At 35.6% G+C, this 144,179-nt stretch overlaps 13 protein-coding genes, 4 non-coding genes and 1 pseudogene across 17 annotated transcripts in view; 8 read left to right on the forward strand and 10 right to left on the reverse strand.

Moving 5' to 3' along the window:
* The first annotated feature begins 10,494 nt into the window (after window positions 1-10,494).
* LOC110784094 (uncharacterized) lies at window positions 10,495-11,963 on the forward strand. The gene has a single exon (XM_021988499.2). It carries the CDS (start codon window positions 10,694-10,696, stop codon window positions 11,852-11,854), a length of 1,161 nt encoding a protein of 386 aa, XP_021844191.1. The 5' UTR covers window positions 10,495-10,693; the 3' UTR covers window positions 11,855-11,963.
* A 2,505-nt stretch (window positions 11,964-14,468) lies between these two features.
* Window positions 14,469-23,844, reverse strand: LOC110784093 (uncharacterized protein At3g49140). Its single transcript, XM_021988498.2, has 11 exons — window positions 23,621-23,844; window positions 23,428-23,485; window positions 23,067-23,298; window positions 19,941-20,043; window positions 19,772-19,839; window positions 19,206-19,370; window positions 18,975-19,100; window positions 18,035-18,379; window positions 16,102-16,254; window positions 15,281-15,376; window positions 14,469-15,192 (listed from the first exon to the last, which is right to left on the reverse strand). Exons 1-11 carry the CDS (start codon window positions 23,676-23,678, stop codon window positions 15,088-15,090), a joined length of 1,509 nt encoding a protein of 502 aa, XP_021844190.1. The 5' UTR covers window positions 23,679-23,844; the 3' UTR covers window positions 14,469-15,087.
* A 1,395-nt stretch (window positions 23,845-25,239) lies between these two features.
* On the forward strand, window positions 25,240-29,229 carry LOC110784092 (pentatricopeptide repeat-containing protein At4g21190). The gene is made up of 5 exons (XM_021988497.2): window positions 25,240-25,704; window positions 25,803-25,901; window positions 26,997-27,140; window positions 27,221-27,433; window positions 28,762-29,229. Exons 1-5 carry the CDS (start codon window positions 25,537-25,539, stop codon window positions 29,080-29,082), a joined length of 945 nt encoding a protein of 314 aa, XP_021844189.1. The 5' UTR covers window positions 25,240-25,536; the 3' UTR covers window positions 29,083-29,229.
* Window positions 29,230-29,694: 465 nt separating this feature from the next.
* LOC110784091 (dnaJ protein ERDJ2A-like) lies at window positions 29,695-37,970 on the reverse strand. Its single transcript, XM_021988496.2, has 11 exons — window positions 37,709-37,970; window positions 36,381-36,606; window positions 36,169-36,264; window positions 35,921-36,041; window positions 35,718-35,824; window positions 35,370-35,587; window positions 34,140-34,317; window positions 33,930-34,049; window positions 32,770-32,856; window positions 31,464-31,574; window positions 29,695-30,719 (listed from the first exon to the last, which is right to left on the reverse strand). The coding sequence occupies exons 2-11, from the start codon at window positions 36,564-36,566 to the stop codon at window positions 29,874-29,876; spliced, it is 2,070 nt and encodes a 689-aa protein (XP_021844188.1). The 5' UTR covers window positions 36,567-36,606; window positions 37,709-37,970; the 3' UTR covers window positions 29,695-29,873.
* A 1,450-nt stretch (window positions 37,971-39,420) lies between these two features.
* LOC110784090 (uncharacterized) lies at window positions 39,421-48,850 on the forward strand. Its single transcript, XM_021988495.2, has 9 exons — window positions 39,421-39,904; window positions 42,414-42,505; window positions 42,828-42,907; window positions 43,406-43,447; window positions 43,535-43,659; window positions 44,640-44,820; window positions 45,884-46,062; window positions 47,374-47,604; window positions 48,074-48,850. Exons 1-9 carry the CDS (start codon window positions 39,495-39,497, stop codon window positions 48,378-48,380), a joined length of 1,647 nt encoding a protein of 548 aa, XP_021844187.1. The 5' UTR covers window positions 39,421-39,494; the 3' UTR covers window positions 48,381-48,850.
* Window positions 48,851-57,356: 8,506 nt separating this feature from the next.
* Window positions 57,357-60,008, forward strand: LOC110784089 (WRKY transcription factor 72B). Its single transcript, XM_021988494.2, has 3 exons — window positions 57,357-58,137; window positions 58,224-58,337; window positions 59,077-60,008. The coding sequence occupies exons 1-3, from the start codon at window positions 57,620-57,622 to the stop codon at window positions 59,726-59,728; spliced, it is 1,284 nt and encodes a 427-aa protein (XP_021844186.2). The 5' UTR covers window positions 57,357-57,619; the 3' UTR covers window positions 59,729-60,008.
* A 6,734-nt stretch (window positions 60,009-66,742) lies between these two features.
* Window positions 66,743-73,848, forward strand: LOC110784088 (alpha-glucosidase). The gene is given in 6 exon segments (NM_001421704.1): window positions 66,743-67,021; window positions 68,017-68,732; window positions 70,232-70,462; window positions 70,930-71,576; window positions 72,320-72,743; window positions 73,214-73,848. Coding segments are annotated over 6 exon segments (2,712 nt in total). The 5' UTR covers window positions 66,743-66,782; the 3' UTR covers window positions 73,669-73,848.
* Window positions 73,849-76,182: 2,334 nt separating this feature from the next.
* Window positions 76,183-76,255, reverse strand: TRNAA-UGC (transfer RNA alanine (anticodon UGC)). The gene has a single exon. It is a non-coding gene; the product is annotated as a tRNA-Ala (tRNA).
* Window positions 76,256-81,024: 4,769 nt separating this feature from the next.
* Window positions 81,025-81,097, reverse strand: TRNAA-UGC (transfer RNA alanine (anticodon UGC)). Its single transcript has one exon. It is a non-coding gene; the product is annotated as a tRNA-Ala (tRNA).
* A 188-nt stretch (window positions 81,098-81,285) lies between these two features.
* On the forward strand, window positions 81,286-83,938 carry LOC130470727 (putative F-box protein At3g16210). The gene is made up of 3 exons (XM_056841250.1): window positions 81,286-81,767; window positions 82,192-82,483; window positions 83,813-83,938. Exons 1-3 carry the CDS (start codon window positions 81,286-81,288, stop codon window positions 83,936-83,938), a joined length of 900 nt encoding a protein of 299 aa, XP_056697228.1.
* A 1,173-nt stretch (window positions 83,939-85,111) lies between these two features.
* On the reverse strand, window positions 85,112-90,560 carry LOC130459085 (receptor-like protein EIX2; annotated as a pseudogene).
* Window positions 90,561-94,453: 3,893 nt separating this feature from the next.
* TRNAA-UGC (transfer RNA alanine (anticodon UGC)) lies at window positions 94,454-94,526 on the reverse strand. The gene has a single exon. It is a non-coding gene; the product is annotated as a tRNA-Ala (tRNA).
* A 5,778-nt stretch (window positions 94,527-100,304) lies between these two features.
* Window positions 100,305-101,659, reverse strand: LOC110784180 (F-box protein At4g22390-like). The gene is made up of 2 exons (XM_021988615.2): window positions 101,007-101,659; window positions 100,305-100,413 (listed from the first exon to the last, which is right to left on the reverse strand). Exons 1-2 carry the CDS (start codon window positions 101,657-101,659, stop codon window positions 100,305-100,307), a joined length of 762 nt encoding a protein of 253 aa, XP_021844307.2.
* Window positions 101,660-104,024: 2,365 nt separating this feature from the next.
* LOC130470619 (F-box/kelch-repeat protein At3g23880-like) lies at window positions 104,025-106,313 on the forward strand. Its single transcript, XM_056841129.1, has 2 exons — window positions 104,025-104,824; window positions 105,369-106,313. The coding sequence occupies exons 1-2, from the start codon at window positions 104,349-104,351 to the stop codon at window positions 106,120-106,122; spliced, it is 1,230 nt and encodes a 409-aa protein (XP_056697107.1). The 5' UTR covers window positions 104,025-104,348; the 3' UTR covers window positions 106,123-106,313.
* A 13,648-nt stretch (window positions 106,314-119,961) lies between these two features.
* Window positions 119,962-129,650, reverse strand: LOC110779543 (probable rhamnogalacturonate lyase B). Its single transcript, XM_056841252.1, has 15 exons — window positions 129,627-129,650; window positions 127,009-127,130; window positions 126,187-126,246; window positions 125,991-126,095; window positions 125,221-125,340; window positions 124,991-125,126; window positions 124,061-124,231; window positions 123,543-123,701; window positions 123,321-123,433; window positions 122,737-122,821; window positions 122,509-122,650; window positions 121,584-121,743; window positions 121,124-121,240; window positions 120,925-121,048; window positions 119,962-120,546 (listed from the first exon to the last, which is right to left on the reverse strand). The coding sequence occupies exons 1-15, from the start codon at window positions 129,648-129,650 to the stop codon at window positions 120,274-120,276; spliced, it is 1,911 nt and encodes a 636-aa protein (XP_056697230.1). The 3' UTR covers window positions 119,962-120,273.
* A 5,571-nt stretch (window positions 129,651-135,221) lies between these two features.
* TRNAA-UGC (transfer RNA alanine (anticodon UGC)) lies at window positions 135,222-135,294 on the forward strand. Its single transcript has one exon. It is a non-coding gene; the product is annotated as a tRNA-Ala (tRNA).
* A 131-nt stretch (window positions 135,295-135,425) lies between these two features.
* On the reverse strand, window positions 135,426-138,093 carry LOC110779552 (UDP-glycosyltransferase 88B1-like). The gene has a single exon (XM_021984044.2). It carries the CDS (start codon window positions 137,266-137,268, stop codon window positions 135,685-135,687), a length of 1,584 nt encoding a protein of 527 aa, XP_021839736.1. The 5' UTR covers window positions 137,269-138,093; the 3' UTR covers window positions 135,426-135,684.
* A 116-nt stretch (window positions 138,094-138,209) lies between these two features.
* The window catches only part of LOC110779563 (protein SGT1 homolog B), a 6,151-nt gene continuing 181 nt past the window's right edge, over window positions 138,210-144,179 (reverse strand). Inside the window, exons 1-10 of the mRNA XM_021984051.2 lie at window positions 144,078-144,179; window positions 143,116-143,185; window positions 142,875-142,999; window positions 141,057-141,198; window positions 140,871-140,967; window positions 140,698-140,763; window positions 140,326-140,464; window positions 139,596-139,675; window positions 138,771-138,875; window positions 138,210-138,640 (exon numbers count right to left, since the gene is read on the reverse strand). The exon at window positions 144,078-144,179 is cut by the window's right edge and continues 181 nt beyond it. Of these exons, the coding sequence (XP_021839743.1) occupies window positions 138,533-138,640; window positions 138,771-138,875; window positions 139,596-139,675; window positions 140,326-140,464; window positions 140,698-140,763; window positions 140,871-140,967; window positions 141,057-141,198; window positions 142,875-142,999; window positions 143,116-143,185; window positions 144,078-144,179 (1,034 nt within the window). The 3' untranslated portion in view covers window positions 138,210-138,532. The remainder of the gene's footprint in view (window positions 138,641-138,770; window positions 138,876-139,595; window positions 139,676-140,325; window positions 140,465-140,697; window positions 140,764-140,870; window positions 140,968-141,056; window positions 141,199-142,874; window positions 143,000-143,115; window positions 143,186-144,077) is intronic.

Genomic DNA, 144,179 nt, shown 5'->3' on the forward strand with positions numbered 1-144,179 from the left:
AAGGATCTAGGGGAAGCACAGTACATATTGGGCATCAAGATTTACAGAGATAGATCTAAAAAGATGATTGGACTTAGTCAAAGCACTTATATCAATAAGGTGCTTGATAGGTTCAAGATGGCGGACTCCAAGCGAGGCTACCTACCCATGTCTCATGGAATGACTCTAAGCAAGACTCAGTGCCCAAAAACACTTGATGAGCGTAGACGAATGAATGGGATTCCATATGCATCATTGATTGGTTCAATAATGTATGCTATGATATGTACACGCCCGGATGTTGCGTACGCACTCAGTGCTACGAGCAGATACCAGTCAGACCCAGGAGAGGCGCATTGGACTGCTGCCAAGAACATTCTGAAGTACCTGAAAAGGCACAAAGATGACTTCCTGGTCTATGGTGGAGATGATGAATTAATTGTTAAAGGCTATACGGACGCAAGTTTCCAAACCGACAAAGATGATTTCAGATCACAGTCTGGGTTTGTCTTCTGCCTCAACGGAGGAGCAGTAAGCTGGAAAAGTGCTAAGCAAAGCACCATTGCGGATTCTACAACTGAAGCGGAGTACATTGCTGCACATGAAGCAGCAAAGGAAGCTATATGGCTAAGGAAGTTCATAGGAGAACTTGGTGTAGTCCCCTCCATTAAAGGACCAATAGCCCTGTATTGTGATAATAACGGAGCTATTGCACAGGCAAAAGAGCCTAGACACCACCAGAGAGTCAAGCATGTACTTCGTAGATTTCACCTTCTACGAGAGTTCGTTGAAAGAAAAGAAGTCGAGATAAGCAAAATTGGAACTGATGACAACATATCAGATCCATTAACTAAACCTCTGCCGCAAGCGAAGCACAACTCGCACACTGCAGCTATGGGAATCAAGCATATTGGAGAATGGCTTTGATGTCTCTGTTTAATGTTTTAAAGTTTTAGAGTTTAAATCTTTGTAAAACATTATTGGTTAATCATTCACAATAAATGAAAGGAATTCATTTTTCCATTTAATTTGTGGTTTATTAAATGATGAGTCCCTTCAACTTGACGATATATTCAAGATAGACTGTCAGGACCAGTCCTGTGACTAAGAAATGTCTATCAAGTGAACTTGAATGTCAAAGGTTGAAAATGGTCCCTAGTCGGAGTTTTCTATAAAATTGGACGCATAGAAAACGTTAGACGATTAGAATGCAAGATGACTAGTAGTTCTGTTTCTTGAACTATGTGGACATGGCAATGTCAAAATCATTTGCATAGATACTTACTTTGGGAAGACTAGTATCGGACAAGACCTATGAAACTTTACTGTAAGAGATGAAAGTCTGTCATAAGTAAATTTCATTAAATTATTAGACACTAAATCCTCAATACCTGAGTGATTTGAGATTACTTGTTTGAGAACTGGTTGCTTTGACGTTGACCAACCGTCGCACCGTAAAAGGAGGCTATAAAGGCAACGCTCAGGTAATCACCTATCAAACGAAGTCTAATCTCAAGATCGCAAGATTGGGATTGTCCTCCCATAAATCGGGATGAGATGCTTAAAAGTTGTACAAGGCCACTCGGAGAGCTAGAAACTGTGAAATGCATGGCCGTGCTCGGATGAATCATAGGCTATGATTATCTGTTTATTTGATCAGTTGAACTCTGAAACCGAGGAACACCTCTGGACATAATAAGGATGACAACTCTTACCTTATGTTCAAGAGCAAGCATCGAGCGACAAAGGAATTAGGAAATGCACACTTGTCCCTAAGGACAAGTGGGAGACTGAAGGAAATAATGCCCTTGGTCCAAGTATGCATTCTATGTTAAGTCTAATAAAAGCGGTTCAGTATTAATTAACAAGTTAATAATTCAGTGAGATCAAGTGAGCTGAATGCCTAGCTAGAGGCCGCTTCAGTTCAAGTGGAATTAATGATATTAATCCACAGCTTACTCTTGACTGAACCCGTAGGGTCACACAAATAGTACGTAAACGGATCAAGTATTTAATGGCATTAAATACTCCATCTATGAATATTCGGAACCGACGGATCTTGGTTTCAGTGGGAGCTAAGATCGTCACAGGCAAGAAATGAATACTCCGGAAACGATGATATTGCCGGAAACGGAAATATGGATCGTATCGGAAATATGAATATTATCCAAGTCGTAGATGTTACCGGAAACGGAAACATGGTACGTATCGGAAAATATTATTGGAAATGGAAATATTACCAGAATCGGAAATATTGCCGGAAACGGAAATATTGTCAGAATCGGAAATATTGCCGGAATCGGAAAATAATTCCGAAAACGGAAATATTAAATATTTGTTCGAAACGGAAATTAATTCCGGAATCGGAAATATTAAATATTGTTCGTATCGGAAATAGATTCCGGAAATGGAAATTTAATCGGAAGCGTATCGTACGAATTAGCATCGGACGAGGCCTGCCGGACGAAGGCCCAGCACGAAGCCAGGCCATCGCCCAGCAAGCACGCACGCCACAGCCCAGCGCGCACAAGGCCGCGCATGCGTGGGCCGCGCTGCGTGGGCTGCTGCTCGCATGCGTGGGCAGCCCTTGTGGCTGCCGTGTGTGTGTGAGTTTGAGCTCATGCGAGATTCCTGAATCTGCAAGAGTCAGTGTATGATTAAATGTCTATACCTATTGGATAAATTGATTAAGTAGAATTCATGTAGAATTCTGATTCCAATTAATTCGCATCCTACTAGGATTACGATTCCTTTTCCATAACTCTATAAATAAAGGCCTAGGGGTCATAATTTATACATAAGTTTCAAAGTATTCAAAAGTGAGGTTTTTGAGAGAAAATTCAAACACCCATCTTGCCCCAAAAGTGCCGAATTTTCTGAGTACCTTAAGGGCGATTCTAGTTGGTCAATCTTAAGGCGGATCCGGACGTGCTGTGGACTTTCTACGGAGGGACGACACTTGGAGTCCTAAAAGACTTGTTCTTGTTCGGTTCGGGCGCAGCTAGGGAAGGCACGCAACAAAGAGTATGCATCTAATTATGCTATATGATTATGTGTAAATAATATGTTTCCTGGGTTAATGGTTGTTTCCGCATGATCTATGTAAATGTCATATGTATCATAACCTAACAACACTCAATCACCTGAAAGGGTCCATAATATTTGGGAGACAGCTTCTGGTTGCTCCTAATTTGTACTGTCAACTGTCTATATGGTTGCAACTTCAACCATACCCAGTCTCCCACAGCAAAGGATCTATCAGATCTCTTTTTGTCAGCTTGATATTTCATTCTAGATTGAGCTCTTGTAAGATGAAATTTGACCAAATCAATCATCTGCTCTCTTCTGTGAAGGCTTCTATCTACTTCATCCACTGCAGAACCCCCTGGAAGGTAAGGAAGATGTAGAGGTGGGGATTGCCCATAGACTACTTCATAAGGTGTGAGTTGAGTACTAGAGTGGAAATGAGTATTAAACCACCACTCAGCCACTGGTAGCCAGGCAGCCCAATCTTTAGGCTGATCACTACACATGCATCTTAAGTAAGTTTCCAAACATCTGTTAACCACTTCAGTTTGACCATCTGTCTCAGGGTGATAAGATGAAGATAACATGAATTCAGTACCATGTATACTGAACAAACCTCTCCAAAATTGGCTCAAAAATATAGTATCCCTATCACTAACAATGCTCCTTGGCCAACCATGCAGTTTAAAGACATTGTCTAAGTATGACTGAGCCACTTGAATAGCAGTGTAAGGATGAGATAAAGCTATAAAGTGACTGTATTTGCTCAACCTATCCACCACAAATATGACATCTTTTCCCCCTGACTTAGGTAAACCAGTAATAAAATCCATAGAGATGTCAGACCACACAGTTTCAGGAATAGGTAATGGTTGCAACAAACCAGGACTAGCTGCAGTGTCATACTTGGAAGATTGACAAATCTTACATTGTCTGACAAAAGACCTCACATCTGTTGCCAATCCCTTCCAGTAGAAGAGACTCTGGACCCTCTTAATGGTTAAATCTCTTCCTGAATGTCCACTTTCTGGAGAAGAGTGCAACCAATTGATCACCTTATTCTTTAAAGTCAAGTCTGATCCTAAAACTAGTTTGCCTTTTCTCCTGAGTAAATCATCTTGCAATGAGTAGTTGTCAACAAATTCACCATTCTGCAACTTAGTAATGATGGCTAACAAGGTATTATCCAACACATAACTGGCTTTGATCAAAGCAGTAAGATCAGATTGAACAACTGATATTGCCATACACAAAATGGTGGCACCAGGAACTCTAGAAAGAGCATCAGCAGCTAAGTTTTCCCTTCCTGATTTGTACTGGATATCATAGTCAAACCCCATGAGTTTAGAAAGCCAAAATTGCTGGAATGGTGTGGATACTTTCTGTTGGAGAAGCCATTTCAAACTTTTCTGATCTGTTCTAATAATGAAATGAGAGCTCATTAAATATTGCTCCCACTTTTGAACAGCAAACACAATAGCAAGCAACTCTTTCTCATACACATATAATTTCTGCCACTTAGGTCCTAAAGCTCTACTTATGAAGGCCAAAGGATGATTATCCTGCATCAATACTGCACCAATCCCTGTATTAGATGCATCAGTCTCTACCACAAATGTTTTAGAGAAATCAGGAACTGATAGGACAGGTGCAGAAACTAAAGCTTGTTTAAGGGTATTGAAAGCCTTCTGAGCTGTATCAGACCAAGCAAAAGCTCCTTTCTTCAACAGATCAGTTAATGGTTTACTAATGAGAGAGTAGTGCATCACAAACTTTCTGTAGTACTCAGCCAGGCCTAAGAAACTTCTCAATTCTTTGGCTGATGTTGGTACAGGCCAACTTTCCACAACAGCTATCTTATTGGGATCAGTTTCTACCCCCATGGCAGAAATATAATGACCAAGGTACTCAACCTTGTCAATAGCAAAGCAACATTTACTAGCTTTGGCAAACATCTTGTTACATCTCATCAGATCAAACACTTGAGTTAAATGGGACCAATGTTGTTCCTTGGATCTACTGTAAATCAGTATATCATCAAAGAAAACTAAAACACATTTTCTGAGTAAAGGTTTGAAAACATGATACATCCAACTCTGAAATGAGGCAGGTGCATTGGTTAGGCCAAATGGCATAACTAGGAACTCAAAGTGACCCGAATGTGTTTTGAAAGCAGTTTTGTAAACATCACTTTCCTGTACTCTAAGTTGATGGTAGCCAGCCCTTAAATCCAGTTTAGTAAACACTGAAGCACCTGCTAATTCATCAATTAACTCATCAATAACAGGTATAGGGAACTTGTTCTTAACATTCCTGTTGTTTAATTCCCTATAGTCTACACATAATCTCCAAGTGCCATCCTTCTTTCCCACCAAAACTACAGGAGAAGCAAAGGGACTTGAACTGTTTTGAATAACACCCCTTTCCAGCATATCTTGAACCAATTGCTCAATCACATCTCTCTGCTTTAATGGATATCTGTAAGGCCTGATGTTCACTGGTCTTGCATTGGGTTCCAATGGAATTGTATGATCAAATACTCCCCTGTGAGGTGGTAATTCTTCAGGGTCAGCAAATATATCCTTGTACTGCTCTTTCAAAGCTTCCAATGTACTGTCCCCTTGTTGTGGAGTAACTGATTGTTGTACAGGGTGAAAAGACATATCTCTTACTTGTAACAAACAGAGTTGAACTGCATTGGTTAACAACTTTGCTGAAGGAGCACCCTCTACTACTTTCACTTTCTGTGGGTGTATACCTTGTAAGACAAACTGACAACCATCCAAGTGAAATTCCATAAGCAAGGCTTTAAAATCCCAACATATAGGTCCTAGTGTTGCTAACCATTGGACTCCAAGAACCATATCACAGCCCCCCAAAGAGATTAGCATCATATCAGCTGTAAAAGATTTCCCCTGCATAGTCCAAGTGAAACCTTTGGAAACATGTTGGCATGCTAAATGATTGCCATCAGCTACAGTTACATGTTGTGATGGTATAGATTCAATGGCACATCCCATTTTCTTAGCCAGCTCCAGGTCCAAGAAATTGTGAGTGCTTCCAGAATCCACTAGAACATGGAACAATTTGTTGTTTCTAGTGCCTGTCACTCTCATTGTTTGGAAGTTCTGGTTTCCAGATAATGCATTAAGAGACAAAATTGGCTCAGCTACCCCAGCACTGTCTAGCTCATCATCATCCCCATCATCCTCACTGACTTCTGATCCCTTGTCCTCATTACTACTAGATATTTCCACAGTAAACAGCTGTGGTTCTTTAAATTGACATTTATGTGATCTGTCATAGGGTGCATCACAGTAATAGCACAAACCTTTAGCAATTTTATCAGCTCTCACATCTGCCGGAATGTGTCTAAAGTTCTTGTTATATCTTGGGTTGAATTTGGTTGTTTGAGTGGGTTTTGTGTTTGGTGTAGGTAGCAATGCAGGTAGGTTGGTGTTTATGGGTTTGCTGGAGTTAAGAGGTACAGCTTGTATAGCTTTTTGATTGTAGTTAAAAGGGTATGGTTTAGAAGTATATGCTTTCTGTGGAAATGCTGCTAGTTGTTCTTCTTGTAACCTAGCAAATTCAACTGCCTCAGCAATTATATTGGGTCTAAAGGCTTTAACAAAGGGTTTAACAATAGGATTTAAACCCCCAATAAAGCTTTCCAACACAAATTCTTCAGGTAACCCATGATGAGTGTTTATAACATCTGATTTCAAATCTTCAAAATTATCCAAGTAAGTTTCTATAGAATCAGTTTGCTGCAATTTGTTAAACTGTTCTACAGTGTTGGTGCCCCTATTATCCCTAAATCTAGCAGATAAATCTAGGCAAAACTCACCCCAATCCACATTTCTTTTAGTTGACAAGTAACTAGTTACCCACTTTTCTGCCTTATCAACCATATTAAGTGAAGCCAAATCTACTTTATGATCATCACTGATGTTGCAAAGGCTAAAATATCTGCTACATTTCTTGATCCAGACTCTACTATTAGTTCCATCAAATTTAGGAAAAGAAATTTTTGGATTATATCCAATAGGTTTAGCAGTATTACCCTCTCTTGGAGTTTCATTGTGTCTGCTGTGTTCAGAACTGGAATCTCTCATCTGATTCCTCAATTCCAGCAACAGATTCATCACCCCATCCAATTTCTTGGATTGATCTTCAATCTGAACAGATTGACTTTCAACCCTCTTTGATTGCTCGAGCAACTTTTCCTCCAATTGCCTCAAGTGATCATCCATTGCTGCTCGTCTGGTTGCAGGAGCCAGATTGAATTTTCAGTTAATCAATCAATTTGGTTCCAGGTCGATTCTCAATTTTTTTTTTTTTTTTTTTTTTTTTTTTTTTTACAGAAGATCACACTGTCTAATTGATCGAATGTGATCAAATTAGCTCTGATACCAATGTTACAGGATTCTTAATCCTGTTATCAGCTTTGTGATAGAACCACAAAATAAAGAAGGAGATAGCTTGCAGCATAAGAAAGAAGAAGAAGAAGAAGAAGAAGAAGAATAAGAACAGAAATAGAAACAGACGGAATAGAAAGAGAGAATTAAGAAGGGAGAATTTAGAGAGGAGTTTGTAATATATTTCATGAATGAATCTCAGCTTACAGCATTTGAGTATATATTACAATTCCAGCTAGTTAACTTGTGATTACAGCTAACTCTAGTAACAACTGAATAACAGAATTCAGTTACACCAAATAACAGAAAGTCAATATTAGTTTTGCAAAGTCAATGCGTTGACTATGATCTTGACTTATTTGTAATTCTTCCCTTAACAGACACTCTAACGGTTAATTACCTGTCGGACATCTTTTACAAGAATTTTTAACAATTTAACTCATTTTTTATGAAGTAAAACTTTGCACGAAGTACATGTAACTAAACAACCATTAAGTTAGTTAACACTTGATGTATTTAGCAAATAGATCTAGTAAATAACTAAATACGGAGTAACTAGTAAGGAGACAACTAGCCAAGTAACATTATGAACACTAATGGATTGGCCAGACGATGTCCCAAACTCCCGGATATTTATCTATATATGAAATCCTTTTATCCCACAATTTATTATCATTTCATTTGTGTGTCATTTTATTTTATTTTTTTACTTTTTTTTAATATTTGTAATAAGTCAACCACCTTTATTTTAATATCTAAAATTAAACCGATTGTGGGATAGAAAATAATACTCATGTAAATGTAGAATATAATTCTAGCAAGGAGGTGAAAAATCTTGAAGGAAAGTATAAAGGAAAGTTATATCGCCTAGATAATTCTAGCAAGGAGGTGAAAAATCTTGGGAAAAAATAAATAAAGGAAGGCAAAATGCTCTCCTATAAATACAGAATTGTATTTTGTGGATGTTGAGGGAAGAAGCCCAGAAAACAAACAAGTGATTTTTTTTTTTTGTTACGTGAAAAATGCCATTGTCAAATTCTCGTGGCACTAAAGCAATATATTTTATATTTTTGATATGTTAATTTTAATTTTCATGAAATCAATTCTAAAACTCATATTTTTCAATTAGGACAAATTTTTAGCAATATATTTTTGATATGTTAATTTTAATTTTCATAAAACCAATCCTAAAACTAGAAATTTACCTTATATTGTTTTACTAGATATCTAATGAAGCATGTGGCTAGAATGATCCAAAAAGGCAAAAATAATTCCTCTTCTTCATAATAAGAAAAAAAAAAAAAAAAAAAAAGCCCACAAAAATAAGCAAAAAGACAAGAAGAAATGAAATTTCAGGAAGAATGGTTTTTTGGTGGATCTCGATATGCTTTTCGATAACCCTAATCAAGATTTATTTAAATCGAGCGTTATCGACTAAACGTAATATTTTCTTAATGTCATAATTCTCATGAAATCAAGCATAAAACTCACAATTTTCAATTTGGACAAATATAGAATGGTTACAAGTATACGGAAAAAGAATTTTGTTTATTTGCATTGATTATTATACAAATTATGGTTTTTATAACAGGGGTAGCTTTGTTGTGATAAAAAAGACAATGTCGATTAAGTAATAAGTTGTGACTAAGATTTTTACTTCTTTTTTTGCGACACCGGTATCTTGTAAATAAATAAATAAATAAAAATCTTAAGTCCAAATATAGTATCTACCTCCAGTGATTTAGTGACATATATGGAGTCAACATGATAATATTCATTCCCAATCTAGAATGAAAATTTTGGGTAGGATATTAGTTAAGTGGTTGTTTGGTTTTCATTTGAATACAACTTTTTAAAAAAAACTAAATGTTTCAAAGTTGTTTGATTGACATGAATATATAAGTGCAACTCCGGAGAAAGTTTTCTTTCAGAAATTAGGGAAATTGATTACCTATGGCAAAGGGATGGAATTGCTTCATATGGGTAACATATAATATCAACTAGTTTTCTATCAGACAATCTGACACTTTATTAACTGTCAGACCATATTCAATTTGCCAGCTAGTTTGGAGATAGATGAGAACTAACATAGTGGCATGGCATGCAATTGATTCAAATGATCTTTTACAAGATTTTGTAAATATTTTATACAATTTCTAGAAAGTTTAACTTTGTACTTGTAACCAAAACTATAAGTAATTAACACTTGATGTATATTTCGTATATTGCATAGATCAAGTAAATAACTAATCATGACACTAACCTAGTAACGTTATGAGCATTATGCTCTTCAACTAAAGGACTAAGTCTCAATTCAACCTCTCAACATTCGAACATTTGGAAGGGGAAAACATAAATATGTTTTTTTCAAGAGATCTATGCTAAGGTTGGATTAACTCGAATAGTATAGAAGTTTTTACTTTATAAATTTTTTGAACGCTTAGACCCCACTAAATGTTAAGAGCACATATACCTATATAAATAATAAGTCCATGCAGACTGGCTAGTCAATCAAGGTGTTACTTAGAACCACAAGATAAAGTTGATTCAATTCCCTCCCCTAGCTTTAGGGCGTATTTTATATGATGATTTTATAGGTATGGCAATACCACGTTTTATTCCTTCATAATCTTTTTTATTTTCTTTTTAGGGTTTATCACCCATCTTTTGCAACAAAAAAATGTGTATAAACCATAAGTCCACACATTAATTAAGGTCATTAACCCTTTTATCTCATGAAAAAATATATTACCTATTTTAAATACTATACATTGAGATTATTATGTATGTTTGTAAGGATTTGTGCATTTATATTATATTCTTACCAACATATTAAATCTATTTAATAAAAAAGAATTTATTTTATACCCACTCAATATTAAATACTATACATTGAGATTATTATGTATGTTTGTAAGGATTTGTTCATTTCTATTATATTCTTACCAATATATTAAATCTATTTAATAAAAAAGAATTTATTTTATACCCACTCAATATTCATATCAAATATCACTCTCACCCAATATTAGTAAGTATGATTAAGCTCATGCATCGGCAAAAATAAAAGAAACCGCCTTTTATAGTTGTTGTTGCTTAAACCGCCTCTTTGTTTCCTACTTCTACCCCGTATAAGGTAACGGAGTGTTGCCGTCACATAATAGTCTCTTTCTTTCCTACTTCAATTATTTCTGATCTTCATCTTCAATTTCTCTCAACTTTGATCAAAATTGGCGAAAAAATCCCCAATTTCGTCAATCAAATTGCAAATGGATTCCAGAAATTCTCAAAATTTGCAGGTGTTCATCCGATCACCATTCCCAACTCGTACCCTAACCCTAAATCCCAACCAAACATGGGCAGATCTCAAGAACCATCTCCCTTTCTTCAATTCATCTTCATCTTCATCATCTACCTCTGAGATAGGGTTCTTTTCGTTTAATGGCAAAAGGCTAGACGAATTCACCACCGTCGGATCTTCCGGAATCGCCCAAAATTCCACCGTAAACCTCCACTTCAAGCTTCTTGGCGGCGGCGGCGATGGCGGCTCAACTTGCGCGGAGTCTAGGGATTGCTACTTGAATATGTACGCCGAGAGGAAGCCGGATAAGGGGGATCCAAGCGAGAAGCGCCTCTCAAAGTGGACTACCTGCGCGCTTTCCAACGAGCCGTTGAAGCCGCCGTGCGTAATCGACCGCCTTGGCAACGTCTTCAACAAGGAAGCTCTGGTTAAAGCGATGCTTGCTAAGAGTTTGCCGAAACCGTTTTCGCTGTATATCAAGGGTTTGAAGGATTTGATTCCGATTCAATTGTCTTCTGGTAATGAAGAAGATTCATCATCATCACATTTTCAGTGCCCTATTTCTGGGTTTGATTTCAATGGAAATTACAGATTCTACGCTTTGATTAATTGCGGTCATGTTCTGAGCGCGAAAGCACTCAAACAAATTAAATCATCTGCTTGCCTTGTTTGTCACAAGGAGTTCAAGGAAGAAGATGATAAGATTGTAATCAATGGGACTGATGAAGAGGTTGATATTCTGAGGAAGAAGATGATTCAGATGAAGGAGATGGAGAAGGAGAAGAAGGCAGCGATTAAGCTTAAGAAATCGAAATCAAAACAGTTAAACTCAGTTGGTGTTGCTGGGGAAGATGATGATGGTGTTATTGTTGGTGATGCTCAGTTGAGTGGCAAGAAACATGGCATTGATGATGTTGTAAATGCGAATGCGAAACCGGAGATTAATCCCAAGCTTCCTAATGCCATTGCTGTTACTAAGAAAGCTTCGGCAAAGAGATTCAAAGCTGTTGATATTGCACCTGCAAATGCTGATAAGAAAGTGTATGCTTCTCTTTTCACTTCTTCTTCTAGGAAGTCTGATTTCAGAGAGACTTATTCTTGTAGATCTTTGCCTTTAGGGAGAAACTGATTGTTTTACTTGACAATTTGAGCTGAATTGTGAGTTGAAATGTGAGTTGAAACTATCTCCATTGATTGAATTCTCCATATGTAATTCAAGCATCCAGGTTTTTAATCTACTACTTGTTTTCCTGTGTCCTCAATTGATCAATTGCCAGCTGAATATGTTGTTCTAGATGTTGGAATTTGATAGTTATATCATCAGAAGCATAGCTATTGAACATTAGTAGATTTTGCAATGCTATGTTTGAACTTACTAGTTTCCCTGTGTCCTCAATTTACAATTTCCCCTGCTTTAATGGAAATTATCTTGTTCCCCGAGTTTTAGTAGAATAGATTCGAACTTTTACTTCATTGCCAGCTGAATAAGTTATTATAGATGTTGGAATTTCACATTTATGTCTTGAGAAGCATAGCTATTGAACATTAGTAGATAGTTCAATGCATGTCTGAGCTGACTAGTTTCCTTGTGTCCTCAATTTCACTTCTTCAATGGAAATAATGGTGTTCCTCGAGTTTTAGTAGAAATGATTCGAACTTTTATTTTATTGCCAGCTGGAATAAGTTGTTCCTAGATGTTAGAATTTGGTAGTTGTGTCTTGAGAAGCATAGCTATTGAACACTAATAGATTGTTCAATGCTATGTTTAGCTTACTAGTTTCCTTGTGTCCTCAATTTCCCTGCTTTAATGGAGATTATCATGTTCCTCGAGTTTTAGTAGAAAATATTTGAACTTGTGTTTCATTGACAGCTGAATAAGTTGTTCTAGATGTTGGAATTTGACATTTATGTCTTGAGAAGTATAGCTATTGAATATTAGTAGATTGTTCAATGCTATGTTTCAGCTCCTAGTTTCCTTGTGTCCTCACTCCTATGAAGCAATGAAAACTATTGTGTTCCTCGAGTTTTAGTAGAATAGATTCGAACTTCTATCTCATTGCCAGCAGAATAAGTTGTTCTAGATGTTGGAATTTGGTAGTTGTATCTTGAGAATCATAGCTATTGAACATTTGTAGACTGTTCAATGTTATGTTTGAGCTTACTTGTCCCCTGCGTCCTCAATTCCACTGTTTTAATGGAAATTATCGTGTTCCTCGAGTTTTAGCAGAATAGATTTGAACATTTACTTCATTGCCAGCTGAATAAGTTGTTCTAGAAGTTGGAATTTGACATTTATGTCTTGAGAAGCATAGCTATTGAACATTAGTAGCTTTTTAAATGTTATGATTGAGCTTACTAGTTTCCCTGTGTCCTCAATTTCCCTGATTTAATGGAGATTATCGTGTTCCTCGAGTTTTAGTAGAAAGGATTCGAACTTTTATCTCTTTGCAAGCTGAATAAGTTGTTCTAGATGTTAGAATTTGACATTTATGTCTTGAGAAGCATAGCTATTGAACATTAGTAGATTGTTCAATGCTATGTTTGAGCTTATACTAGTTTCCCTGTGTCCTCAATTCCTATGCTTTAATGGAAATTACCGTGTTCCTCGAGTTTTTGTAGAACATATTCAAACTTTTATCTCATTGCCAGCTAAAGAAGTTGTTCTAGTTGTTGGAACTTGACATTTATGTCTTTGAGAAGAAGCATAGCTATTGAACATTAGCAGCTTTTTCAATGCTATGTTTTCACTTGTTGCGAAAATTACCAGTTTGATTTTGCAGAGCGGTTATCAATCTGTTTGCGAGTTCTTTCAAATTAACAAAATGTTGAACAAGTATTAATAGGTGAGAGTGAGATCATCATCACCATCATCATCATTTCACATTCTCACTTTAATTTGGGGTGAGACTCATATGAGACTTTGCTGGATTTTGATGCTTCAGACTACAGTAGTGGTTAGAACATACTTGTCCACAGCCAATATTTTATCTTTAATTAAAATGGTTGAACAAGTTAGCGGGTCTGTATTGGAGAGAAGGAGAAGGCTAAATCCTCAACTTATAAGGTTGAGGAGTTACTCCTTTGATCGACAATTGAGAATGTATAGTAGTAGACCTGATCATCATAAGTCCGGTCCGCTGGCCTGGCCCAAAAAATAGCGGGTTTTGGGTAGAATGTTTAAGCTTTTGGTGGGTTTTGGCAACTCAAAATTGCAATTTTAGTTATAAATTTGACTCGGTCCAGGAAGCCGCTATTTTAGCCCGGCCCTAAAATTAGCGTGTTTTGGTCAGAACTTTTAGTTTTTTGTGGGTTTTGGGCAACACTAAGTTGCAATTTTAGTTATAAATTTGACCCACCCCGGAAGCCAATATTTTTGCCCGAAATAGTGGGTTTGGACATAAATTTCCAGCCCGAAGTTTGGCCGGCAGAGTAGGCAGAATGTTTAACTCATGGCCTGGCCCGAACCCGGCTTGGCCCAAAATTTGATCAGGTCTATATAGTAGTGTTCAACCCAGATTTGCATCCTGGTGGCAGCATTTCTATCATTTAATTTCGTTAGGGCTTACTCCTAATATGAAGTAAATGACAAGCCCGTGTACAATTGCAATCAACACTGCTAGCTTCTCAATTCCAGCAATAGATATAAGAAATGCATAATTGCATACTGTGATACTGGTAAAGGTAAACACATCTTTCCAATATCGCGAAGATGTAAAAGTAATATTTTCATAGAAAATCAGAAATCCAACAAAACCTGTTCAAATATCAGTTTCCATTACCAAAACCTGTTCTTTCTGCAAAAATACACCAGAAACAACGATCTCAGAACTTCTACTTCCAAAGATGAAACTACTGTCAACAATAACCAACATTACATACAATGAGATTTATAAGTGAACTTTATAATTGAACCTCATCCCTACTTAATTTTAGATGCTTATGTACACATCCCCCGTCTCTTTACTCAATTTGTCGAGGGGATGAAAGTACGATAAAAAAAAAAAAAAAAAAAAAAAAAAAAAAAAAAAAAAAAAAAAAAGAAAAAGAAAAAAAGAACCTTTTAGCATCCTCCTTCCCTCATTCTCTCTACTGATCTACAACTGATGACAAATTTGCGCACTTTTAGCATAAAACAATCAACTAATTTGCTGTAAACTGACAAATTTGCGCACTTTTAGCAAATGTTGAAGAAAAATGGGCTGTACATATTTCGAGCTAGTTGTAGAGCAAATTAAACAACTTTTGCAACAAGGATGGATCATCTTCACAGTTAGGAATACATCAGAAACTTACCTGCGGAATCCAGCATGAAACTGAAGATTTCAAAGGGAAAGTTTGAATAATTACTACCCATTTTTAACTTCAGATTTCTTTTCTTCGGGTTTGTTTTACTTTTTGCGCCTTCTGATTGGTTCTAGGGAATAATAAATCGTTGAGTTGTCTCTCAGCACTATATTCTGAAGAGGCCTGCAAGTGAAATATGATGGGAGTAAGAACAGCATCTCATAACTTTTTGAAAAGATTGTTTTTGTTAGAATTAAAGGAAAATAAGTACCTGAGAAATGAATGCAAACCGTAATGTTTGTACTTGCGTTCCTGAGCAAACTCTTAAGTCGAAACCACGAGAATCTACACCAATAAGTGATGCCTCCTGCAACAACAATAAATGAAAAAATTAAAAATTAAAAAATTAAGAAAAATAAGTGTAGGATCAAGTAAGACGAAAGAAGCAAATTTCAGCAGCCTTAAGACATCCAAATCCTAATAGTAAGAAAGTTTAAATCAAAAACAATCAGCACATCTTGACGACTCGCGAGGATGTCATTAGATCAGAGAATTAGGCTCTGTTCTGTTCGGCTTTTTTGACTTATTTCAACTTATTTCAGGCAAAATAAGTTCAGTTAAGTTCAGTTAATATAGGTTAAGAAAAAATAAGTTTTTTTCATACATTTATACACACAAATAAGTTTATTTCAGACAAAATAAGTTCAGATAAGTTCAAATAATATACTTTCAGACAAAGTCAGAACAGTGATAGCAAAAATAAGGATGCATGAATAATGTTTACACCAACTACTCAAATCTATATTGGAAAGGTTTCCTAACAGAGAATAAGGGGGAATTCGTTAGGGAACTGTAGAAGGCGAAAGCAAAAGAACGCTCAACTGTTCTATGCTTCTATCAGCTATTTGTCACATAATCTTAGTTACTTTTATTTTTAAGGTTTAATGATGTGAACTTGATGTAGGTAGCAAACTTAGGTTACTTTCCAAGAACACCTGTGACTACTGATCATTGTTACCTTTAATGACTTGTGGTTTGTGCATTAATTGCACTTACAGCAATAATTAGAAGAAAGTTAGCAAAATGTTTCACCTCAACTTGAAGACCCTTACTCCTCCAGCACAGGGATTTAAGAGCATTGGTGGTCTTTTCTCCTGCAGCACTTATACGAGATATAATTTTGGCGGCTGAATGAGCGATTGCGTCAGAGTGTGCTTTCTTGTAATCTTCAACCTCAACTTCAGTCTGTTACATTGTGCAATTCAATTTTTTCATCAGCATATTTCAGAACAAGAAGAGAGTAATTCGACAGTGATAAAGATATTTAATAAACTGCTCTTTTTAATGGCTGCGTTTGAGAGGGAGTATGTAAAACTAGAAGAGAAAAAAAAAACAAAAAAAAAAACTAGGGTATAAATCTTTGCTAATACTCTTCCATCTTATTTGCGACACTTGTGGTAAACACATCTCCAGCGCTTGAATTGGATATGAACATTGATTCTAGGCAAAGGAGTCAGCTAATCATACACCTATTTCCGGCTCTTGTTTAGGGAAAGCCCTAACTATCTACCACTGATAATTCATACAAACACTTCGGATTTGTTCTCTTCGTCTTGTTTGATTTTTCTAGTTTCTGGTCTGATTGGTCTGGATTTTTCCTCGCTGTCCGTTAGTGTTTTTTGCTTTTTCTGGTATGGTCTGGTGAGATCTGATTTTTCTAGTCTAATCTAATAAGCAATAAGAACAAGGTGAAGATAACGCATGACGGGCATGTTAAATGGAGGCGCTATGAAATGGCTTCAGATTTAGGTTCATGGCTAGCTAAACATCCTCCATTTCAAAATAGTTGTACCATTTTGATTTTCACGCTTGCCAATGCACAACGTTGACTATCAATATTACATATTAGTCAAAATTATATAAAGCTGACGTACTTAGACACCGAAACAAACCCAACAACATATTACATATTAGTCATAATATATGTTTTTATTTATTAGTAGCCGATAATGGTCAAGGTAAGATAAGTGAATAGAGTTAAAAACAAAATGGTGCAACTATTTAGAAAATGAGGTAGTATAATACTCCTGCATTACATTAGGGAAGGTGAATAGTAGTAAAAGACAAAATGGTGCAACCAACTATTGAATAGAATATTTATTGTAGTTAAATGACTACCTTATTTAAGAGGCCTTTAAGACCTTTAAACTAAAGATCACAAGTCCTATGTTCATTTCTACAACTCTCCCCGTCCCTTAATACTCAACCCAGTTTGACCGGGGCACATAGTTTTAGATATTTTAATTGACTTATTAATTAGGTGATAGTTGATAGTGGGGTATTTTTTTTAATATAGTTAGTGAGAAAATTGTCAAATAAAGAGGTTGAGATGGGGTAGGGTGGGTGGGGATTTAATTTTATAATGTTCTTTTAAGGAAGTAAGAAATATATGTGGGTCCATAGTTAAGTGAGAAATGATACAATATTAGTAAATGTATGCCATTTATAGAAACGGGGCGAGTATTAAGAGGCGACTCAACAAGGAAAGCGGGGCGAGTATTAAGGGACGGAGGGAGTAATCAAGGATCCACTTTTCTTTGACCTTTAGATATCGGTTTATAGTGGACAAACTAAAATGGCCATCAAACTACACCACTCCTCAATGACTGTAAATTAGCACAAAGGCGTATTCTCTAGAAATCTGAATCAAGTCAAGGGAAAATAGCATCTATATCACCAAGGCATAATGAAAAATGTAAACTCACTTTGCATTTTTCTTAAAAGGAGGAATTGTTTTACTGTTGAGAGAGGAAAGCAGAAAATAACACCTTTTTTGGGACTTTTGAGGGAAAAGGAGGAGTAACAAAATCTAGTTGGCTTCTCTAATTATAAAGAATCACTGTATAATACTAAGAACTAGCATGAATTTTCTGCTCCCAGATTTTTTTACGGAGGATTGTGCGACAAATCAATGACCCTTTTACGGTTTTACCATTCAGATAGTCTTAGAAACATGAAACAATACCTGATTTCCATAGGCCGAAATAAGCTGAATCTTAACCATCTCCAACTTATAGAACGCAGTCCCACTTGACAAGACAATATCCTTTTCCAAATCCCCATTCTGCTCAGAATTATCTTCAGAAGAAGCCGACCCATGAGCGTGTCCGTTAACCAAACCAACATTTTTTACCTTGCTATTATTAGTAGCCTTTTCACCATTGTTGACATCAGCATCTTTATCTGGTTTAATCAACCTGTGTTTCTTAATTACAGATCGTTCTTCAATAAAGGCAGGTCTCAAAAGGCCTTGTATAGCCAAACCAGCTGGAGGCTGTACCATAAAATCTATAGGATTATCAGAAGTAACCTGCACCATAAAAAGGCTTGTTAAGACGAAACAATATTGACAACTAGATTAGATCCCGTGCATGCACGGATATTCCAAAAAATATATTTTACCATTTTTTTGTAAAATAATTGTTCAATAATAAAGTAGTACGGACTACGGAGTATGATCTTGCAGATTTTCTAAAGATTAATAAAGTTAAGATATATTTTATGATTTTACAAATATTATTTTTGAGAAATAAAATTAACTACAGTTGAAAATTTATATTGAACATCAAATAAATAGGGAAAGATAAAATTTTAGTCAAATAATGAATATGTTCCATAAAAGTTGATTGAAATAAATAATAAAAAAAAAAGTTTTGGTGGGAAAGTTTTTCACTCGGGAGTGACACGTGTCACTCCTTGTGTGTGTTTTAGTATAATGTAATAGATAGATGTGCCAAGTCTTGCTTTCAACTCAAAGTAATCATCAGAGTCAATCTTACTAGTAAAGTAGTAAAACATTACGAAATAATCAGTTATGGACATCTTGAGAACATCAGTAACATAAAACTGTCAGGCATAGTCATGAAAATATAAAATTCATGCATAACAAAATAAAGGTTGAGAACCTCAGAAATCCTTTTTGCAAAATACATTGGATGGGAAGAACGCATCGTTTCTAATTTTGCCCAGTCTCCCAAAGATTCATCAGAATCAACAAGATCCTCTGCAACATCAAGAATATCAACCCAATCCTTCAAAAAAAACAGATCAAATGAAAGAGGAATGTCATGTTGCCAGAAACAGATGATGTTCAGAGAAATAGAACTCAAACCAAACATGAAGCCTATATTTCTCACCCCGTCAAACTCATCGTCGTCGTCGTCATCTTCACCCTCCTCCCCATCTTCATCAAAATCACTATCTTCCTCTTCAATTTCTTCAATACCAAAATCAATTGAAGCTGGACCTGACAACTCCATCTCACCCAATACTTCCTTGGTATCCAGACCAATGATGACATGCTGCGTAAAAGAAACCATAAGTCTAACTAACCAAAAACATGAAGAAGTGAGGGAAAATAAAATAAAAATAAAGCATGGAGCCAGATGAAGTCTCTGACTTTCTGCACAAACTAAAGTAGCAATGAGTTATCAAGCGTTAGAAGAACACACATGAGTCTTAATCACTTTAGGCAAAAATTGAAAGGAAAAAAGAAAAATCAACTCATGAATCCACCTGATATTAGTCCTGTATGCTAGATTAAAACGGAAAGTGAGTAGAACTTAGGAAAACTGAGGTAATACTGAACATTGCTTCTGAATCCACATTAATTTCAAGAAAAATATGCAATACATGTAAAGATTACAATGCCCCCCCTACCGCTACCGTCACGTTTTATGTTCCTCTAGAAAAAAATTCTTACCACATAGTTGTTGTCAGAAGTCAGGGATTGCAAAATGTCTTCATCATTGTTCATCTGGAAGTATACATCTGAGAACAGGCCACATATGTGAAACTTCGGAGTAAATAAGGAGATTGAAGCTTATATACAATAAGTAAACAACAGTAGTTTAACAACAATACCAACTCACTTCCATGTTCGTCAGTAAGGTAAGGCAGATCTGGCCAGAAAATGTTCTCATGAACTTCGTCGTCAATCATACCAGAAAACATCAGAGTTGCTTTGCTGTTCACCTGACAGTATAAGACCAGAAAATCAGCAGAAAAAGATAACTAAGGACCCATGGATTTAATTTAGACAAACTTGTCACTTACAACCTTTTATGTAGATGAATTTGGGAATTACAGCCTCTTCGGAACCTTAAAAATAATTCAAACCCTTCACTAGACCAGACACATCTACATTAAATTCAGTTCAGAGACATTTTTATTATTTGACTTCAAGCAAGAAATTAGAACAAAGGAAGACTGGTTTCAGATTTTCTGGGGGGTAAATACTTTTTCTTCCACTCAAATTCTGCAGCTTAACTAAGGCTCCAAGGTATATAATCCCCTCCCAAGCAACATAACGAACATTTTGTGAAATCAATAACCCCAATTACCCTTCAGAAATCAGGTAAACTACAAGCCCGAGCCCAAAGAATAAAAGTCATGCCTGCAGGAAATATTTGGTGTACCCTCAAAATCCACAGAAGAAAATAGTGAGAGGTCTCCTTTGTTCCCAAGCAACCCTGTGGCTAATTGGAGGCTTAGAGCTCAAAGACCTATTTGACTCAGCTTACCTAGAAAAATACAATTTTCAAGGATAAAGCCTATAACTCAAATTATTGAGTTCCTGCCAAAATTCAACGAAAAATCGTACAGAAATAGGAGGAAAGCAACTAGGATTACTGATCACACTCGACCGAAAAATAGCCATCCATGACAAATTCCGTAACCCTCTCTTACTTTAAAGTTATATTACTCCGGCACCTAAATAACCTCCTCGCTTCTCACATCTCTTATGATCAATATTAGCCACATGGACCATAGGTGGCATTAGACCCGAATATAATTTTCAAATCTTAGTTTGAACTTTGAAGGCTATGAGTTCTAGTGAAAGTATGAAAACCTTTTAGGGAGCCAACAAAATAACTTCAAAATAAGAGACGAATACCATGAGGCTGCATAACGTATGCTTCTAACATCATTGACATTTTAATCAAGATAGGTGATCTCTAGCGAAGGCCATAAGTCATGTGCTCTCCTCGAAAGAAGCCAAATCTCAAAATATGACTGTTTATGGTTCAAGAGTCCCCTATGGTCCATGGACTCCATAGTCCATATAGGTCATTTGTACAATTGATGAAACTAACCGCTTTGAAAAAGCACATTTCAAAGGCTATAATAATATACCCATGTGAAATCTTTACATGACTAGAAATAATACTGACCCAAATATCAGTGGAAAAGCCCAACCAAGATAGAAAAATGTATGGACATCTCCTTGACACCTTAGCAAAGCCGATCATATTGGTCATTTAGGCTATATACAATACCACATCTCGCAAAGCACAAGCCATATAGTCTTAAAATCTTTATAACCCAATAACCACGTTGTACACCTCAATCTTTTTCTTTTATAAGAAAAGAAGTATATTCATCAGCTGAACTAATGAGGAAAAAACAAAGAAGACGAGTTGTTTACAAACAATCCTAACATCTTTAAACCTTTATTTACCATCTACAGTCCCAACACCACATGTGAAGTTAGATCATTGTATCCATGCTTTCTAAAAAAGCCATATTTTCACCCCCCCCCCCCCCCACACAAAGGCAATTGTTTGCTCATCACAACATACTGTTAATGTTTCCTTCATTCAAGCATGTTTACCCACTTTTTCCCCTTTAACATAATTGGCAAGAGGACCTCCGGAATGCTTGTCTTTCTCAATATCCTCCAACACCGAAGATAATACTACAAATCGAGAAATCGACAAAAGCTATTTCCATTAATAACCAACATAGAGTAGACAGAGATACCCAAACACCTCATATCCTCAGTGCCTTTAGAAACATGAGGTTACGCCGGTTTCCATAATATAGTACTCATATTTATGCATAGCAGTCAATTTAAGTTATTCACTAATCTATGGATTGCTTCAGCCTAATTTCAGACAAGAAGTCCTAACGCACTGAGTTCCAAAAGGTTGTCAAAATTCAAGAGTGTACTTACCAAAAAAATTAAAAATTTCAAGGGTATATCAATTCAGAATACTTGAGCCTGCTAGAAAGTAAATAAGTTACTTTTTAATCACCATACAAAGAAGAATGGGAGGTGTTCAATATTATCTTAAGTGCCAAATTCATAAATAGATTGGTTCCCATGCCAAAGCCATGTTAATATCATATTGGGGATCAAGGGAGGAAACTAAAAGCAATGTCAAGGAAAGGTTCCTTAGGGATTCCTCGTGACTCATGAGAACGAACCACGAGCCACCTACATGCTCAATTTTTCCCTTGCCCCTAGATTAAAGTTAACAATAAAAATAATGACTCCAAATTATACCCTTTTATTCTCAATTACCTTCATGACCTACCATGAGAAGTCATTCAACTGACAATGAGACTATAGTTCATCATTTGGTGGCATCATGTGAGGGAATCCTTCCCACTTTAGGGAGAATTGAAGTTAGATCATAAGAAGAGGACCAAGATTAAGTTTTGGGACATTTGGAAGTGACAATCATTTTAAAAAGGTCACAACTTCTCTTCCAAGTGAAAGGATATTACTCAAGTCACAAGGGTTATAATATGGGAGGTCTTTAATACTCACCTTTCCACTAATGGTCAAGCTTTCACAACAAAATGATGGAACTTCATAAAACTCAATTGGAGAATCAGACTCCTTAATGTCTCGAGCTAAATGCAATTAGCCAATTGTAGTAGGTGACCATGACTAGACTAACAAATTGTAGCAAAGGGATTATCAGATTATGTAGAATTAATTAGGCTAACTTTATCAATACCTACATTAAAGGAACGTGATTCATCACATAAAGATAACCAGTAAGTCCTAACGGTCAAACATGGAAGACATCGTAGTAGTGGCTAAAGTCTAAGGGCATTGGATGGTTCAGAGTCAATATTCTATAATTCCTTTAACATAAGCTAAAATACTACATCTTCTTTAGACATCCCAATGATCCAAATTTACATTTAAATAAACCTCCATAGAATATTTCTTAAATTAAGAGTAGAACTAACATTGTTTATACCTCAATGATGGTTCTGCAAGTTTCAGAAGCAGTAAGTTGACCCTCTTCAACTGCAGTTGATTCGGAATCCGAAATATCTTCATATGGATGATACTTAGACTTGCCATTCTCCCCTAACTGATCAGACCCTGACCCCAAATACTTTCCAGATGCTTGAATTCTGCTTTTCCTTGGATCATTCCTTTTATTCAAAAAACTATCAAAGTTTTTCCTCAATTTCTTTACTTTATTCCTGCAAAATCCCATGTTTAAATTCATGAACTTTTTTTGCAAAATTTCACAAATCAAAAGAATACTGTGTTAACAATGATTCACTTAAATACCCATAAGCTCAAATTAAATGGGGTTCAGTTAAAATTACCAGGGAACAGCAACTTTGACCCCCGTGGCATCATCAGAGCTCCAAATTGAACGGCAACCTGAAACCAATTAGAAAAAAAGGGAACCCCAGTTAATAATTATGAGATAATAAGTTAATAACACGTGAAAATTACAATCAATTAGAAAAAGCTCAGAACTTTCTTTGTTTTTTCCCAGAAAAATTAAGAAATTACAAGCTAGGGTGGAAGATGAGTGTAAATGAACAGCCATTGTTGAATCTATCAACATCATTTCAAAATTGAATAAGAATTGTAGAGAGAGAAAGCAGTGTGGGGAGTGAGGAGAGAGAATGAAGATTAGAGATGAGAAATGGCTTGCTTTCTTTTGCAGATTGTTCTTGGCCGTTGCCGGATTTTGGAGGATGATGAAATGGAAGATGCTTTATTTTTGCTTATTTTTTTGGTATTTTCCTATTATTATTATTTTAGAAAATATCTTATATAATGATTTTCCACGTAGATAATAATTTAGTCCTATTGAATGTGTCCACGTAGGTACATGGGTTCACTCTAATTGGCCACAATCATGATAGGGCTCCTCTTTGTCATCCAACAAAACCCTAGATAGTGAAGTGTGCAAAATATCACTCTTTCCTTGCCATTAAAATTTGTTTTTCTATGAAGGATTTTTCTTGGAATATTCTATCTTCTTACCTATAATATACAAAAAATACAAAAAACACTTCATCTTTATAATGTCTATTGCATATTTGTATTTCAGGTTAAATATGCTCCACGATATAATTAACCATATTCGTTTTTTTGTTAGAAATGTGTCATCAAGAGCTTGTTAAAATAAAAAGAGTCATTCAACAATTTTTATGTAATTTTTTATAGGAGGGTAGTTGTGATTTTCTTAGCTATTTTATTTTCATATAAAAGTGAACATGGTTGGAGACAGTGGGTAGAGTATATAGTTACAGTGTTATTACTAGGTATAATTAGTTGAATCATAAAAAATGATGTGTTTATACTATTTTATGACAGATGGAAATGGGAAGAGTTTAGACTATTTTATGTCAAGGTGTGAATATTTACTAGCAAATCAAGTAGAACTAAGAAAGAAAAATCTTCATACAAATAACTGGCATTGAACATTTAAATCACCTCAAAAGTGTAGGGCTGTCTTAATTAGCACTTTGTATAATGTAAGTAGAAAAATGAAAATAACACGTAGCCCCAAAGGAGTAACTCAAAAATGAAAGTGACATGCATTATGCATAATCAAAACCTATATAACATCGATCAATGTGTGATTTTGTCGTACATTTCTAAATTAACACAATATCTATGTGCGATCTTTCTTGAAAAATATTTTATTGAACAACAAGAAACCTAAACCCAAATGACTTGTGTCCATTTTGAAAGTAAATCATCTATTAGTACTAAATCTAATTGGCTTTTAGTGCGAATGAGCCACAAGTACTTCTAAGTCTAATTGGTATAAACAAATGAGTGCATTATTATATCAGTACCATGAGTAAAATACTAATACTAACCGGCAACGACACAATAAAGTTAGGCCGGCCTTGTTCTTTTTGGCTTAATTTCAGTTTCAAGGCTTGTTTTTTTGTTCAATTTAGTTCAGTTCAGAAGCGTTGTGTTTAATTTAGTTCAATTCAGGAGCGTTGAGTTCAATTTAGTTCAATTCAGAAGCGTTGAGTTCAATTTAATTCAGTTCAGAAGCGTTGAGTTTAATTTAATTCAATTCAGTTTAGTTTAGCTCAAAAGAACTTTGCCGACTTGCGCACAAATTTGATTTAGCCAACCCCTCAAACAAAACACAAGAAGGTTGTGCATAGTTTTAGCGCACGTAGCAAATCAGCAAGAAACATTCGAGTTTCCCTGGCCTGTTCTCAAAAGCCCCTCTGCAATTACATATTTACATTATCCAAAGTTCTCAAAAACCCCTCTGCAATTTCTTCTCTTATTCCAGATTTCTCCCTATTAACACCAAAATTTATTGTTTTTCTGTATTTACACTGTATTGTTGTCTTCCTCCTTGCAAAGTTGGAGAATTTCTTCTTCTCCTTCAAAATCCCTCAAATGGGTGATTAAACTGTTGGTTAAATTGTGAATTTTGAGCATAAATGTCGCTGAAACTCACACCCTTCAACAAGGCATACGTTGTAATACCACCAATTTTCAACCCTACTTTCTGTACAAACATGCTTAGTTTGAGATACCCACCTCAAAATATTACCCCTAGTTTGGAATCTATTCATCTTTCCAGAAATTACAGCTCAAGATATGTGGTTGTAAGTTTGCTACTTGTAATTTTGCATTCAAGCTATCGTTTTTACTTCTTATTTTGGTGGAAATTTGATGGGTTTTGTTGGATTTCTTGGTTTGGCAGGTATGTGGGTTAAAAGGTCCTAGACCCAGATATCCTCGGGTATGGAAGACCCAGAAGAAAATTGGGACAATATCCAAATCCAGAAAGCTTGTTGATTGTGTAAGGTTACTTTTCTCTTGTTGTTTTGTTGAATTGCTATTTGCTATTGTCTTAATTTACACAATTATGCCATAACTTTTTGGGATTGTCAATCAATTTGTGTGTCTGTGTTGGGGGTAGGGGTAGGGTGAGCTACAAAGGGAAATGATGTAGACGATATTTGATCCGAGGTCTTAGTACCAATGCACAACACCCACTACTTTAACCAACTAAGCTAGTAGGCATCCACGAGAGGAAGGTATAGTTGATTGTTGATTGAAATTTATGAGTTATTGTGGTTTTGGACTTTACTGTTGCTTCTAAAGATGGCAATTTCATATATGTCTTTCGAGTTTGTAATGGTTTAAGTAGTACCTTGTATTGCTTTTCTTACAAATGTCTACCTATTATTCAACTTTTGTAAAGGATGGTGAGCAACTAGGATAGTAGAGGAAATGTAGTGGTCTCTGAATGATAAGCAATGAGGAAGAATATAGGATGTATATGTGGGATTTAATCCACTATTTTTTTAGCCCATGCCTGTCGTGTGCAGGATTTATCCGGTATTAGATTCAGGAATGAGAATTTGGATTAGGTTCGTATTTAATTCTTCGAATCAAATGTATAATGATAGTAGGATATTGCCCCCTTACTTCCATATTGTGAATAGACACCGCATAACAGTTAATGCAAAATCTGTGATGGGAGTAACTAAAACATCCTCTAAAAATGTGAGGGGGTGCGCCTAGAGCTAGGTTACCTTAATTTTTTTTTTTTTTTTGAATATCCTCTATGGTTATGGGGATATAGGGTGTGGATACGATACATGTAACTGAAATCCTACCCTTGCGAAGTTTCTCAAGTTTGGAGAGACTAACTTTATCTGGTTTGGATGTTTTAGTTTCACATGAAAGAACTTCAGGTCTTAGTAAATCACTTCGGATGAATTAAAACTGACTTTCTTAAAGAGTATCCTGTAATATAACATAACTGATAAAGAAAGCTAGATTTTCTGGAAGTCATAAAAGGGGCTCTTCAACTGGATCATCTCTTTGTTTGTTCTGGTTTTCTACTTTTGCTGCTTTGAAATAATGGTATAAAGTTTATTTACTACAGATAAAGGAATTGTCAAATGTTAAAGAAGAAGTATATGGGGCACTTGATTCGTTCATAGCGTGGGACTTGGAATTTCCTCTCATCACTGTAAAGAAAGCATTGAAGACATTAGAGAATGAAAAGGAATGGAAGAGAATAATTCAGGTAACAAGCAGTATAGAAGATCATTTTGATTAATGTGAGGAAATTTATCATTTGAACAAGCTGATTACTTGTAAATGTAGGTGACCAAATGGATGTTAAGCAAAGGTCAAGGAAGAACAATGGGAAGCTATTTTATGTTAATGAACGCATTAGGGGAGGAGGATAGACTTGAGGAGGCTGAAGAGTTGTGGACGAGATTATTTTCCGAGCATCTGGAAAGCACACCTCGCATGTTCTTTGACAAGATGATTGGGATTTACTATACCAGAGAGATGCATGACAAGATGTTTGATGTAAGTCCTATCCAGCTATCTTGTCTTCCATATACTGTCATTCCATTGCCTCCACCCCCCTTCCCCCCCCCCCCCCCCACACACACACAAAAGATGACCGTGGGCCGGGCCGGCCTGAGCATGAAGTCGTAGGCCCTGGGCCGGGCCTGTGCTGTATTTTTTTAGAAAAAGGACGACAAGGCACGCTAAATTTAGTAAAACTAGGCTTAGGCACGATGGCCCGAACGGGCCCGGCGCGACATCCCGTGGGCCTGGTCCTGTTTTGAACTTTTCATCCCCGTCCGATGCAGAGTGGGCCAGGATGGACCCGACCCGTTAGGCCACGGCACGTGGGCAAGGCCGAAGCCCACAGTCAGCCCGCCCACACCCTGCCACCCAGACCAAGGTTTCCCAAATTTTCTTTGGTAAACAAGGTGGGAAGTTAAGTATTCGGTGTATACATCACCCGGCATCAAGGAACTCCGAATAATAAAAAGCTATCATACCAAATGAGCTGTTCTTTATCCTTGGTAATCACGTGTTATTGCTTGTTGAATGGTATTGCCTACTGTAACAGGAATATATAGGCAAAAACTATCTAGGTTAAATGTGGTTGTAGCTATTGTATATGAAATGCTCATGTAAGTATGTAACTGAGGTTATCTCCAAAAACTATTTGTGATTCTTAGCTTCCAGTATCTTGATTCACTATGCGATGCAGGATTAGAAAAACGGACCAACTGAGTGACTGATGTAAATAACATGTAGTGATGTATACTACTCCATAACAGAGTTATAACACAGGCTATATGTTGATGAATTATTTCCGCTTGCTGGTGATTCTTGTCTAACTCTTCGATTGTGGAGTTAAGGTGCGTATAGAATATACGAAGGATATCCAAAATTGCAATCACTGTTTTGGCATGTAATCTCTTTAAATGTACCTGTTTTATGCAATCCACATGCATGTAGAAAGTGCTAGTGACTAGAGGGATGTAGAAGCTTTTTTTAGTCTCATATTTGGTGGATTGCATAGTTTGGGACCTGAAATTACAAGTCTACCATCTTTTTGCCGCACAGAGTTACTTGTCCAATGAGCATTATTTTAGGAAAACAATGAAGACTTTGATTCCTCGAACAGTTTGATATAGTATAACACAACAGCAACATCACTTAGAGCAATCCTGCAGTTTTGCAATCCTGCAGTTTTGCAGTGTTTGAAACAATTGCACAATGCTTGAATTTCCAGTGTCATGGAATGATACTTGATAGATCTCTTGTTTAAGTGTGCATTGCAGTTCCAGTTTTGTTCATCGATTGTATGAGAGTGTGACTCGTGTTATTTTTAGGTTTTTGCTGATATGGAAGAGTTGGGTCTTCGGCCAACCACTTCAATTGTTAAAAATGTTGGAGCTGTGTTCCGGAAGCTTGGAATGATGGACAAATACGAAAAGCTGAACCAGAAATATCCGCCACCTAAGTGGGAATTTCGGTACATCAAGGGAAAACGTGTCAAAGTTCGAACTAAGCAGTCTGATGACTCCTCTGATGAAAATGATGTTGACGACTTGAATGAGCAAGGAGAGTCTAATGATAGTGACAACGAACATGATGTGCAACCAGATGGATTACAGGATGAAGAGGATAATTCTACCAAATTTATGGAATAGAAGTAGTTAACTGATGTTGTAATATAGTACAGATATCATGTTATATTATGCAGTATGGCTAAATCTGATATAGAAAAGATATGTAGTCTCATAGTGCAAAAATAACTGCACATTTGGAAATGAATGCAGTTTCATACTTTCATATGAGTATCAATTGCCTTCTTTAGTAAATCCGACTCAAAAGGTCTTGCAAACAAATAAACTTATTGTACATCATGATAACTTTTATCCAGTTTTTTTTTTTAACTTTTAACATGTTTTGATTAATTTTTATATTATGAAAATATTTGATGGATAAACATTTTAAAGGGTTAAATGGTTAGCTTTATACATCAATTAGTGATTTTGAAAGAATAATTTTTATTAAAATGAAATATTTTATCACCAAAAAATATACGAAGTATAACTTTTACATTATAACATGATAATTTTTAAACATTTTAAGTTGATTTTTACTCTGATAATATTGTACACCACCTTTGATAAGAATTTCTTTGCTCAACTAGTCAAATGCATTAGCTTATTAGGCGCCTTGCTGGGAAACAAAGGTGCATCCAACTTCCAGCTTTTACCTGGAATCAAAAAGATATATAGAGACCTTCCAAACATGACTTGCAATCCAATAGAAACTTATGTAGTAGTATAAAATTGGTCACTATCAAAAATGTAAAATTCATCAAAGCATCTAAAATTTTGTAATTTTTTTTTGCATTACACTAAAAAGGAAAACCTCTACTTAATATAGAAGTTTTATTATTCTAGTTAAACAAAATTATGAAAAAACTGTGTTTCTACTCATCCTCTGATTCAGTACCTTCTTCTTCAGAACTTGACTGTGTACTCTTCCTATGAACATCACCATTTGCAGTAACCCCCTTCTTTTTTGTTTCCTGATCATCTTTTTCATCCTCACTATACTCACTCTCATAATCCTCATCATATTCTTCATCTTCGACCTCTTCTTCTTCTTCACCGCCATCCTCCATTAACGGCCCCTCTTCTGTAATAACACCACCCCTAGTTCCAGCCCTAGTCCTCTTCAGAATCTTCACCTTCAAACTTGTTTTTGTATCACAACCAATCCAAGAATCACATAAACAGTAACATGTCATACTGTAATTCCCTTCTCCTGATGCCTGAAACTTACCCATAACCAAGCGGGACCCACCTTTTACTTTCGCAACAGCTTCCCTGACAGCTGCACTGATTTCTTTCGCACTTGCACCTGAAACTTCCATCATTTCTTCAATTGCTTTCGAAGCGGTAGTTATAGCCGTAGCCTCGTCCATGAAGTTAACCTTTTGGGAAAACCAGACATTGTTAGAGTTCTGGTCTGCAAGTAGGAACCAGAAGTTTTCATCTTTGTGGTACGGATAGTAAGGGGCGTGAGGAAGAGCACCGATTAAACCATTAGGGCGTTGAAGTTTAACCCAAGCTTGAACTGTAACAATGTCACCTTCTTGTATACCCTCTTCACCTTCGGTTTCACACTTGGCTTCCATGGATAGGGACGGCATTATTTCAAGTACCCTCTCCACATCTTCGACTTCAGTGGCAGAAAAACCAGCTACTTGGGAAAGAAGCTCTGCGCGCTCTTGTTCAGTCATTTCTCGAAGCTCCTCAAAGGACCTCACTTTCTGCAGATATATAGAGTAAAAAGAATGGATCAGGTCTCCATATAATAGCAGCAGAATAAAGAGGTAAATAGTAATAAGAGGTTTGTGTTGCAATTTAAAGGTTTGTAGATAAACCTCACTATTGTTGGAAAAAGTTATAAAACCAAAGGTTACTAAAAAGTAAGTGGTTTGTTTTTGCCATGTATGCAAAACATTTTAATTTTAATTTTTTTTGTTTGGTTTTAAATGAGATGAATGATATAGGGTCCCACATTATAAACCTTTGTATTGGTTTGTCAATTGTTGGTAGAAGGTTCATTACAATCAAGGTTTGTAAAATGATGATGTGGCATGGAAACAAACCTCATTGAAGTTTATTCTATTGCTATTGCCCAAGTTAACAACCTATGTATTGCCTCTTTTGTAATGTATTGAACGATATCTGTGACATGCACCACCCAATCTTCCCACTCACATGCACAAAATACATATTTCACAACTCTTGGTACTACTAAGAAAACGTCTCTATAGAGCCAATTCTTAACACTCGATTTAGTGGATTCTCTACATTAGTCAGGTTAAAAGTTGTGTCCAGCCAACCAGTGCTCACAACTTCTCAGGCTAGATCTATCATTTTCATATCCTAACACATAAAATCTTTGAGAAGTAGGTTATTGAAATTACAGATTTTAAGAGAAGTTAAGATTTCATAAATATTGACAACTACAAACATGATAAAGATATGAACTTGTATGTCCCACAGACCTTGCGTGCAATCTTTTTGGTAACAGCCTCGCTAAAATGTGGCAGCTGCAAAAAAGGTGCAATGCCTTCAGTTGACCCGCCTCCAGCCTTTTTAGCGCTTAAAGGAACAGCCTGCACAAAAGGTTCACCGTGGATAAATCAGAACCCGCATAGTTTTCACAGCACAAAGGAAATAGAACAAAAGGTAACAACGGAACAACACTTGAGAAAAAAAAAGGAAACCTACAGAACAACAGAATTCCGATATCCACAAGAAATGTCAGTCTCCTAACAGATCAACGTACAATGCTCATAACTAGGAATTTGGATGAAAGACAAGTGGCAGTGTATCTTAAATTATATTAAGCTGAGAATTGGAACAAATACAGTCCTCGGTCATGCATTTTTTTTCCCTCAATCAAACTCTATCAAATTATACACTTGGCTTTCTTATGTTCTATCTTCTATGTATGATTAACAGCTGATGCTTATTGCAGACACATTCTCCATCCAGTTTTATTTAGCCACCAGTCCTTATGTGTTTGATAAATTCTCAAAGATTTCGGTTTTCAAAGTAAGGTAGCTAAATTGGCTAGTGTAAACTAGACATATCATTCTACCTTTCAAAACTCATATTGCACCTTCTGCTACTGAATCTCAGAAAAGTACAAAAAGTGTTGCATAATAATTAGGCAGAATCTTGACACAGAAATCTATGTGGTGTGGTTAAGTAGGAGTTTGTGCCTTCTACCATCAAGTGTCAAGACCATGATTTAAAACTTTGTGACCATATCTCAGTGATCTCACTGCCGAGGAGCTATGCATGGTAGGTAGCAAGGGCATGTTTTTATCCCTTGAGCTTTAACCCTTAGCAGGCCCTATCTAGAGTAGGAGGAAATAAATAATATACAAAATATTTTGGCTCAGTATTCAATCTACACATGCTTCGAAATTGGATAATGAGAATATAACATGAGGGAGTGTTGATCCTATGTCCTTGAAGCTTTACTCAGCTCCTGAATTCCATCTATCTGCATCTGTATTCTAAATCCAGATATGCAGACCAGGAGTAACACTTGTACCCAAGCTAGGTCAACAAAGGCCTAGCTCAGAATCAAACATGATCATGACAGAGACCAAAATATAGAAGCAATCAATAGATCGGACGGGTCAGATTAATCAAATTACCACGTATAACACTACCTTGATAGATACTATAATTCGTGCAAGGTTCGAACTATGGCAAGTTAGGTGTGGAAGACTAATACTACTATAACATATTAACATGACATTGAAACAACATCAAAAAGTCTAAGTATTGCAGTACCTGAATCACACACTGAGAAAGCTCGACAACCCCAATTGCCGGCCTAAGCCACCCATGACCTTGAGCCGTGCGTGGTATTAGAGCCATCTGCATCAGAATATGAAATATTAACTAAACAAGAGAAAACATTTGCAGAAACGTAAGAAATATTAACCCAAAAAAGGACTAAATGAGACAGGCATAGCAATCATGAAATATTCAGGATTGTAAATTTGTGATCTGAGCCAGCAATAGATGACAGACATGAGTTTAATCTGGAAAGAAGCAGCTTAGTTGAACATGTATGCATGTATGATCAATCTACTACTCCTTCCATCCTAAAAACTTAGTCCACTTCCAAAATTAGTAAGGAAATCCTTTATAAACTTCATGCCCTGAGCAACTTGATTATTATTGAGTTGGCACTAGATTAAGAACTTTGTAATCACTACCTTAATTGAGCACTCGCATAAATAAGGCTACTTTTATCCCAACCAGTGTTACCTAATTCTCCAATCAGCCCACGAACCGCGAACCGAAAAAGCGAATTACAACATCAAAATGGTATAATTTTGGTCTAATTTAGCAAATTAGGTAGCGAATTGCGAACCCGTACCCAATCTCATACTAGAGAACCAGGTAACACTGATCCCAACTTTGACATTAGTTTTAAATTACCCCCTTCCAAAAGGGGTTTATTAGCATATTGAATTTGGTAGCTTTTTGTACCATTTCTAGAAAGACAATTCTATGTTAAACCAGAATTGAGATAACGAAAGAAAAAGACAACTTTTCTGAACTATTAAATATTTAGAACAAAGTGGGCTCATTAATCAATACTCCCCAGAAAAGTGTAATTTTTACAAGGGTTTAAATATTAGGATGGCAGGAATTCTCTAAAACAACTCCAAGTTTTGCAGTACAAGTCACTTTGTTGCCAAAGTCAAAGGTTACCATCAGCATATATTGGAATCCTTTCTAAGAATGATAGGCCATAGAAAGAAATAAAAGGAGCACTCATCAATGATTCTACGTCATCAATGGTTCAGAAGAATGTAGGCTGTTAATACTCAAATCCTCAGGTTTCAGGATGTTAGTTGTCAAACATATCAATGGTTCATGGCATGCAGTCGCAATTTCATTCGTTAAGTGCTAGAAGAACATTGGAAATTTTATATTACCTTCATCAACTCCTCAAGTAGACGAGGTGCAAGTTCCAGGACACGTTTCAGATCACCATTAAGTGTTGGAGGTAGGTCTGCTGTTTCCCGAGTTAAATGGGCTTGAATCAACAATTGTGTCTACCATAAAAGAAATTTGATATGTAAGCAGTCAACTCTTCATTCTTAAAATTCACACCTAATAATTTGAAAATTAGATACCAAAAGTACCTTAACTAGTGGTGGATGCTGCTTCAAAAATTTAGCTTGCTCTTGTTTTATGTTTTTGCTGTCCAGATTCAACTCACTCCTGACTAACAGCAAGAGTTTGTGAAGTGGTTCATCATCAACTCTCCGGACTGGAATTTCCATGTATTCAGCTGCTTTGATAAACACATCCAAAACTTTGCTGGATAAAAGCACAACATAAACAGAAAATCAAACATAGAAATTCAAGTTCAGAGGTAAGCAATGGTGTTAAGAGTCAGAATCAAATGGTATCTCAACTGGATGGTATGCCGGGGATGGCGAATATCATTTTGAGGGACAGTAAGGCGTAAGTGAAGAATGAAAGTGCCTAGACAAGATTTGACCAGCTAAAGTTTACAAGTCATGACCCTTGATAGGTGTATGTGTATTGGTGGTAAGAAGCAAGCTTTCAAATCCTAGGTCTATGGTTAGGGAGGTTGTGACTCCTCTTACTTCCCCTCCATTCCCTTCTCATCTATAAGACTATAAAATGGTCACTTTGTGTCTTTAGCTTGTGCTTTTTTGCGTACTTTTTGTAACTAAACATCTACCCGTTTTCCCCCGTTTAACCTAAAATTTGTCTCTTCTTCTTCTCACTAACTAGTAACTACTACTAGTACTGGTCTGCTATCACCAGATTCACCCCCACCATCCATCACTATGTTTCTAAGATGTTTTCTCTAATGATTTTTATTATAGAAAAGAAACTATGTGAAGAAAAGAAAAGAAAAGAAAAGAAACTCTCCCCATCCCCAAACCAAAAAAAAAAAAAAAACTAATCTAATAAAACCCACCTGTGAAGAAACTAACTAATCCTTCATATTAATGGCTTTAGAAATGTAAATACAAGTTTTGTTTCAACTTCTTTCCAACAATCTGGTATTAACATGTTGACGCAAATTGCATTTGAAAGCATGCAAACACTCTGGAAATCCATAAAAAAAAAATTGCAGAGCAGAAAGAGTGTTTTTCTTAAGAAAACAACTTTATTGCAAGTTTGTTATGGGCAGTCTTCCTATCAATTAGACTAGCAAGGGATAAAAGTATAAAACTGTGCATGTCGGGAACTTCCAAACCCCCATCTATGGCAAAAATAACATCGGTTTGTGTTGCTAATGCTAAGTTAAGACATGATGTACAAATGAAACAATGGAAGCACTGATAGTAAAAGGTATACTATATAAAACTTTTAAAGACCAGATAAAAGCTTACGTCGGGGCAAGCGATGGTTTCATCAAGTGATAATAAGTCAAAAGAGTCTGATGCATGACATAGTTCCCTGAGTACTTGGATGACCTTGAGAGATAGACAACAGCTATGACCAACGGCAACAAGATACAGATTCCAACAATCCAAATTAACAGTATCCCGCCAGATGCACCTTCAATATTTAATAGGAACTGGGGGAGAGCAATTCCCATTTGGAATCCCTGCCGACATTCAAGACAATAACTGCAGTGAGATGCTCAATATATACCTGGCTGACTGGCGGAGAAAGACATGATCTCACAAAATTGATGATAAAAACAACATACTTTTAAACAGAATAAGAGAATGTACCTGTCTCCCATCTGGATGACCATACTTTTCATAATTCTCGCGGGAAATGGGATCAGTCAAGGCCTGGTAAGCTTTTGAAATAAACTCCACAAAATACTTGTTAGCCTCTGCAAAGAAAACAAAATACACCAGCACGTTAGGAATTGGTAGGCAAATACATCAACAAGAAAAAGTAAAGTAGCATCTGCACAAACAGCATCTACCAGGATCTGGATTTTTATCAGGATGGTACAGAATGGAAAGTTTCCTATAAGCCTTTTTAATTTCTGAATCAGAAGCTCCAGGTTCCAACCCAAGAATGTTGAATGGCTCAAACACTTGAACCTGAATACCAAGCAAAAGACAGTAAATTTAGGGGAAACCTGTTTCACGATAAAAAAAGTTCAGCACCCATAGGGAGATCTCTATTTTAGCCGAACAATCAATAGATTCCTCTTGCAAATATACATACCTCAGCGCTCATATTCTTTATGTAATAAATCAAGAAGGCCATAATGACCCACAGCAACACAAGTGTCATGTTACTACAAGTGGAGAAGTTTGAAACCTGCACATCATGAACAAAATCAAGCAAATGATTTAATGAACAGCAAGTAAAATAAAAAACTGAAATAGCAACAACAATATATTATGGACAAACACAGTGATCACAAAGACACAAACCCTTTTGAATAGTGATTTATGGTATTTTCCAGAGCGGGAGCATACGGCACATTGACAATGTAAGCTTTTCGCCTTCTTCTTTGCAAAACGACACAGTTTTGAAATTGTATAAGGCACTAAAGGGAGTGCCATCATAGTCAAAATAAATATAGGAAACAGTGAACTATTCTCTTCCGAAGCTGCCATCTCTACTTGATAAGAGGAAACTTATATGAAACCCTTATCCCTGCAAAAACGTATACAAATAAAAATCTATCATTTAAACTGAAGCACCAGCAAAGATTATAAATGAATACAACACCAAAAGACCGATCAAAAGTAACAGAAAGAGTATGTATGTAGTAACAAGGACTGCTGCCTCAATAGCTTATTTTGCAAACCAAAATGCTAACACAATGCCACTGCTGATTCTGGATCCGCCACTGGCCGTAATGAAGCTACTATGAGCCTCACTCGGAAACAATGGCCAACATATGACTTGGATGAGTAATTGAATACTCTCTTCGTCCCTAAAAGATAGCCCCACACCGTCTCCAAGACACGACTTAAAACGTAAATATCTCTAATTCTTCAAACGTAAAAATTATAAAACATTGATATTCCCAAATTATATATATTGAAACGATCTAACAAGACCCACGTGACTATATTATTTCTCATAGGCTAATGAGAATTCATGGTCAAACTTTTCAAAGTGTAACCCAACACTTTTGCAATGGGGCAATCTTTTAGGGACGGAGGAAGTACATCTAAAATTATGGGAGCCCAACTCCCAGCTTCAACTCTATATAGTCTACTCAGTGGGTTTTTTTTACCAGGACACTAATCTGTTTATGATCGAGGAGACAACCGATAATTATTCTAGTATCAATCAACATTACCAATAGCAAGGGTTTATCACAAAGCTAAAACAAGAGTTTACCACAAACAGCTGAAACAAGAGTTAATCACAATCAGCTAACATCATGATATAGACAGAAACAAATTCACAACAAGAGAAATCTGCACATTTTAAGATGCAATAACAATTGGAACAGCGATTAAACACGAATTACACCCCTCCTCAAACAGATATTTGAGCTGTTAGTTGAAATTTGATTTCAAAACCATTGAATCAAGAGGAATCTTATAAAATGAATTCAACAAACCCATTTTTCATGAGAAATTTCTACAGAATTCCAAATCTTACAATTTCACATTTCCAAACACTTAGAGATCTGAAATCTCAACCTCAAATCAAAATCCCCCACTCCCCCAACAAATTTCTAGAGCTCAGAAGTCAACGGTGTGAGAATTGACTCAAAGAAACAAAGTAACAGAACATTTACCTACGATGGATTGAATCGTTTCTCGGTATCTCCGATTCGGAGTTCGTTTGATTTTCTGGGGAAGCTTGAATTTGGTCGGAATCCTTTCCTCTTGTTCGATGAAGAAGAAGATTGTGTGTGATGATTTTGAGATGGGGAAATGGGAATCGGAATGGATTGGGAGCAATTTATTGCTTCCAATTCCGATTGTGTTCGTACTACTAGTCGTAGTCCGCACTCCGCAGCGTCAAATGTTGATTTGGAGAAATTGCACCCTAATCATATCTTCACAAATCGCAACATTAAAAATAAAAAATAAAAAATAAAAAATAATGATGTAGGCGAGATTGTATATCGTGTCTTAATTTCTACTCTGTACTTGTAACTTAAGATTTTGACAAAATTAGCTATACTACTATACGAGTACTATATTTGGAGTATAAAGCGAAGTACGTAGTAGTACACAAAAATGATTTTGACACACTCATTGTCGATACAGTTTTTTGTGCTCTACTCACAAGATGGCGTGCCAAAATCAATTTTCATTATGGAAATGGAGGATGGAAATGGGAGTTTCAATCTCATTTTCTACGTACTTCCATGTTTGTTATGTGGGATTCAGATTATAAAATGGGATTGGAAATAAAAACTTGTATTTTACATGAAAATAATACCTAGGGGGATGGTATTATTGGATGGGAATTGATATGGGATAAAAAGACTAAATTGTCATTAATTGGATAGGAGATGGAGATGGAGATGGAGAGTTGCTGATAAGGGTAACTTTGTAAATTTCATATTTTATTCCTTACATAAATTCACATCAACCACCAAACACCACAATGGTCATATTTTCATGAATTCCCAACAATCAACGTTAACGTTTTAAGACAAGATGCAATGATGTCACGGATTCACGGTGATATTGACACCAAAAAATATGGATCCACGAAGATCTCAGTTAGTAGTTCTCACGTATTTTTTTTTTGTTATTTTAAATAACAATTATGAAATAGTATGTGTTGTCACATAAACTTATCCATTTCTGATTTCTCTAATATAATACTTTGTGTTTAAGTTATCTTTCTTGTAACAAAGTAGTGCATATTTTTCATTTCGTATAAGGTAAGGAGAATAATCCTGACTAAACCTCAACCCTCACAGTTTTTTTGGTCCAGTATGCGCGGGTCATGAACTTAGGAGTATGGGGGAATGTAAGAAAAAGCTACCATCAAGCACCCTCACTTGGTGGGTCGAACCCTATACCTCTAAGATCTAATGTAAAACTCTTACCAAATAAGTCAATCATTGACTCCTTGTTTGGCAGTATACTCCACGTTTTATATTAAAATCCACAATTCAATTGTGTAAAAGAAAATTACCACATAAAATAAACCTTGAGTTTTTGTTCGTCTAATTAACCAATCTTCTTATAGGACAAATTGCTAATCAATCTGCAATTTCAATATGCTTCTGTAAGATCTCTACAACTCCTAAAAGAAAGTCTCTAATAGCAATAACTCGTGTCTTTCACTCTTCCCTCATCATCATGTTTCCATTGATTGAGCGGTAAAATGTCAATAGTATCATGTATAATTCATGTCATGTTGAGTCAACTCTTATCCGATTCATTTTATTCTGGGTCAACTTTTGTCCGATTCGTCTCATTTTGGGTCAACTTTGGCCCTCTTTTAGCAATGGCTCATATTTTTCACTCTTCCTCCTTCCTCCTCGCCTTAAGTTTTGTATACATCATCATTTCCCCACCTTCATCATCTTCTTCATGTAAAACCCTTATCTCTCCTCCATGGCACCAACAACACCAACAGAATCCCAGAAACACAACCACCACAACTTCATCACCACCTTCATCCAATCAACAGCTTCCAACTTCTCCTCTCTCGTTTCCCACAAACCCAAAACGACGCACTCCATACCCATCATATCCACACCCTCTAACGTCTTTCTCCCACTTCCACTCCCTCTCCCCTTCTCCGACTCCACTCACCATGACTCGCCACCCTCCTCCTCCCCGAGTTCGACCCATCGGACTGAACCCGGGTCGAGTTTCCCGTCGATGGTTAGAATCGGTGGGTTGAAGTCCGCAGGAAGTGGTGGGCCCGCTTTTGTTGGGCAGGTATTCAGTATGTGTGACATCACTGGAACTGGGCTTATGGCTGTTTCTACTCAATTTGATATCCCCTTCATTTCTAAGAGGTGAAATTGAACTGTTCTTGTTGTTTTGATTAATTATTTGTATGTCACATTGATACTTGTTGATAATTGAGATCAATTTTAGCTCCATGTTGGTTTAATGCGCATTTTGTTGTTCTTGAATCTTGATGAGTGAGTTTTGGATGCGATTATAATTGAGATAGGTCATTTCGGAAGTAGGTTATAGTCATATAATACCTTAACGGGGCGTTTGATATGTGGGAATGGGAGTTTGGGGATTAGTCGTGTATATTATTCGGAATTATAGTCACTTATATTATCTGAATGCGCTTATAGTTGTTGACATAGGTAATTTCGGAGTTAGATTACAGTTGTATACTACCGAGTTTTGAAATAATGGTCAAGTTTATCACTTGGATGAGCTTGTAATTGACACAGGTAATTTCGGAGATAGGTTGTAGACTTGTAGTACGGTGTAGTATAATGCCGAGTCTTGAAATAGCAGCCGCGTGATTATTTAGACTGCTATTTTATGTAGAGTGCATGGTGGATCATGTTCAAATGAAATGAATGAGGGAGAAACAGTTGTCGGGAAGCAACTATTACCAAAGGGTTTTCCACTGAGTATACTTTAAATTGTTAAGAATTCGATGGGTTGGGACGATTTGACACTTAATTATTGATGGAGGGAGTATGAATGAGTCAAAATGTGACTTGGAGGTTGCATACTTGCATGCCAAAATGTTAAGGTGTTCCACAATAGGTATCAATAATTGTCAGTGTAGAAGATGGTACTGATTATTAAGGAATGATGTTAGCCTGTTAGGGTGTGGAGTTGGGAGTGAGACATGACATGATAACAAGGTTGGTAGCAGTGTTACCTAATACACCAACACACGTACTTGTACCGTGGAACACTTTTGGGCTAATGTAACATAATTAGGTAGCAATTGCATTTGCCTACCCGTTAGTAGGGATATAATGTAGAGCTGTGTGTAAAGAGTTGTGTTATGTGGGGAAGTGTTTCATACTAGTAATAGGTTGTGGATACTATGCAATTGTGGTTGGAACCTAAAGTTGTTGCATTTTGTCAGGTTGTCATATGCTGAAGGAATCCATAGTCCCGTGAGTGCCTTCTTGAGTTCTTGATCCTTTGTTAGTATTCTACCTTTGTGGTTGTATGTTCATGTGAAAGCTTAGAGCTGGATATTGCCTTGTTGAAGAATTGTTGGCTTGGTCTGATGGTACAAGAGTTTGGATGTTTTTTTCAATACTGTTCTTGACCTACTTGTTTCAGAACTGTGTTAGTGTTTAGATTTGAGACTGCACGACTAGAAAATCGTGATAGTATTAATATAAAGTTGCAGTCGTCCATGTTTGCAGTTACTCTACGAGTCTCTGTTGCATAGCCGCGAATGAGCATATCTTGGCACAAGTATTAGCTGTGCGTCAGTACATATTTGGGAATTGTTATTCCATGTCTCAAGGAGTTCAGTACACGTAGGCATCTGGCTGTATTTGATTTAATGGTCACTGAACCATAGAACTAGTGCTGTAGGTATTTTTGTTATGTATGTTGGTTACAGTTTGTAAATGCCACTGCATTAGATTGGTCATTTTTCTCCTCTCCTCTCCTTCCCTGCTAACATTGCTTTTCTTCATCTTCTTCCGATCCACTATTGGTCACCAACATATTCCACCTTACCCTCAGGGGTGATCGCTGTGCTCGCAACATGACACCGCTTTCTCTAATTTGCAATCTGAATTCATTGTTAGACCTTGTCATTGGGTGTCTGGGTACCCAAATTCAACTTTAGAGCCTTGATAGCTGAATTAGATTGTCTAATGATCAGAAGTAACAATGGTTGTGATGGATTGCAAAACATGAATTCTGAAAATTTTGACCTGTTGGGTTCTCTCCCTTTCTGGATCACAGTTATGATTGGAGATAGTGGTGTGTTGTTTATGATGGTCATAACTGGAATGGTAGTCAGGAAAAAGGGTCGTCGGAGGAATGGACCTGTGGTTTCTATTTGGGTATTTTACTGCAAGTGGTAGTTTTGCGGTTACGGTTGCTGGTAGTTGTGGTGATTTTGGCCTTTTAGGTTAGGGAGGTGTGATGATGATCTTTTGAGGTTGCATACATAGGTTCATGGTTTATTAAAGGCAGAGGTACATGTCTGGGGTGGATAGGGGAGTGAAAAAGACCTAATTCTGTAAGTGATTAAGCCAATGTAGTGAAAGGGAATCCAGAAAAAATTCAAACCAAACACCCACACAAATGAAATGAAATGAAATGAAATAAGTGTATCCCTTCCCTCTGTTAAAGATCCCAAACTAAACAGTCCCAGTTGGGAATGGGTGGGTGGGATGAAGGAATGGCGAAACATTCAGTCAGATCAAAGAGCTTTAGCGTGAGATTGGAGATTGGGGATGATGTGGAAGTCTAGTAACTAGTCCTTGTTGTTATGTACGACATCTGTCATGATAGTAAATTTCCCCCCTTAATTTTGTGATAACTAATAGCCTGGTTTACTCTGTGGATCTGTAGAACACCAGAGTGGATTAAGAAGATGTTTTCGGCAATTATGAAGAATGATTCAGGTCCTGTCTTCCGTTTTTTCATGGATCTTGGTGATGCAGGTATGTTGTACATCTATCTAGTCAAATGCATCTTACCTGTTTGTTTGCATGCTACTTTCTATTTAACCCTCGGGGTTAATTATATGGAACCCCCCTTGGTTTTCTGTGTGTACAATGTGATGTTTGATGATGCATACTTTTTATGTAAAATCTTCTCTGTTTTTCAGTAGCACTATTATTATGAGTATATTTTTTCTTCTTTAAAGATGGATCCTTAGTTGGTTTTAACATTGCAAAGTGTGTTGCGTACATTATAGTTTTTCTATGTTTACTTTACAGTGGCTGAAAAAGTACCTCTTGCTAATTACTTTCCTTTTCTTAGTTTCCTACGTCAGAAGGCTGAATATTCCTAGTGGCGTTGTGGGTGCTTGTCGACTTGATTTAGCATATGAGCATTTTAAGGTATGTTGATCACCTGCCATCTGTTCATGCTGAGTTCCCAGTTAGGCGAGTTAGGTTGCAGAATGTGATGCATATTGTTTTATCTGTCGGTGTAGAATTGTAGATTTGGTTGGTAGTTTCATATTCACCCATCCAAGATTGCTTGTGGTCCCATGATGCGTCTTTATCTTATTTATACAGTCACTCCGTTTCACAATACTTGCATTGTTTTAATTTCCCCTCAAAGAAGAGGAAAAAAAACTATCAGTAAAATTTACAAAATAAGTATTTTGAAAATAATACATTAAAACTAACCCAAAAACACTTTAAATTTAATGTATTACGGAGATTTAAAAATTGCAGACAAGGCTAATAAATGAATAATGCAAAAAGTCAAAACAGTTGAAGTATTGTGAAACGGAAGTAGTATAAGCAGCATTGTGTGTGCACACACTTTGTTTACTTGCTTGCAAATCGCTCTTTTTGTTCTAAATTACTGATATACTCTTTTATGTGCAGGAAAAACCTTATAATTTCCAGTTCGTTCCAAATTCAAAGCAGGTGAAAGCATTGTTTGACTTAGGGTTGGAATTATCAACTCAAGACAAGTTTCATGAAGACTTTCTTTGATAATCTTGCTTCTTGCAGGTGAAAGCAGCTAGCAAGCTTCTAAAGGAAGACAAGAAAACTGGTGGGGGAAGGATTGATGGTGTTCCTGTTTTCTCAGCTCAGAATTTAGATATTGCAATAGCAACTCCTGAAGGAATTAAGTGGTATGCTCTCCTATCATTGAGTATATTACTTGAAACGGTTTTTTCTTTTTGATGTGTTTATTTCCTCAAGTCAACCCGGAAATGTGGAAAGACTGTCCATAAGTTGCTAAAAACACGGTATCCAATCTGAAATATGAAATGCTTTGGAGATGACACGGGACAAAAGGTAATTCTACTAGGTGGGGGTTTAGTTTTCAAAGCTTCAGGTATTTATTAGACAACATCTCTTCACCATTGAAGTCTAGACTGAAGAAGATTAGTTGTTATAACAAACAAAATCATTTTGGAAATGTGCTCAAATTTCTAGGAAATAAACCTAGGCAATTACTGTTTGGGGGGAGTGATAGAAAAGTTTGATAAGTGAAAAAGAATTGTTTAGAATTTCTTGTTCATTTGTTTAAGTGGGGTTAGGACAGAAACCAAAAATGGGTTTCTAGGTAGTATTAGTGATTGCATTACAGTTTTCTAGGTAGTATTAGTGATTGAATAAAAAGGTAGTAAGCGACATAGAGGGTATTTTGCTAGGTAGTAATTGGCATCCATAGAGTTTATTTGTTTCACATTGTAGTTTTCACTGACTTGCTTTTTTTCAGCAAATAATAATAATAATTGCGTATCATTGGACTACCAGAAAATGGAAGAAAATACGATTTAATAATATTGCTTTGTATTTTTGGATTGGGGGATCGTAGATATTACAATGCAAAGGATGGGATCATGGGATGTATGACTTGGAAAAAAGTGTACATGAATAGATAGGAACATCTATTGTATATGAATGCGATAAGGGGATATAATGAACTCTAAAAAGCTTCGGCCGATGTAGTGATGGAGATTTGGCAGCCTCTCTTTCACCGTCCCTGTTCTCCCTTTCCCCCCTGAGATGGGATATATTATGTCATTTTGGATTTTAATGTCTTTTTTTTGAGATGAAGTTTATTGGAATATGTTGATGTAAAAGCAAAATCTTTTGCTACCAGGTACACTCCTTATTTTTTTGATAAAAACATTCTGGATAACATTTTAGAGGAATCGGTTGATCAGCATTTCAATTCTTTGATTCAAAGCCGTCATGTGCAACGGCGAGGTGATGTTGTTGATGATAACTTTGCAGCAGAAATCATTGAGGAGAGTGCCGACAGCATATGGGAGCCCGGAGAGGTGAGTAGATAAATGTGTTCTGTTTTAGAGGACAGCTTGTCCTCTTGCTTGTCCTCCTTTTTCTGAGTTGTTAATATGATCCTTTTATCATAGAACAAACAGACAATACTTGAAACAAGGTCAGAAGAAGTTTTGGTAGTAATGTACTAATGGTATGTTTAATTGTTTGCACAATAACTTCCCAACTTAATGCCTCGACAAAAGTGGTGAAGTTCTGTAAAAGGACAAGCAATGGCCTATGTGTTTATTTTATTTACTGATGTACATCTTCCTCCATTGTATTATTGATTCCTTGTAATTTCGTATGTGGATATAGAAATACTTATAATACATCTTGCTGTCAAAAGAGGGTGAGAAATTAGAAACTTGAAGAATACTGTGTGGACCTTGCTACTTTTGTCTAAAATTCAAGTTGTAGGGAGGGAAGCAACAAGGAATACGTTTTGACTAAATATACTGATGTAGTCCAAAATTGCTTTGCATATTCACTTCGGGAGTGGGGAACAAAAGGAGTGGTCACTGGTCAGTTTGTTTTGTAATTTCTCTCATTCATTTTTTTAATATTTTGGGACAGCTGTTGTATTTTTGAGAAAGTTTTAGTATATTTTGGGACAACCGAGTTCAGTATTTTCCATCCTCTTTGGGATGGAGGAAGCACATCTTATTAAGAGGATAAATGGAAAACAGATTTGTAGATTGAAGGAATTTAATAGAAATGACAGTTATCTAGGCAAGTCTGTGAACAGGAGTTGCAGGACTCACCTGTTGATAAATTAATAATAATCCAGGATTAATGTATTGAAAATTTGAGATTTAATTATGTGGAGCATGTGAAAAGTGAAAACCACTGTAGTACATTCACACCTTCACGGCATGGCCTGAAAGAAGAACAAGCTAAAAGCCTAAAAGAGTGACTTGTAAACTGACACTTGTTTCAAGGACAAATGGGAATCCAACACCCTATCCGGCGATCCCTATTCCCTAATACTGACACCTCTCTGAGATTCTTATATTCTTGATATTTTCTTTTTCCTTCCGAGTTCTAAAAGCTTTTCATTAATAGGTTCAGGACTTGATGGATGAGATGGGCCAGTCTGGAATACCTTTAAGCGTCATATCAAAGGCTGCCGAAATGCAACTTTCATATGCTGTTGACAGAATGCTGCTGGGAAATAGGTGGTTGAGGAAAGCCACTGGGATTCAGCCACAATTTCCATATATGGTTGACTCCTTTGAGAGGAGGTATATTTCATGATGCTTCTGATGTCCCTTTATCCTCCTCCGGGGTAGCTTGTTGTTATGTGTAAATGATTGAATGCATGCTTCATTACCAACCTTGTACATGTTTGATAAGAGGGGAAAGAAATGAAAAGAAAGGGGAGAGAAGAAATAGAGTGCCTTCGGTCCTACATTGTTCCCGTCATGTATGATTCACCTTTTTGTTGCTTACCAACACACAAGCACCATCTCCCTAAATTTGTGGCCACTGTCGCCCACTGATACATATGCTGCCCGACTAGCAATTGGTGGCCACTGTCGCCCACTGATACATATGCTGCCCGACTAGCAATTGGTGGCCACTGTCGCCCACTGATTAGTGGTGAAATTTTCCCACAAACCATCCTTGTTTAAATTCTTACATAGTGAGCAAATGAATTTATTCCTCCCCGCCCTCTGCTATTATTATTGCTGCTTTTTTCCTCTTTTTTTGGACACTCTTGGTTACTACTCACAAATTAATTCCACGGTATTAATTTCTCTGTCAAAGAAGAAGTCGGCACAACTATACGTTCTAAACCAGCTATGGATAAGTGTTTAGGTTGAACTTAGATATCCAAAGCTCTTTTACCATATCAACCACCAAATTATCTCCTCTTCAAAGATATATCAAAGCCTACTTCGACTTTGATCAATCGTGGTCATACACTTTTCTATCTCGTAACAGTTCGCGTGTGATCCACACGATTTCACTTATTCGATGGTTGTTTAATAAAGTATCTTGGTTCAGAAAAGGAAATCACTGAGATGTCGGGAATCGGGATACAATTATACCAACTCATGTGAAGTTGTGAACCCTTTTCTGTGTTTGGATTTAGTCTGTGGGTACACTGCATAATATCTGTGAACATTGGACATCATAAATACACCACCACCTGCAATTCTCCCCACTTAATGAGGAAATTTGCTCTTCAAAAACCTGGATATATGTGTCTTCAGATTTTACTTGAAAGAGATTTACTTCAGTTTTGGTTGTGCAACTGTGCAAAGCAACATTTGAGTTTATTTGACTGATTGTGAATGTAGATAGGTTTTGAGCCTAACCACGCTGACTCTGTTAGGATTTAGGAAGCTGTTGGTATGTTGGATGATTCACTCTAAAAAGCTCCAAACTAAGATTTATGTGCTGTAAATCTTTTTTCTAACAATATCCTGTAAACTGGTGGAAGTGGGTTGTAGGAAGAAAGGAAATTAGACAGGTATTGGAAGTGGCTTCTCTTGAATTGTTTTTTTCCCTGGTGCTTAAATTATGTATGCTTATTCATTTGGATGCAGGACTGCTGTTTCACGGTCAAAAGCATTTAAGATAGCCCCTTGTTCTACAAACTCAGATAGGGAAAGCCTAAATGAACTGCCAGAGCATTCAGCTTCTGCAAATCTAGGACCAGAAAGTAAAGATGAAGCTACTGTTGTAGAGCAAGCCGATTTCCGTTCTTCAAAGAGAGACTGGCCAAGACTACCTTGGTTGAAACCTGAATGTGAACCCAAAAAAGAGGCTGATTCAAGGTTCTTAACTCTTCCTTCTGCTGGTGCAAAATAGCAACAAACTCTTATAGATGAGACTTAGGCTCCGTTTGGTTTGATGTAAAACGTTTTCAGTGCAAAATGATTTTTCATGGAAAACATTTTCCAAGGGAAAACAAAATTCCAAACTAGTTTTCCTTTGTTTGGTTCCTTAAACGAAAATGAGAGAAGATGGTGAAAGACGGAGGGGAAGAAGGGACAGGGAGGTAAGGAGGAAAGGTGGAAAAGTGGTTCCCTTCCTTTTAAATGGAAAAGATTTTTCGACCTTTGAGAGTTTTGAAAAATCGTTTTCCATCCCTTGTCAAACCAAACAACGTAAAATGATTGAAAAGTGGAAAATCGTTTTCCATGAAAACGTTTTACACCCTACTAAACGGAGCCTTAAACTCTAAATCATGTGGCCCAAATGCATCCATGACACTTCTTATCTGACAATCTCTTATTTCTTCAGCTTTGTAGATTCATCTGGCGGTTATATGAAGGAAGAACTTCAAAATAGTCCACTTCTCCCAAGGATTACTATGGTTGGTGTTGCGACAACTGAGCCAGGACAAATGAGCAAAGCCTCTATAAAGAAAACTATGGAAGATTTCAGCAAGGAGTTGGAACAAGAAGGCCGTGAAAAATCAGCCTCCAAGACCTCGGGAAAGTGTTTCAATGAAGATAGAGATCCCCTTTTTGTAGCAAACGTAGGGGATTATTACTCGAACATGGGTAAGTCAAGCTCACCTCGGTGGCTACGTGGTGTTCACAGTTGAAACCCTACTCTTTAAAGGTATATGGTTTTTTTTAGCTGTAAATCATGTATTTGGGATGATATGAATCGTTACATGCAAGCCATAAATGGAGTTTTTGTTTGACGGGCCATTACAATGAAGGTCGAGAATGAAGGTCTGCAAAACCGGACTTTAAAGGCAGTTGTAAAGAAACTTATCAGAGAAATTGTTCAGAAACTGCTATTATTGGAGAAGTTGTTAAAGAGATAGCTATAGTGTTAGGGATTATTGTACTATGTGTAATAGGATACTTATTGCTGTACAAGGAAGTTTAGGATGTACGAGTAAATGTACGAGTAATTACTCGGTTGTATAATAAGGTATGATCTTTTTGTTCATTCTTGGTTTTTAAGCTGAAATACAAGTGACTGTACGGCATATACCCATCTTTCTCCCTTATTTTGGGGTTGAGGGATGTGAATTTTAAGAAAGTTTCTGAATTCTTATTGTCAGATTTCATATTGTCTTTGTCTTTCCCATTGTTGGTTTGGTGGAGTAGGTTTATATGTTGCAGTTTTGGTGAGCTTGAACTAGGGCTGATAGATATTTCTTCGGAATGTACGTTACATTGGGGGTTTATGGTGTTCTCTTTGCAGGATGAAACCTGAATTTATTTGATCTTATTTGACTTAATTAACTTGTGTGAATTTTTGGAACTGATTAAACCTGATAGGACCTTGTCAAGTCGCAGAGTGCCACTACAACTTAGGATAGCACCATGACTAAAGATGGTTGTGGATCGGGTCGGCACAAGGTCCGGCCCGACCCAACCTGGCATGAAAAAATTACGGCCGACACATGCACGAAATCGTGGGCCCTGTGCAGGGATTGAGCTGTATTTTTTTTTGAAAAAAGTACGGCATGACTCGATCCGGTACGACAAAACACGCTAATTAAATTGGTAAAATTAAGCTTAGGTATGACAACCTGTGGGTTTGGGTGGGCTTGGCCCATGTTTTGAACTTTTTGGCCCGCTCAAAGTAGACCGGGTTTGGCATGGGTCAAGACTGTTTAGGCCCACAACCCGTGGGCTCGGCCCGAAGCCCAACCCACGAGCATCTTTAACCACGAGGTCCATGACCAAGATAAACCCCCACCACCATCAACATTTATACTCGCCGACCCTTCACCACCACAACCGTCAACACCACTCTCTTCTCGACGTGTTTACAACCTCTTGCCTACCGAAACCATCCACCCTCGGGACGGAAGAGGGAGGAAAGTGTCTAAGAAGTCATGAGAAATTCTCTAAGGGTGGTTGTTTTTATCTTGCAAGTTGTATGTAACTTGAACTAAAACACCGTCCAAGAGTTAGTTGTATGACTTGTATCTATCAAACCATCATTCAAAAAAAGTAGTGGGATAATGTTGAATCATTTGATAGCTCATTAGCTCCCCTTGTTATCTCCCAAGTCCTACCCCAGTTAAAAGGGGGGAGATAGTAGATAGCCTAAAAGGCCAAAATAGACGGAAGACACTAGTTGATTTTACTGCACTTCTCATATTCGTTTTTATCTAGTCACACTCGCAGGCGCTAAACCAAAAATTATATAGCACGGAGGGAAAAATTCCATCCTTTTACATATAAGAACTTCCAACTTTCAAGGTAAAATTACTACTTGAGTTCTATTAAACTCTTGTTTTATAATGCATATTTAATTTTTAAACATATCATTAAAGGTTACAACCCCGCCAACCCCTTAATTCTGACCCTGCGCACTCCTTTTAAACATTTTTTTTTTTGCCAAACCTATTATATTTAACGTTATATCACGGGATCCATTGTTGTTTTTGTACTTGGTTTGACAATACATGTACCATGTACCCGAACCACAACGGAGTTTGTGTACGGTGTACCCTATCAGTGCGCACTTTACGTGCGCATGTATTTTGCAACTGATGGCGAGGGATCGCCATTTTGGCACTCATAGGTGCATCTAATTACATGGTCCACTGCAATTGACAAGTATAAACAAGAGTTAAAAGAGGATTGAACTTATTAGAATACATTTTAGGCATTCAATGGCTCAAATAGTCAAATGTGATGAGAATCGAGTGAAAAGGAAAGTTTGAAGAGATTAAAGTTTATGATGTAGTCTACTTCAAATAATCAAATGGTTGAGACTTGAGAGATGTTATTCGTCAATTAAGTACAGAATCTATCTTGTTCTCGGGTACACCTAGAGCTAGATATACCTATACAGCTACAGATGTTTTTTCGTTCTTCTCATTTGATCAACTTAATCCACAAGTTCGTGTTCGAGTTCGATCCAAATTATGTTCCCACTAAACAAACAAAAGAAAGTTTGGATAAAATCAAAGTATGTTCATTTGTAGAATGGTTGCCAATTTGCCATACATACATGATACATCTTGGGAGTTCATGGTGTACATACACCCAACAATTTACTGTTGATGAAACTTGAAATTGGGGGCCCACCAGCCCAGCTAACTGTTGATGGAACTTGAAAGGAGTGGGGGCCCACAAGCCCAGTTACATCTTATAAAGGGCCCAAAACTGTCCATTTAGTTCACTCAAAAAGTCATAAAACAAGGAGTCAAATCCATTAAGCACCAAGCTTATCTAGTTATCTTGTGTAACTAATGATAGTGACACAAAAAAGAAGGGGTGTTCTTGTTCTACATTCTTTTAATCAAGGATCTAGAATGTGAGATGAGGAAAACTTAATTTGAGAGAGATTGACATAAAACAGGTAACTGAACACTATCTTCCCACTCATACCTACAAAAAGTTATTAAAATCTATAAATTTATCTTAACTTATTTGGAATTTTTTTATCCGAATCACATGTTAAGCAGTTAAACAACCAGGGGGACATGACATATCTGGGCTAACTTTATACCTTGCTGCTTAGTGCTACTAAGCCGTATAATAATCAGGGGGTCATGACATACCTTGGCCAACTTTATGCCTCGCCCTTTATTGATCTGCTCACAAATTAAGCAGTTCAACAATCAGGGGGCTATTAGTATGCAGTGTGTTATCTTCAACCATTATACTCCTCTATCTTATGGTTGTGACATTTTGATTGTAGCGATATTTAAAGATGTACTTTGTTGGGGATCGACAAATTTTGAACCTAATTTGTGTGTGATATACACCGAGAAATTATTGACTTTGTCGTCGTTGTTGATTTGGTAGTTACCCTTTGCTCTTATACAACAACGGGTGTAATGCACAAGTTTAATCATCTATTTTCAATGCGTATACAAAGTAATTTCGCAAATAGGTGACTTTATTTTTATTTTTATTTTTATTTTATTTTTTTTGTTTACCAATGAGCACGAGGGTTACATATTACAATTTACACATGGTACATAAGACAAACAACAATTATTTAATAGAAGCCTAATCCTAATATTGGTATAAAATAGGTTTGACTAATGTCTTTTTTACCAATCTATTCTTAAAAGTAAATAAATAAATGGACACAAGGTGATAAAATAGACTAGCAATAAATAAAATTCTGATTCCCCCCAACTTTTATAGTTTTTCCTCCATTTGTGAGAGGGTGATCAAAGTACTGATGTAAAAACCTTTATTTAGTTAATGGGCAAGAGAAGAAGTTAACATCACAAAAAGCAACTCCTCCCTCCATTCTTTTTTGTTCTTTCTTATTTCATTTGACACGTTTGCTAATACACATATTCTATCTTTAGTATTTATAATTATATGTTGGTAAAATTATAAATTTTGGAATTGTTAAAGTGGTACTACGTATATAATACATTGAGACAAATCAAATATCGGATTTTATATGATTATGTTTTATCTTATACGAAGTAAGTATATAAGAAAAAAAATTAGAATTTTGTTTTTCAGCTGTGAATATCGTCAAGATTCTGAACAAAGAAGAACACCAAATAACAAGAAAGAATAGATAAGTAGCTTGTTTAGCTTATTCAGTTGCAGATCTTGAACAATATTATGAAGAACTGAGGTTTAAATATACAACCACTTACTGAATATAAATGCATTCAATCAATATATCACCGATATTTTATATTTTTATATTAGCTCGTATGATCCCGATCCCAATGATCCGACGGTGGAAGATCCTCCCCTTTTCTTATTAGCTAGCTTATTGTACGTAGTGGTGTTACCTTTAATAGCTTGAGTACATTTGATAATATTCTCATTTTCAAGCAATTTTTTTTTATTGAATGTAGCTATAGGTCTCTGTATCATGCCTTTTTCCATCACTTTCTTTGAAATAATATTTTTTTTATATATATAATTTCATTTTCCTTGCTTTTATAAAAGGTCAATTGGGCTCATTTCATGCTTGATATTAATTCTCCCGTACTTGTCATGCTTAACTTCTTCAAGAATCAATTTGTATTGTATGGTTAGAGTTTAGAGTTAAGGCTTTTGTAAATGAATATGAGAATAATTAACTTTTTAATCGAAAAACTCGAGTTGATAATAAATTAATGTGAATTTAAATGTTCTGGGCTTTGTAATTCTACATAATGATGTGAATAATGTAAAAAGTCAAATCGGGTCGAGCATTAAGGGACAAAAAGAGTAGTAATTGGCAATTCATGTTTAAGACATACAATTTGAGTTTGTTTATCGGGTCTAGTGGAGAAACTTGCACTGAGATCTTTGCTCGATTTAACCAAATTTAGACACGATATAAAATTAGGATGGAGTATATGTAAACGAAGTAACGAATTTGAGTCACTTATGAGCCAAAACTGAGTTTCTTAGACCTTTAAATTAATAGTAATTAATTATTTATTATTCTTAATTTCATATTCGACAATTCACACATGTTCATGCAACACTGATGGTCTCGAGAGAGAGGTAAATACCTCATTTTACTAAAAAAAAAAAAAAATACCTCATGGATTATTAAGGTTACACTAGCAAAATTAATTAGAGTGAGGATTATTATCCTTTCTATTTAAATTAGAGGAGGCATAAATGCCATTAGAATAATTTTCTCCTAAAATAAAGAATTATTTTATTATATTATAAATATATAATTTTTTAACTTAGAATGTTGAAGGAAGTCCAAGGTGAGGGAGGGACCACGTCCAATTGGTTGGCCCTGTCCCTTAGTTAGGCCTTGGTGACTTATGGACCATGAAAAGGGTGATATTTTGACTAAATCTACATAACAAAGATAAATACTTGGTATAGTTTTGCGATCTAGTATGAAAATGACAATAGTATGTTAGCACTTCTTTTTCAAATTTTAAAACCGTTTTGTCTAGTTAAGCCAAAGAAATAGAGAAAAAGTCGACTCGATCAGAGTCTGTTTGGTAACACTAATTGAAATGGAGATGAAACTGATAATTTAGCTGAAATTGAAAAGACGATAACAGAAGCTAATAAGCAACTGAAACATATGATAAGTTATATGCAATTTTTTTTTCTAAAACAACCTAATAATACTATAATTAAAAAACCTAATAAGGAGCTGAAACGAATGATAAGTTATATGCAAAATTTTGTATAAGACAGACTCATAATAAAAATGCAACTTAATGTGAAATCGAAATGACTGATACTATTTTAATTGATCGAGTTCAAGATTTTTTGTTAGAAAAAATTTACAATTTGCTAGTGTGTAATACAACATCATTCAAAATCCATACTTATTTTGTTTCCCTTTTGAATTTATAGGGGGTAATAAAAATAATGATAATAACAATTAGAGATGGATGATAATAATAATTACCATGATTACATGACAATTAACATGAAAATTTCCTTGTAAAACCTACATAAAACTCATTGTCATCTCCTCCATTTATTATTCCTAATATTTCTACGAGTTCGGATCCTCTAGAGTTTTAATAAAACTCTACAAGGTAGAGTTGTATCCAAACCATACAATTTAAAATCAATGGCTCATATTAGTGGAAAGGGAAAATCAGGAAGTGAATATTGATGAGAAAAAATATGGGAGATTTTGGAAAGATAATATATGAGCCATTGATTTTTTATTCAATGGTTGATATTGTTCAAACTCTAAATTGTAGAGTTATTTTAGAACTCCAGAGGATCCAAAACTCATTCCTACCTTGTGTGCCATTTGAGAATTCAAATAAACATGAAGAGCGGAGTAAATCTCATGAGATGATGAGAGTTACTTCATCCGTTCCTGAATACTTGCTACAATTTGACTTTTGCAATATTTATATGTTAACTTTGACCACATTTTCTTAATATTATTGCAATTAGATGTTATTGTTGATATGTTGTTGGATTACTCTCTTAATGTATACTTTTGCACTAATTAATTACCAATATTTGTTTTTATAGTTTTTAATAATACTACATATGTTTTATAATTACTATTTGCAAAAATATTAAGATAACAAATGGAGAATGTGTTAAAATGTGGATGAAAATAATAAAGTACGGAAAAAGTAAGAGAGATGTGTAAAAATATGAGTAGGTGTAAGAAAAAAATGAATAAAGCTAGTAAGGAGAAAAATAGTGGGAAACTGTAAATGTTGTGGGGTAGGAGAAGCTGGATAATGTAATAAATTTTCATATTCCAAAATAGTATAAATCACAATGTAAAGAACATTATGAAACAGATTAAAACGGAAAATATAAAAATCATTTTGAAACAGAGGTGCAGAGTAGTATATACGGAGTAATTACAATAATTACAGTCTAACTAGTTTCTTAACAAATATATCTATCAAACTGTTGCAAATATTTTTCCCTAAAAAAAAAAAAAAACTGTTGTAAATATTAAAGAATGAAGAGAGTAACAACCTAGTTTATGAAACCCAAGGAAGTAATTACAAGAAGCCAATAGAAGAACTTTATCCCTAAAGGATCTTCACACCGAAGTGCATGCATGTGTTCATACGTAGAATTCAAAATTGAAGAACGTTTGCAATGTTTCTACTAACTTGGCATTTTGCTTAGCTACATGCTATGTGCCCTTCATGCAAAACCTTTCCATGTCAAAAGTGAGTGCCCAAATTTATGCCTATACTTATTGCCTTGCTTGTTTTAAGGAACTCCGTACGTTTCTTTAGTACTACTTTCTATGTTTTAGTGTATTTGAGAGAGAACATGGTAGTTTCAATTCACATGTAAGTTGAGATTAGTTGTCCTACATTGACGAAAAGCAGGGGAAATGCAGATGAAAGATTCAATGTATATGACTTCTGAAATACGTACTCCACGTATTACCAATTGATTTTATGATGAAATATTGCAGGAATTGTTTATAGTCATATTCTCATTAGGATTGAGCTAGTTTAACACAATGAAAATTTATGAAAATATGCATTGTATAGACTATATGGAGTATCTTGATCACATAAAGTCTATGTGTCATATATATGTAAGAATCGTTTTAGTAAGACGTCATGGTTGACGTATTCTGTTGACGTGAATAAGTAAATTAAAGTAAGCATTGAAATTACCATTGTTGTCGTATTATGTTGACGCGAATAAGTAAAGGAAGCATCAAAATCGTCATTATTGTCGTATCTGTTGACGCGAATAAGTAAAGGAAACATCGAAATTAAGCAGACTTTCGACCTAACTATTTGTCGTTACTCGAATCTTTATTCATGCATGGTTACTCAATCTTTTATATTCCGTACACAGTACCACAACGTAGATGTATAAGTACGCGTTACTCATTCTATTTATAACGGTTTTAAATCTCCGAAAATCCAAACTATAAGAACATTTGTTTATGATATACTAAACTCAAGAAGGAGTAAATGGTATTGTATTACCACTACTACATTTACCTCACATACCAAATAATTCAATTATTGATTTTCCTTTTCTAGAAAATTACATAAAAATAACGCCTAATTAAACCATTAAACCTGAATACGAGACTAATCTACTTTTTATTTCCTTATAAAAAAACAAAAAATAAAAATAAATTGAACTCGATGGGATGTGGGCCCATGTGGCTAAGTAGGGGTCTATCAATTCGATCAAACAAGCCAAGGCAGTGGGAAAGAGAGCTTGTCAAAACAGGGCCGGTCCATTCTCCTGCATGCTCATTGCTCAATTAACCCGGCCCAGGGCACGGGGGTTGCCCGTTGCCTTAGAATCTCTTGTCTACCAAAAGTTAAGGATCTAAACTTTACCCTTGTTGACCCTACTTATCGAGACAAATCTAACAACATTTTACATATGAGTACTTTTTATTAACCTCATTCAGAGTACATAATCAAAACTAATATAGACAATTTATGGTTAACAGTATAAATAGAGTAAAAATTTAAAGTGTAGCGATTAAATTAAGGCAATGATCGAGATTAATCAATATTCTCTCTCCTCAATGAAGATTCTCTTAGATTCTTTTTTGTTGGCATAAGAGAGAGCTACAAACAAGTTGATAAATGATATACACAAGATTTGATCACTAGTTCTCGGGTACCACCCTTTAACATTTTACCAACTAAGCTATATGACATCCACGTGTGCTTTTAGCCTTTAGATTATTTTTTTTGTTCTACTACGAGGAGTTCCCACCGCCTTCGGCGAGTGGACTAATCTCCCGCCTTTAGATTATATTTACTTCTTTTGTTCTCTTTTAATTGCTACGTTATGACTTTTGCACCGTTCACATGCCTTATTTTGATCAAATCCTTTTACTAATATTCGAAGTACCACGTAGTACGTAGTATAAAAATAAATGATAAGTTGTTAAAAGTTGTATGTTAGATTACCTAAACTGTATACTTTCAAAATATCAAATTTTACTATTTTTAAACACGGGATAATTAGTTAAACATAATAATAATGGTAAAAAGTACATGTAAAACAGCCAAGTGTAAAATTCAAAATGTTACAAGACACAAAACTCACAAAAAGAAGCTGGTACAACCATGGGAAATGGTTACTACAAGAAAAACGTGAGAAACCAATTAAAGCATAAACAATAAAACAAAACACAAGTAAAAACACAAGTAAAAAGCAGTATATTTTGTTACAAAACCACTGGTTTCCTTCCCCCAAACCTTAAATGTAACCCCATTTTCCCTCACTATAAATAATTACTCAATTTCAGTCTACTCTCAAGTCTTTCTGCTTTCATCACCCCCACCAAAACCTCTCTCTAAAAAATATTTTTCCCCCTTTCTCAAAAGTCAGCGCCTCCATTACAAAAACAAAAACAAAACAAAAAAAACTTACATTTTTTTTTTATCAAAGTTTCATACATACTTCCTCCGTTTCAGAATAGTTCGTCGTAATGGGAGAAACAACAGAGATCAACGATTGTTGGTCTCTGTTAGCCGTGGTGAAAGAGTGTGCTAGAAAAGCTAAACTCAGAGCTGATCAGAGTACACTAACTGCAACAACAACAACCACCGCCACCACCGCCACAACCACCACCACCGCCGCCAATCACGGTTGTCCCGGGACAAGCCAGTCTTATTCTCAAAACCCATTTTACAACCAATTTGTTCCGAAGAACAATTCGGTTGGTTTTATGCTACCATCAGCAGCAGGCGTTGCGCCTGCTGCTGATGGTAGCGTGTCAGAAGACGAGCTTACGAATTTGTACAAACCCTTTTTGATGACTTATCATGGTCCCGTTATTAGTACTACTATCAAAGCTGAACCTGTTGTTGAAGTTTCTGGGATTAATTCAAGTAATAACAATCTTGATCTGCTCATTGATCAGCAAAATCTTCATCTAAGAAATTTCCAGATCAGTCCAAAGCAGAGTTCAAGTTCCACTGCCGTTGGTTGTATCTATAAGAAGAAGTAATTACCACTTTAATTTCTTCTTTAATTTGAATTAAACAAAATGATTAAGTACTTAATTTGCCTAATTTTTTTTTATTTTGCAGGAAGTTTGAAGATAGAAGGGTGGTGAAATATACTTTGGAAGAACTTTCAAAAAATGATAAATGGGCATGGCGTAAGTACGGTCAGAAACCTATCAAAGGCTCTCCTTATCCGAGGTAAATAAAGCTAGCAAGTTACTCCCTCCGTCCCTAAATTTTATTTTATTTTTGCGAAATATTAAATTATGTGACAATTAAATTCGAATGGAATGAATTTTACTTACTGGTGTTGTTATACTGCAGGAAGTATTACAAGTTACCGATGTAGACATGTAGTAGCATGAAAAATAAATTTTATTTTTGGCAAACTATTAAAATGTGACAACTAAACCCGGACATAATGTGTTTTACGCCTCTTTGATATAGTTTTCTATTTTTCTTCTAAACTAAAAACCAAAATATGAAAATCGCAAAAATCTCATTCCGTATCATTTTTTGTTTTCAGTTTTCTATTTTTTACAAGACTAAAAACAAAAATATGAAAACCACACACAAAGTAGTTTCCAGTTTTTTTTTGTCGGTTTATCAAAATCAACATAATTACTATAACGGTTTTTTTTTATATAATTAACATGATTACTATAATTATGACTAAATTTAGTTCATGATTCATCTAAATCATATGACTTTCAAAACAAAAAAAACCAAAAACTGAAAACTTACAGTGATACCGAACAAGCCATAGTTTCCAGTTTTTATTGGGTAGTTTTCAAAATCTAACGTTATTATTATAAGTACGTTTATTAGTTCACGATTCAATCTAAATTATATGACTGACTAAACCAAAATAAAAATAAAAAACTGAAAAACTGACAGTGATATCGAATGAGCCTTACCGATTTGTATTGTTATTCAGGAACTACTACAGGTGTAGTAGCATAAAAGGATGCAAGGCAAGGAAGCAAGTGGAGCGGAGCCCCATAGACCCGCTTATCTACATAGTTACCTATACTGACCACCACCACCACCCGTGCCCACCCACCCGTAACTCAAGTGGGCCTCGGGTCAAGATCACCATGCCCGATCCGATCCCGTCACCAAAGATAGAGTCACCCACAAGTATCGTACCAGTTCCTAAGTACGGGTACGGGTTAAGTGGTAATAATGGGGTGAAGATAGAGTTTGAAGATCTTGATGGTGAGAAGAGCTTTGGTAGTGGTTCAATGGATGAAGATCATGACATTTCGATGGCGGATTCGGGTACTTTAACGGGTATGGAGCAGCTAAATGGAGGAGGAAAGTGTCCTAGTCCTAGTAGTAGTGGTCATAGTAATAGTTATTACTACAATGAGAATCATGTTGGATATTATAATAAAGGGTGTGACCCGAATGTGAAAATGGAGGTCCAATTGGAGGAAAATGGGTTGTCCGGGTATGATATTGGGATCCGTGAAATGTATGGTTCTGCTCCAGCAACGTTGGCGGAGGCGCATGAGGCGCCGAGTAATATGGGAAGACAGAACATTTGGGGTAATGGGGTGAATAAGGCTCAAACTTTCTTTTTTTAGTAATGTTCTAGAAGGTTTTAGTTAGGAGTAATATCTTTTCGAGTGTGAGTAAATTATTGGGTGTTTCTTAAAATAGAAGTGTCGTTCTTATAATTTATTAAAACCTTTTTTCAGGTTTGATAAGGTAAGGATTGTCACTTCGAATTTTACAAAACAGCTGATTTATTAGGGTTTTAATTTAGCCTTTTCCTTTCATATATATATGCTTTGTAAATATAAGAAATGTGTTAGCACACAACAGGAGATTAAAAGGCTATAAAATGGATTAAAGTTCAAGTGAGTGACTAATTCTTTCTATCTCTCTCAATTTTAAAAAAAACATAACCCATTTAGTCTTTTTTTTGTTTAATTTTATTTACGATTTCACTGTAAAGCTCAATAATCATAAATCTATACTACATACAACATAACGGTTGCACAAAGTACTCCGCATCACGTAAAGTTTTAACTATGCCAATACAACTCTTTTAACTTACAAGTAGTACAACTTCTAATGTTAATGGAATTCAGAACTGGTCATCTGTCAATGTAAACATGTACTTGTGTAACACAAGGAACCAACAAATTAGGGGTGACAATTGGTTTAAGTTAGCTAGGGGGCGGGTGACAATTGCTGACCCGATCCGATAACTCGATCTAAAATTACTGAGGAAAAATGAGTCAACCTGAACCGAAGCTGAATGACCTGTATTCAACCCAATTTGACACATTTATCATATTTCGTGGTAATAACAAGTTTTACACCACACAATCCAAAATCAATCTGAAACATGACCCGAACCCAACCCATTGGCCCGAATTCCCACTCCTACTTCAAATATGCTAGCTTATGATCATGAATTAATTTTTGCCATTTGCATTGATGTTAAGTTAAAATGGATGACTCAAATACTTTTATATAGACAATTGGACATATAAACATTACGACAGGAAAAACATATATTTAATTAATTAATTATAGTTAGTTGTATTAAAAATATTAATTACTCTGTATTAGTGTTACTATAATGAAGATTAAGCTGACACTATATGATTGTCATAGGTTATGGTACGATTCACATTGATTATGAAGCAAACTGATTCGTGACTTGGTCGTGCTGTCGTGTCTTATGTCATAGGCCACCAAGTGGGTAACAAATCTAATCTTATTGTTTAATTAAGCTTAATCATGTGGTTGTACTCTTTTTTGTCTTTAATGGATAATAAACAAAATTATATGTGTAGAAGATAGAGTAATTAATTAAGGGGCATATACATAAGCAAGTAATACACCATTGAGGCATTAAGGTGTGGTTAAAACTAAAGACTTGTGCATGACATTAAATCCCGCCTCCATTTATAATTTTTATCGTCTTTGTGGCTCATTACACGTTTTATGGAGTATATGTGTTGCTAATGATCAATGTTTCAACTCATGCTTATCCATGAAACACAAAGTACATGAAGGCTTATTTACTATATATAGTAGACCTGACAAATGAGTCGTTTGGATCGGTTTTGGATTGGGTCAATTCAGTTCAAGTCAATTTTTTAGGTCATTCACACTTCGGGCTTGGTATGGGTTTGGGTGGGTCCATCCAGATGTCAAGAGTTTAATTCAGTTAAGATGGAGCCATGTATACTAGATCAGTTTTTTCAGGTTAGATTAGGACATCCTCCGAAAAAACATTCAATAATGTATTAGTAGTTATAATGATGGAAAAGTACACTATTTTGTTTAGTGATTAACAATACTACATTATTATGATGTAGAACTAGTATGTGGACCCGACATTTCGGTTCGGTTACTTCGGTTCATGTCAATTATGTTCAATTACTTGGTTCAGACAAATAGGTATCGGGTCATATATATCCGGTTAAGTCGACTTTATATATGTCTATTTTGGTTCCGATTTATATCAATTTGGGGTTTAGCCGCGTTAAGTTCAATTCGCATCGTTGCTTCGAGTCAAAATCGGGTATCAGATCAGAACAATCACTTGGGGTCAATCACTTAAGGACAATTTTACCAGGTCTATTTACAACCCAAATAAAAAGATAAAACTTATGCAATGTATTCAACCAAGGTACAAACATGCATTTTCACCATCAAGCAAATATTACTCGTTTTGAACTCTAGTTACTTAGTTACGTGATACCTTGTTCAATCCCTTTTCCATATAACTAATTAAATTTGGTTTTGTACAATAAATATCTGTACCCGATAAGTTTATTAAAATCACTATCAATAATATTCCTACATATACATATTTCCTCTTGTAGGAATAACTTAATTAGATAAAAGAAACTCATTAATAAATGTCAATCGATCAACACTACTTTTAGACATGAAATTAAAATATATTCTCTTCATGTATAGTTTCCTGATCATGAAATCGACATTCATAAATAGTACTTTTATGTGTGATAGTATGAATCTAGTACTGAATTTATGAGGACATTATGTAGTTCACATATTTATGGTCCTAGCTAGATATAGTCATGTAGACTTATGGGCATTTATTTATTTATTTATTTATTTATTTATTTATTTATTTATATACCATTCTTAGAACATTATTATGCAAATTGACCCATGCATGGAAAAGAATTCCCAGATAGTGATCGATATATAGGCATATAGCATTATAGCCCCCATGCATGGGATTAGGAAGTCCTTTTTTTGTACAAAAGTTATGGAATAATATGTGGGTGTAAGCTATTAATAGGATTTTTTTTCTTCCGAATAACGACAAAACTGTTAAACTCGTACTTTATCCATCTTTATCTTTATATGCATGGTCCAAGAAGTGTTTCAAGTTATGCATATATAGAAATTATAAGGTACGGATTTTGGATATAGTGTTAAGGTTCCAGTGAATGAGGGAGTCATCATGAGAAATGAATTACAATCCTCATGGTACGCATAATTAATAATTTTACTTATCTGGGTATTGCCCTATGCATGGGAATGAAGTACTTTTTTTGTTATGTATTTGATAGATTCAGATCTCTCTTGTAAATGTCGTATAATTTTTTTATCAATGAATTAATTATAAGTTTTTTAAAAAATACCTTTTTGTACAAGGTTTAGGAATAATATGAAGGTGTACGCTATTAATACGTTTTTTTTCCCTTGCAAATAACGACAAAATTGTTAAACTCGTACTTTATCGATCTTAACCTTTATATGTATGGTTCAAGGAGTCTTTCAGATTATTCATATATAGGAATTATTAGGTACCGATTTTGGCTATATATAGGGTCAAGGTTCTTGTGAATGAGGGAGTTATCATGAGAAATGAATTTTGATCCTCATAAAGTCAGGATACGTGTAATATGAATAATTTTATTTAGCTCGATATGATTGGTATCTAGCTAAGAGAACTGAGATGACCACATACGAGTTGACATGTAGTAAATCTTTTGTCAAACGGTATGACCATTAAGTTTCTAGTTTCAGTTAATTTGAGTTTAAAACCTTTTGATTAATCCTAAAGAACTTCTTAAAGTCCTAAAGGATGGAGTAATTAAAACAACAAAGAAAAGTATTGGGCTTTATTCTGGGACCATTTTAATTGGGAGAGATGGGCTATGGGCCTGTGGCAAGGAACAAAGTAAACTCAAATTTGATGGAGCCCATATCTATACGCATGGGCTGAAATTTGCTAATCATAATTCTTGTTAGAGCTGGGCATTTCTATCCGAGCCCGGCATGAAATTGGCCCAACACGGCACAAGCACGTTATAAGTCCGACACGAAATGAGAGATACGACGATGGGCCGTGGTCGTTCACGGACATCATTTTACAAATATGGCACGGGCCTTACGCTATCACGACGGGTCGGTCAGTACGTAGGTACACTTAATTTTAACCAATTATCAAAAACAAAAAAAATAGTAGGGTTGCTAATGATCAGGCACATCACGTGACGGTGGTCAGGTTGTGCTCTTGTCGAGAGACAGACTGGAAGAGAGTCACCAGCCCGATATAATACAACTTTTCTTCACCCGTTTTAGGCACGTCACGTTAAGGCACAAAGCACGTGGGCTTGACATGTGGGCCTACACAACCAGACACATGCATGTCCAATTCTAATTCTTGTAAAGTACACTGACACATATGCCATTTGTTGTGTACTCGTGAGTTCTTCTTAGGAGCGTTCGCTTCACCTTAAAAATTAGAAAATTCAGTATTTGTATATTTCTTTTAAAGTGAGTTGAGAAGCTATTCTTCTCATTGCTATTTGATACACATTTAACCTTCTAACTTACGATCTTCTATATGTGGTCCGAATTGTCATCCTACGCTGCAATCCTTCCCAGACAACCCATTCCGATTTCAATTTCTTTCAAAATCCAAAATCATTCTATGGGCAACACAACAGACGAAAACCTACACGTATAATTAACATATACGAAGTACTCCGTACAACAGGAAAGGGCTAAAAGGCGAAAAATGATTCTTTACGTATCTAAATAGGAACAAAATGTCTAAAATTACACGATGAATTTGTAATAAGTCCAAGAGTAGACTAAGATTTGCACTATATTTCCTATGTTTTGTCACACCTTTCACACATTATTACCAATTTGATTAATTAATGCATTCCAGCTTAAAAGAAATATGATCACATACTTACTATATATAGTTTTCCAAGTCTAGTCCATTATTATATCAACGTACTATTATTATCTTGTTAATTTGATCACCGGAAAGTCATTAGTTCTTAGTTAGCTCCGGGCCGGCCTCAATTTAGCATTTACTTGCCGGTAATTAATTCGGTAAGATCACATTTTCTTCTATGTAGTACGTAGTATATATGAATTTAAATTTACGAAGTTTCGATTTTATTTATGGCATCTTTATGGAACATATACGTATGTTATGATCAAGTTGATATTATTCATCATATGAGGCTCTATTTAAGTATATTATGATCTATAATTTGCTTATTTTTCTTCTATAATCGTGTTTTTTTTTAAAAAAAAAAATTCCATGATTATATGTAGTATATAGCTTCATTCGATCATTTTATTTAGGTTAATGTTAATTTTATGAACCCCCGGCCCGTTGGCCAGGCCGTAGGGTAAGAGACTAAGAGTACTTACTACGTGCAACTTGGACTAAAAGTCTATAACTCTATAAAAAATCAGCGCCAAACTTGAATTTTGCTGATATGGCATATGACTCAACTACTCTTAAGATCAGATATAACAATTTGAAGTATTGAAGTGGGTTAGTCTTAAGAAAGTCTTAAATCGAGTTTTGAAAAACTAAAACTCAACTTAAGACTCAATATGCGAGTTAAATAAAATAAATAAATTAAAATGTTATATTATTTGAGATGCTTTAAATGAGTTTGAGGGGTAAAGAACTAAATTTGAATGATTATTAAGAAGTCTTACCAAAATTTAATTGATTAAATATTAGTGAAAAGCTGATATGACATATGAGATTTTTTTTTAATGTAAGACCCTCTTGATGTTGCTCTAAGCATATAATTCGATCCATCTCAACATATGAGTAAAAAATCCTCTATCCCTCAATGTTTATATCACTTATGTGTCAGTGTGTCACTTCATTTTATTGGTTGATATTTGTAATCAGTCAACCACTTTTATTTTCATTTCTAAAAACTACTCCCTCTGTCCCTTAATACTCGCACCGTTTTGATTTTTTACACTATATACATAATTCACTTTGACCCTGTTTTATTTATAGTATATATGAAAGCTAATGTTAGTATATAGTATATTGTTGGCTTCATCTTAATATATATTTTCAAAATATTAATATTTTTATAAGTTTTTAAAAATATGTAGTTAGAAATATTGATGGTCAAAGCTGTGCATTGGCAAACGTGTCCAGTCAAAACGGTGCGAGTATTAAGGGACAGAGGGAGTACATTATTACCAACCAATAGAAAGAAATGACACATGAGTGATACATGGATTTGGGACAGAAGATTCAGACTCGCATGAAAGATAGTTGTAATATATCTTCCACATTTTATTTAATACTAATTCTCAACCACACAATGCGTTTTTTAAGTGTACAATACTTCAAATTGTCAATAATGGGGAAAGATTGAAAGACGACACATAGTTTTGGTTCAAAAATTACGTCAAGAAGAAATGCCCATTACTCCGTTGCACTATATAGTTCACTAGGCATAACTGCATGCACAAATTGCACAAATTGCACAAATTGCACAAATTTCAATTATTGCCAATCCCTATGGTTTCCACCGTACCACACTCTATTCTCTTCACCCAATTTAGTCGGGTTTTTCTAGCTTTTGATCGGTTCTAGACTTCTGGTCGCATTTTTCTAGTCTGGTCTCATACGAATTTTTTCTGTGAGTATTTTTTGTCTTTTCCGACCTGGTATGGTCTAATAAGTAATATGACCGTAGTACCCCAACACTCCACATATTAGCTCTATCCCAAAAGTACAACGTTTAATTTTATTTTATTAGAGCAAATTTAATTTCAGTTACAGTATATAGAGGCTTCTGAATGACTCAAATACAACCTATTGTATAGATTCACCGAGGCCCATTTAAACTATTCATGTGCCATCTATATCTACACGTAGAGGTGGCAAATGGTCATGTCTTTTGGGTCGTATGCTTTAGGCGGGTCAGATTGGGGCGAGAAAACTTTCGTGCCGGGTCAATTCAGGTCAGTTGAGAAATCAACTTATAATGAGAAACTAACCCGTTCCAACTAATTTGATTTCGATCTGACCCATTCGAGTCGGGTTAATTCGGATCATGTCTATCCTGGTTATCTAGTTTGGGGTTCGGGTTAGCTATTTAGGATCGGATCTGTTTTACCAAAGTGTTAGCATAGAAAAAAGGACCAATAAAAATCCTCGAAAGATGAAAGAAGATATGGTAGGGTAGGGCCATTAGTTGCAACTAGTATAACCTCCAATCATTTAGTCGTGTCCACACTTTTCACGATCATCAGTTTATTAGATATTTATTTATGTCAATTACGTCTTATAAATACTCTCAACTAAAACTCCCCACATTTGAAAATGTGAAGGCATAATTGAGTTAGAAAATGAAGAAGAAAATCCCATCTTTGGCACTGGGAATACTACTAGTATTTCTACTACAATATTTGGTTGCCGGAATATCAACATCGGAAAACGACCCGGAAGGGGTAATCGGGTACGGGTATAAGGTGAAAAGTGTCAAAGTTGACTCCGGCACGCGTCGATCGTTGACCGCATTGCTTCAGCTTGTGAAGAATTCCTCAGTTTATGGACCTGATATTCAACTCCTCTCCATTACTGCCAGGTTCGATCTTATTGTTTCTTTCTTTCTTTCTTTTGTTAGTTCTAATTCATGATTATTGTATAATTGAGCTACCAATTGGCATAATTAATTGGGTTTTGCACATTGTACAATTTAAAATCTCTTTTTTCAAACTATGTAATGTGATTGTAGACTATGTTAAAAGTTACTCGATTTTTTTATGCAAGCTTGGAATGTTAGATTAAAGAGTTAAAAGGTTACGAGAGAAGTTCATGGAGGTTTTTCCTCCAACAATACATCTGAAATATATCCGAAAGGGTGCTCAAAATAGTCCAAGTTATAGCTAGCTATTACATGGATTATTGAATGTTATTTTGTCATATGCATACGAAGTCAGTAGAAATAATGTTCACGTGTAGTCTATCTAAAGGTCTAATGTTATATAACATTGCACGAATTAGATTATCGCTGATTGCCTATACCAGATACATGTTGATAGGAAAATTATTGCGAATTTTTTAAGTGCATTTGTGAATGTAATAATAAGTTCTCTATTCTTTCTAAAGAAACATTACTACTTAGTATGTCCTAATTTAGGGGCTCTATTGAAATTACTTTGTGCTAAAGTTAATTATTTTGACCATATTTGTTCACTTTTAATACGAGGAACAATATCTGAATTTGTATATTTTTTTTCCTTTTACTATGCTTCGTGATTTCGTACTCCTTAACAAGTATTTTGGGACAGAGGCAGTTGTAAACATGAGCTCCGCCCAGCCAATCTTCATAATTGGCAAACAAAACACATCAAAGGATATTTTCGTAATTAAATTGTCAAAATACAAAATCTCTTTATAAAATAAAATTATATTTATTTTATTTTTATTTTTAAAAGTATCAAATAAATTATACATTATAATTTTTATATTGTGTATTTATTCATTATAATTACGAGAATGCCACTTGATCTGCGAATCAAGTTTTGTTTTGAAATGTCTTTGTACACTTCGCAAAAACTAACGCCCTCCAATTCGCAGCTTGGAATCTAACGACCGGCTCAGAGTCCGAATTACCGACGCCAAGCACCGCCGATGGGAAATCCCCGACAATATCCTTCACCGCCATCAACCACCACCACCACCGCCCCATTCTCTCTCCTCCCTCTACCGCACCCTCCTCTCATCTCCCACTACCAACCGCCGCAAAATCCTCCTCTCCCACCCAAACTCCGACCTCACTTTCTCTCTCATCAACACCACCCCCTTCGGCTTCACCATCTCCCGCAAATCCACTCATGACGTCCTCTTCGACGCCACCCCTGACCCCACTAACCCCAACACCTTCCTCATCTTCAAAGACCAGTACCTCCACCTCACCTCCTCCCTCCCGGGCACCCGGGCCCACATCTATGGGCTCGGGGAACACTCCAAACCCACTTTTCAGCTCGCCCATAACCAAACCCTTACTATGTGGGCTGCCGACATTCCTAGCAGCAACCCGGATGTTAACCTATACGGGTCCCACCCGTTTTACATGGATGTTCGTTCTTCGCCGGTGGCGGGGTCCACTCATGGGGTGTTGCTGTTTAATAGCAATGGGATGGATGTTGAGTATACTGGTAATCGGATTACTTACAAGGTGATTGGGGGTATTATTGACCTTTACTTCTTTGCCGGACCTTCGCCGGCACAAGTGGTGGAGCAGTTTACTCGGGTCATCGGCCGCCCTGCCCCGATGCCTTATTGGGCATTTGGTAATCTCACTCTTCTTTTACTTTCTCTACAATTCTACCTTTGGTTGGTTAACTATATTTTTCATGTAGAATTTGCTACATGTGTGTTTTAGTTTCTTGCTGTTGATTGAATATGTTGCAATGTTGGTAAAATGTGAACTTAATATGATTGAACTATGGATTATTTGATCCATATGTATAATGTGTGTTTGCTCATAATTGATTAATTGCCATTGGGTTAAGAGAGTGTCCATTACATAGTTAATTGGTGAGAGAGTAGTATTATTTTGGCAAAGGTGGCTCAAATGAGTTTGGAAGTTAAGTGAATACTTGCTTACTAAGTGGTAAATTGTTGTGTAATGTAACCGATTGATAATGTTCGGGATGCTGGCAACACCGTTGTTGAATCATGGATGTGTTGGTGATTAGTTCATAGGTGTTGCCCCATGTTTAGTTAGTTAATAGTCTTACTACCATCAAGCTATCAATAATGGGTGAAAGGTGTTGCTGATTCCTGTCCCATTTTTAGTATTTGCAGATGGTAGATATTTGCTTCAGTCTAAACCAATATGTTTAACTAATATTTCCTCCGTTCTTATTTACATGACACAATTGAGTTTTGGATACTATTCATTCAAGCTCATTTGACTTCCTTTTGTAGTTTATACTTGAGAAAGAAACATAGTTGTGTGAGGTCTTATTATATTCGTCTCAATAAATATTAAACATCAACTTTTTATAATTTTTTATCCATAATTGGAGATATTAATGTTTGAAATCGTGTATTGGCAAATGTGCCTAAATAATTGTGTTATTTAAAAAAGAACAGAGGAAGTGCCAAGAAATATCCAGTCCTGTTCCTTAACCAAAAATTGCCTCTTGGCTGATGAAATACACGTAGCTTTAAAGGTTTGGAAAATGAGGAGACTAGTAGAAATTTATAGGAAAGTAGGTGTTCTATGATTTGGACTTATACAGTTGAAAATATGTAGTATAAATACAGTAATTGTTTTGGGGGGCTGGTTATTACTTGTTTTGTTGATACCATACCAGCTTTCACGGATGCGTTTGGTGTTGTGAAACTTATGATGTGCTGAAACAAGAAATGCCCTTGTATTTACACACTAAGCATTTGTTCCTGCTCTCGAGTTAAAAGCAGTGGCGAACCTAGAAATTAAGCTTCGTAGGTAATGTATCCTCAAGGCTTCAAGTAAAAATTGCTTTAAAATGAAGTAAATCAATGGCTTGTTTTTAGTTATTGCGAAAATTTTCATACTTAAAACCAATAACTTGGGGTGCTACAATGCTAGTACAACAAACAGTAAAAGAGTGAGTTTACATTATGAAAATATTAATATATTTATTTTCTAACATAGACGGAATAATGTTAGAATGATGTCCAGGAAATAGTACACACTTACGGTCAATTCTGTGGTTTGTATCAATTACATATCTGTAAGTTTATTTTATAGTTGTTCTGTTTCCTGCACTGATTAAGAGCAATTTTTTTTATCTTTTAGGTTTTCAGCAGTGCCGTTATGGTTATCATGATGTATACGAGCTTCAGTCTGTGGTAGCTGGGTATGCAAAAGCTAAGATTCCCTTGGAAGTAATGTGGACAGATATTGATTACATGGATGCTTATAAAGATTTCACTCTTGACCCTGTTAATTTTCCACTGGACAAGATGAAGAAATTTGTTAACAACCTTCACAAGAATGGGCAAAAATATGTGGTAATTCTGGATCCTGGTAAGATGTCGTAATACTGGATAATCCTCTACTTTCATTATTTGTTACTCCCTCTGTTCCTAAATAAGTGTCCACTATTCTATTTTAAGCATTCCCTAATACAGGTCCACTTTCTATTTTGGACATACTTTTTCCACTTTTCCATAAATCATGATTGATTTTTCCTACACAATCTACACTTTTCCCACTTATCCATCCCCACATCCACTTTTATTTGTACTTTATCAATAAACAATTATCTACTTTATCCTCTCCAAAAATATACTCCCAATCATTGTTTTTCTTACGCACTTTTCAGTTTTCTTAATTACCATGAATTCTCTCAAAGTGGACACTTATTTAGGAACGGAGGGAGTACTAACAAACTAAAACAGAACTTTCCTAAATCTTGCATCAGTTGATATTGTTAAAAGTTCTAGATTCTTGTTTTTTTATTCCCCTTATACAGTCTTATTTCTATACCTCAGGTATCAGTACAAATAAGACGTATGAAACATACATTAGGGGAATGAAACACGATGTCTTTCTGAAGCGTAATGGTAAACCATACCTTGGTTCTGTCTGGCCTGGTCCTGTATACTTCCCTGATTTTCTGAAGCCTTCTGCTTTGACCTTTTGGACTGATGAAATCAAGAGATTTCTAAATCTCCTCCCTGTTGATGGTCTTTGGATTGACATGAACGAAATATCGAACTTTATTTCTTCTCCACCTATCCCTGGATCTACACTTGATAATCCTCCTTATAAAATCAATAATTCTGGAGTGATGTTACCCATTATAAACAAGACTATCCCACCAACCGCCATGCACTATGGTGATATTCCCGAATACAATGTTCATAACTTATTTGGATACCTTGAAGCTAGAGTCACTCGTGCTGCCCTTATTAAACTCACCAAGAAAAGGCCATTCGTACTCTCTAGATCAACGTTTAGTGGTTCGGGGAAGTACACTGCACATTGGACAGGAGATAATGCTGCAACTTGGAACGATCTTGTGTACTCAATTCCGTCTATGTTAGACTTTGGACTTTTTGGTATTCCGATGGTCGGGGCAGATATTTGTGGTTTTCTTGGGAACACAACTGAAGAGCTATGTCGGCGTTGGATACAGGTAAATCTAAGAAAATGCCTCCTATGTAAGTGTCAATAAGGATGATTTTGTTGCCTTCTTTGGTTTCGTATACGAATGCATTTTCAAATGTCCCCTTTTGTTTCCAGCTACTCGTCCTCATTGATATTACTTGTTGTGGTGAGAGTCTAAAGTGTGCATCACTACTGCATCAATAGTCTAATAGTTAATCAGATGAATATTTCTTCATTTTGTAACCGTAAATAGGGGTGTTAACCCGGACCGGACAGGACCGAAGACCGGTTTTTGGATAATCTTAGACCCGAAGACCGGACCGGTTATGCTTGAACCGGACCGGAAAAATCGGTCCAAAATCCAGATTGGACGGGTTTGGACCGGTTGTACGCCTATATCTATAATTTTTAATTTTTTCTACAAAATATAGTAAAAGACTAAAAGATAAACTTGTATATTTATAAAAATAATTGTTTAACGCCTTTTTTTGAAAGATAAAATAAAATCTTTGATAATATAGTAATATTTCCAACATATTAAAGGAGAAAATTAACTTTCTAAATAGTTTATATTATACTTTTGTTAAGAAAAAACCGGTCCAGTCCAAAACCTGTTTTTAAGGGGTTTTGGACCGGACCGGACTGGACCAATGACCGGAAAATAATACTTCTCAACTCGGAGACCGGACCGATTGCCTCCGGTCCGGGGTCGGCTCGGTCTCGACCGGTTATTGCACACCCCTAACCGTAAATCGATTTGTTTGAGTGCAGCTGGGGGCTTTTTATCCTTTCTCTAGAGATCATTCATCACTTGGTACAACCTATCAAGAGCTGTACAGATGGGAATCAGTCGCTGCATCGGCTAGGAAAGTCTTGGGACTCCGCTACACGCTTCTCCCTTACTTCTATACATTGATGTACGAGGCACAGCTGAACGGAATCCCTATAGCACGGCCTCTTTTCTTTTCTTTTCCTGATGACATCAAAACTTATGGTATCAGCTCACAGTTTCTTCTTGGTAAAGGTGTAATGGTCTCACCTGTCCTGAAACCTGGTGTAGTATCTGTCACTGCTTACTTTCCACGTGGAAACTGGTTCGATCTGTTCGATTATACTCGTTCAGTCACTGCCTCTACTGGAAGATATGTTACTCTTAGTGCACCCCCTGATCATATCAACGTTCACATTCAAGAAGGTAATACTTATATATACTTCGTGTATTTGATTTTTTACTGGATCTATAGCTAAAACTTGGCAATTGAGACTCGGTTTATATATGGACTCAGCTACGAGAATCTGACACTGATATGCGTCTTAAGTACTTGTATTAAACACGGCCAATTTGATAAATTTTGCTTTATTCTAACCTAGAATGTGAGTTGTTCATACGCATGCCAAATTGACGACACTTGATAGCTAATATGGATATTTCAAGTATACATGTGTAATTAAGTCTATTTGAGTATGTGATTAGGAGTAGTTTACAACTACTGAAATATGTGATAGTAGAATAGTCCATGTGACATGATTTACTATCCTATATTCCTTATGCTCTGTTTTGTTAAAGAAGGGTTATCCAAAGTATAATTTATAACTAAAATAAGTTTTAATAAGTTCAGATAATGAGCAACCTCATAACCTTTTCCCTTTCTGGTTACTTGGTAGGTAATATTCTGGCTATGCAAGGGAAAGCTATGACAACCCAAGCAGCACGCAAGACACCGTTCCATCTATTAGTGGTGATGAGCGATTGTGGGGCCAGCTTCGGTGAGTTGTTCTTGGATGATGGGGTTGAGGTGACAATGGGAGTCAATAGAGGAAAATGGACTTTTGTGAAATTCATTGCTGCATCAGCAAAACAGACTTGTATTATCACCTCAGATGTAGTTTCTGGGGAATTTGCAGTGAGTCAGAAATGGGTCATTGACAAGGTTACAATTCTGGGTTTGAGAAAAGGAACAAAGATCAACGGGTATACAGTACAAACAGGTGCTGTAACAAGAAAAGGCGATAAATCCAAACTTAAATCAACTCCAGATAGAAAAGGAGAGTTCATTGTAGCTGAGATTTCTGGTTTGAACCTGCTTTTAGGACGCGAGTTTAAGCTTGTATTACACTGAGTTAGTAAGTGGTGTTTGAGTGTTTAACTTCTCTGATTATGGGCGAGGTGCAAATAATTGAATCAAGATTCATGTATTTATTTAGTACTGTAATATTTACCAAGAGGCAATAAGATCAGATAAGTTGTTAGATTCTGATGTTGTAATCTTTCAGGATTTATGTGCAACAGGTTTTGGAAAGACTGTTGTCCAAATTTCTAATTTTTGCATCTAGTTGTTATGGAGCATCAAGATATATTGTACTATTACATTCCTTTCCTTTTGTAGCCATTGATCGAAAATTCGACTTATTTGTAGAAACAACAAAGAAAAAACAGACACATTATACATTACAGTTATTCCAAACCTGATATAATTAAAACAAGATTTGTTGCTTGAAATGTGCAATCTTTGACAACTGAAATCTTAACACATGTCACATGATATCTGAACATTTAAAAATTAATGTGTAGTCTTGTGACATGACTATAATGAACTGATATGAATGGTTGTATTAGATTGTAAGCTGTATGAATAATAGGCTTAGCTTAGCACCTCAGAATTTTTTTGCAGGCTGCCTTCAGAACTTCTACTTCATGGTCTCTAATGACAACATCTTCCCAAAAATGTACACCTTTGGCACATCGATTAACGAATTGTAATCAACCATTCTGTGCAATTCGTTTTTGCATCCTCAATATAGCAGACCCAATATTTCGCAAACCATCATCTGAAAACTTATGCTTATATATGTGCAGAACGGGAGAGGGATTGAGCAAAAGGAACTGAAATAACCTACAAGGAAATACCTCAGAATGTTCAATTTCGTCGAGCGTATTAATGGAGTATTAGTTTTTTCTATGAGATTTGCCTCAAAAAATCACATTGCAATTATATAGTCAAGTCAATTTACACTTAAAAGAGAAAAAAAACTTAAATACCTCAAGTTTAGGTCAACTTGTTTATAGTCGGGTTGGATTGGGTAGAACAAATCTCTACCCGTTTACAAATGGATCGACATGATTCCGACCCAACCCAACGCATTGCTAGCTCTACCTTGGTCGTAGCACAATGAACCCACAAGCTTGCTGATCACTTGTGCACACTCGATTGACACACTAAGTGTCTTGGATGATAGAGAACACAGGAGAGCTTTATGGGAATGATTTACTTGTATTGATACTCAAATGGAAACTCTATGCTTTACACATGAATGCCTTGGTGCCTATTTATAGGCCACCATCCATAACAATATAATATCCTACACCTAGATTATTCTATACATTTCCTACAAAGAAATGCCTATATGATTATAGAACGTTCCCATCTCCTTAAGAATAACTTCCTCCGTTTCTTATTAGATGACACAATGTGATTTTTGAAACTATTACTAAAAGCTCTTTAAACTTCATTTTGTGATTTATATCTAAGAAAAAACATAGTCATGTGGGTATTTGCCTCTCATATTCAATCTCTCATCTTTGTGATTGTGTTCGTCCCCTTTCTATTTCGAGTTGTCTCAAAAAAAAAACTTACCATCTTTACTTATTTAATACACTTAATTAGATGGTAAGGGCCCATTTGACTATCATGAGGTGTTTTCTGGTAGTTGGTACAACCATTGGTTTTTCCACTATTCATTCTTTCACAAATTCATTTTTCCATGAATTGCTGAAAACATAAAGATGTTCATCAAAATTCTAAGATCAAATAATTCAAATAATTTCAAAATAACTTTTCAAATTAACGTGTTTTTAGCTCTCAAATGTTCAATTTACTGATTAATTATTTATAATGCGCTCCATTTATCTTTAACAAAATAAGCCTACGGTCGTTGATGTTTTTCCAGAGTTTTTCGAAGATCCCACTGAGATGAATAGTATTTTTTATGCAATTCCAAATGTAAAGTAAGTCTTCTTATCTTATTGGTAAAACATAATACTTGAAATTCAACATAACCTTTGTTTTTTTTTTGTTTTTTTTTTCATCCGAAATTACGGATATTAATGAATTTTTTTTAATTTTTAACCTTCCTACTTTTTTTTTTTTTTTGAGTTTATGCAATTCCAAAGGTAGAGTCGGTAACAAAGACACTCCCCACAAGGAAATAGATAGGATCACATCACAATATTATTGACCATATTGCCCTTAGCATCCATCCACTTGTTCTGTATTATATTATACTCCATAGTTGTTAACATGAAACCATTCAGAACTAATATATACTCATTAATTAACAGGTTTTGCTAAAAGTAAGAACACATTACAAAGTCTACTAACTTAACAAGTACACACGTGCGCACAACTCAATTTTATGAAGATATACATACGTACTATTCCCTTCCGTCTCGGAACACTCGCAACGGTTTAACTGGACATGTTTATCAATGTACAACTTTGACCATCAATATCTTCAATTATGTATTATAAAAACTATAAAAATATTAATATTTTGAAAAAATATTAAGATGAAGCAAACAATATAAGTATTCATATACTATAAATAAAAATGCATCGATACAGTTTCCTAAAAAATGGAGATGCGGGGGATCGAACCCCGTGCCTCTCGCATGCAAAGCGAGCGCTCTACCATTTGAGCTACATCCCCTTTTGATACTTTATGATAATTACTAAAATATTTATATTAGTTGTAAACAATGGGCGATCCATAATCTCAAACCCTAATTTCATCGAATCGAATCTTCAACTATTGAAAACAAATCATAAAAACAAGGTAAATTTGTCAAAAACTACCTTATAAAATATGATTTTTGCGAAAAACTACCTTATAAAAAAAATGTTGTAATAAACTACCTTATAAAAATTTTATGTTGTAAGATACTACCTTTGGCCATATTATGAGCATTAATTCAAAATTACGACGTTGACTTTACTAGGTGCATATTACGCGACATCTAACGGGAAAGACGTAATTAAATGGCACGTGACATATATATGGTAAAGTCAATCCCGAAATTTCAATCAAACGTTCGTAATTTGGGAAAAGGTAGTATCTTACAACATAAATTTTTTATAAGGTAGTTTATTACAACATTTTTTTTATAAGGTAGTTTTTCGCAAAAATCATATTTTATAAGGTAGTTTTTGACAAATTTGCCTAAAAACAATGGGGTTTTGATCCGATCAATATCTAAGTCTTCATCAAGAGAAAGGGTAGTAACATTAACCTACATCTCTTATGATGATTGCAACACCAAAGACTTCCACTTGGATATGTCAAAAATCGGAATTCATTATGCGGATAAGTTTCAGCATTTTAATATACTTGGTTCTTGCAATGGATTATTGTGCTACTGCCTAAATGCTAATATAATCTGTGTTTGTAATCCAATCACCAGTCAATGCCGTAAAATTCCAAACCCACCCATGCAATGGTGTGTTTCCGGGTTCGGGTATGTCTCTTCGTTGGATGATTTATTAACCGGGTTGGAAATTCGGATAATCAATACCTATATTTTACCTTGCTAATAAGTTTTTTTATTTTTTATTTTTAATTTTTCCTAATAATCGTCATAAGTAGTAAATTAACTATACTTTCAGTATCCAAATATCTAAAACCTTAGTATGTAAATTTAATAACCTTATTATGCATGCACTTGCATAGAATTTCTTTTCCTTTGGTATTTAAAACATTTATTAATCAAAAATAATATAATACGAATTATTTTAATATAATTAAATAACTAAATTCGGTAATTTTCTTTTGTCACATTGTGTATGTAACTTTGTATTTTGTATTTTTTACAATATTGCAAAATTTGGTTCTGGTCGGAAATATGGCTAACCATTTATTCGGAGTTTTTTTTGGTCACCCCTAGGTACATCCCGTCGTTGGATGATTACAAGCTAGTGAGGTTGGAGCTAGGTGACGTGATTCGAGTTCATTGTTATACGTTGAGGAGTTGTGATACCGAATGGAAACAATTAGACTATGAGGATATTGGTTTGGGATTTATTAGTCCTTTGTACAGTTTCTTATTAAGTCCCACTTATTTAAGTCCTGGGATTATTTTGCCTAATTCGAAATTACATTGGTTAGTAACTTACATTCGAAATCCCATATTTCGCCTAGGGCCCTCAAACTGTCAGGACCGGGCCTAATAGTAAGATATAACATTGATTACGAAAATAATGAAGACGATGAGTTGATTATTCTAGGGTTTGATTTGGAGACGGATACCTTCAACACGGTAAAACCACCCGAGGAAATTATTCGGGTTTGGTACAATAACGGCGTCGATACTTGTTTGAGTAGCATTAACGATACTCTATGTATTGCTTGCGAGGTTGTAAGTGGATGTTTACAAGTATGGAAGCTTGAACGGTACGGAGATTCGAGTTCATGGAACAAGTTTTTGAAGCTTAACAATGTCGAGAGCCCTACGAGTTCATTTGACTTTTTTACTTCGTATGAGTCTAGGGAAGGTGTCAAGTTTTTGACGTGTACGACCTCGAAAGTATGGAGTTTGTACCTAAAGAGTAAAAGTGGTCATCAAATTACGCAGCATGAATGTTCACTACAAGAAATTATACTATTAACGACGGGAAATCCCGTCGCGAAAGGCCAATAATTGTTTATTAACGACGGGATTCTCCGTCGCGAACCCGTCATAAAAGGGGGCCGTCGTTAATGTAAAATCCCGTCGTTAGCCCGTCATAAAAGACATTTGCGATGGTTGTTCCCGTCGTTGTTGGGTTGTTATCCCGTCGCAAAAGCTCTTTTACGACGGGATTTTTACCCGTCGTTATTAGGTTGTCATAAAAGATACGAATTCTTTTAGTGGTTCTGAAGTTGAACCGTCTCCATTCAATGAAGGCTCTGTATCGGTAGTCTCGTATATGGAAAGTCTTGTTTCACCTTTCATGACGACTAAAACAACCTAGGAGATAGTTACTTAAATATTCAATATTTTTCAATTTCCGTTTTTTTCCGTTTCATAATGTTATTTATATGCACTTTATATTTATATATGGTTCTCCTTGAATTTTTTTTTTTCTGCTGTCGAAGCAATAAAAATGATGCATAACATAAGGTTTAGGACTCAAATTGGAGGGCAAATTCTCAAGTTATTTGGTGCATTTTTACGAACCTCAATGATTTTTGGTGTATTTTGTTAAAATTTAGTGTATTTTGTGCATTTTGTTAAATATCGGGAGCATTTCATGAAAAAACCCTAATTAGAAGAACTAATTTGACTGAAAACAATAATCAAATATTGTTGGTTGTAATCAAGTTAATTAGCTAGATCAAACGGAGTCATGTGCACCAAAAATATCAACATTAAATTAAATTATAAGTACAAATTAAAGCGAGCTCTCTATCATTTATTTGATTATTGTAACAATTGTAGCTGAGATTTCTGGTTTGAACCTGGTTTTAGGACGCGAGTTTAAGCTGGTATTACACTGAGTTAGTAAGTGTTGTTTTGAGTGTTTAACTTCTTTGATTATTGGCGAGGTGCAAATAATTGAATCACGATTTATGTATTTATTCAGTACTGTAATATTTACTGAGAGGCAATAAGATCAGATAAGTTGTCACATTCTGATTTTGTAATCTTTCAGAAGTTTTCTGTCCAACATGTTTTGGAAGGATTGTTGTCCAAATTTCTAAATTTTGCACCTACTTGTTACGGAGCATCAAAATTTACCGTACTATTACATCCTTTTCTTTTGTAGCCACTGATTGAAAACTCGACTTATTGTAACAAAAAATAGACATATTATACATTGCAGTGATTCAAAACATGATATAAATTAAAATTTGGAGCGATTTTCTTCAATATTGCTAAAAGAACGTTAAATTTCCAAAATATGCCACTTTATAACATATTTCTCACCATACCGTCCATGTCAGTTTAAAGAAAATGGTATTGTTTTAAAAGAAAATGACACTTTTTATTGAAAAAAGAAATGGTACCTTATATCGCTTTCTCTCTCTCTCTCTTCTTTTTCTGTTATTTTCCTCTCTTTTATTCATTACTTTTGTTCTTTTCCGTTTGTCCTATTCCTAGTTTGTATGTTCGTTTGTGCAAAATTACGAAAATGCCCCTGTTATGTGTGAGCAAATAGCTCACATCATGCCCCTCTCGTTCTCATGTACTTGTACCACATTAAAACGGTACTTACTACTTAGTGTCGGAATTTGTCTTAGGGTTATTTATATCAGCAACTTCAATAAGTATTTTGCGTGATATAGTTTTCATGAGCATAAAGTACACTGCGCTATACGACCAAAAAAATGTCTCCTCTCGAGTATAATTAAAATTGATGACTAATATATTGTCACCTTCGAATATATACTACGGTTGAAGATTAACCTAGGTTACAAATTACCAAATTGGTATGTTACTAGTTTGACTAAATCTCAGTTCCTTATATCCAACAAATCTAGATATTGAAGACTACTCGGTAAGATGACTGTGGGCCGGGCCGGCCTGAAGCCCGACCCAACACGAAAAAGCCTGGCCCAGTCCAAGTGCGAAAAAAGCACGGCCCGGCACGGGCACGAAATCATGGGCCGTGGGCCTTAATTTTTTGGAAAAAGCACGATATGGCACGGCACGACTCAACCCGGCACGACAAAGCACGTTAAATTTCGTCAAATTAGCCTTAGGCACGACGGCCCGACCCGGCACGTGGGCTTGGGCCCTGTTTTTAACTTTTCGGCCCGACAGGCACGACACGAAACAACGGGACCGGCCCGGTTAGGCCCACAGCCCACGGGCTCAGCACGAAGCCCGACCCGACCCGACCCGACCCACAACCATCTTTACGGGTCAGAGATGAATCTGGATTGAAAGTTGAAACCATGACCGTTGATATAAACATAATCACCATAATCATAGTCATTACTCAGTAACTGCTAAATGAGAGCCAAATCATACGAATTATCATTCATTATTCAAGACTTAGTGAAATTATTTAGAGTTAAAATGGAGGTTTCGATTCTAATGGCATATTGCCAGAGGCGTTACAAGTTCTAAAAACAGGATATGTAACAAAAGAATGGGGATATACCTTGCAGCTAGCCTGCTACATACAAGTTCTACCGTAACATATCTACAAAAGAATGAAGATATCAAGAATGAAGATATCAAGAATGAATATATGAAGATATCAAGAATGAATATATGAAGATATCAAGATCTCATCTACTCCGACCCCATACTCTGATGGTCCTATCAGCACTCGCTGATGCCATCATGTGCGGGTTAGAGGGATTCCAACCCACATAGTTGACGGCTCCTGAATGTCCAGCCAATGTCAAGAGCAGCTCTCCTGTGCCCCGGTGCCATACGCGTTTCTGCTTGCTTAGTTATGAAAAAAAAGAAGAAAAAAAAACTTCATCAAAATTGGAGATGCGGGGGATCGAACCCCGTGCCTCTCGCATGCAAAGCGAGCGCTCTACCATTTGAGCTACATCCCCTTTGATGCTTAATAGGATTATCAAAACAATATTATACGTTAAACTAAAATCTATATTTTGAAGAGAAAAGCCCTACTCAAATTACAAATTCACAAACGCTTGTATAAAAATAAATTTATAAATTCACAAACGCAACCAATTATTCAAACAACCTAAATTCAATTCCATAAAAAAGCAAAGTGAAGAATATGGAGAATAGAGAAAACCCTAACCCTAATATATCCGATGATCTTTTGATCACTAACATCCTCTCAAGACTACCTCCAAAATCACTAATTCGATTCAAAACTGTTTGTAAACAATGGCGATCCATAATCTCAAACCCTAAATTCATCGAATCGAATCTTCGACTATCGAAAACAAATGATAATAACAATGGGGTTTTGGTCCGATCTTTAACCAAGTGTACACCAACAGAAAGGGTACTAAAAGTAACCTATATCTCTTATGATGATTATAGCACCACAGACTTCCACTTGGATATGTCAAAATTCGGATTCGGTTATCCGGAATTTTGTCCTAACTTTTATAATCTTGGTTCATGCAATGGATTACAATGCTGCTGGCTAAATTGTGGTGAAATGTGTGTTTGGAATCCAATCACTAGCGAATGCCGTAAAATTCCAAACCCACCCACGCAATATTCATGGCGGTGTGTTTCAGGGTTTGGGTATGTCGATCTCTTCGTTAGTTCGTTGGATAATTGTAAATTTAATAACCTTAGTATGCAATTGCATAGAATTTCTTTTTATTTGGTATGTAACTTTGTATATATTTTGTAATTGAAGTTTCCAAACCTTTTTTTTTAAGGATTTTTTTGGATAAAACCACCTTTTAAAGTTCAACTTTTTGAAATCACCAGGCCGTTGGATGTGGGCCCCACTGATAGAACATTTGACGGTGGTGATTTCTTAAACTTTGGAAATTTAAGGTGGTTTTTTTAAAAAAAAAAAAACATATAAGGTGGTTATTTCAAAAAGTTGAACTTTAAAAGGTGGTTTTATCTGAAAAATCTTTTTTTACAATATTGCAAAATTCGCTTCTGATTGGAAATATGGATATCCATTTATTCGGGTTTTTTTTTTACCCCCTAGGTACGTCCCGTCGTTGGATGATTACAAGCTAGTAATGTTGGATCTAATAAGTGACGTGATTCGTGTTTACTGTTTTACGTTGAGGAGTTGTGATAGCAAGTGGAAACAATTAGAGTATGCGGATTTTGGTTTGGGACGTATTAGGCCATTGTACAGTTTCATAAGTCCTGGGATTGTTTTGCCTAATGCGAAATCACATTGGTTATTAAGATATAACATTCAGTACTACGATATCTTTGATGACGAGTTGATTATTCTAGGGTTTGATTTGGAGACGGATACCTTCAACACGGTAAAACCGCCCGAGGAAGTTATTACGACCCGGCAGCAGGGGATCCGGATCCATACTTGTCTGAGCAGCATTAAGGATAATCTATGTATTGCGATGACGGCGGCCCAACCGTATGGGCGGGCCGTAAGTGGATGTTTAGAAGTGTGGAAGCTTGAACGGTACGGAGATTCGAGTTCATGGAACAAGTTTTTGAAGCTTAACAATGTCGAGAGTCCTTCAATATTATTATATGCACTTTATATTTTGTATATATATGGTTCCTGAATTCAATATTTTTTGACTTTCCGTTTTTATCCGATTCATAATGTTATTTATATGCACTTTATATTTTGTATATATATGGTTCTCTTTAATAATTGGGTTACAACTGGTTTTGCCTAATATTTGTATATGGTTCTCCGTAATAATTGGAAGAGATAGACATGTTTATATAATGCTGCAAAGACCAATACATGATTGATCTACCTAGACTTCCAACTTAATTATTGTTACACCTTTGGAATGTTGTGCAATGCAAGTATTAATTTACTCGTAGCTAGGCCTTTTTGCATAACATTATTATAAGATATACTCGCACTGGCTGATGATAGAGTATTAAACTAATATTGAGGCCTTTAACTATCAACTTAAGCTTTTGGTTGAGTTGGTCTTTTGACAGCTGACCTCCCGGCTTAATGCTTACGTGATTTAGTATACTTCCAAGTAATTAAAGATTTCTTCTAACTAATTAATTAAAGGGTTGAGATGATAATAGGATATTTAAAACTTCCTCTGCCTCAAATCCTAATGTGTCCTTCCTTTTTGAGGTTGGTTTAGGGAGTACCACCTCAACCCGTTATATTACTCCCTATATATGTCCGGGATTAATATATTAATCACGCTAAAAGTTTAATTTGAACTAGTATGTAACAACGTAACTGAGTTCCAACGGACCAGGCTCATTGGATGCATTCATTCACTTGTTTAATTAAGCAATTAAGTCCTTAGATTTAATCTCCTAAGTCTTCTTACAACTTTAATTATGTATGCATGCTTAAGTTAAGTGGACTAAAACGACCTCAATTCAAGAGTAAAACAAACGTAACCAGAAGAGAAGGAATCAAATTGAAAACTATATTAATCAAGAATTGTTAAAAAAAAGTAAAGCTTATAACAGACAAAAAACGGGAGCACTTTTTGTAGTTCCTAAAGGGACTACACCTTCCAAATCCCAAGTTGAGCATCATACTTTGAACCATTATTATTAAAAATAAACGTACCCCAAAGAGAATGTATCAAATTAAAAACTGTATTGATCAATACGTGTAAATAAAGTGAAGCTTATAACAGGCAAAAACCTCCTCCGCGAGGAGGAAAAAGCCCTACTCTCCCTTGGAGGTGACTCCAACGGGAGCACTTTTTGTAGTCCCTAAAGGGACAACACCTTCCAAGTCACAAGTTAAGCTTCACAATTAACTGTACGTGTTAATACAAACTAAAAGTAAACAAACAAAATGATCAATTATTGTCTCTAACATATCAAACCTTTCCTAATATCGAGGGAAGAATGACAAGCCGGTTGCGAAGGAAGAGCCCTTATGTCTATCATGCATATTCTCTTCCTCGTTTCATTACTCTTTTGATAGCCTTCTTGTAGTTTCCTCTTCGTTATTTCCAGTTTCGATTTCAACTCATCTTCTTTCATAACCACATCTTCAGATTTCTTGGTCACCACTGCATTTTCTTGAAACTTCACACCCACATTGTCTATCGATGTCACTTGATTACCCTCGACAGACGTCTTCATCATCTTGTTTTCTTTGACGAAAGATTTCATCATCGTGTTATGTTGTTTTTGTTGTTGTTGTTGTTGTTGTCGACGAAGAAAAGAGAGTAGTTTTCCTGACGACTTCGGTTTGATGAGTTGATGAGTTAGAGTATTCTTGGTCACCACTTCATCTTTAGACTTCACAGCACCGACATTCTCTATCGATGTCACTTGATGACCCTCGACAGCTTTGCTACTGCATTTGATTACTATTCTCGGCAACGACGTCGTCTTCGCCATATTGCTTTGTTGTTGTTGAAGGCCATTGACGACACTTTTCGACTTCTTTATCGTCTTGCTTTGTTGTTCTTGAAAGCCATTGACGACACTTCCCGACTTCTTTATCATCTTGTTTTGTTGTCGATGAAGAAAAGAGAGTGGTTTTCCCGACGACTTTGGTTTGATCAAGAGTTGACGAGTGAGAGTCTTTAACTCTTTCCCCTTGCCATGACGGCAAGAAGAAGGTAGTAACTCCGGCAAAGACACCATTGATGATGACGACTGGTCTAAAAAACCATCGGTAGTTATTTGTTGTAGAAGTTGTTCATCGGAGAAGAACCACGAGTTATTGAGAACTCCATTCAAATCATCCATAGGGATGATCATATCACACAATGGAGTACTATCATCCATTGTCAACTGATACATCACTATCGATCCAAACTTTGTGTTTTGTTTTTTGTTTCTGTGTTTGTTCTTGTTTTTGTTTGTGTTAAAATTAAGATTGAGGCCAGGTTATTATTATATACGAAAACGAAAGGTGTTTTAATTTGTTTTGTTTTTGATATATTAGCCTAATAATAACGCATGAAATAGGAAAGTAGAATAAGTCAAATTCTTATAAACAAATAATACGAAGTCTTCCATCCTGAAAATTATTACTACATTTGGTATAACCTAGAATTCTTTTAGTTCGATAATGCATTAGGATAACATGCATAACCGCCTATGAACTGTGAATTTATCTACAATTAGATTTGGCCTACACGTTTAAGCTTTAAGCTTCCAAGCTTAATTAGAAAGTGAAGGAAGTTTAAATTAGTTGGTGGTCATATGGGGTAATAACATTTTGTAATTTTTGCCCTGCTTTTGTCAAAAAATTAAAACTTTGTACTACAAATATTTACTTAAAAATATATCAAATTGGTTGTAAAAATGAGCCATATAATAAATAAATGAGCCGAGTCATGATAAATGGGTCATGACCCGGTCTAACCCGTTTAAGAATTATCTTGACCCGACCTGTCCCATTGCACTGGTCTAGCTCTCACCAATGTAATTTGAGCTTTACCTGATCGTCTAGTCCCTTTTCAGTCTTCCATGTAAGATTCCTTTCTCTTCTGCTGTCGTTAATCCTTTGAGAACAACTTTGTACTTCACTTCTTTGAGCTGAAATAGTCAACTCATATCAGTAACCTATAATAGTTACAAGTTCAGTTTATGTATATCAATCAATACATATGAATCATGAACCAAGATGAAAACAGAGCTAATGTATATCACATAAAACATTTAGCAGTAGCCAAAGGACTCATGTATTGAACATTCATAAGATTTGCAACTAGTCTCTGAATTCATACAAAGTTGCATATATAAACCTCTACAAACAACGTAACTATCACAACGTTGAAGCTTTGAAACTAAGATTTGCAACTAGTCTCTGAATTCATACAAAGTTGCATATAATTTTAGAAGAATTGAAGCTTTGAAACTAAGATTTGCAACTAGAAGAATTGATGATAATAAATGTCCTTGAAAAAATTATAAACAGGAAAGGCCTGATCCACCATTGACACATATATGGAGGAGGATGATATACTATTATAACGTATCCTTTTTAGCTCAGTGTTCGGCCACTGATTGAAATCTTGAAGCATAGAGTAATAAACACACTGCCAAAACTGGAAACGAGAAGAGAAATGTCAATATGCTACAAAATAAAAAGTATACAGATTCAAAATAAGAAGTATAATTTTAGTCTGGGAAAATGGTTAAGTATGTAGATGCAGTTTGAAGAACAATTAATGCACAATCATAAGAAGCAGAACACCTGCACAAAATAAGATTGAATAATCATTGCTTAACTGAGCTAATAATGGAGTACTTGGATCAGTAATGAAAAAAGATATATGAACTACCTTCAAGGTTTCCTCCAAGCTCTAGCTATATTCACAACCACCATGACATACACCTTGTCTTTCATGCCATCAAACAACCGGAAAAAAGCATGTCTCCACGACGTTTTCATCACTAAAGTGCCGCAAACTCCCCAGAATACTATTATAAATCCAAGCACCACGCTTATGTACAACCCTGGATAAACATCATCATTTCCATGCTCCTCCTGATGAATCCGTTTATATTCTTGGTCGGTGGTTTATCTCCGGCACAGTCTTGAAGTGGTGCCCCACAAAGCAATGGGTTCCCTTTGTATGATGAAGGATTGAACCCCTGTAACTGAGTTCCGAGTGGAATTTTGCCCGACAAGTTGTTGTTCGACAAATCTAAGGTTCCCAGATAACTCACATCAGCAAGGCTTGTGGGTATAACTCCAGAGAGGTGGTTGTTTGATAGATCAAGAAATTCTAATAATATCAGCTGCCCCAATATTTGATACAATGCTTCCTCTCAACTTATTTCTTGATAAATCCAGGGAGATTAACTTGGTGAGGTTTGTAATTCCATCTGGGATTTCTCCTTCCAGCTCATTACTTGACAAATCAATGTAATTCACTTGTGCCAAGGTATCTTTAAATTTCTGTTGTTCTCTTTTCCACTCAATTACCGCAGTTTCCTCATACGGCGAAATGGCCTCTTTACCCAGACTGGATGAAACAGAGACTAGATAGTCTGACCCTCCTTTTATCATTGCTGTAAGATTATGTATGCAATCTGGAATAGTGCCTGATATGTGGTTAATAGCAAGATCCAACAAGTGAAGATTGGATAGTTGACACAGGCTTAGAGGCAGTCTACCAAAAAAATGGTTTCCACGCAGGTTAAGAAGACGGAGATCATTAAAAGCAATTCCGATGCTTGGAGGTATATAGCCAGTTAAAGAATTATACCCAAGATCTAGAATTAACAAGGAAGTACAGTTCTCCAACCGTGCTGGGAGATCTCCTGAAAAACTATTATTTTGCAAGTGCAAATAGTTAAGTTGTTTTAGATCACCGATGGATGTTGGTATATTACCAGAGAATTTATTGTTTTCCAAGTGCAAATATTGCAATTGATCAAATTTCATCCAACAATCAGGAAGCTTTCCAGACAACAAGTTGTTTGATAGGTCAAGATCCATTAAGATGGTATTAGCTATTCTTGGACACAATAGATGAGTGGCATCGGAAAACATGTTGTCGTTCAGGTACAATGAGGAAGTATTTCCCAGAAATGATGGGATTGAACCCTCAAAGTAGTTTGAACTCAAGTCAATCACACTATCTATGTCAAAGGTGGCTGACAAATTTGGGAGCACCCCATGAATTTTATTGTGAGAAGCGTTCAAAAACTGCAGATTGGACGACAATGATTTAGCCCAAAAGGATGCGGGAATTTTGTCTGAAAGTTGTGTATCAGATATATCAAGGTAGGAGAAATTAGTTTGAGTTAGAAGCCAATCTGGGAAAGAAGGCCCCAACTTGCAAGATCTTAAACTTATGATGTTCAGTTTAAAGGGAGGTACCCAACCAGCACTGAGATTGACCATCAGTGCATGGTTGTCTGACAAGTATAGTTCCCGCAAATTCGAAAGATTTAAGAAGTGGTTGTGGTTGAGGGTATCTCTTATAGAGTTATAAGAAACATCCAAAACCTCAAGCATTGAAAGTTTCCCAATACCTTGACTTATTGAGCCATTCAGATGATTCCCATTTAGATCTAATTCTCTCATTGAAGAAAAACTGCTGATCATGTTCGGAACAGAACCCCAGAACTGGTTCATACTTAAATCCAAATACTCCAAAAGTGGCTCGTTTGTACACCCAACTGATAGTGCTTGGAAGACATCAGACATATCATCAGTAAAGATGTTACCTTGCAAGTCAAGTTTTTGCAAGTTGCATAAACAACTGGCGATTTTTGAAAGGGGGCCATGAAGTTTATTGTTAGATAGGTGGAGCACTTTCAGGGACCTTAGGTTTCGAAAATATTCAGGAATGGGACCTTCAAGGTTATTGTCAGAGAGAGAGAGATGTGAAAGGGAGTGCAAGTTTTCAAATGCACTTGGGAAGAACCCCGAAAATGAGTTGTAAGAAAGGTCAAGGTATGAAAGGGAGTGCATGCTTTCAAATGCACTTGGGAGAAACCCTGAAAGAGAGTTACCAGAAAGGTCGAGATATGAAAGGGAATGCATACTTTCAAATGCACTTGGTAGATGCCCTGAAATAGAGTTATCAGAAAGGTCAAGATATTCTATTTGGTTACTGTTTCCACTCGAGTTGAACAACCATTGGAATATAGGAGTGTCATTTAAATGGTTAGACTGAAGGCTGACGACACGAAGAGCAGTTAAAGAATTGTTGTAAGAAAGTGATGATGGAATTACAGGATAAAGTTCACAATCATCCAAGTAAAGGACCCTTAGGGAGGGAATGTTGTTGATGGTTTGGATCCAGTCCGTGGCTTCACTAAGATTATTTCCACTGAGGTTGATTTCTCTCAATACTGTAAGATGTGACAACCACTGCAAGCTTTTAGCAGTAAGGATGTCACCGGAAAGGGGATTATTATTAAAACTGAGATCAAAAGATGTTAACTTGGAAAGATTTCCAATTTGAGGAGGAATTTCACCAAAAAAGCAACCGTGGGAAAAATTGAGGTGCTCTAATTTGGTTAGAGAATCAATAAATTTGGGTATTGTCTGGTTGAAACAATTCAAACAGAGGTCCAAATATTTCAAATGCTTTAGTTCAAAGAGGGAAGGATCCACCTTACCTTCTAAACACGTGAACTGATTTTCATTATCGTGAAGATGGAGCATAATAACATGACCGGTACGGTTGCTGCAGAGAATCCCATGCCACTGGCAACAGTCATCTTGGTTTCCCCAAGAAGAAAGAATCCCACAATAATCTTTCACGCCTCGTTTGAATTTAAGCAGGGAGTTTCTCTCGTGATCAATACACTTGATGTTATTGTTGACACCAAAGCTAGCCTCGTCTCCAGCAGTAGCAGCAGTATGACACCAGTAGCATAACAGCACAAGCCAAGAAAGTAGGATCATAAATAAAAGGTGATGGAATGTTTTCATGGTAGAATTGCACAGTTACTGTAAGGACACAATTTTGAGCATTCAATCAATCTGTATGGCAACTTGCATATATTTGTTCTTTGTATTTGTTAATTAGTGCCCACTAAGACTCTGTTATTAGTCAAAAGCTTGTGGGGTAGAAAGGTTGTACAAAAGTCTTGGCCCAACAAAATTGACTCACTCAGAATTGAATTACACAGAAATCCCCGAACGTTTGAATGAATAAGTTATATCACAATGGAATTGACATCTATCCTCCATTCACTTGTTTAACATTAATTTCAAAGTCTTCTTACCCTATGTTTTGGTTCCTAACTTACTGACTTTTCAAATGTTATGTTTCATGAACAAAGATAGTAAGCAACTGAACCCTTACTGGACAGAAAAAAAACGTTATATATTATTCACCCCTATAATGTATCACAATCAACATCTGACAGCAAAGATCAAACGTTCGATTCCCTTTATAGCTGCAGTGACAGACTATTTTTTTTAACCTTCCTTTCCTCCTCTTTATTTTTTTGTTTTTCTTTTACACTTAACAAAATTGCTAACTTGGAATTAAACTTGAAATTTACGATTTTGAATAGATTAATATGAGATGAAGGGTTTAGATTGAGGTTCTTTAGGAAAGATCAATCGTATGTCAAAGTCAGACAATGTAGGATTTAAGAGCATATAGTTGTTATCTTGAAACCATCAATTGTAATTCATTATAAGCCATAACTAAATTCTGTAACATCATTTGAATTTCAATATGCTGTTAGGGTTGATTGATTTAGCAAACTTAGCAATTTAGCAAACTTATTAGTTGATTGATTTTTCAAACACAAGAGTTCTAGTGTTAGGGTTTTGCAAATGTACAATCAGATGAAGAAAAACAAGTTCATATTCAAACAAATTAACACAAATTAACAAAAAAAAGACCTAAAAAAACCTTCACATTACTGAATACTGATCAAAACGAAGATTAAACAAAACTCAGTTCCACAATTAAGCCGTAATTACAATCAGAAAATACTAACCTGGAAAGAAACTACTCGATCGGCGCAACAAAATCAAACCTGAAAACCCCCAAAAAAAACCCTCAAATTTGACAAAATTACAGCTCAAATCAATTGCAATTAAAATCAAATTCGCCGTATTACCTCAAGGCGTCAAAAACGATAATGACGAGGTCGGTCGACGATGACAACGAAGACGAATTAATTGATGAATCGAAGCAAGGAGATAGAGAAACATCGGGGAAATTGCTGAAACAAGTGAGAAGAAATCCAAAAAACTGCAAGGTAGTGGAATTTGCAACTCTGTTGATCGCGTTTTCCGCGCCATTTTTCTGGATAATCAATTTCTAGTTTATAGTGGAAAGCTCCGAGTTGGGGAACTCGGACTGCAATCAACAATGGAGTTCATCTATTCATTTTTCTATTTAGTTGTAAGTTGTAACAAATTAACAATGTTTATCTAATTTTGGTAGGTGGATCATTTGCGTTATTGGGCGGGAAATGGAAGGGCCTTGCCTATTTTTTTGGTTTATTGGGCCTGATTCTTTTTTTTCAATCGTTAACTGCTGTACCCGGGTACCGGGTACAGCCAGCTCTGGCTGTACCCCCTAAAACGACGCGCTCATATTGTTTGTTCATTCTTGTCGACAGTTTGTTCTTTTTTATTGTACCGTTTGTTCATTCTTATTGTACTGTTTGTTCTTTCTTGTTGTACTGTTTGTTCTTTCTTGTTGTTTTTTAAATTCATCATCAAATTTTCATAATTGTTGTATTTTTTGTTCTTTCTTCTGGAATTTTATGTTCTTTTTTATATTGTTTGTTCTTTCTTGTTTATTTGTTTGTTTATAATAATCATATGGTTAATGTTCATAATTAAACTCTTCATTAATCTTTTTATTCTTTCTTTTTGTATTGCTTGTTCTTTCTTGTTGTACTGTTTGTTCTTTCTTGTTATTTTTTAAATTCATTCATCAAAGTTATTGTTGTATTGTTTGTTCTTTCATGTTGGCTTTAAAATTCATCATAAAATTGTTCATAATTCTTGTATTGTTTGTTCTTTTTTCTGGAATTTTATGTTCTTTTTTATATTGTTTGTTTTTTTTTGTTGAATTATTTGTTTTTTTTGTTTATTTGTTTGTTCACAATAAATATATGGTTAATGTTCATAATGAAATTGTTCACTTCATTGGTCTTTTATGTTTTTACAAGCGCCTATATTGTTTATTTCCAAATAAATGTTCATTTCCAAAATAGTAAATGTTCATTCCAAATAAATGTTCATTTCCGAAATAGTAAATGTTCATTTCAGAAATAGTAAATGTTCATTTTTGTAGTTTATTTCCAAATAAATAAATAAATGTTCATTTCCAAAATAGTAAATGTTCATTCCAAATAAATAAATAAATGTTCATTTCCGAAATAGTAAATGTTCATTTTTGTACCAGTATTTGTTCTTTCTTGTTGTATTGTTTGTTCTTTCATGTTGGCTTTAAAATTCATCATAAAAGTGTTCATAATTGTTGTATTGGTTGTTCTTTTTTCTGAAATTTTATGTTCTTTTTTATATTGCTTGTTCTTTTTTGTTGAATTATTTGTTTTTTCTTGTTTATTTGTTTGTTCACAATAAATATATGGTTAATGTTCATAATGAAATTGTTCACTTCATTGGTCTTTTTATGTTTTTACAAGCGCCTATATTGTTTATTTCCAAATAAATAAATAGATGTTCATTTCCAAAATAGTAAATGTTCATTCCAAATAAATAAATAAATGTTCATTTCCGAAATAGTAAATGTTCATTTTTGTAGTTTATTTCCAAATAAATAAATAAATGTTCATTTTCAAAATAGTAAATGTTCATTCCAAATAAATAAATAAATGTTCATTTCCGGAATAGTAAATGTTCATTTTTGTACCAGTATATTAATGTTCATTTTAAACAACACAAAACGACATCGTTTTGGATAGGGGTACAGCCAGCTTTGACTATACCCGGGTATAGCCAAAAATTTGCGCTTTTTTTGGTCTATTGGGCCTGTTTCCTGAAGGAGCAAAAAAGGAATCCACTTTTATGGGCCTTGCCCGTCAATGCCGTCATATTATAAAGGCGCGTTAAACACTTAAACATATTACTTCTTATTTTATTTTTATATGCAACATCCATCAAGGATGATTCATTAATGTCCATTTGACTAACTACAATTACCAACATATAGTTGGCCTCAAGTGTTAAGCAGCTTGATGATACTACTTAAGGAAGGTCTCGGGTTGAGCCTCGTTGTATGCAAAAACTCTTGTTGGAAGACTCGCCCACTATAAACAAGTGTGCTACCGGGTCGAATCCGGATGTAGTCAGAGCTAAGGTGTGCTATGCATTAAAAAAATGACTAATTATAATTAATATATTGTACTCCGTAACACATGCTATGAAAAAAGTATTTTGCTTATATTTCCTTTTCCTAAATTTAGGAGTCCATCTAGACATTATAAAGTGAAAAGTTTAAGTCATGAGATGTTCTTGTAAGGACATTTAAAAAAATAAAAAATAAAAAGTACAGAGTAAGTTATTTTGTGTTGATTAACTAAAGTAAAAAGTTATCAAAAGGTCTTGCGCGCACAAGGTGTATAATAAATTTATTGTACACCAAGATAACTTTTATGCAGTTTTTCGTAACTTTAACCTATTTTTCTGTAACTTTTATATTATAAAATAGAAAAGTTGATAGATAAAAATTTTAAAGGGTTAAATGATTAATTTATACATTAATAGTAAAAAATTTATCATTAAAAAATAGATAACTTATATATATATATATATATATATATATATATATATATATATATATATATATATATATATATATATATATATATATATATATATATATATATATATATATATATATATTATAAATGTAACTTTTAAGCATTTTGAGTCAACTTTTACTCCGGTGTACAATATTTATTGTACACCCATTATAAACAAGAATTTGTGAAAAGTTATACCCGTTAAAAGTGAAGAATATAATATTTTCCCATTCTTTATAATAAAAATTTACAAGCATAGTGAACTATCTCAAGAAATTATAAATAAATACATTTATTAATAAACGGGTTGGGCCGACCTGCCGCAACCTATGTCCGTTTGTTTTGATACCTAACTTTTCAATTGTTATGTACCCTGAACAAAAATGGTAATAAGCGGTGTAAGCGAGTAATGGAAAAAATTTCAACTGGGAGGGATGCTGCCCATCGAGGTCCCATGCAAACTCCCACAGGACATTACCTCGCCAAAGGCGGTGGAAACTCCTCGTAGTGAACCAAAAAAAAATATCCTCGCTCATACAGTGTAAGATTTAAGTGCATATAGTTAACTTGAAAGTTGAAACCCATAAAAAGTAATGCTCTCTCAATTAGAATATGATACTATATACGAAGTATGTTCATTATAAGCCACAAATAAATTTAGTAACATCATTTTCCTGTCAATAAACAGATCATAACACTGCAATTAAATGACACACAATATCTAGTACTTGCAGAAATGAACATATCAAATAAATTTCATATCTAGAAAATGATCTGATAAGAAATACCCACTTGAGGTTGGTTTGGGGAGTACCACCTAGTCACCTACCCATTATATTACTCCCTATATAAATTCGGACTTAATAATCACGCTAAAAGTGTAATTTGAACTAGTAATGTTCCAACTCCATTGCAATGATTCAAAATCTGATGAAAAAGCACACAGATTGTTAACTTAATATACTTGAAAAATTGTAAAGAAATTTAATGATTTGAAAAAATTGGACCAATTAAAATTAAAAGTTGACATGAAAAATTGTTAACTAAAATATGTTTCTGATAAGTTCAAAACTCAAGGTAAAATCAACATCATATATAAATGGAGATGCGGGGGATCGAACCCCGTGCCTCTCGCATGCAAAGCGAGCGCTCTACCATTTGAGCTACATCCCCTTTTGATTGCCTAACATGATTTGTAGTTTAAAATTATGGTCCGTATAAGGAATTGTAGGCGAAAATCTAACCTAAAACTCCATCTTTTGAGAAGAAAAACTTATAAATTCTCAATGATATTAATCATTCAACCAACCTATCTATCTATAGTATTATTAAATCTCCAAGGCAAGAAATGTCACGTAGCCATGTGTCACTGTGATTTGGCAAGTGAAATAATGATGTGTCATGTCATGCACGCGCGCACATGCATTACTCAAATTTATTATCATCAAAAATGTTAGTATCAATGTTTGAACCCATGACCTCTGATTCATAATGTAAAGTTCTAACCATCTCTACAATGATATAACGTGTGTTTCTAAAGTATTGAAAAACACAAGAGTCACTCTTATAAGTATTAAACCTTTGATGCCCAATATATATTTTAATAATAACCTATTATAAAAAATTTACGTAATCTTTCTTAATTAATCACATCATACGTATAAAAAAGTTAATTGTTGTACTATTTCTTTAGCTAATCAAAGTTGTATTTTTCTAAAAATATACTATATTTTTTGTTATGTTTATAATTGAATCAGAAAAAACAATGTTTTATACGGAGTACCAATCAAGTAAGACTTGCAAAAATAAAGTATTTGATCTTAGGAACTATTCTGGAAACCTTCATATATTTGGAGGATATTCTGTAATATTGGCAACAATTTAAATAGAAAAATACATAAAGGTTTGCAAAGAAAACAATCATCAACCGTACAAAACCCAAATAACAAAAACAATAAAATTCGGAGCATCGCCCAGGCCATTAACTAGTTTAATTTCATATTTGGAATAAGACTCCATTCTCTCTCTATTGGAGAGTTTCTTTACCCATTTATTGAGTTTTATTTCTCTCCTTGTGAGAGTATGAGGTTATGGTTTTAATTTCGCAGAAAAGTTGATTTTATTGATGAAGATTTGTACGGTGTTACACAAATGTTAATTCAACGTCTACAATCAATTGAATCGAATTTAATTCAATCTCAAAACTACAGTCGACCGACCGAAAGACCCCTCGTTGAAGACCGTATCAAATAATGATGTAAAATAGGGTATTAATCATTGTTAGATCGATCTCATCTACAACGATTATGATTTTGCCAGATTTGAATTTCGTTTGATCCAAATTGTTATGTACTAGTATTTGTTAGTTTGCCCTACGAGTTCATCTAACTTTTTTATTTCGTATGAGTCTAAGGAAGGTGTCAAGTTTTTGACGTATTCGACCCCGAAAATATGGAGTTTGTACCAAAAGAGTAAGAGTGATCATCAAATTATGCAGCATGAATGTTTTGGAGTTAAACCGTCTCTATTCTGCCAATACTCCGTACCAGCAGTCTTGTATGTTGAAAGTCTTGTTTCACCTTTTATGACAGACCAAGAAAACCTAGGATACAATTACTGAATTTAATATTTTCACTTTTTGTTTTAGTCTAATTCATCATGTTATTACACTGAGATTTATATTTTGTATATGGTTCTCCTTGGATTTTTAATTTTTTTTCTTCTTTCTGTCCAAGCAATAAAAATGTTGTTGCCATTGTTTCTCTAGGCTCATGTTATGACATCTAATATGAACAAATATAAAAGTAGTAGACGAAGTATTTCGTACATGATCATTTTAGCTTTTTTGTGTAGAGAGAGAGCCAAAAAAAAATGATGCAGACGTGATTTAACCCAAATCTTGATGTCACCCCCTTAAGACAATTATCAACTAATCTAGTTGACAATCACACCGAACCATGTTAGCTAGTGAGTATGCGTTGCGCTACATTGTGTGTTGTCAAATATTGTGTAATCTCGTATCATTCTCATTAATAACACACGTATATATAGTACAACTCAGTTACCTAAACCCTAGGTACACATTAGGTAACTTACCATAGTTAGGACTCTACAGAATATTCACAGAATAATATCTAATATCTTAACATCCCCCCTCAAGGTGGAGCATGTAGATCTCGAATGCCCATCTTGTTCAAAAAAAACTCAAATTGCGCCTTCCCCAACGCTTTGGTGAAGATATCTGCTAACTGAACCTTCGTCGACACGTACGACGGACTGATGATCCCTTCCTTGATTGCATCTCGAATGAAATGACAATCTGACTCGATGTGTTTTGTCCTTTCATGGAACACCGGATTCTGTGCAATATGCAACGCAGACTGACTGTCGCAATACATCCTCATGCCTTGGTCGTGTGTCACCCCCAAGTCGCGTAGTAGTTGTTTCAACCACTTCAACTCACACGTCAGAGCTGCCATCGATCGATATTCTGCCTCAGCAGACGACCGAGAAACAGTATGCTGTTTCTTGGTCTTCCAAGAAACTGGCGACATACCAAGTGACACAAACCATCCAGTCACCGACCGACGCGTCATTGGACACCCTGCCCAATCCGAGTCGCACCACCCCTCCAACTGCAACGCACTGTCCGACCGAAGTAGTATACCTTGACCCGGACACTTCTTCAAATATCTCACTACTCGCAAAGCTGCTTCCCAATGTGCCTCCTTTGGTGCTTGCATAAATTGAGATAGGACATGTACAGAGTAGGCAACGTCTGGTCGCGTGACAGCCAAATAAACCAGACGTCCGATCAGACGCCTATACTGCTCACCGTCCGACAGGTCTGGCCCGTCTGCCAATGCCAACCTATGATTCTGTTCCATGGGAAAGTCCACAGGCTTTGCTCCCAACAATCCGGCCTCTGAGATGATGTCGAGGGCATATTTTCTCTGACATACATAGAACCCTTGACTACTTCGTGCCACCTCTAACCCAAGGAAGTACTTCAGAGCCCCGAGGTCTTTCATTTTAAAACACTCCTTCAAGTATGCCTTAAAACTCTCAAGCGCAAACTTGTTATTGCTTGCGATAATCATGTCGTCCACATAAATGAGCACACTCAGCTGCAACGTACCTTTAGACAGAGTAAAGAGCGAATAATCGGACAGCGACTGTCGAAATCCATAGTGCGTCAATGCCGTCGACAACTTCTGGAACCAACAACTAGGTGCTTGTTTCAACCCATACAACGACTTTCTCATTCGACACACTTTGTCAAAGTGATTCTTCTGGAATCCAGGAGGAATCTTCATATAGATCTCTTCCTCCAAGTCACCGTGCAAGAACGCATTGTGGACATCCATCTGATGCACGTCCCACTGTTTGACAGCTGCGACAGCTAGGAAAGTTCGAACTGTCGCCATCTTCGCGACGGGAGCAAATGTCTCATTATAATCCAACCCTTCCTCCTGATGATTCCCTAAACATACCAATCGAGCCTTCAGTCTCAACAAATTCCCATCCTCATCACGCTTCTCAGTATACACCCATTTACTCCCCAGTGCTTTCTTCCCTTCCGGTAAATTTTCCAACGTCCATGTCCCCTGTTCCTCCAACGCGTCGATTTCAGCAGCCATTGCCTGACGCCACCCCTCGTGCTGCATCGCTTGTTTAAAACTCTTAGGAACTTGCCCTTCTTGCAATGCTGCTATATAATGCCTGTGCTTTGACGAAAAACGCTCATAATTAACAAAATATGTGATAGGATAAGGAGTACCTGAGAGTGATGACGCCGTAGGTGTTTTGTCGGAAGTACTATATTTTTCCCGTATTGTATGTATCACACAGTCTTTCAGCTTTGTCGACGGAAACTTCGCACGCTTCCCCCTTCCTAACTCCGTATCCTCCACACACTGCCTTGTCTCACTCTCGTCACTACCCGTCGTCTCCTCTACACCTGTCTGTGAGGAGACGACGTCTGAATCCACTCGACTAGGTGTTTCATGTTGTTGTTCCTCCCTCACAGGCGACGACACTCCCCTGTCGTCGCCACTGGTCAATGACACCCCCTCATCAGCTCCCGGATGCGACAACACTCCCTCAGTATCACCTGTAGGCGGCGACACCCCAGCAGTATCACCTGCAGGCGACGACACGGTCTCAGGACCCGTAGTCCCACTCTCATCCAAACTCCAATGGTCAATCCCCCCATGACCATCATGCACCAGTGGCAACACATCCGATTCATCTACAAAAGGAAACGTCCCTTCATGAAACTTGACATCCCGTGAGACGAAGAACTCATGTGTCTCTAGATCATAAAGTTGCCATCCCTTCCTGCCAAACGGATAACCCAAAAACACACATCGGCGACTCCGAGACTCAAACTTCCCCTTTACACCGGAGATTATATGCATAACACAGACACCCAAACACGCGGATAGGCACATACGATGGTGGTTTACCAAACAACATCTCATAAGGTGTTTTATTGTCAAGGATCGGGGTAGGTGTACGGTTTATCAAGTAACAGGCGGCCAAAATACATTCCCCCCAAAATGTTATTGGAAGATTTCCTTGAAAACGTAACGCCCTCCCAACATTCAAAATATGTTGGTGTTTTCTCTCGACTCTCCCATTTTGTTGAGGCGTCCCAACACACGACGACTCAAACAGAATCCCATGTTGACGAAAATAATTTTGTAAGCAATTGAATTCAGTACCATTATCACTGCGTACTACTCGAAGGGATCTATTAAACTGACACTTAATCATGGCAACAAAATTAAGAAATGTCGATGCAACAAACGGCGATCGTGCTAACAGTTGTGCACGAATGGCTTCATAGTGATCATCCAGGCCAATTAGGAAATAGTGCAGACGATCTTCATCGTGAATGTCCCCCACCTGCTTCGCTATATTACACGTACAACCCGCACATACACACCTGGGAACTCGTGCATACTGTACGTACTCCTTCTATACCTTCGACAAGCGGCCATAGTACTCCATGACGCCCTCAGACGTGCCCTGCTTGCAACCACTCAGAGCCATCTTAATATGGCAGACCCTGGTGCCCGACACGACGCAGTACCGCGTCCTCAAATGACTCCACAACTCGTGAGCAATATCAAAGTCCTCCAGATTCGAACGCAAACTCTCGTCAATGGTGTTTGTGATCCAAGACACCACCATCGAATTGACCGCAATCCAATGTTTCATCTTCGTCTCGTCCGTAATGGGCTCCTTCACAGACCCATCAAGAAAACCAAATTTGAATTTTGAAATCATCGAGCGACGAACCGCTTTGGCCCACTCATCGTAGTTCGACGCTCCTCGAAGTTTTACAGGGGTGATGACAATACCGGGGCCGTCACCTGACCCAAGATAGTAGTCCAGATCGACGGCGGCGGCGATTGTCTTTTGTGGTGGCTCCTCGTCATTACCCATTGTTATGCCCTAGGAATTTGTAACTCCTCAGAACGCAGTACTCAACAAGCGAAGGAATTCGCTGTTCTCAAACTCTCTCAAACTCGTGCGGAAAAAAAAATCTAGGGTTTTTAACCTAGGCTCTTGATACCATGTCAAATATTGTGTAATCTCGTATCATTCTCATTAATAACACACGTATATATAGTACAACTCAGTTACCTAAACCCTAGGTACACATTAGGTAACTTACCATAGTTAGGACTCTACAGAATATTCACAGAATAATATCTAATATCTTAACATATCTTAACATGTGTGCATGTATGGTCAAAATTTCAGCCGCTACTCTAACATGCATTTTAGTAATCGAAAGCAATAAATTAATATACTACGTACTATGTTAGTGATTATGGAAGCTAAAATACTTAAACCTATCTTCGGGAGTGTGTATGTGTATGAAATGGATGATCTTCTTGTTGGCTTGGGTGGGCTTTACCTCAATACCTGAATAATTCTTCACACAATACTACCCATCATCTTTCTTGTATTCAATTCACCAACATTCAGATTTGGTGCAATGAAGAATGTTGGAGGGTGAAAGGTGAACCAAACAACATTAATGAATCTGCAAATATAGTCATTAACAGATCGAAACAATGTCAACAATATTTTATTGGGTGCAACAAATAAGCTGAAAAGACAATATCTAAGGAGGAGAGCCCTATATACCAAAAAAGAGTAATTGTCTATTTTACTGTTTGTTTAAATAGAAAACATAAACATAATACAACTTACAAAGGAATTCAATTTAAAAGATATTATCAAAATCAACAAGTTATACATTAAAAACTAGGAAGATTAATCAATAAAAAGGGCAAATATTTAACCAATTAGACATGATATCGTATTCTTTTAAATTAAAAAAACGCTCGGCGTGCATAGAAAACTAGTGAAATATGGAACATCTCCTAGCTAAACAGACCTTTTTCCGCTGTCATAAAAGGTGAAATAAGACTTTCAACATACGGAACTGTGAATAGTAAGTACTCTGCGCAGAGTTCACCTCCAAAACTATATATGCCTGTCTTCGTGTTCGAATACATCAAATATGTCAAACCATCCCTAGACATATACGAAGTAAGAAAGCTACATAAACTTTTAAGGCTTTCAATACCATTAATCCATAAAAACTTGTTCCAAGAACTCGAATCTCCGTACCGTTCGAGCTTCCACACTTGTAGGGAATCAGTACAGTCCCCTAAACGAATACCATGTGCAGCAATACATAGCTTATCATCGATATTACTCAAACAATAAAGAAACCTTTTCATCGATGGTTCTCCACTCTGTAACAAGAGTTCTTCGGGCACCTTTACGGTGTTAGAGGTGTCTGTCACCAAATCGAAAGCTAATATCAAGTTACAGTCTCGGGTTTTGTAGTTTTGTCTGGCGACCCAATGTGACTTCGAATTGGGTAAAATGACCCCGGATTGGGGACAAAAGTAGTTGTATAACGGATTATCCGGGAAAGGCGAATCAAACATATCATCAACAACCCGAATGAGCTCCCACTCGTTACACCTCAACGTGTAAGAATAAACCCGGATCAAGTTATTTCCATCATCGACATTGATGAACTCTAACAATACTAGCTTATAGTCGTCTAACGAAGGGACGTACCCGAACCCGGAAAGACACTGCCCGGGATGAGAGTATACCACGGGTGGGTTTGGAAGTCTTCGGTATTCGTTCGTGATCGGGTTCCAAACACAGATTATACGAGCACTTAGCCAGAAACAGAGTAATCCATTGCAACAACCAAGAACAAAAAGTGTGTGGTCATCTCGATAACGATGTACGATTTTCGACATGTCGAAATTAAAGTCTTTTGTGGTGAAATCATCGAAAGATAGGGAGGTTAGGGTTAGTACCCCTTCTGTTGTTGAAGACTTGGATAAAGATCGGACCAAGATCCCACTGTTTTGATGATTTGTTTTCGATAGTTGAAGATTCGATTCGATGAAATTAGGGTTTGAGATTATGGATCGCCATTGTTTAGAAACGGTTTTGAATCGGATTAGTGATTTTGGTGGTAGTCTTGGGAGGATGTTAGTGAACAAAAGATCATCGGATATATTAGGGTTAGGGTTTTCTCTATTCTCCATATTCTTCCCTTTGCTTTTTTTAATAGCTTGAATAATTAGGTTGTTTCAATAATTGGTTGCGTTGTGAATTTATAAGTTTTTCTTTCCAAAAGATGGAGTTTTAGGATAGATTTTTTCCTAATTCATATTACTATCTTTTTAAATAATAAATTTAAATATTTTAGTAATCATAAAGGAGCATCAAAAGGGGATGTACGTAGCTCAAATAATAAATTTAATTAATTTAATATCGTATCGGGTACATATCGGAACGGGTATAATCGGGTCAGGTTAAATTGGGTCGAGTTGTAAACAGCGCTAGACAGATTATATCGGGACATGTTCATATCGGATCGGATTCATATCGGGTCGAGTTATAGTTGGATTGAGTCGGATTATGGTCGGGTCGGGTTGAAACACGTCGGGTTGTAAATGGATTTAGCTAGGTACGTAACAGGTTCATATCATATCAGATTATCAGGTCGAGTTCATATCGAGTCGGGTTCATGTCGAGTCGGGTTAATTCGGATACAAATTATAAACAATATCGAGTTATTAGTAAAATCACAATTTTCAATACGTTTATAAATTATAATATGGATGTCTTACCTTGGAGACAAGGGAGGAACTGAATTGTAAAAGTGTTAAAATTTTAAGACAGCCCAATAGAGTTAGTGAATATATAGTATATGGCTTAGTTTAATCATCGATAACAATAAACTAATGACTAATAGAACTTATCACTTCGTATTCATAAACATTTTTTGATGAATTAATAACGATTAACGTAGTAATTAATAATCGATAATGATGATCGAACTAATATGTAATGAATTTGTAAATACAAGTTTATCATATACTTATAATATTGGTTTAATTAACATTAATTACTTGACACTATATTCATATTAGTATACTATTTCGTATGAATTAATTTTTTTTTTTTTTTTTTTGAGGGGTCGTATGAATTAATTAACACTACTTAAATTAGCTCTCTACTCAAAAATGCTGATCAATCAAGCAAATGAGGATATGATTGTGGATCAAATTTACAACCAATATATTGAATAATGTCATTATCAAATATCAGCCTAAAATCTTGAAACCTGAGTTAGAAAACGATTTCGAGTCCTGGATGTTAGTTAAGCTAGAAACATATCCGTAAGCGTCCTCAAAGAGCATATGTACTCGTACCACATTAAAACGCTACTTAGAGCAAGATCAACCCTAAGTTTTAAGACTTGGGATGACATCATCAATATTATCTTAAGACAAGACTTCCATAATTTCACCCATTTATCTCCCTTTGTCTTAACAAAGTCTTAAGTGGAGTCTTGGTTTTTCAAGACTCAATTTAAGACTTGGACACTCACATGGGTGATGTCATCCTAAAAGTGAGTGATGTCATGTACATGTATTGATAAATCTTAATTGAGTCTTAGGGGTGAAGAGATAAATTTAGTTGAGTTTTTAGCAAGTCTTAGAGCATAAAAAATTATTAAAAGTTAGTAGAAAGCTGATGTGGCATTTGAAGTAAGTCTTAAGACGAGACAGGGCTGAACATGCTCTTAGTGCGGAATTAGTCTTAGGGTTATTTATATTAGTAGCTTCAATAAGCATTTTGCGCGATATAGTTTTCATGAGCATAGAGTACACTGCGCTATACTCCTTTTTATTCAAAGGAAGACCAAAAAAATGTCTCCTCTCGAGTATTACAAACTTTTAGGAAAACAGCCTGCCTAGTCCAAAAGCGATGAAGTGACTAGACGGTTAAACATTTATACCACTTTTATGCATTGGAACTAATTAGTTATGCACTTTAACTAAATAGTTAACCACTGAAACCAATTAGTTAAGTTTGAAATTGAATTAGTTAAGAAACGAAACCAATTAGTTATGCAACCGAACCAATTTGTTAAGCACTGAATCAAATAGTTAAACAATAAAACTAATTACTTAAGCAATGAGATCAATTAGTTAAGATTTTAATTATGAGATTTAGTTAATAATAAGTTTGTTCAAAAATAATAACTATTCGACTCATAAATTTAACTATTTGTCTTTATATCTTAACTCTTTTTGTTGTTCAATTAGTTATTATTTTATTACTTTTAGTTATGTTTTACACTAGTTTAGTTAGTACCAAAAAAAAGTGGTCTAATTAACCGTTGGCGGTCCTACACGAAAGTTTCTGCTCGAGTATAATTGAAATTGATGACTAATATATATGTTGTCACCTTCTAATAAATACCACGGTTGAAGATTAACCTAGATTTACAAATTACCAAATTGGTATGTTACTAAAACTCCATCTTTAGAGAAGAAAAACTTATAAATTCACAACCCAACCAATTATCGAAACAACCTAATTATTCAAGTTATTAAAAAAAAAAAAAAAAAAAGCAAAGGGAAGAATATGGAGATTAGAGAAAACAATAACCCTAATATACCCGATGATGTTTTGATCATAAACATCCTCCCAAGATTACCACCAAAATCACTAATCCGATTCAAAACTGTTTGTAAACAATGGCGATCCATAATTTCAACCCCTAATTTCATCGAATCGAATCTTCGACTATCGAAAGCAAACGATATTAACAATGGGGTTTTGGTCCGATCAAAATCTAAGTCTTTGTCAAGAGAAAGGGTACTAACTTACATCTCTTATGATGATTTCAGCACCACAGATTTCCACTTGGATATGTCGAAAATCGGAATTAGTTATCCGGGTTTTTGTCCTGACTATTATGTTCTTGGTTCATGCAATGGATTACAATGTTGTTGGCTAAATGTTGGTCGAATTTGTGTTTGGAATCCAATCACCAACGAATGCCGTCAAATTCCAAAATTACTCGCGGAATATCCATGGCGGTGTGTTTTTGGTTTCGGGTACGTCTCTTTGATTTATGCAAAACTAATTCTTAATTGTCAATACCTTGCGAAGTGAATAAGCTTTTTTTATTTTTCTTCTAATAATCGTTATAAATTTGTAGGAAATTGACTTATCTTTTGTATTAATAAATTTAGATTTAGTATGATGAAATAACTAAATTCGGTAATTTTCTTTATTATTGTATCGTATGAACATAGGGTGCGTTCTATTTACCTGATTTTCACTTATTTTTTCTGAACTTATCTGAAGAACTTATCAAACTTATCAAAACTTATTTTAGTTATAACTTGTACTTGTTCAACCCTTATTTTTCCTGAACTTAACTGAATTTATCTGAGCTTATATATCTGAACTTATTTTTTCTAAAATAAGTTGAAATAAGGTGAACAGAACAAGGCGATTCTTGTTAATTTTTTATATTGTATGGAATATGTAATTTTGTATTTTGTTATTTAAGTCTCCAAACTTTATTTATACAATATTGCAAAATTCAGTTCAGATCGGAAATATGAATATCTATTTATTTTTGCTCACCTCAAGGTACGTCCCGTCGTTGGATGATTACAAGCTAGTAATGTTGGAGCTAAGTGACGTGATTCATGTTCATAGTTATACGTTGAGGAGTTGTGATACAAAGTGGAAACAACACAATGTGGATTATGTGGATATTGATGATAGGTTTAGTTTGGGAAGTACTCGTCTAGTGTACAATTATTTATGTTCTGGGATTATTTTACCTAATGCGAAATCACATTGGTTAGTAACATATAATGAAGACGAGTTGATTATTCTAGGGTTTGATATGGAAACGGATACCTTCAAGACGGTAAACCCACCCGAAGAACTTATTCGGGTTCGGAAGCAGATGATCCGATCCGCACATGGTATCTTCCATACTTGTTTGAGCAGTATTAAGGATAATCTATGTATTGCTATGACGGCATCCGTGTATGGTGACGTAAGTGGAACTCTAGAAGTGTGGAAGCTTCTAGAAACAAGTTCATGGAACAAGTTTTTGAAGTTTGATGGTGTTGAGAGCCCTGAGAATTTATGTATCTTTTTCACTTCGTATGAGTTTAGGAAAAGTGTCAAGTTGTTGACGTATTCGAACATGGATGTATGGAGTTTGTACCTAAAGAGTAAGAGTAAAAGTAAAAGTAGGAGTAAGAGTGATCATCAAATTACGCAGCATGAATATTTTGAAGTTGAACCGTCTCTATTTAGCGACTACGGAGCATCGGCAGTCTTGTACGTTGAAAGTCTTGTTTCACCTTTCATGACGATGAAAAGCTAGGAGAACAATTACAGATCGATTCAATAGTTTCACTTTCTGTTTTACATTCATCATATTATTCAAACTAGATTTTAGCATATGCGATGCACGGATTCTATTAAATTGTTAGGTTTAAATAAAACTCTTATGTATATAACAATTTTATATGTTAGATTAGTTTTTAATTATTAGAATGTTTGACTTTAGATGGAGTTGTATATTAATTAATTAAAATATCTATGTGGCACCTAATTAATTATGTACGTGGCAATCGATTTTTTTAATTCAAAACTAAATTAGAAATCTTATTTTTAATTGGCCGAAACCATTAGTAATCCTACGTGGCGCTCTAATAATTCAGCAAATATGCCACGTAATAACGTGATTTTTTCATAGAAGAACAACACCTCTACAAGAATTCACAATCTCATAGTTGTAGACATAATCAACCAAATTCGCGAAATTACAAGACTGGATTTTATAATTATAACTACTCTAGTAGTTGTACACTTGTACCATTCAATCATAAAGAAGTGATTATGGTAGTGGTTTAATCGATCGTAAGGGATTCTTTTCTTGTAGCTTGCTGTTGCAGTCTTGCAGAGGTGTCGTTTGTTTAGCCGGTTTCGCAGCCGCAAGAGCAGTTACTTTTACGTATAATGGCTACTCTAAATTGGTAGCCACTGAAATCTTTTGATCATGGGCTTCATGGCCGTCTATATTTAGTACAAAATCAGGACCATTGATTTAAGTAAATAAATATGAGAATTAATACAAAATAATTTTTTTTTAAAAGAAATCCCTGGCAAGAGTACAGGACCATTTCCATGGAAAATTTTCGCAAATTTCTTAGAAACTGTCGATAATTCATGATTGTGCACAATAATGATCAATTGTTAACTTTTTTAACTTTATCAACATTATCGCCTAACAAGATAATATCGCAAATCGCCTAACAAGATAATTTCGCATAATCATCAATTTGTATATTATCACAAAACAGTTGTTATAATTTTTTAAATTTTTTGGGTGAATTGAAGCACATATTATGATGATTTGGGTGGAAGAAAGATGATAATATCTGAATTTTGATTCTCCTTATTTAATTATTCTAGTCTTCATATTATCGGTTTAAGTTGATTGTTTGTTTTATGAAATAGGAAAATTTGGTAATATTAATCCAACCTTTGACCGATTTTCTTTTATTAAGCCCACCTACGACATATTTTTTAATAATCCCACTTTTATTACCCAACAACTTTTATTGGGCCCAACAGGTCATAAAACTGTTGTAAGCGGCATTATTTCTCTACATGGCAGTACTCTCTCTCGATATATTCAGTCATCATCATCAATTCATCACCATCTCGTTGACTTTTTCACCGATTACCGGCCACTTAAGCCCAATAAAAGTCGTCGGGTAGTAAAGGTGGGATTATTAAAAAATATGTCGTAGGTGGGATTAATAAAAGAAAATCGGCCAAAGGTTGGATTAATATTACCAAATTTTCCTATGAAATATATGGGTTTGAATATTTGATAAATCATTTTTTTTTCTGGTAATAATTAAATCAAAAAAACTATTTGGTCAAATAAATAAACGGATAAGATTGCTCCTTGTAATTGAAGGGTTGAGATCGATTGTATTTATAATGGCTGTCATTTTGTGGTAGCCACTGAAAAACCTTCTAAGTACGAAGTATGATCCTGTTAGGGTTTTTTTTTGTGTAAAGAGATCAACAAATGGCAAACCGACAAATAATGTAAACATGATTTGAACCCAGATCTTGGTAACACCCTTTAAGACGTTACCAATTAAGTTATTTGACAACTACAACCGATCATGTTAGTGAGTATGCGTTGTGGCCTTATCACTTATCACTAGTTTGACTAAATCTCGGTTCCTTATATCCAAATCTAGATATTGAAGACAAGTTTGTTCAAAAATAATAACTATTCAACTCATAAATTTAACTGTTTGTCTTTATATCTTAACTTTTTTGTTGTTCAATTAGTTATTATTTTATTACTTTTAGTTATGTTTTACACTAGTTTAGTTAGTACCAAAAAAAAGTGGTCTAATTAACCGTTAGAGCATCTCCAATGGTTGTAGCTAGGGACTAGCTTGAAATTTATTAAAGTTTCAATCTAGTAGCTACACCATTGGAGTGAAAGTAATAAATTAGTTTGGCCAAGCAAATTAGCTTAAACAAGCTAATTTGCTTGACAACTAACTCCCAAAAATTGCCAAATTATTAATTGATAAATGGGACAAGTGAGACCAATTTAAATAACAAGCTAGTTGCTAGCCATTATAGCACAAACTAGCTAGACAATGAAATAGCTTGAAATCTTATGTGACATAACAAGCTAATTGTCAAATTGGCTTACTATTAGAGATGCTCTTAGGCGATCCTACACGAAAGTTTCTGCTCGAGTATAATTGAAATTGATGACTAATATGTTGTCACCTTTGAATAAATACCACAGTCGATGAATGATGATTAACCTAGATTACAAATTACCAAATTGGTATGTATTGATGCTGCTTAAGGGAGGTCTCGGGTTCGAGCCTCGCCGTATGCAGAAACTCTTGTTGGGAGACTCACCCACCACAAGCAAGGTGTGCGACCCGGGTCGGATCCGGATGTAGTCGGAGCTAAGCTCCGATGAACCGGGTGTGCTATGCGTAAAAAAAAATATCGGTTCCTTATATCCGACAAATCTAGATATTGAAGATTACTCGATAATAACCTAAACTACTATGGCTAGTGATGAATCTGAATTGAAAGTTGGAACCATGACCGTTGATATAAATATAATAACCATAATCATAGTCATTACTCAGTAATTGCTAAATGAGAGCCAAGTCATAGGAATTATCATTTATTATTCAAGACTTAATGAAATAATTTAGAGTAAAAATTGAGGTTTCGATTGAGAATATATTTTGAGTAAATAGAAACCAATCGAGAATTTCTCATGTAAACAAAGAGTATATGATTTAGTTTGAATTAGGTTTGAGTTATTTTCTCTTAAAAAAAAAAATCTACAAGATATATATATTAGATTTATACAGAAGGATTAATAAAATCTACAAGATTTTGGGTAAAGTGTAAACCCACCAATTTTTTTATTAAGTAGTGGGATCGGATAACAAACTCTAGAGCTAAATCAGAAAGTTAGCTTTGACTTCCCAAAAAAAAAAAGTAAACTTTAGCACAAACCTAGAACCATTTAATACCATCTGCAACACATTTTAGAGAAGTATCTCAGATTGTGAAATGAAGGCATAGACAGGTCATGTGACTCATATCTATTAAATAATTGCACTGTTAACCATCACGAGAGGCGTTAGCTGCAAGGTTTTCTTGCTGCTAGCCTGCTACAAGTTTTAAAACCATAATATGTACACAAAACAATGGATATATCTTCAAGAATTTCATCTTATCCGGCCACATACTCTTATTGTCCTACCATCACTAGTATCATATGAGTGTTAGACGAATTTCAACTCACACAATTGACAGCTCCTTGGCAATGCCAAAAGGGTTCTAATGTTCCCCGTTGCCATACGTATACCTATTGTTCTAGGTATGAAACAATGAGATTCAGATTGAAGGTCTTTTCGTTGTATGGATGTTCTAGCTTTCTCTTGAGTGTAACGAGTCCACGAATACCTGCACACAAGTAAGGTTATTGACCTCGGGGTGGTTCCGAGGAAGGTCCCTCCGATGCCTAAGTAAACACTAGGTTCGGATCTCGAGAGAATTCTCTAGAGAAAAAGCATGTGTGAAGGCAATAAAATGAACTTACTTTGATATGTGTGCTAAGGCGACATATTTATAGTGTTTGTGTAGTAAATGTAGCTAGGGAATTTATTTCCTTTGGGCCTTGGGCCTCTTAAATGGGGCGTGGAGCCTTTTAGGAAGAGCTAACTTATGTTGTACTTGGCCAAGTGGGCTTTTGGGCAACAGGCCACGTTCATATCCAATTGTGCACCCAAACACCTACATTTACAAAATACACAAGGTCATTATGAAAATAAAACATTTTTTTCTTTATAAAAAGAAGTCAATTATAATTAGTTGATTGATGTTCACATACACTGAGAGTCATCACTACCACTGGCAATAAAGGCTTGGTCAATGCCGCCAAAACATGGACGAGTAATAAAACGGGTGCGTGTGTGGCCCTTAGTACTTGGATACAACAAAAAGTAAAGTACTCCCTCCGTATTTTTTTAAGAGATACACTTGGTCGGGCACGGGTATTAAGAAAAAGAATTGAATGAAATAAAATAATAAAACAAGTGGGGTTGGGTAGATATTTTAATAAGTAAAATAAGTGGGGACCATATCATTTTAGGGGATGGAGGGTGGGGATGGGGTGTAAATAGATTATTTAATTAGATGGTGGGGTTGATAAGTTACCAAAAATAGCAAGTGTATCTCTTAAATAAATACGGTCGGAAAAGGCAAGTGTATCTCTTAAAAAAATACAGAGGGAGTATATGTTTCTTTAACTATTCTTCTCTTTTCTAAACAAACACTATTTACTTGCTTCCTTCCTCTACCAAAAAAAAAAAAACATACGTGACCAAGATGTGAGTAATTTGACTATGGAACCAAGGTATCAAAACCCGAGGTACAAAAAAACAACTTCAAACTTCCTCTCTTTTTTCTAGATGCAACTCATTTTAAACCCCAACCCAACACAACTCAACTAGGGTTTGTGTCTCCAGACTTCTTTAATTAAGTAATTAACATAAATATCTTCCTTTGTAAGTTGGAACCACAAGGAAAAAAGGCCCCCTGCATCGTATTTAATCACATAGCCATCGAAAATTATTATAAGAAATTACACATCGTACGGACTATGAAAATTTAAAATGATATGCCTTTTGAACAAGTAGTTTATACCTAGTATTTAAAAAGCAAAACCATAAGTTATTAGAAGCCACATGTCATCTCTTTATTCATCCATTCACTTTCCTTTACTTATGTTATTTCTATATTTTACAAAGTCATCGACTCTTCCACTTCATTTACCTCCTTCAACATTAATTCATAAATAGTCCAATATGTTCATTAACTTCTTCCACCCACCCCCTTTAAAACTCAACACAAGGCTTCAAGCTAGTTACAAAAAAAAAAAAAATCAGTTAACTTAACTTATTTTTCTTAAATATAATTTGACTTCAATTTTACCCAAAAAAAGTGAAAATAAATTTAAAATAACAAGGTTTAAATTTGTAGTTACATACGTAGTACAATATCATGCTTAATTGGCCAATTAAACTAATTGTATTTTACACAAATTCAAATTTTACCACGTCGTTATTTTAATTTGTACTTCATATTTTCTCAATTTCACATAACACATACAAATAAATTTAGATCATTAAAAATATTTGCTATTTATAAATATTATTTACGAGTAATTATTTATCTCTATAAACAAATTTAATTTCATTTGTGCATTGCACGAGTTCTAAGATAGTTTAAATGAATGCACACATGACATTTCCAATACAAGTTGCATAAACAAAGTAACTCAAAATGGATGCAGCTTTTCCTAATTCTTGTTTCCAATACAAGTTGCATAAACAAAGTAACTCAAAATGGATACAGAGATTTTCCTAACTCTTGTTCTAAAAGGCTCCAGCCTTATCATAAACAAGAGAATACAAGACCTGTCAAATATTGTGTAATCTCGTATCATTCTCATTGATAACACACGTATATATAGTACAACTCAGTTACCTAAACCCTAGGTACACATTAGGTAACTTACCATAGTTAGGACTCTACAGAATATTCACAGAATAATATCTAATATCTTAACATATCTTAACATCCCCCCTCAAGGTGGAGCATGTAGATCTCGAATGCCCATCTTGTTCAAAAAAAACTCAAATTGCGCCTTCCCCAACGCTTTGGTGAAGATATCTGCTAACTGAACCTTCGTCGACACGTACGACGGACTGATGATCCCTTCCTTGATTGCATCTCGAATGAAATGACAATATGACTCGATGTGTTTTGTCCTTTCATGGAACACCGGATTCTGTGCAATATGCAACGCAGACTGACTGTCGCAATACATCCTCATGCCTTGGTCGTGTGTCACCCCCAAGTCGCGTAGTAGTTGTTTCAACCACTTCAACTCACACGGCAGAGCTGCCATCGACCGATATTCTGCCTCAGCAGACGACCGAGAAACAGTATGCTGTTTCTTGGTCTTCCAAGAAACTGGCGACATACCAAGTGACACAAACCATCCAGTCACCGACCGACGCGTCATTGGACACCCTGCCCAATCCGAGTCGCACCACCCCTCCAACTGCAACGCACTGTCCGACCGAAGTAGTATACCTTGACCCGGACACTTCTTCAAATATCTCACTACTCGCAAAGTTGCTTCCCAATGTGCCTCCTTTGGTGCTTGCATAAATTGAGATAGGACATGTACAGAGTAGGCAACGTCTGGTCGCGTGACAGCCAAATAAACCAGACGTCCGATCAGACGCCTATACTGCTCACCGTCCGACAGGTCTGGCCCGTCTGCCAATGCCAACCTATGATTCTGTTCCATGGGAAAGTCCACAGGCTTTGCTCCCAACAATCCGGCCTCTGAGATGATGTCGAGGGCATATTTTCTCTGACATACATAGAACCCTTGACTACTTCGTGCCACCTCTAACCCAAGGAAGTACTTCAGAGCCCCGAGGTCTTTCATTTTAAAACACTCCTTCAAGTATGCCTTAAAACTCTCAAGCGCAAACTTGTTATTGCCCGCGATAATCATGTCGTCCACATAAATGAGCACACTCAGCTGCAACGTACCTTTAGACAGAGTAAAGAGCGAATAATCGGACAGCGACTGTCGAAATCCATAGTGCGTCAATGCCGTCGACAACTTCTGGAACCAACAACTAGGTGCTTGTTTCAACCCATACAACGACTTTCTCATTCGACACACTTTGTCAGAGTGATTCTTCTGGAATCCAGGAGGAATCTTCATATAGATCTCTTCCTCCAAGTCACCGTGCAAGAACGCATTGTGGACGTCCATCTGATGCACGTCCCACTGTTTGACAGCCGCGACAGCTAGAAAAGTTCGAACTGTCGCCATCTTCGCGACGGGAGCAAATGTCTCATTATAATCCAACCCTTCCTCCTGATGATTCCCTAAACATACCAATCGAGCCTTCAGTCTCAACAAATTCCCATCCTCATCACGCTTCTCAGTATACACCCATTTACTCCCCAGTGCTTTCTTCCCTTCCGGTAAATTTTCCAACGTCCATGTCCCCTGTTCCTCCAACGCGTCGATTTCAGCAGCCATTGCCTGACGCCACCCCTCATGCTGCATCGCTTGTTTAAAACTCTTAGGAACTTGCCCTTCTTGCAATGCTGCTATATAATGCCTGTGCTTTGACGAAAAACGCTCATAATTAACAAAATATGTGATAGGATAAGGAGTACCTGAGAGTGATGACGTCGTAGGTGTTTTGTCGGAAGTACTATATTTTTCCCGTATTGTATGTATCACACAGTCTTTCAGCTTTGTCGACGGAAACTTCGCACGCTTCCCCCTTCCTAACTCCGTATCCTCCACACACTGCCTTGTCTCACTCTCGTCACTACCCGTCGTCTCCTCTACACCTGTCTGTGAGGAGACGACGTCTGAATCCACTCGACTAGGTGTTTCATGTTGTTGTTCCTCCCTCACAGGCGACGACACTCCCCTGTCGTCGCCACTGGTCAATGACACCCCCTCATCAGCTCCCGGATGCGACAACACTCCCTCAGTATCACCTGTAGGCGGCGACACCCCAGCAGTATCACCTGCAGGCGACGACACGGTCTCAGGACCCGTAGTCCCACTCTCATCCAAACTCCAATGGTCAAGCCCCCCATGACCATCATGCACCAGTGGCAACACATCCGATTCATCTACAAAAGGAAACGTCCCTTCATGAAACTTGACATCCCGTGAGATGAAGAACTCATGTGTCTCTAGATCATAAAGTTGCCACCCCTTCCTGCCAAACGGATAACCCAAAAACACACATCGGCGAATCCGAGACTCAAACTTATCCCCTTTACACCGGAGATTATATGCATAACACAGACACCCAAACACGCGGATAGGCACATACGATGGTGGTTTACCAAACAACATCTCATAAGGTGTTTTATTGTCAAGGATCGGGGTAGGTGTACGGTTTATCAAGTAACAGGCGGCCAAAATACATTCCCCCCAAAATTTTATTGGAAGATTTCCTTGAAAACGTAACGCCCTCCCAACATTCAAAATATGTTGGTGTTTTCTCTCGACTCTCCCATTTTGTTGAGGCGTCCCAACACACGACGACTCAAACAGAATCCCATGTTGACGAAAATAATTTTGTAAGCAATTGAATTCAGTACCATTATCACTGCGTACTACTCGAAGGGATCTATTAAACTGACACTTAATCATGGCAACAAAATCAAGAAATGTCGATGCAACTTCCATTTTATTACTCAGTAAATAAATCCACACACCTCTAGAATAATCGTCAACAATGGTAAAAAAATACTTTGCCCCACAAGACGAGGGAGTCTTGTAGGGTCCCCATAAATCAAGATGAACCAATTCAAATGTGCGACTAGCACGACTAACACTAACTGGAAAACTCTCCCTACATTGTCTCGCCCGCGGACATACATCACAAATTGTTTTATTCTTCCTAATCTTATGACTCACATGAGGAAGTAACTGCAACACTTTTTCCGACGGATGCCCCATCCGTTGATGCCACAAGTCGACCACACACTCCACTGCTAGCACACGAACCTTTGGAGCCCCACGGAAAAAATATAGTCCTTCCTGTCGATCACCTACGCCAATCACCATCCTCGTCGAGCGGTCCTGAAGAACACACATTTTGTTAGTAAATTGAGCAGCACAATGTAATTCGTCACTTAATTGAGTTACAGAAATTAAATTGCAGTTCAATTTAGGCACAAATAGAACATTATCGAGCACGAAACCATCCTCCAAGACCACCGAACCATATTGGTTTGAATTTGCAGGTTGACCGTCCGGCAACACAACCTGTTGATTTCTTGATGTCTTGATATTTCTCAGGATTGAAATATCACCCGTCACATGACGTGATGCCCCACTGTCAACCATCCAACGTAAATCAAGATTACCTTGCAACTTGTTTGAAGGTCGTGACAAGATGTCAACTATTTGCTGGACTTGCTCCTTCGTCACCCCAACAAGCTCATGATTGGTTGTCGTCACTGCACCCTGCGATCCGTCTCCACTCGTCACAGTGGTTGTCGCCCCTCCTGTGGCATTGCTCACGGCATTGGCACGAGCGACACCACTGGTCGACGACGCTGCCCCGCGAGCTACTCTGCCTCCTCTAATCGACGTCCTGCCTCCTCGACCAGGCCCTCGTCCTCCTCGTTTCTTCTCATCCCACCATTCAGGAAATCCAATCAGCTGATAACAAGTTTCTTCCTCATGACCCTCACGATTGCAATGACCACAAAATCTGCCACTGACATCTCCCGACCTCGACCGAGCCTTAGTCTCGACCTTGAACGCCATGACACTCTCCGGACCTCTCGCAGCCTTGGCGCGCATGGTCTCGGTATTCATAACCGTCTGGTACGCCTCGTCGAGTCCTGGCAACGGCGATCGTGCTAACAGTTGTGCACGAATGGCTTCATAGTGATCATCCAGGCCAATTAGGAAATAGTGCAGACGATCTTCATCGTGAATTTCCCCCACCTGCTTCGCTATATTACACGTACAACCCGCACATACACACCTGGGAACTCGTGCATACTGTACGTACTCCTTCCATACCTTCGACAAGCGGCCATAGTACTCCATGACGCCCTCAGACGTGCCCTGCTTGCAACCACTCAGAGCCATCTTAATATGGCAGACCCTGGTGCCCGACACGACGCAGTACCGCGTCCTCAAATGACTCCACAACTCGTGAGCAATATCAAAGTCCTCCAGATTCGAACGCAAACTCTCGTCAATGGTGTTTGTGATCCAAGACACCACCATCGAATTGACCGCAATCCAATGTTTCATCTTCGTCTCGTCCGTAATGGGCTCCTTCACAGACCCATCAAGAAAACCAAATTTGAATTTTGAAATCATCGAGCGACGAACCGCTTTGGCCCACTCATCGTAGTTCGACGCTCCTCGAAGTTTTACAGGGGTGATGACAATACCGGGGCCGTCACCTGACCCAAGATAGTAGTCCAGGTCGACGGCGGCGGCGATTGTCTTTTGTGGTGGCTCCTCGTCATTACCCATTGTTATGCCCTAGGAATTTGTAATTCCTCAGAACGCAGTACTCAACAAGCGAAGGAATTCGCTGTTCTCAAACTCTCTCAAACTCGTGCGGAAAAAAAATCTAGGGTTTTTAACCTAGGCTCTTGATACCATGTCAAATATTGTGTAATCTCGTATCATTCTCATTGATAACACACGTATATATAGTACAACTCAGTTACCTAAACCCTAGGTACACATTAGGTAACTTACCATAGTTAGGACTCTACAGAATATTCACAGAATAATATCTAATATCTTAACATATCTTAACAAGACCCTAGTGATAATTTTAACAAATTCATCTTTCCTTATAACCCCTTTTAATCCCACCATTTCTCTTTGAAAGGGTAAATTCCTAGCCATTGTATCTTCCAAAGCAACAACAATCGGCTTAATGCTAAAAGAATTCTCAAAAAATGGAAGCTATTCAATTCCTCTAAAGATTCCTTAATACTTTTGGAACGCGACTCAATGTTTTCTATACCTCTCATACAGTGCAATATTCATCCCATATATAAGTTGTTCTAGCAAACGCGTAAGGAAAGAGTCATTAGAAAATCGCAAACAACCATAAATTACTAAATTCAAATGTCAAGGAAGTCATTGATAACAAGAACAACTAAAATTAAATTAAATATTTGCACAATTACTGTTAAAATTTTGGGTGCGGAAGATTGGGTGGGTATTTAGTGCTTATGTTTTAATATGGAGAGCAAGTGTGAGATAAAATTAATGTTGTATTTCTTTTTCTCATTTCACGCCACACATCCCCATACAACAAATCTCTATTTATAGATGTACAATATAAGTCATCTTGACATCTTCATTATCTAGAATTTTCTACCTCCTTCACTAGCTAGCTTTTTCTAGAGACTTAACTAGATATTTCTTAGGTAAATTCTAGATATTATTTTAGCTAGATTTTTCTACACACTTTACTACATAAGTAATGATAAATAAATGTTTACCAAAAAATCATATCTTGTGGTAATTTTACCATATTTTCTACGATTTGTATGTTTTATGTGGGTCATCACTTACATTCAAAAAGTCATAACAAGAGTGTTTATCTATCATCAAAAGTATATGGACAAATTTTACTAAAATAGTAATTTAAAAATTAGTAATAACACATTATATGTATAAACAAAACTACAAACTATAAATATATGTTAACTATAATTGTTATGATAAAATTATATGGAATTTAACACGAGTCCTAACATAAATTCAAATATATTTTAGTACAACATATTCTAAAGCTATACCAACACATCTAACTCGAACTCTAATTTTAAATTCCTAAAAAGAGACTCAAAATTAAATAAAATTTGTTTCAGTTTCAAGACCCAAGATTTAGAAAAATCATGTAATTCTTATTTTTTAAAAGTTGGCTTATTTTTTAACATAATTTCTCCCCGAAAAAAGATTAAAATAAGTTAAAAGTTAACAAGTTTAAATTTTGTATTTTACCTAAGTAGTATAACATCATACTTAATTGGTTAATTTTAATTAATTATGTTTTACACAAATTCTGAATTTTACTACGTCGTTATTTTAAACTAGATTTTAGCCCGTGCGATGCACGATTTCTATTAATTTGTTACGTTAAAATAAAACTCCTATACGGAGTATGTATCAACTGTTATATTTTATATATTAGATTAGATTGATTTTTTTTATATTTTGGATTGAATTTCATTTTAGATTTATTTTTTAATTATTATAGTGTTTGATTTTGGATGAAATTGTATATAAAAAATACAATAATTAATTAATAAAATATCTACGTGGCACCTAATTATTTATCTACGTGGCATTCGACTTTTTAATTCAATAATAATTTTGAAGTCTTATTTTTCATTGGCCAAACCCATTAGATTTCCTACGTGGCGATCTAATATTGGATTAATGTTTGATTTTGGATTGAATTTTATGTTAGATTGGTGTTTGATTTTGGATGAATTTTATTTTAGATTTATCTTTTAATTATTAGAGCGTTTGATTTTGGATGTAATTGTATATATTAGTAATTTATTAATTAATTTAAATATCTACGTGACACCTAATTAATTATCTACGTGGCACTCGATTTTTTAATTCAAAAATAAATTAGAAATCTTATTTTTCATTGGCCGAAACCATTAGTAATCCTAGGTGGCGCTCTAATATTTCAGCATATATGCCTCCTTTATATATGTATATTAGATTTATACTTTATATTTTCTCAAACACACATAACGAATATAAATCAATTTTATTTCATTAAAAATATTTTCTATTTATAAATTATTATTTATGAGTAATAAATAATACCAGTAAACAATTTAATACATCTGCATCACATTTTATAGAACTATCTAAAGATTGTGAAATAAGGGCATATTAAGTAGTGTAATAAACATTTGCGATGATAGAAGTAACAAATTGCATCTAAAAACAATGATTAACAATTGAAATGGCACATCGGCAGAGGCGTTAGCTGTAAGTTTTCTTGTTGATAGCCGCTACAAGTGATTTTCGATGTCTTTGCATCTTTCCAAGTAGAGTCATTCGCAATCCACACACGAATTATTCCGATCAACGAGTTGATGATAAACCCTAAACCCGTATGAATACATATCACATTCCCAATCATTGAAACCCTAATATGAAAATAAAATTCTCATACATGGATGAGAATCAAGAGCCTAGGAAAATCTAGGAAAAACCCAACAATAAATTGGGAACAAAACAAGAAAAGAAACAACAATAGACAGAACATGAAGAGAAAATAATGGAAAAACAAGAAGGGTTGAAAAGAGGCTAATTTTCGAAGAAATTAGACTATTTTCGGCCTGAGCGACCAAAGAAAACTGAAACCCTAGAGATGAGATAGAAGAGAGAAAAAGGAGCCAAATCAAATTATTTGATTAGAAATTACAATTATTTACTTATAACAAATTAATCATTAGTCTTTTTACATTATTAACTACAAAGAAAGCATAAGAAACTAAACATCTTCTCAAAATAAGTCCCTAACATCTCATCTTCCATGCACTCCTTATAAATAAATTTACTAACAACCATTTTCGCTATATCACTTACACAATCAGCTTGATACCATCATATATTTTAAGAGATACTATATGTTTTACTTTATATCTGTTCTTTTTTTCTATGGCTGAGTTTCATTCGTCAATTTATTATGATTATTTTATTAACCGTTTGTTTTGTTATATTATCATCGTACATTGTTCCTACTAAATTGTTAGATTAATTGTTAGATTAATGTAGTAATGACCTTAAGATATACATAATGTGGTTTTATTTATTTATATCTTACACTAAGCAAAAAATAACGGATGCGCATAAATAATTTAAATTCCATAATTAATATTGGTCTAAAGTTAATTTATGTCGTGCAATGTAATAAGTTTGTACGTAGTATAACACTTTACAAAATGTTCTTTGTACGGATCAAAATGCCAGTTAAGTAAAAGAAAAAATTAAAGCAAATTAAGGAACACATACTTATCAATCTTAATCCAATACCACGTACACCAACTAATTAAATATTTAGATCAATATTAAGAACTAATTAAACATGGTTCTACATTAACAATAATTGCTACACAAGTAATTAACTAATTGCTTGTTCTAAAAATACTTCGTCCTAACAAAAACTTGTGTAAATAATTAATATTGACCAAATATTAAAAGGTCTTCAAGAGAAAAGCATTCTTGATTCTTTTTACCCTTGCGCGCCGACTTCGTAGAAGATGAAATTGGTGGAACATTACAACTTCCTACGTTTAACTAAAGAACTATTTAAAGTTCTTGCAACGTTTTCCTAAGAGACGACTTAAATGAAGGTCCTTCTAAACGTAAGTAGTCATACATAATTCCTCGAAATTCATAATTGTTCCTAGATTGAGTGAGAAAAATTGTGTTTTTTCCACTCTTAAGTAACTCACTTTTTAGACCTATGCTATATAAAATATATAGTCCGTGTATTCCATGCCTTGCAATTGCGTTATCTCTGCCTATCAGCAATGTCGTAAAAATAGGACGAGATTTGATGTTAGGGTTGTTGACTCTAACCTGAAAAGCACACAATAATTTAATTCTAGACTGCTTGAAGTAAAATATTTACTGATCACTTTGTTTAATATAACACTACAAGAATTTGTATCTTTTATGACAACCTAATAACGACGGGTCGAAAATCCCGTCGCAAAAGCCTTTTGCAACGGGGCTAACAACCCAACAAAGACGGGAACAACCGTCGCAAATGTCTTTTATGACGGGTTAACGACGAGATTTTCTATTAACGACGACAGACCCCTTTTATGACGGGTTCGCGACAGGAAATCTCATCGTTAATCAATGATTATTGGCTTTTAACGACGAGATTTCCCGTCGTTAATGGTACAATTTCTTGTAGTGTAATTTGCTAATAAAATGAACTATGTTTCTCACCTGTAATTCAGATTCGGTTGCAGATGCAAGTGCGATTTGTAGTGTATAGTTACTGTTGGGAACAACCTCCTTTAAGGGGAATACAATCTGCCATGTGGTTGACTCATACTTATCTCCTATCCTCCTACAATATGATTTTTTGCCTCAATAAAGACAATGGATTGAAAAGAAAACACAACTATGAGTTGTAGTATGTTACCTAAGTACATGAGCAAAGAACCAATGCTTTCGAAAATCACTAACACCAACAGTGTAAATAAGATCTTCCTTCGGGTAAAGATCAGTGTATCGATCCCATAGACCATATTGTTTGTACCTGTTACAAAAACAAAGAAGTCATTGATATGGAGATTTTAACTTGTACTCCCTCCGTTTTGAAATAATGAGGACAGTTTATCTTTTCACGTTTGCCAATGTAAATGTATGGACATTAATATCTCTAATTTTGTATTCGTACAAATTATAAAAAGCTGATATTCCAAACGTACATATCGAGACGAATCAAACAACCACACGACTATATTTTTCCTTACCCATAAATCACAAATAATAGTGAAATTAAACTTTGTAAATAGTGTCAAAAGTCAAAGTGTCCCTATTATTTCGAGACGGAATGAGTATTGTACAAAGAGTTGGAAAAGGAGTGTGGAAAAACTAACTTGTTTGACCCATCCAGGAAAAGCACTGGGTTGGTGAGGTTTGGTCTAGGATCAGGTATAAAGAATTCGGCTGAAGTACGATCAGGGATTCCAATTTCCCAAAGTGTATCTCCATTTCGTGGAGGTGTATAGACTTGATCCCCCAAACTAATTTGTTTCCCTGCAAAATAGGCGGAACATCAATTGGTAGAAAGTACACCCATTTGTATGTAGAGTTACATGCAATCGAGTCGTTTTGTATTTTTAATGCTTCAAAAAGCATATTTTTATTGTTTAAAAGCACATATTTACCTATTAAAATCATATTTTTACAGACACAAAAACACAGCCGCTATAAAAGAATATATTGTTGAATACAATATAATCGCTAAAATAAAAAAAGAAATCGAAAATGATAAAGGTCGCAACATGCGACCTTTAAGCCGTGTCACAATGATGACATGACATGCTTATGTGTCATGATTTAAATTGGAATCTAAAATATTTAACTTATATATCCTAGTATACATGTTTAAAATAAAGGTAGGTAAATCTTAATATTCTAATTTGTTTCTTTCTTTCTATCGATTACCTTATTTACATATTTTCATAGTAACATTTTTGCATTGATAGTAAAAATATTATGATGGCTAATATCCTACGTGGCGCCTATATGTACCAATTAAACTCCGACACGTAAGATTGCGACAACTAAATGTTGTGTTTTTAAACTGTAAAAATGTGTTTTTAATCCCAAAATGTGCTTTTAAAATTGAAAAAAAATGTGATTTTTAATCGTAAGAATGTGCTTTTTACTCTGGTTGTATGTAGAGTTACAGACAATCAGGTGCACCTTCAAATTTGTGGGCGGAACATGTACATAAGAAATGTTTGATGATTTATTTAGATCGACTGGGAAGTTCAGGCCATGAATTAAGGTCAATACCTGATTGAATGTTGACTATTGATGCAGATTTAAAATCCCCGATATATCCTGGAACCCATGCATAAAAGTTGTAAGTGCCAACATGAACACCTTTGATCAGAAACTTTCCTTCATGATCAGTTTGAGTCCAGAACTGATAACCCTGCAACATTAGTAAATAATTATTCATGCACATTATGTGATCTATCTTATGAAAACATATGCTATTGTTATTAATTCATTCCTTACTTTCATTTCTGTTTGCCATGATCCTGCGTCACCAGGTGCAGACAAACCAACCCACCCATAATTTGCTGGTATTTGTTTTTTAGATCTATGATTCATGAACATATTATCAATGAAAGTGTTATAATGGATACAAAGAAAGATTAAATAACGTAAATAAAGAACGCAAATATTTAACGTGATTCACTAACAATATTTTAGCTACGTCCACAGGCAGAGGAGAGGAAAGTTTTATTGATCTTGAGGAGTACAGATTACAGAGCACAACTAGGTTATGACCTACAGAGTTTATATAGTACTCTCTAGACAGATGCAGAAAAACCCATAAAATAGGCCCAAAACCGATAACCCTAGTACAGAATAACAGATACCATAAAGTTTGAGGCCCATTGGGGACCACGTTGCGTCCCCGAACCCCTAAACAAAGGGCGTCACCTCTGGACCCCAACTCGCTGACCGGGCAGCGAGATTCCCGTCTTGGGACGTTGCAGTAAGAGGTTTGACCGATTCAAAGCATTATTCTAACAGAAAGAACATATATGTATCCTGATTTCATGAACTTTGAGAGTAATATAAAAGATTTAAGAAAATACCCATCACTAACGAGCAATCTTCCCTCGACTGATCCACGTTCATTAGCCTTAGGGTAATCTTTCGATAAAGGAAAATCATAAGGCCAACTTTTAACTTCCTTGAGCATCTGAATTAACCAAAATTTGCAGGGGATTATGCAACTAATTAATCTGATAAAGTTTACTTAATTGCAAAGATATGAAAATAAAACAATAATTAAAGTAATATTTATATACCTGATCTTTTGCATTTTTCCATAGCATTTGATGACCTCCTTTTCCTGCAGGAAGGGAATTTAAGTGCACAAAGTATGGTCCAAATACCTTTTTCCATGCCTCCCCTTCCTTGAACTTCATTATTAAATTTAGACCACCATAATGAGTACTATGAAACATCTGTAAATTGGTAGTACCAAAGTAAATCATAATCATTGCGCGCAAAAAAAAGTTGGTAAAATATAATAAAATATGGATAATGTAAGAGAAATGTGTTAAAATATGGGTGGGTGTAAAAAAAAAGTTAAGAAAAAGTGATTGAAATTTGTAAATATTGTGGGGTAAGAAGGGTAAGATAGTAAATTTTAATATCAAAAAATAGAATAAAACAAAGTGTAAAGAACATTATGAAACAGACTAAAACGAAAAGTGTAAAGAACATTATGAAACAGATTAAAACGAAAAGTGTAAAGAACTTAATCAAACGGAGGTAGTAGATGATATAGGGAACAATTGAAATGTTTAGGTTGAGTACATACAGCAAGCATAGTCGGACCAACATGAGATGTAAGGTCTTGTTTAAGTGGTCCACCCATTCGGAATTCATCACTTGCTGTTATCATCCATATTCCAATTCGATCATCAGTGGATATCCACCCATGTAACTTGTTATCTTTGTCATCACAAGCATATTGATACTTATCATCAACCTAAACAATATTAGAATCAAAATTAGAATCAAATTTTTGGACAATTGGTAATAGGGGGTAAAATCTTGTTTTCATGGGAATGATTTTACATCAAACTGAAGACATCCTAATTAGTACGGGGTTATTAAATACGGGTCTGGACCGCACCCGTCATCAAGAGAGAGAGTCCACTTAACAAATTTAAAGGAGGTTCCACCTTAAAACCATATGGCAATAACGGGAGTAGCCCCTTGGCCTTATTAAATGATTAATCTCTTCTCTTTTGTCAATGTGGGACTCTCACACGTGATGTTTCATGGGTCAAATCTTAACACTTCCTCTCACGTGTGAGGTCCCTTTTTCAATATGGGTCACATGTGATGTTTCATGGGTCGTCAGAGTGTCTTTATCACTCTTCCTCACATGGATCCCGTTCAGCTAGCCCAGAATACAGTACAGTAAGGTCCCAGCTGTGGGCTTGACTCTGATACCACGTTAAATACGGGTCTGGGCCGCACCCGTCATCAAGAGAGACAGTCCACTTAACAAGTTTAAATAAGGTACCACCCTAAAACCATATGGCAATAAGGGGAGTAGCCCCTTGGCCTTATTAAGTTACTCTCTTCTCTTTTATTAATATAAGACTCTCACGCGTGATGTTTCATTGGTCCGATCTTAACAAGGGTACAATTTATACATATGAGTTTTCTTCTTAAACACTTGTATTATTTCAACATACTTTGATAATTGAAATTAGTTCAAGAAAAGATTTATATATACCTGTCCTTTCAACTTTATATTGGTTGGCTTTGTCAAGAGAACGGCTTCTTTATAGGCCAAAGTCTGACCAGTCTCACGGTCTTGTTCCAAAGGCATTAACCTTTGTATGGTATCCGAAATTGCCATATAACGAAAACTAACAAAAATACAATCTCTTTGTAAGGAAAAAATATTACATATATTTAAAAATAAAAAATATATTGTTGTATGAGCAGCAAAAATAATCATACTTTTTAGGTTGAAGCTTAAAAACAGTCCTTATCTGAGCCACATTCAACGTAGGTGATCCTTGTTCACGTTCAAATATGGCATACGAGTAGAAACCAGAGCTGCCTCGAAGTAATACATACCTACATAAATAACCAAACATAATTTTAATTGATTAGCCTCCACTTACATTATAATACCTTACCCTTGTTGTGTTGTTTTCATTAGTTCAGACAAAGTATCACTACAAGAAATTGTCCATTAACGACGGAAAATCGCGTCGTTAAAGGCCAATAATCGTTGACACTACAAGAAATTGTACCATTAATGACGGGAAATTTCGTCGCTAAATGCCAATAATATTTGATTAACAACGGGATTTCCTGTCGCGAGCCCGTCATAAAAGGGGTTGTCGTTAATGGAAAATCTCGTCGTTAACCCTTCGTAAAAGACATTTGCGACAGTTGTTTCCGTCATTGTTTTGTTGTTATACCCGTCGCAAAAGGTTTTTGCGACGAGATTTTTGACCCGTCGTTATTAGTTTGTAATTAAAGATACAAATTCTTGTAGTGTGATTAACAATGGGATTTTCTGTCAGCGAACCAGTCACAAAAGGGGGTCGTCATTAATGGAAAATCTCGTCGTTAACCCATCGTAAAAGACATTTGCGACGGTTGTTCCCGTCTTTGTTTGGTTGTTATCCCCGTCACAAAAGGGCTTTTTGCGACGTAATTTTTAACTGTCGTTATTAGGTTGTCATTAAAGATACAAATTCTTGTAGTGTATATAGTACCTGATATCTACTTTCAGTGATGGTGATTTCATCTGGGGACATAAAAATGAAATTTCCACTTGATCTTCTGTTTTGTTTATGATTTTAAAACTTGATCCTACAATCCTGCACATTGTCACTTGTTAGATATTTGCATAAATTCATTATTACTATAGAAGTAAAATAACAACACACACGAATTGCAGCCGAAATATACCCTATTTTATTTTGTTCATCGTTGTCTAGGTTATTACTGGTTGCTACTGTATCCCAGTACCTGTACATAACAAACATTTTGGGAGATTTATGCACAATTATTAGTATTGCATTGTAGAAGTGGATAAGTAGAAAATTTGTTTACTATAGTGAAAGTGTGTAACAACATTGGAGGCCATGACAAAAATAGCGTGTGAGACGCCCACTTGGGCACCCGATTTTCATTGCACTCGGGTTCTTTTCTCTTTCAAAAAAAAAATAGCGTGTGAGACATGATGATTTTTTTTTAATTATTTAAAATGGACCATGAGATAGTAAAACAATGAAAGAAAGAAAAATAATAAAATATGGAATGTTAACAAATTAATAAGAAACAAGTAATGCACTTTAAAAAACGGAGGGAGTACGTAATAAGTTAATTAAAGTGACTTATGTTTTGATCAAAATGAGTGGTTAATAAATTCTCCCTATGTCCCAAGCTAGATTTTACACTTTTCATTTTCGTCTGTCCAATATTAGTTTTTGTACTTCTATTTTGAGAAAGTCATCATTATTTTATTACCTATCTATTTCCACTACCAAAAAATTTAGGCCCGCATTTACTCACATTCAATTAAGACAAATATTTCACTATCTTTTATCATATCTACTTTTCAATAAAAATAATACCCCATTATCTATTTCATATCTACTTTTCCAATAAAATAATAATTTGATAACCAAAACAACAACCTATCTTCTAAAACTATGTGCCCTGATAAATGTCAAAACTAATATGAGATGAAGGGAAGTTAATCGCAATGAATAAAAAAGAAGAATGTACCCTCTTTGAGATATCTTGTTGTTTGCATCAAGTATATTGTCTAGGCCACCATACCGTATTCTTGTTACGTAGCCTTCTGGAATAGAGAAGGCGACTTGAACTATACCATTGTCCAACACAACCTACAAAAAGTGTTAGTGTAATGTGTAATTAGTCTCAATTCACATTTAACGCGACTTATATCATTATGTATAATTGTTTTCTATACTTTTACGGGAAACCATAAATTCAAAATCGTTGAAGCAAGGGACCGTTGTTTTGATACAAGTATAAGATAAGGTACTTATTTTAATGAATTTTTTATATGAGTATATGAATTTTTTATTTTCACTCGGAAAAATCTAATGTCATAGCTTATTTTAATGTTCTTGAGTTGCTATACAAACCTTACCATAGAACTCAAATCTCTTGATTTACTCAAGTCTTTTTATTACAATATATACTCCGGTAAACATTGAAATTCGATCATCAAATTGGTAAAAAGTGTACCAAAAACTCAAAAACTAAGAATCAAGTAAGGTTGTCAAATCAGGTCATCAGATCGATTCCGGATCGGTTATAAATAATTGGGGTCAATATTTCTATTCGCGTTAATACGGATCTGTTCAGATAACTTCGGTTCGGGTGAGGTCGGTTTTATAAATTGTTTCGAATTGAACTCGGTTTCGGTTCATGTAACTTCGGGTCGGATCAATCTCGGGTTCGGTTGAAACTGGTTCATGTTTAAAACGATTTTGTATCGGTTTGATTTGTTTTAGATTGAGTTTGGTTCAGTTGTATGTCGCATTCGGGTACAATATGACCGGTATACTTTGAGTACGACCTCATGTCCGGATTAGCTAAGTCTTGGATTTGGATCAAGTAAGGATCGGTGAGTCTCGGGCGGGCCAAGTTTGGATAAGTGCCTCGGATTCATGTCAATTATTGATTGGGTATGCTGTTCAAGTTTAGATCGAGTTAAGTTTGTAATCTTGTGTTCTACTAATTGAGTGACTATCGAGTTAACGATAAAATTCAGATTACTTTATTATTCTATGACTTCATGCCAAATAAAGATTTTTTAGACTTCTATTACTTTGTTTCCAAATTATTTAATATAAATAGATCTTATAATGAATTTTCATATATTGAGTTGGATTTAAATAATTAATAGTTCAATTCGGTTAACTTGAGTTAGATTAATGAGGAGAAAATTGAATAGGATTCATCTTAAATCATGTATTTCTTATTTTATTTTTGTAACTCGTGTGACTTTTGTTTGTCAGATTATTTTCGGATATCGATTTGATCGGGTCGGGTAAGCAACAATTCGGTTGAATTCAGATTCAGATATATGTGGGTTAGGTTAAATCGTGTATCGAATTTTATCGGGTCGGGTTAATTGCGGTTGTTACGGATAAATAGATTTTTGAATTGCTATCGGATCGGATGCGGATTTGGTTCGGTGAAAAGTTATCGGATGTAAATCAAGTTGCAGTCTCCTATGATCGCTAGCGATTCGGGTTCGAATCTTGAATTCATGGGCTAAATCGGATTTCAGGTCAACAACAGATTGTCTATGCAACAACCTAAGACATTGCCCAAGAGTCTAAGACATTTTGACATGTATATTTGTTACAATAATCCATGTATCCATTATTCTAACATGTGTTATACTTATGTCTAAATAACAAAAGTAACCAAACATGAGTTCCACATTTTACTATTCGATTTTTTTAAAGGTTTTGAAATATAAGTATGATCCTTAGATCAATATTTGACTATTTTAGAGTTGATGATTACCATATTGGTTGTTGCATTAACCCGAACACCCGTGGCCTCCCCCGTATTTGATATGATTGTCTTCGAATTTGGTTTGACTTGAAGTCCTCTTCTACTGCAAGTCACAACATAGTAGGCTCACATACGTATTAAAAAATACACGATTTTAAACATTAATATCTTTTATTAAGGATAAAAAAAATATAAAAAGTTAATATTTAAAAAATATTTATTGAGACGAATCTAATAAAACTCCACGCGATTATTTTTTCTTATATATAAATCACAAAACGAAGTCAAATGAGCTTGTGTGAATAGTGTCAAAAACTCAATTGGTATCATGTAAATAAGAACGGAGGAATTATAACATGTTGCAATTCTTTAATTACATTCTTATATCCCATATTTAAATTAGGACAATATCTATAACACTAGACCAAGACAAGCATGATACTCCTATATCCGTATATGCCTATTACTCATTGTTTTTTTTTTTTTTGGTGTTAGCACCAGGTTCACCCTTAAGGCTAATTCGAATTTGGGGCGAGTTTTGGGTGGTTAGGTTCCAGTCCCCTCCCAATTGTTGTTGCAGGAGATCGAACACGGGTTCTCCCTACCAAGTTCAGCCTCAATCACCACTGAATCAATAATCAATTGGTAACAAGTTGGGTAAGAACATGCGAAAGAGAGCATTTTTCAACCCCTTAATTTAAAATGCATTAAAGATCAAACTTAGGATTCCAAAATAAAAATTAGTTAGTATGGATTAGTGCACAAAATTGAAGAACTTACTGGATTCTCCCCCTACAATTTCCTGTAAATAATAATTGAACAAAAATTGTAGTCCAAAGTAGAACCTTCCATTTTGTGACCTTGTCCATCTCTATTTTTGTGTTTAATTTTTAGCTTGAAAGTTCTTAATAAATCAAGAATTTTATTGTCAAAATATATACTTAGAATATTTTTTTAAAAGGTAAGAAGAAAGGAAAAATATTAGGAGACTCTACTTAGGAAGGGAACAAATTGTATCACAAGAGATTCTTTATTTTTTACAGAGTAGAAGACACAAATCAACTCGATATTTTCCATAAAAATAATAAAAAAATAAACTTGTTTTTCAGTTCCTGTGATTTTCTTCGGATTTTTATGATCATAGTAGTAAATAAATGAGCAAAAAATCAAATAGATAGCCAAATATTTGTTGAAATGGAAGGTTTTTATTCTTCAAAGTTTCAAACCAATAATTGCTATAGATATTTTCCTAGTTTGCTCTCTCTAACCAATTTTCCCTGAATATATATATTTTAATTTATACATTCATGCATCCAGGTGAAGCATCAATGATCACTAGCAAATATGGTTATATGTGTCACCAATACATATTTACGAATGCAGCTATTCTTGAAAAAATCATAGTTGAAACTACTTCCTCCATGTTTTTTAAATGACACAATTATATAAACACTAATATGAACCAGGTCCACGCTAATTTACCGTGAATATACTAAAGGAACGGAATAATTTTTGTTGGCCAACGTGTGTAACTGTCAACTGTCATGTAACAATTATTTTGCAATTTTAAATAGTAAATATATGATTTTTACTGTAACTATATGATTTAAAGAGTTACTATGTGATTTATAGAGTTTCTATGCGATTTGCGTCTAGTCTATTTTATATATTTTAAAAAAAAATTATTTTTCAAAATTTCCAGATATGTATTTATTCATTTCTCTCTCTTTATTTTCTCTCCATACTTTTTAGATTTTTTCTCTACACTATTATAAAGATGTTCACACTAACTTAGCGTGAATCAGGGCAACGAAGCAATATTGGATGGGCAACATGTGTAATTGTCATGTGACAGTTATTTCGCGATATGATTTTAAATAGTAATTATATCCGTGTTTTAAAGAGTTATTATAGTAATTATGTGTTTTAAAAAGTTACTATGTGTTTTGTAGAGTTTCTATGGGATTTTTGTCTAGCCCACTTTATATACGTTTTTAAAAAATTTATTTTTCAAAATTTCAGATCTGCATTCTGTTCATTTCTCTCTCTTTATTTTACCTCTTTGTTTTTCAGATTTTTACCCAACTTTATAGTAACTATATGACTATAACAATTACTATATTTGCAATATAATTCTACAATTAAGTATCTTACCATCATTAATTCTAAGAGTTGTTTTATGATGCACATAGAAACTACATGTTTTACATAGTTGTTATGTTATTTTTTTCATATTTAAATGTTAAATTATTAACTTAGTTTATATATTAGTGATACAGAAATACAAAGAGGACGCATTCAGAACTGAAGTCGTGCAAAGAATAACTTCTGCAAGGAAAACAAAAGCAGGAGAAGAAGAAAATTCTAACAACAATGAAAACCAAGGACGTGGTAGAGGAAGGAGAGGACGGGGGCGTGGAAGGAGAGGTGGTGTTGGTGGAAGGAAGGGACGTGGACGTAGCGATTAGTATTTTTTAGTTCAAAAAACGTTGAGTTTAATGTGGTTTATTTAATAGATGTAATAATTAGAATGTCGTAACTAAAAACAACTAACCATGTAGTTCATGTTTTTCTTAACTACTGTTCCACAGTTATAATTACTCTTACTTTTGATATAGCTATTCTTTTCTATTTTAGTAATTATATGATATATAATAGTAACTATATAATAGAAAAAGTTACTACTCCCCCCGTCCCTTAATACTCGCCCCGATTTGACCTGTACAGAGTTTTAGGCAATTTAATTGACTTATTAATTTATTATATGGTAATTGGTAGTAGAGTATTTTTTTAATATAATCAGTGGAAAATGTATCAAACTTTTTTGAGGGATGAGTGTGGACCTGAATTTTTTAATATGTTTTAGAAAGTAGGAATGTAAGTGGATCATTGATTAAGTGAGAGAAATTATATAATATTAATAAAGTATGCCATTTATAGAAACGGGGCGGTTATTAAGGGACGATTTTATAAGAAAAGCGGGGCGAGTATAAGTATATGACCTCTAAAGCATCTATATTATATTGTTTATTTTATAATATATTAATTGCTCTACAATTAAAATTACTTTTCTATATGATATAATTACTCTTTGTATAGAATAGTTATTCTTATCAAAATGACTATTTTTTTCATAGTTACTATTCTAAAGATATAGTTACTTTACATAACATATAGTTTCTATATTTTACTTTTTATGTCTGCAAGAAATAATATATAATTATTCTTATTTTTGATATAGTTACTCTTTCTGATAACATTAACTAAATGATACTTCCTCCGTTTCAAAAATATTGCAACACTTTGATTAGCATGTATGTCAAGACACTTTAAATATCTCTAATAATTCTTTTTTTTTAATCTTAAAATTTAATATTACGAAAATATACAATGAAATCCATCCACCAACATTTTACTTATAACATTTGCTTAAATAAAAAAAAAATCAGTTTCAACACCTAAAACTTAGAGAAATCATATGGAGTACTTTTTTTTTTAAGAAAAGTTGACTTTTTTTATAACATAATTTCTCTTCAATTTCTCACCGGAAAAAATAAAAATAAGTTGAAAAATAACAAGTTTAAAATTTGTATTTTACGTAAATAGTATAATACCATACTTAATTGGTTAATTTTAATTAATTATGTTTTTTACAAATTCCAAATTCTACCACGTCGTTATTTTCTCAAACATACAAAACGAATATAAATCAATTTTATTTCATTAAAAATATTTTTTATTTAATAAATTATTATTTACGAGTAATAAATAATACCCGTAAACAAATTTAATCTCATCCGTACGTTGTACGGGTTTTAAGCTAGTTTTATTAGGTAGTGGGATAACAAACTCTAGAACTAAATCAGAAAGTTAGCTTTAACTTCCAAAAAAAAGTAACTTTGGAATCACCTAGAAAAATTTAATACCATATGCATCACATTTTATAGAAATATCTCAAGATTGTAAAAAAAAAAAAAAAAAGGCATATTAAGTAGTGTAATCAACATTTTTTATGATAAAAGTAACAAATTGCATCTAAAACAATGATTAACAATTGTAATGGCACGTCGTCAAAGGCGTTAGTCGCTACAAGTTCTAAAACCATAATATGTACACAAAAGAATGAAGATATCATAAGAGGGTTAGACGGATTCCAAATCACACAATTGGCGGCTCATGATCGAATGTCATGCAATGTCAAGAGGAGTTCTAATGTGCCATGGTGCCATACATGTACCTACATTTACAAAAAAAATACAAGGTTATTACGAGAGTAATACAATTAAAACTTCTGCTCAAAAACACCACATATTCACCCCACCACAGTCCCAATTTCATGTGATATTAGAAATCAACGCAAATTCACCCGAGAATCTCCATTTTATTTTCGAGTACGATTAAAAAGTGTTTGGTTTACCAAAGGAAAAGGAAAGGAAATCAAGAACGAAAAAATAAAACTAAAAAAAATATGAACATGTAATAACTAATAATTACTCTATCAGTTTTGACTTTTGAAGAATGAGCAAAACTAATAAAATGAGCGAAAATACATACGAGGTCCCACACATCTAGGTGTATCTGAGAACAATCTTGTAAAATTGAACATGTTTTCAGGTTGTGTTATGATTTAATGACGTTCCAAGTACGAAATGAAGTTGTCTTCTAATTATTTTTGGTGAAATTTAACTCGCCGTTGTCTACCAAGAATTTAAACTCCTTTCGGAAAATAAAACTTTTTAAGACGTTAAAAGATGTACTTCGTAAGTTTTTTAATACATGTAATATTTGATTTTGTTGCATTATTTAAGTATTGTATTAACTATGACCATTAATATAGTTAATCATATACTTCTTCCGTTCTGAAAATATCGCACCATTTGTTTTTTACACTATTCACAATACGATTTTGGCCATTTTTTATGATTCGTACGTAAGAAAATTTTAGTCACGTGTGGTCATGTTAGATTCGTATCGATATACATTTTCTAAATATTAATTTTTTTTTAATAATTTATACTCGCATACGATTTGAGATATTAAGAGTCAAAGAAATGGTTGAAGGAGTAAAAGTCAATCATGATGAGATATTTCCGAAACGAATGAAGTATTAATGATATTATAAAAGTTTATATGGTATGAAAATGAGCTAGACCCAACAATACTTAAATTAATGATATTTATTTTCATATATTAGTAATAAAATAATTAATAATTGAATATTGCAAAAAAGTCAAATATTGCATATTTGCATGTATATATATATAAACAGTACTACACTCAGGTGCAACCCAAAACTTATGAGAAAGAGCAACCAGGGTCATATGTCAGATGAAAATTAACCTCTTCTAGGAATCTTTGCAAAGCACAAGTACAAGTGTTGGCAAATGTAAACATCAAATTGTTGTAACTAAAAAATGAACAACCTTAATTTGGTGCAAAAGAATTAACAAAGGGCATTTTTTCCATTGGAATCCTATAATGTATTTCCTTTGGACATATAGTAGTGGCGGATCTAGAAATTGTACTAAGTGGGGTCACTATTACAAAATTACTGAGAAATTAACTAAATTAGGTACTTTTTAATACAAATTAGTCGAAAATTAACTAAAATTATGCAAAAAAATTTGGCCAAGTGGGGTCAAGTGACCCCACTCCCTATACACTAGATCCGCCAATGATAGTTATGCTCTATATAGAGAATATATAGTTATGCTCTAAGCTCAGTTAATGTATTTCCTTTGGACATAACTCACACAAGACGCTTAAGAAAATTGCAAAGAGGTCGATCTTGGCTCTGTTTAGTTCACTTTATTTCAAGACATAATTACTTAGTTGAAAATTCGATTCGATGACATTAGGGTTTGATATTATGGATCGCAATTGTTTACAAACAGCTTTGAATCGGATTAGTGATTTTGGAGGTAGTCTTGGCAAGATGTTAGTGACAAAAGATCATCGGAAATATTAGGGTTAGGGTTAGAATCAAGAATTAAGGGGATCGCGTTTTTAATGTTTGACCCCCAAGGCTAAAGCAGTTAAGCAGATGTGCGGTTTGGCTACTGCTCGTATGGGATTAAAGCAATCTAACCAAAATTTACTAATATAAAGAAATTGGCGAAACACGTTTCTAAGATCGAGAAAAAGAAAAGAAAAAAAAAAAAAAAGAAGAAGAAATGGTAGAAGCTAAATATATAAACAATATAACTCCTAATAGAATTAAGAACACTAATATGATTAAAAGTCTAATATACATCAAATATAAGATTAAATCAATTAGATTTCTATATCTATCGCTTCCTTTTTTTATCTCTTTCTAATAAATTGAATAATCAGGTTGTTTCAATAATTGGTTGCGTTGTGAATTTATAAGTTTGTCGCCTAGTTGTATTAATATCTTTCTAAATGATTATTATTATAATAATCATCTAAGAACATCAAAAGGGGATGTAGCTCAAATGGTAGAGCGCTCGCTTTGCATGCGAGAGGCACTGGGTTCGATCCCCCGCATCTCCATTTTTTTACTTATTCAACCCTCATTTTTTCCCCCCCTCACCTAGGATTTTGACGTTCCAATTAATGGGCACTACACGTGTTTACGAAATAATATATGATGAGTGACTATTTTTTATGTTTATTTCTTCGCATAGGAAATGAGGGACTTTATTGGAGGTCGCATAAGCATTACAAAGGTTGAACAAACTAGGAAAAACAACATCAATTCAAAGTATCGGAGGATACGAGTTTCAGACACTTGTATTAGGATAAGCAGTATCATAATTCAAATTCTGATTCACATAAACAAGTGACTTCAGTTCATAGCAACGAAAACCCTTATAACTCGGAGCATACCCAATTGAACTCCCTTATAACCCGGAACATACCCAATTGAACTCTCTTCACGCTTCAACGTTTCCATGATTCAATTAACGTTGTAAACGCCACAATAGACGATCCTCCTTCGTTGAGTGCATTCTTACCCTCGTCTTTCAATTCCAACACTCGTTTCCTTACATCTACTCCTTCGTCATCATGTGAGTCCACGATCTGCTTAACTCGCTTCTCGATCTCACTCGAGCTCACAAACCGGTCTTCGTCTTCCTCCATCGGAAGCGCAATCCCGATCTCCTCCACAAGCAAAATCTTATTAAACCTTTGCTCGGCGTAGAGCGGCCACGCCACCATAGGCACTCCAGCATCCACTGCCTCTAAAGTCGAGTTCCATCCACAATGACTCACAAACCCGCCCACAGACTCATGACCCAACACTTCAATCTGCGGTACCCACGACTTAACCACATAACCCAGGTCTTTAGTCCGACCCAAAAACCCCTCGGGTAGTATCGAGTCCAAATCCGGGTCGGGTGGGTGCGAAAACGAAGCACCCTTTTCTTCACTAGGTGGGGCCCGAACGGCCCATAAAAACCTCACTCCACTCTTCTCCAACCCCAAAGCTATCTCCCTTAATTGCTCCTTAGAGAACACCCCTCTACTCCCAAACCCCAAATACACCACACTCCGGCTCGGTTGCGAGTCGAGCCAACTCAAACACTCGTGGCGGCTCGGTTCACTTTCACCCCGGTTCGCGATCAACGGACCGATACAATAAACCGGAGGAATGTCATTACCAGGAAGACAACTCCCCTGTTTCAAACCCTTGACAGCTTTAACCTCTAATGACTCAAAACTATTAATTATAATCCCATCACATTTAGGCAATGTTTCAGCCATCTTAACAAACTCGTAATAACTCACACCACGATCAAGCATCGGCTCAATCATACCACTAGCAGGAACAGAGAACAACCCTGGAATCTCAAACACAGTCTTACGATTAACCTCAAGTTGAAGGTTCCGGTAAGAATCGGTGGCGATTTTGTCGAAAACCGGGAAATTAAGGAAGAAAGCAAGAGCAGAAGCACCAGAAGTGAAGAAAAAGTAAGTGGGTATTTTCAATGACTGGGAAACTTCCAAAGCAGGGTAAGAGAAGAAATCGAGAATTAAACCCGAAACAGGGGAAGATACAGATATCGATTCGAGTGATCGTTGGATGTTTGGGTTGTTACTACGAAGAACTTCGAAGGTGATTTGTTCGTAGTTTTCGTAATTTGATGGATCACCATTGATGAGAGGAACAGAGGGGAGAGAAAGGAAGGTGATTGATGGGAAAGATGAGGAAACAGAGGAAATGTATGAGGAGTATGATCCAGTTATGAAAGGGAAGTTTGGGATGAGAATTGTAATGGAGGAAGGGGAAGATGAGTGAGTTAAGATGAGTTTACCGAGTTCTACCATGGAAATTAAGTGGCCGATTCCTGGTGATGGGTAGAGAACGATGTTGTTGTTATTCTCCATTGTTGTAAAACAGAGGAGTTTGGTGGGGAAGATAAGGTTTTGAGGTTGGTTGGGGAAGTGGAAATGTGTGACAAGAACATGAGATCTTCTGTGGGGAGTGAAGAGTGATGAGTGATAATGTTGTTTTTTCACCATTTTATTTACAAAGGCGTGGGCCTCGTGGCACACGTTTTTGGGGGAATTTGTCAAATGTTAGTTGGGTGGCTAAGGTCTACCACTCATCACAATACCAAGATTACCGATCATTTTTAAATATTTGTTTTTGTTTTTGGTATTCCATTGTTGTACTGTAACTTGTAAGTTGTTTATCAACAGATAGATGACAGGTAGCTTAGTTGGTTAAAGTCGTTCACGTGGTACTTATAAAGTTATGACATAGGTAGTGTTAGATTCTCGGATTCTCCACTGTTGCCTCCCCAAGAGTAACTCCAGGATGACTGCCTGAGTGTTGAAATATTCATGAAAAGTTAGAGTTGGACACGTGTTGGGTTGTTTACGTCCTCGTGCCTCGCGCCCTGATGAAAGTGCGGAAACAGACCAAGAAAATTTTGTGACATGACAGGCCCGTGCAGCTGGCTTACTAATTTTACGAGTAATACTTTCTTTTTGTTAAATAGTTAACAAAAAACGTGCTCGTGTTGTGCTCGTGTTGGGCTCATGCCAAGTTCCTAAAATGAAGTCCATACAACCCATGGCCCATCACCATACCTCTCATGCCAACCCAGCCCACATGAATAGTCATTTCCCACTCACAGGCACACTAAAATGGTGCTCTTACCTCTGTATCCTAATTCTGGGAAGAAATGTGTATGTGTTTGTTTCACCAGAATAGTCCATTATGACTATGAAAGGACGAAATAGAATTCAATAGCAGCAACAAGAGTCCTCCAATTGAAGGGAGAAAAGAGTGTTGCTTATTTTTTACAAAACATTCAGCAAATGACCTATGCTTCTTTCCTAAACATTCACTTTGGACTTTATTCCTACATACTTCAGTCACTAATCCAACATATCACACATTCACACATGGTTTAAGAGTGCAACATACAGACCCTGGTATAAACAACACATAAAAATAGTGTACATGTAAAAACATTTTCTATACTCAAGTAAGCAACACAGACAATAAGAATCTTATAACAAAAAATTAATAGCTCCCAGGCTCCACTATTTGACAAATCTGTACTGAAAAGAATTTAACAAAAAATACGACCAAATTGAGGGTGACCAGAGGTTTTGATGCTCAATGGCTTTCAACTGAGACAACAAAACAAAAACAAGAGACCTCAATTTCACAGAGTACAGTTATCTACCCAACAAATAGTCAATTTTGCAAAAGAAATGTCATACTAAGCAGACCAAAAAACTGCACAGGTTTTATATAGGAGGGCAGAAAGACTTAATACTCCCATTTCTTCATCTCCATGCCATCGGGAGGAGTCCCGTCAACCGTCTTTGCTCCCACGTCTTTCCAGTTTGTTGATAGCACTGTTCCATTCGACTCCACCTGTAAATGATAAGAGTAAGCAATCAATTTCCAGAAACTACCGGAATCCAAATGCAAAACCAGAAATACAGTTGGTGAAAGTAAAACGAACAACAAGAGAACGACAGTGAAATGGAAGTTCAAAGCTTACAAAGGATTTTTGCATGGCTCTTCTAGTGTCCTCGTCAGCATCTTTATATATGTCCTGGAAAAACTTGTTCAAAGCCGCATCGCCATCGAGTTTTTCGTCCTTCTCCTGTAAGACAAGCACATATTCCATAAGTGGAAAATTAACAAGATATTATTTCTCAATGACAGTATTTCTTAACGACAGAAATTATATATAATTGTTGTATTTCTTTATGACAAAAATTAGATATAATTGTTGTACTTCTTTATGACAAAATTAAAAATGATTGTTGGTATACTACCTCCGATCCAATAATCTTTACACTTTCCATTTCGGATCGTTTCATAATGTTATTTACATTGTGCTTTATATTACTTTTTGGACATAAAAATCTACTATCTTACCCTTCTTACCCACAACATTTACAATTTTCCACTCAGTTTCTCTTACTTTATTCATTTTTTACTTTCACTCACCCACCATTTTACACATATCTCTTACTTTATCCATATTTATTCCTCCACCTTTTTACACACTCTTCTCCTCTAATGTCTTGATATTTGTGCAAATAGTAACTGTAAAGATCATTTTAACGGAGGCATTATACTTGTATTGACCTAAACTGCTCAAAACACAACCAGATAGCGCCCAACCAGACAGCTATTCATATGAGTGGAGAAAATACCCCCCAACCCGCCTCCACTCTACCAAAAAACACACACACGGCAATGGAATGAAAAGAAGAAGATTCAAATTTCCTTTTGTTGTGCCCTATTTATTTGTAGCAATCCCTCCGTCGGAGTTCAATTGTGATCCTCTAATCAGAAGGGATGATAAGAAACATACCTCTTTCTTCACCTGAGCTTCCAATTTGTCCCAGTCCACTCCCCTATGTTTGGAGGATGGATAAGATGGCCTCTGTGCAGCTGCAGTATTTCATTGGTTAATGTTAATAAAGGTTAGCAGATAGCAAGGGGCCAAAAGAAACTGATATCCTAATGTCACTAACTAAGGTAAATGCACAAACACACAACCAGCTGATAAAATGAGACCAAATTTCGGAGAGGCCAAAGAAACTGATATCCTGATGTCGCTACAAGATTAACTAAGGTAAATGCACAAACAACCAGCTGATAAAATGAGACCAAAATTTTCAAAGAATCTTTTTTATCCAAAGATAAGCAAGTTGATAAAGTTTATAACTTAATATAATCATCATCTGTTCAAATTAGTAACAAATTTGATGTTAGTGCAGAACTTGATCACAGTCCTCACTAATTTCTTGAAAAACTCGATTTTCTCATTAATTCAATTCCCTCCCTAGGAGGGGAGTAGATAGCAGTGCTTACAACCTTCCACTGAACTGCCCCTAACATTATGATGGCATTGTGGAGAATTTAATCAACCAGATAGACCCAAAAAAATAAGAGGGTAAATTAAGGCCAAGTAAAAAAATAAGAGGGTAAATTACGGTTAAGTATATCTATTAGCTCAATCATTGACTTCAGAACAAATCATGAACGACATCAATCCAGATAGCTACCATAAATCTGACAATAAACAGCTGTCCACTTACGAGTTGATATGTTTATCTTCTGAACAACGGCAACATCCTTGACGTATTCCAAGGAAGTCCACTGTATTGGTTCAGCTTTTGCAAGCCGGATTTCAATTTTAGTAGACAAGACTTCATATCTGCATTTGCTTGGTACTATCTGCCAGTATAAACAAGCATTAAAATCCCAAATAAATACTTCAATATACAAGTATGTGCATTGCTCAAAAGCGAATGAGAAACAGATATATTGTTTCCTTCTTCCATTCTCAAGATATTTATACAAGATTTGAAATAATGTTTTCCAATTTGTGGTAACATTATCTGACAGCAGGGGCAACATCTAACTCGCAATATAGAATCAGAAGATAACTTTTGAGATAAGTGGTTTACCTTCCCAAATAAGCGAGGCTGAAGACGATATGGTTCTTCACCAGGAAGATCAATAGTCACACTTAGCTGAAATGCAAACAAAATTTCCATTATGTCACACAATTATTAAAAAAAAAAGAACAAGTAACAAATACTTCCAACTAGTTACAGAAAGGTTGTCAAACAAGACTCACAATTTGTTCACCATAGTCAACAGCAACATTCTTGGCTGGTATACCCTTCGCAAAAACAGTTACTACTACTTCCTCAGGCTTTTGGTAGAATTCATGCCTGTAACATGCAAGTCATAAGCAAGCTATTATAGGATTCAACAGAAAGTACAGTTAAGCAAAGGGAATATCAGGGGAGCCGAGAAGCACCTGAACTTAGGTTTTGATACTGGCACATCACTAGCTGGGGCACTGGAAGCTGGAACAGCAGTAGTATCCAACTCTGATCCTCCAGGTACAACACTTCTGGTAGGCTTTTCAACTGATGGTTTTGACAAACTGGCATCTTCCTCTGCAAATATCCAAGAAACATCCCGGAGTCATAAATACATTAAAGATAGGTTAGGTTATGACATGGCATGGCATATACATTTACTCGTCCTTCCAAATGAGATATGGAGGATAAGACAACATCACCAGATATGCGGGCAACCTTTTCCTAACCACCGGTAATTGGGAGGAAAACATGGGTTTAGTGCTGTAAAGGAAAGATGTTTAAATATGGAAAAAGTAGTTCCACATTTTTGATAAGCGACTAGAGATGGCAATCTAATCCAAGTCCGAAGGAAAAAGTCCGATCCAAATCCGTTTAAAAAAAGTCTGAATCCGTAAATAAAAATCCAAGTCTGAATGGGGTGCGGGTTGGATTCGGATCTTGTGCAGGATCCGAAACTCCGACCCGAGTCCGACTTGCTAATATTGACTATGTTATAAAAGACCACTAAACCTAAAAATTCCAGCAATCCCATTATATGAGCCGCCATCCACTTTTATTTTCCCTGCTCCTCTCTCCTTCCATATCTCCTTCGGCCCTTCCAATCTCCAATCTTCTCCTGTTTACTCTTTCCATCTCCTACCTTCACACTTCATCTCCCTCTACGTACCTAAACTATTTGGGAAATCATGACTAATAATTAAGGCTGAAATTCACTATCATTGATTCCGCAACAACAACTTCATTCTTTGGTCATTCCATTAAATCCTCCGTTCCTATACAATTGTTTTGTATGGTAAGTTAACATCTTATGGTTTATTATTAGAATTAGATGTATTTATAATTAGATTTGAATGTACAGAACTTCTCTTTTGCGATATGATGTATTAATTACAAAATCCAATGAATAAAATTCCCAAATTTATGCTTTATTTTTAAGAATTCAAACAATCATATATAAAATTAGTTATGCTGGATTATAGTGAGTTTTTTCGGAAGAATCAATTCGATGTATTCAAAATTTTGGACGGACTTCTGTTTGGGTGTGTAAATGTGAAACTTTTAGTGAAATCCCTATGTAATTGGAGCGGGTCGGATTCGGACTCCCAAGGTTGTTACGTTTGGCGGAGTCAGATTTGGATTGAGTGATTTCGGATTCGGACCTGGATTTCAGGTCCGATTACTTATCGGTCGGAGTTGGATCCTATAGGGTCCGATCCATTGTCATTCCTATAAGCGACTCTCATGCTCTATTTTAAGACAAAGGAAGCAATTGGTTTTTATTTTTATTTTGGTAAAAGAGATTGTGCAATTGAAGGCAACCAAAACACTATTTGGAGGTTGAAGCTTGAAACAAGCCTCATAACATTGGTAATATATGAAACAAAACCAATACCGGAAGTATAGCATTGACAATCTGAACAGCGCGAGTTTTAGGGAAACAAGAGATATGGAATCAACTTTAAATTGAATACCAAAATATTCGCAAAGAATAAAAGGTAATAAAGGAAACAAAACCAAACCCAACATTCACAATCTGAACAACACTAGTATGGTAACAAAAGAGACATGGAATCAAGTTTAAAATATTTACCAAGAATAAACGGTAATATGCCTGGGGATTGATGTGTGTGTGTGTGTGTGGGGGGGGGGGGGGGGGGGGGGGAAGCGGCCTTGGCAATTGTGATGTGCACAAATGAATGCTTTGTTACAGCACCTAGATAAGTTAATAAGCAAACACATTGACTAAATACCTTCAATGCGCTGATCACACTCCTTTATATAATTAGTGAACCTCGGGTCTTCAGGTGCTAAGCCAGACCCTGCTTGAAAGGCTGCCTTGGCAGTTTGATATTCCTCAAGCTTCATACAGGCAGTACTGTACAGATTAAATCAAACCATAAAAAATAGTAAATGAAAAGCCACGGAACAATCACAATAGTTATAACAAAGTAAAATTGTTGCTGTTCAGTGAGAAAAAAGCTGAGAACGAACCCTTTCCGAAGGTACGCCTTAGCCATTGACGTATCGAGTTGGATAGCTCTGTTCGCATCAGAAACCGCCTCTGTCCATATAACAACAAACAAGCTAAGGTACTAATATCCACAATGCAAGCGATGCCTAAAAGTAATGTCATTCACCATTTCTTTTAAAGATAAGGTACTAATTTCCAAAGTACAAGCATTGGATAAAGTAATGTCATATCATGAACCTCCCAAGTTACTTCTTTAAAAAAAGATTCCTCAACCTTGATATTGTCTAAATTATAAAATTCAGAATCAATCTGTTCTTTCGCAGTAGGAAACACGAATATACACGTAATCAATTGTCACACATGTCTAATTAAAATCATCATTTTAGGCTTTTAGCTAACATTATCACGATTTTAGGCTTTTAGCTAACACTATGATGATTTTAGGCTTTTAACTAACTGCTAACATTACATAATCCACATTCTTCTTCTCCTAGAAGTAATCAGCTATTTCAGCAACAAAAAATGCAGCTCAATTCGGTCATACTCATACTACAACGATTTACAGGAAACAAGATAAATTAGTCAAATAAATCACGACTTACCTAAAAACTAACAGATATTAGTACTTTACAACATCAGTTTACTGACAATTCAAGAATTTGATGAACCAAAACACAAAATCAATCACACTTTTCATGAACCAAAACACAAAATCAATCACACTTTTCATGAACCAAAACACAAAATTAATCACACTTTTTATGAATCACCATCAGTTAACTCGGCAATAAACAAGAAAAAAAGAGGATAAAATCAATCACACTTTTCCATGAATCAGAGCACAAAAACAAAACGAAACGATTAATAGTATAACTATTCTGTCATTTAGCGAATAATTCAGAAAATTAATCAAACAAAATTTATACAACAAATCTGCAATTAACAATTCAAAATGACGAAATTATAGAGATAAAGAGCAAACCAGTGAAGTTAGCGAGTTTGATGTTGGCTTGAGCACGGTCGGCATAGAGCTCGGCGTTGTTAGGGTTCAAATCAATGGCCTGAGAGTAAAGTTCAACAGCTA

The sequence above is a fragment of the Spinacia oleracea genome, chromosome 3 (genome assembly GCF_020520425.1).
Source record: "Spinacia oleracea cultivar Varoflay chromosome 3, BTI_SOV_V1, whole genome shotgun sequence".
Classification (NCBI taxonomy): Eukaryota; Viridiplantae; Streptophyta; class Magnoliopsida; order Caryophyllales; family Amaranthaceae; genus Spinacia; species Spinacia oleracea.

Bases quoted from the DNA above. Each gene is read 5' to 3' on its own strand.
- LOC110784089 (XM_021988494.2), top strand. From the start codon at position 57,620: ATGGGAGAAACAACAGAGATCAACGATTGTTGGTCTCTGTTAGCCGTG. The intron at 58,138-58,223 runs GTAATTACCACT...TTTATTTTGCAG, and splicing joins GGTTGTATCTATAAGAAGAA to GAAGTTTGAAGATAGAAGGG. The intron at 58,338-59,076 runs GTAAATAAAGCT...ATTGTTATTCAG, and splicing joins AAAGGCTCTCCTTATCCGAG to GAACTACTACAGGTGTAGTA.
- LOC130470619 (XM_056841129.1), top strand. From the start codon at position 104,349: ATGGAGATTAGAGAAAACAATAACCCTAATATACCCGATGATGTTTTG. The intron at 104,825-105,368 runs GTACGTCTCTTT...GCTCACCTCAAG, and splicing joins CGGTGTGTTTTTGGTTTCGG to GTACGTCCCGTCGTTGGATG.
- LOC110784090 (XM_021988495.2), top strand. From the start codon at position 39,495: ATGGCACCAACAACACCAACAGAATCCCAGAAACACAACCACCACAAC. The intron at 43,448-43,534 runs GTGAAAGCATTG...TGCTTCTTGCAG, and splicing joins TCGTTCCAAATTCAAAGCAG to GTGAAAGCAGCTAGCAAGCT. The intron at 43,660-44,639 runs GTATGCTCTCCT...TTTTGCTACCAG, and splicing joins ACTCCTGAAGGAATTAAGTG to GTACACTCCTTATTTTTTTG.
- LOC130470727 (XM_056841250.1), top strand. From the start codon at position 81,286: ATGGAGAATAGAGAAAACCCTAACCCTAATATATCCGATGATCTTTTG. The intron at 81,768-82,191 runs GTATGTCGATCT...TTTACCCCCTAG, and splicing joins CGGTGTGTTTCAGGGTTTGG to GTACGTCCCGTCGTTGGATG. The intron at 82,484-83,812 runs GTAAAACCGCCC...AGCTTATAACAG, and splicing joins AGACGGATACCTTCAACACG to GCAAAAACCTCCTCCGCGAG.
- LOC110784091 (XM_021988496.2), bottom strand. From the start codon at position 36,566: ATGGCAGCTTCGGAAGAGAATAGTTCACTGTTTCCTATATTTATTTTG. The intron at 35,825-35,920 runs GTAGATGCTGTT...TTTTCTTTGCAG, and splicing joins TGATAAAAATCCAGATCCTG to AGGCTAACAAGTATTTTGTG. The intron at 32,857-33,929 runs GTAATATAAAAT...ATTCTGATGCAG, and splicing joins TACTTGAGGAGTTGATGAAG to ATGGCTCTAATACCACGCAC.
- LOC110784092 (XM_021988497.2), top strand. From the start codon at position 25,537: ATGTCGCTGAAACTCACACCCTTCAACAAGGCATACGTTGTAATACCA. The intron at 25,705-25,802 runs GTAAGTTTGCTA...TTGGTTTGGCAG, and splicing joins ACAGCTCAAGATATGTGGTT to GTATGTGGGTTAAAAGGTCC. The intron at 25,902-26,996 runs GTAAGGTTACTT...TATTTACTACAG, and splicing joins CCAGAAAGCTTGTTGATTGT to ATAAAGGAATTGTCAAATGT.
- LOC110784094 (XM_021988499.2), top strand. From the start codon at position 10,694: ATGGATTCCAGAAATTCTCAAAATTTGCAGGTGTTCATCCGATCACCA.
- LOC110779543 (XM_056841252.1), bottom strand. From the start codon at position 129,650: ATGGACAAGGTCACAAAATGGAAG. The intron at 126,096-126,186 runs GTATATTTCGGC...GACAATGTGCAG, and splicing joins GATGAACAAAATAAAATAGG to GATTGTAGGATCAAGTTTTA. The intron at 124,232-124,990 runs GTATATATAAAT...AATATTGTTTAG, and splicing joins ATATAAAGTTGAAAGGACAG to GTTGATGATAAGTATCAATA.
- LOC110784093 (XM_021988498.2), bottom strand. From the start codon at position 23,678: ATGATGTTGATAGATTCAACAATGGCTGTTCATTTACACTCATCTTCC. The intron at 23,299-23,427 runs GTAATTTTAACT...GGGATTTTGCAG, and splicing joins GTCAAAGTTGCTGTTCCCTG to GAATAAAGTAAAGAAATTGA. The intron at 19,840-19,940 runs GTGAGTTGGTAT...GCCTGTTCTCAG, and splicing joins CCTTACTGACGAACATGGAA to ATGTATACTTCCAGATGAAC.
- LOC110784180 (XM_021988615.2), bottom strand. From the start codon at position 101,659: ATGTCGAAAATCGTACATCGTTATCGAGATGACCACACACTTTTTGTT. The intron at 100,414-101,006 runs GTACGGAGATTC...CTATATTTGCAG, and splicing joins CAAGTGTGGAAGCTCGAACG to ATTCATTAATGTTGTTTGGT.
- LOC110779552 (XM_021984044.2), bottom strand. From the start codon at position 137,268: ATGGTGAAAAAACAACATTATCACTCATCACTCTTCACTCCCCACAGA.